The sequence below is a fragment of the Peromyscus leucopus genome, chromosome 15 (genome assembly GCF_004664715.2).
Source record: "Peromyscus leucopus breed LL Stock chromosome 15, UCI_PerLeu_2.1, whole genome shotgun sequence".
In the NCBI taxonomy this organism is placed as follows: domain Eukaryota; kingdom Metazoa; phylum Chordata; class Mammalia; order Rodentia; family Cricetidae; genus Peromyscus; species Peromyscus leucopus.
The window spans coordinates 37,463,040-37,607,218 of NC_051076.1; the positions used below are offsets into that span (position 1 = coordinate 37,463,040).

Genomic DNA, 144,179 nt, shown 5'->3' on the forward strand with positions numbered 1-144,179 from the left:
ATGTTATTTATTCACTTATAAGTGGATATTAGCTGTAAAGTATAACTATGCTGCAATCCATAGACCCAAAGAAGCTAAGTAACAAGGAGGGCCCAAGGGATGACTATGAATCTCCCTGGGAAGGAGAAATACAAAAAACATTGTGGGTGGAGGGATGGAGGGATGGGAACAGGAGGGATTAGGTGGGGAGAAGATGGAGAGAAAGAGTACTGGGAAAGACAACTGGAATTGGGGGCATCTCTGGGATGAGCTAGAAACCTAGTGCAATGGAAACTCCCAGGAATCTATGAAGATGACCCTAGCTAAGACTCCTAGCAATGGGAGATACAGAGCTTGAACTGGCCATCTCCTATAACCAGGCAAGACTTCCAGTGGAGGTATTGGGACACCAACTCAGCCACATACCTTTCAATATGCAATTTGTCCTGCCTACAAGATGTGCTGGGGTAAAGGTGGGGCAGAAATTGTGGGAGTGGCCAACCAATGACTGGACCAGCTTGAGACCCATGCTATGAGGGAATAGCCCACTCTTGACACTGCTTGGAACTCCAGGACCCAGAGGCTGGATAGCCCAGAGACCTAGGATAGAACCAAACACGACTGGTGAAAAAAAAGTCAGTGAATGATTCCTAATAATATTCTGCTATACTCATATATTGGTGCCTAGCCCAATTGTCATCAGAGAGGCTTCATCTGGCAACTGATGGAAATAGATGCAGAGACTCCTAGACAAGCATCAGGTGGAGCTCAGGGAATTCTGTGAAAGAAGGGGAGGAAGGGCTGTAGTGGCCAGTAGGATCAAGTACATCATAAGAAAACTCACAGAATCAACTAACGTGGACTCACAGGGGCTCTCAGAGACTGAACCAACAACCAGGGAGCCTGCATGTCTAACCTAGGTCCTCTGCATATATGTAACAGTTGTGTAGCTTGTTCTTGTGGTTACAATCCTAACAATGGGAGCAGGGACTGTCTCTGACTCTTTTACCTGCTCTTAGGACCCTTTTCATTAGGCTGGGTTGCCTTGTCTAGTCTTAATATGAGGAGAGGTGCCTAGTCTTACTGCAATTTGATATGTCATATCCATGGGAGACCTACCTGTAGTGGGTAGCCATTCCAGCTTTGACCTGGAAATACCACCTCCTTTGAGGCTTCGGTAACTGTCACACCCACCCACAAGGCGGAGCCAAGAGAGGACCCCTGAAGACCCGAGATCCGGATGGGGGAGCTCTCTTGGTTCCTGGACCCTGGATGCTGGAGGTAGACCCAGCAGAGTTCTCCAGAGAACACTGCCGGACTGCGCTACATCTTTCCCAGACCCTGTTACCTATCCCTTCACTTGCAAGTTACCCCACAAAATAAACCTCCCTTTTAACTACGTGGAGTGACCTTAATAATTTCACCAATATACCACTGCCACCACTCTTGTCTGTGCTGTTCACCTGGCCCTTGGGTTCCTGTCACCATATTGTTACTTACTTGCCATTTATTCTATTTATAAAAGCAGATGAAATAAAATGGAGAGAAATTCACCTATGAGTATTTCTCACACTTTCTTATGTCTACTTCCTGTAAGTGAAGTTTGCCTGTGTCATGCCTGGCCCATGGTCAGGACAAATCTCTCTCACCCACCAGTCCTGCAGCCACTTGGGCCCAAGTAAACACACAGAGGCTTATATTATTTACAAACTGTATGGCCTATTGGCTCAGGCTTCTTGCTAGCTAGCCCTTACATCTTAAATTAACCCATTTCTATAAATCTATACTTTGCCACATGGCTCATGGCTTACTGATATCTTTACATCTTGCTTCTCATGGCAGTGGCTGGCAGCAGCTACTGACTCAGCCTTCCCCTTCCCAGAGTTCTCCTCTCTGCTTATCCTGCCTATACTTCCTGCCTGGCTACTGGCCAGTCAGCATTTTATTTATCAACCAAATCAGAACAACAGACATATACAGCATACAGATGACATTCCCATCAACTTCCCATGCTTAATACATCATAATAAATGGAATAAATCATTAGGAAAAAATACTTGTCATTATCTTTTTTGAGTGCCACATCATGTAGTAGTCATGGATAGTCACTGGATAGAAAACTTCCAAGAATTAGTCCAAAGTCATATGATCAAGGGTTTGTCACTTTCTCAGCATGCATGTGCCCCTACCTAGTGTTTATGAGACGCCTACCCAAAGGCTGTATGAACTCAGTGCTTACCCACAACCCCCTCATCTCATAATCTCAGCCCACTCCAAAATCTATTCCAGAATTGGTATCAGCTGCCAAACATTTTCACAGCTCTCTGATAACAACTTCATAATGCATGAGCAATGAGTCTTCAGCAGCAGCAAGATGTACAACTCATGATGTAGTTCATAGTTCAGTAACTTTGGGACTTGAATCCTCACCTAGGTCTGGGTTAGGACAAATTGTCCCTTTCCTCTGAAATCCATTTCTTCTTTCATATGAAGGTTTCTTCAGGCCTAGAGTTTTCTAGTCATAGGGAATGGTTCTATTTCTTGACTTTGGCACCTCTTTTCCATGGTGTGAGTTTTCCATAAGTGTTTGTCCACCTTAAGGGCTTTTCTTCTGGATAATCTCATTTGCCTCAGATTTCTGTGGAGGAGGATTCAGATGTGCACCTGAACATTAGCCTATCATTTCTATATCTACACATGGTACAGTGACTCCTTACTGTTTAACACAATACCCTCGTTACCTCAAACACAGACTCAAATTTTTCACCCTGTTGAGGCCTCTAAGGCAGTGGTCTCAATCTGTGGGTCACGACCCCTTTGGGGTCAAACGACCCTTTCACAGAATCTCCTAAGACCATCAGAAAACACAGATATTTACATTATGATTAACAGTAGCAAAATTACAGTTATGAAGCAGCAACGAAAATAATTTTATAGTTGAGGGGTCACCATAACATGAGGAACTGTCTTAAAGGGTGTTAGGAAGATTGAGAACCACAGCTCTAAGCTCTTCTTAGAACTTGTCTTGGTGAACTTTAGGCTTAGAGGTCCCAACAACCTCTGCTTTAATGGTTATTTTCTCCTACCTGTGATTAGTCCACTTTACTTTTAGTGAACTGGTTACACTAAGGACTTTCTAGTATTTCAATAATTCTCAACATTTCACCAGTGTAGTGACGATCTTAATGATGGCTACAAATGAATAATCTCTTGACCTTAAATTTCTATAACACTTCATAATTTACAAAGAAAATACCCTTTGGATAATCTTATTTCATCCTTACAACTCTGTCATGAAGTTCTATATGTGGAGATACAGCAGCTCAGGGAACTGTACCGACGTATGCAAAATCACAGAGCCAAAAATGAAGACGATGCAGCTTTTATCATGCTGGTAAGCCACACGATGCTCATCCTTGCAGCACAAAGCCAGCATCTCCTTCTACATTCCCTCAACCCCCTGGAACAACTGTCCCACCTCAGGACTCACATTGCTCTCCATAGGCACACAGGCACTCATCTCCATGATTAAGTTTCATTGCTTTAGACTTTAGTGACAAACCTTTATCTTGTTAATGCAATCAGTGTGAATGTCTACTCAGAATACTAGGTTAATAAGATTTCTGAAGCCACAACGGCAACAATAGAAAGTCTAAATCAGTACTGCTTGCCACGCAATAAAGAGATAGTGACTTTGTGTGGGACACTCACGCCTGTTCTTTCCCAACTCCACCTGCTTCCATATCTCCTCACCATCTTCTCTCCTTTCTAAGTTTGCATCAGTGGATGTAAGACTTGAGTACATTGCTTATTTCTGATATTTTAAAAAGGAAAACTGTTCTCATGCCCCCACGGCTGACTCTCCTGACTGTGGTGGCAAGGGGTTGGGGGTGAGAGCGTATTTCCCTTACCCTTGTCACCCCATGGCATACAAGCGAGGGCCCAGGAGCGGCCATCCTGCTCTCACTCCCATAGGTCCCTACCAACAGAGTCAGCGCTAGTGTGCTGCCCAGGCAAGGTGCCATGTCCACTCTCCCAAGTGCTGCAGCTAGTGAGGGTCAGGACCAGCTCTCCTAGTCTGGTGACCCCAGAACCAGCCCTCTCACCTGATGCAGGGGGCATGAGGTGAAGGGAAGGAGGGCATTCTCCCTCACCCAGGCCACCATATGGCAGCCGAGGGGTGGGATCAGTCCCCCTGCTCCCATATCCCTACCCCCTGCCAACAAGCTTACCTGAACCCCTACCAACAAGTTCAGCTGTATTGTGTTGCCTGGGCGAGATGCAAGGCCTGTTGCTGGGGGGGGGCAGCGGTAATGGGGGGCAGTGCCAGTTCTCTCATCTCATGACTTCTGGACTAGCTCTCCCACCTGCCACAGGCAGTGAGGGGCAGGAAAGCATGGCGGTCATCTCTCACTCCCTACTCCACCATATGGCAGATGAGGGGGCATGAGAACAGAAGAGCTGGCCCTGCCCCTCACCAAGTGCAGCAGTCCAGAGAGCAGGCCCTGTACCTTGCCTGGGCCAAACAGACCTGACCCTGGTGGTGTGAGTGTGGGTGAGCTGGACCCAAGGGTGTGAGAGCAGAAAGGGCCCTGGCCCTTGCTGTCTGCTGCATTGGGTGAGCTAGCAGGGGCAGTGCTGGAGAGCTCACCAGGGTGGTGACAAGGAGGGAAAGCTGGGGGGTCTGACCAACCCAGCTACCACCAGGCCTAAAACCAGGACTGCAAAGTAACCCACCCTAACATCCACCTCATCTATGAACTTCTGGAGCCTGTGGACGGGCCAGACCTGCAGATCCAAAACTACAGGATCTCCATGATACAGGGCAACAACAAGCTACCCGGAAGGAAGACCAGTATTGATAGTGTTGCAGAAGCCAGAGGCCTCAAACCAGACCCATGACTCATGAAAATGAACACTGACAAATAGAGAGGTATGGACTATACTGGGTGAATCACTGGGCCACACTACAGCTTCCACACTGAGATTTTTTTTTAATTTTTTTTTTGTTTGTTTGTATGGTTTGATTTGGTTTGGTATTTTTGTTGTTGTTGTTGTTGTAGTTGTTGTTGTTGCTGTTTGGTCTTACTTTTAAATTTTTGTTTCGTGGGGGAGGTTACAAGGGCAGAGGGCAGAAGTGAGCAGATGGGAAGATGAGTGGGATGGGGGTGGATGATGTGAAATTCACAAAGAATCAATAAAAAGGTTTTTTATTAAAAAAAAAAAAGGAAAACCTTGTTTTCAGCATACCACTTCAGGAGTGTCAGGAAAAAGTTTTAAATTTTTTGAGTGGTTCTGACAACTTTTGTTATAGCTCCTAAAAGAATTAAGATAAACCGTGAATTTTAGTTGTATTCGTCATGTTGGGGTATTAAGCATTAAGATAAAAGCATACAACTGTTGCGGGATATTTTTTCTAAAGGCTCAACAAGGGGCTATATAAATCTCAAAAATGTAGCTTTTCTGGTTCACAATTTCAAAATCCCTATTTAGAGGTTCAGAACTCTATCTGAATACCATTTAAAAACAAAATTAGGGAGTTTTTTTTTTCTATTCAGTGTCAGAATATAAAATCAAAGAAATGAAGAACTAACTTTACACACTCTTAAAAGTTGACAACTTTGGTGGTCACTGTTGAAGGTGAGCATTTTGTTCTGTGGCAAGTCTGGTAAAATTTAATTTTAAAATTAAGCACAATGAACAGCTAGGAACAAACAATTAAAATTAATAGTAATGAAATAATTATAACAGTATTCTAGAAAAATATAAATATATGGACTCTCCCTCTTGAAACATCTTATTGTACTATTCTGACTCTATCTTCTCTCTCTCTCTTTCTCTCTCTCTTTCTCTCTCTCTTTCTCTCTCTCTCTCTCTCATTTTTTTTTTTTTTGAGAGACAGGGTTTCTTTGTGTAGCCCTGGCTGTCCTGGAATTCACTCTTGTAGGCCAGACTGGCCCTCAAACTCAGAGATCCACCTGCCCTTGCCTCCAGAGTGCTGAGATTAAAGGCGTGCACCACCACTGCCCAGCGCCCATCTGCCTTGTGAGTGTGGAGTACAGTGCAATGCCCACGTGATGAGATAAAAGAGCAGTAGCCATTATGATGTCATGTGATGATATAGCATAAAGATTACTTGAACCTAGCCTGCAGTACTGCCACTGTTGATCTGACAATCCAGACAGCTGTGAAGTGAATAATGAGTGAGTAGTACACATGGTGTGATATGGTGCTAGGCAAGGCATGATTCAACACTTATTATTTCCAAGCAGATTTTAACATTTCTTAAGACAGACCCCACAATAAGACAACTTATGCAAATGGCTATTTCTTCAGAAAAGTTTAAAAGGGGGACATGAAAGTGTGAGTAATGAGAAGACTGGGAGGAAAAGAGTCAAGCATGCACCGAGTTGGTCACTGGGGAAGCATTTGGCTGAGAGCACCCATTGCTCAACCCCAGACGGGCCAGACTAACACCTCAGAACTTACTTAAAGACCATGTTTTCTCTGAAGAAACAGCCATCTACAGTTAGCTTTACCTCTAATCCACAACATATGGCTTTCCTGGTAAGGAAAGCAAGTGGAGGAAAGGGGAAGTATGCATTTTGGCAAAGGTAAGTCAGAGATGAAAATGGAAATTTGCCATCTCCACTGACATCTATGGAACAGGAGAGGTTGCAAGGCCAACACTTGCTGCTTGGAGCCATGCTCTGACCTCTTTGTACAGGGAAATTAGCCCAGTCAGAGAGAACACATAAAGACAAGTCCTCTATTTTCACTTTGACGTGGATTTTTTTCCTGTTCATTTACTCAGTCATTTTCTAGTCACCACCCATATCCTAATACTCTACAATGCCAAAGTTCTTGTTAAACATTAGAGGTAAAACTTTAGACACAATATTTAAGGGAAGAAGCAGACAGATGATTTAGTAATTACAATCAATATCAGACATGTATTATGTATTATGGGTATAGGGATAAAAAGACAGCCTTCCCAGAATAAACAATAAGACTGTAAGGAAAAGTAAACACTTAAAGGGAATAAAATATTTTAGGCAGAATGATCAGAGCAACAAGATGGGGGAACTGAAAGTCATCCATTCTGCTTGGGATGTAGGTCTTTACCAGTCGAGGGCAAAAGGTGGGCAGACATAGTGGGAGATGTGTCTGGAAAGACAGGCCGAAGCTAGACCAGAAAGCCACAAATGCAACTTAGAGATTGTGTGTGGTGTGGAAATGGAAATCACCAAAGCAATCAGTTAAATGAAATAATTGTTTTCCCCTAAGATCAAGCATTGTCTAAGCTCGCTCCATGATGGACAGCATCCAGCATTCCCAAACATCCTATCTTGTTTCTGCTGCTGTTACTACAAGTGTTCTTTTCTAACTCTTCTCTCCTACGGTCATCTCGAGGTGAGGTCTCAAATTGGCTGTGTTAGCTTCCTCTAGTACTTTGCTAGTCAGTGAGGGGGAAAAAATGAGAACAGGAGCAGCAGAGTACAAACACTCTTGAAAGTTAGCCCTACTTTACAGATCTTTTCTAGGTACCACACTCTAAATTTTGACTCCTAGCTCCATGAATTTAACTTGGCCATATGACCATAACTTCTGCAAGTGATGCCAGAAAGGTACCTTCTTACCTCTACAAGATTGCTTTCCATAACAAAATCACACTCTGATCATAAAGAAGGAGAAAGGGATTTTTAGAGCAACCTGCTAGTCTTTCTCATGCCACACCAGGTTAACAGTGTTTGGAGATCAGTGGCCAGTTGTCCATGTGCATCAAGCTAAGAAGCTGCAGGCTTGTAGTACACTGATATCATTGAGTTGAGGTACATGTATTCCTTGCATACTCTTTAGCTGTAGAAGGTTTAAAACATTGTTATTATAACTTTATGTGTATGAGTGTTTAGCTTATGTGTATGTCTATGCACCACATGTGAGATCTGGTGCCCTCAAAGTTCAGAAGATGGCATCAGATCCCCTAGAGATGGAGTTATAGACCATTGCAAGCCACCACATGGGTGCTAGGAATTGAACCCAGGCCTTCTGGAAGAACAGGCAGTGCTATTGACTGCTGAGACATCTCTCTAGCCCCTAGCTGAAGGTTTTCTTCCTCCCTCCCTCCCTCCCTCCCTCCCTTCCTTCCATCCTTCCTTCCATCCTTCCTTCCTTCCTCTCTTATAATCATAAAGGATGTTTAACATTATCATTTTTGTTTTGCATCTGTTGAGATGTTCATGTAATTTTTTGTCCTTCTCTATGTCAATATGATGTGTGTGAGTGTGTGTGTGTGTGTGTGTGTGTGTGTGTGTTGAACCATCCTTGCATCTGTGGGATAAATGCCTCTTGATCTTAATGAATGTTTCTTTTAATGTACTGCTAAACTCATTCACTTCTTTGTTTGGTTATGATTTTTTCATGTGTTTGTTCACATGTGTAATTGTCTTTCCCTATAGTGTCTTTGGCTCTGGTATGGGATAATGCTGACCTTATAGACAAATAATTTTTGAAGTATTCCTTCCCCATTGATTTTTTTTTTAAAAGTTGAGAAGCATCTGGGGATATTTCTTTAAATGTTTAATATAATTCATCTGTAAAGTTATCTGGCCCTGAGCATCTCTCTGATGAGATTATTTTATTACTGATTCAGTCCCCTTACTCATGATTTGTATATTCACACTTTCTATTTCTTCATGATTCAGCCTTGATAAATTAGTTCTTGGAATTAAATATTTGTTTCTGCCATATTACCCAACTTGTGGCAGGTATAATTGTTCACAGTAAGTATTTATCATCCATTGTATTTCTGTGGTTTCATTGGTAATGGCATCTCTTTCACTGTTCATCTTGTTTGTCATTAGTTTAACTAAAGTGTTGACATTTTTTTAAAAATCTTTTCAAAAAACCAACTCAGTCTTATCGAACTTTTTTCTTTCTTTGAGATTTCAATATTTTATCAAAGGTTTTTATTTTTTTTTTTTTTTTTTGGTTTTTCGAGACAGGGTTTCTCTGTGTAGCTTTGAGCCTTTCCTGGAACTCACTTGGTAGCCCAGGCTGGCCTCGAACTCACAGAGATCCGCCTGGCTCTGCCTCCCAAGTGCTGGGATTAAAGGCATGCGCCACTGCCGCCCTGCTCAAAGTTTTATTTTAAGTGATGTTAATTACAATATTTGAAGGGGAGGAGCTAATTCTGCATAAAATGGAAGAGTCTATAATGTATTCACTAAACTACTAAAAAATAGAGTAATGTGGCTATAACAAAAGTCAGTTCAGATTCCTAGTGTTGTCATGGTGTGACAGCAAACACCTCTCAGCTGGAGATCCAGGAAGCTTTTTCATACTCTGGTGCAATGGCAATGATGATGATGATATGATGAATTAAAGAGGAGGAAGAAAAGAAGCAAAGAAGAGGGAAGAGAAGAGAAGAGAAAAAGAAAAAGAAAACTACACCACAACACAAGGAAGAATTAAGTCCACCATGCCCACCCTCTCTAGCCTAAAATGGCACAAAAGAAATAGCTAACCACCCCCTGAAGACTACTCTTGGTGTAAAACAGGTAACTGATGGGCTAAAATGGGAACAGTGCATGAAGATCTGTCTGAAAAAGTCCCTTTCACATAGATGTGTGCATAGGATTGGGACACCATGATTGCTCAGGAAGTCACAATTTCATCTCTGGACTTGATACAGATTTACAAAGGGCCAGCACATTCCCAGCTTCCACTTGCAGACTGACATCTCTAGAGGGACTCCTCCCCAATCCACATCTACAGCTAAAAGGGCCTTTTCTGGATCAGGTTTCTTTCTTTCTATTGCCCTTCAGACAACTGAAGTATTGTCTATACTTCAGTTATTTTCATTCTGATCCTTGTCATTTCCTTATTCTTCTCTATTCTTTGTGGGTCTATTGTTCAATTAAAATCATTTCATTAAATATAGGCATTTGTAGCTACAAGTTTTCCTTTTATTGATTGAATTGCTTTTGCTACATCCTATAAGCTTTGCTATATTATATTTCTATCTTCATTTGCCTCAAGATTTTTTAAATTTCCCTTCTGATTTCTTCTTTGACCCATTTGATTTTCATGAACATATTCTTTAATTTGCACACACTTGTCTATTTTCCATTTTTCTTCCTGCTAATTCACTTCAAATTTGATACCATTATCATTAGGATTATGCATTCTTTGATTTCTGTCTTCTTAAATTGGGAAATCCTTGTTTTGTGGCCCAAAATCTAATATACAATCTATCTTGTATTCTCCTACTGGAGATGAAATGACTTGTGTATACTGGTTTTAGTCCCTTTGTTTTAAAGTATAGCTCAGGTTCAATGTTTCTGTTCAATTTTGGGTCTAGATGATCAGTTCATTGCTGAAAGGGAGGTACTAAAGTCTGTATTACTATTGCATTATTGTCTAACTCTCCATCTGGACACATTAATATTTGCTTATATTATTTATTAGATGCTTCTATCTTGAGTATAATTCTTGTCTCTTTATATGTTGATGTCTGAAATATTTAAATCACAATGTAAATAATTAAGTTAGGAATACTCTTAATAACATGATGATCATGTACAAATCACTTAAATCCTTTATATAAACTTAAAATACAAAACTATTAAATATAACTATAGCTTCATTGTATAATAACCTTCTTTTTTCAGTTTTTTACTTAATGTCTACTTTTTCTGTATAATTATATCTACTCCTCTCTTTTGGTTACCACTATAATGAATGGGTGTGTGTGCATGTGCGTGTGCATGTGTGTGTGTCCATGTGTGTCTATGTGTGTGTGTGTATTGAGACAGGGTCTCACTATATAGCCCTGGCTGGCCTGAAACACACTAACTAGATCAGGCTGGCCTTGAATTCACAGATATCCACCTACTTCTGCTTCCCAAGTGAATCCTGGGATTAAAAAGCATAAGCCACAATGCCCAGCATATATTTCACATACCTTTAATGCCCAGCATATATTTTACATATCTTTATAGCATATGTATGTCCTAAAAGCCAACACCAATCTCTTGCAGATGTTACACAAGTCTGTATTGTGGTGAATTGGTTTGGCATGGTTTATTATCCACTCAGCCTTTCTCTGTTGATTGAGAATTGAATCTGTACACTTTCTATGTTGATAGTGACAGTTAAGGACAGATTATTGTCATTTGGTTAGCTGCATTCTGGATATAGCAGACCTTTTATTTTATTTATTTGTCTTATCTTTTCTTGACACCTTTCTTTATGCTGAGGCAATTCTTCTACACTGGTATGCACTTTGATCCCTGTCATTTTATTTCCTATGGTTTTTACTATGAGGAGCATGGTTTCAGGGTAGAGACTGTGGTTTCTACAAGCAGTAAAAGCAAATATTAAAAGCTAAAAATGTCACAAACTATGACTTGTTCTCAAAGTTTCATTGAGTCCTCACAGTGACCCTGTGAGAAGCTTCTCTCTTCTTATTTGTACTATGTCACAGACTGGCAGTTAGTAAGAAACCCACAATTAAGTGATTAAGCAAAGGATTCAGTTGCTAAGTGGAAGTATAGGTAAATCCCAACTTGAACACACACTGAATCATGGGACCTTTCTACCAACTGTATTGTGCTACCTGGAAAAAAAAAACACCTAAATCTTGTTGTGTATTCCATACTGAACTTTGCATCTTCCTGCCTCTGTTTCTTGAGTATTAGGATTATAAACATATACTGCCACATCTGGCCTTCTGCCACCTTTCTAATCTCCCAGATTCTCCAGATCAGCTAGAAGGACTAGTTACATCTTAAAAGAAATTGAACAAATACCTGCTTGAATAAGTTACCTTGAGGTCTGGTCATCCTTCTGTCACTGTTAACAAATGGCCAATTTAAATCAATAGAAAAGATAAGGTTGCTTTGGTTCACTGTTTCAGAGGTCTCGGCCCTTGTTCAGTTGGTCCTGTTGCTTCGGAGCTGGCAAGAATGCATGACAAAGCAAAAACATTCACTTGGGGGCAGAAAAGTGAAGGGGAAAAAAAACCAAACAAAGTGAGTGCTGTGATCCCACCATTCCCCCTGTGCTGGATAGTTTTATGTCAGCTTGACACTGGCTAGAGAAGGAAACCTCAATTAAGACAATACCTCCATAAAATCAGGCTGTAGGCAAGCCTGTAAGGCATTTTCTTAATTAGTGATTGACAGGGAGTGCCCAGCCCATTGTGTATGGGGCCATCCCTGGTTTGGTGGTCCCTGGTTCTATAAGAAAGCAGGGTGAGCAAGTAATGAGGAGCAAGCTAGTATGTAGCAACCCTCCATGGCTTCTGCATCAGCTCCTGCCTCTAGATTCCTGCCCTGTTTGATAAGTGATAAGCCAAAACCCTTTCTTCCCCAACTTGATTTTTTGGTCATGGTGTTTCATCACAGCAATAGAAACCCTAAGATGCCCTTTAACTAGACACACCATCATGACTTTACACTCTCCCATGATGCCCCCCATGTCTCCTAAAAGTTCCAAAAAAAATAGCATCACTGTGGGGAATAAGCATTTAACTCATGGGTCTTTGGGTGAGCCATCCACAATCCACACCTTAAATTCTAAAAAGCTCAAATGTGAATCTGTACTCATTAAAGTCACTTGCATCAACTTCTTGTTGATTTCTTTTCTTCTCTGTACCTGCTTTATTCTTTATTTTACTTCCATCATTGTCCCTTGTTCCCTTCCTCATGCTCACACAGGCTGCTGAGAAGAATGTTATTGAGGTAGTCATGGTACACATTGTAGTTACTCACTTGAGAATTTCTGGCAGTACTCTCCTGAAGAGCATGGCTTATTGTAACTTGGGAGAGATTCCTGACTTAAGTCTATGGTGACAACCATCAGTTCAGATGAGAACTTCTTGTAACATGAGGATCTAGACACAATTGTCTGCATGTCTAGACTTAGCTTGGTTTGGAATAATTTTTTTCTCCAGGCTCCCAGAGATTTCATTTCTCTTCCAGAAAAATTCCTGTTAAATTTTACATGAGTTATGTTTTCAATTGACACTAGACTAGTGTGGAGGTCTGCCAAAGTAAGAGGAAATTCTGCTTTTGATCTAGTCTAAGGCTAGCTGGCTTGTCTCCACTCACAAATGTCTTCCAATTGTAAGCTTATGGCCTATGTGCAACTCAGAATACATGCTACAACTTTCTTATATCTTACATAAGATACTGTACCCTATATATAAAGAGGTTGTAGCAGGTAATTAGTAATGATTTAATTGCTCTCCTTGTGGGTAGATAATTGTGGTTTATGAAGCTTGTCTTACAAAATATATGCTTAAGAACTAACTACCTTTGGAAAATGATAAAATTACAGCCCTCAGGGAGCTATTCCATGCTGCTGGTAAGAAAAAAATAATCACCAGGGCAGTATCTGGGTTTCCACAAGGAACATTTTACTATTTAACGATGAGCTGTTATTGATGAGAATACTCACCCTCCAGACATTTCATTGTTTTGGGAATTATTTAAAGGTCCTGTGTGAGAATTTTATCAGCGTGTCTTCATATTGACCATTCAGGATCAGTATGCAGTATGTCTTTTCAATGTGTAGTTTCAAATTTTTTATTATAGTTTCTAGAATCTTTCATTTATAATACTGGTTTCAATCTTAGAAGATTCATATCTTCATATATATTAAATCTTCTCTGCTTAAGTTTCAGTGCTCTTACTTTTTCTTGATCTCGGGATCCCACGTAGACAAGTTGGAACCCATATTGAACTTTCAACTTTAAAGACACTTTAGACTTGCAGAATGAATTAGGTTACTTTACTGAAAAGATACACACACCTGGACATGGCTTGGAGAAGCTGAGAATTGAGATAGGGAAGCTATGAAGCCAGCTAGGTTCAGGTGAGCTAGGTGAGTCCAGATGAGTTAGCTGGGTTCATATGTTGCTTCACCACAATAAGATGAGCCAACAGCAATGAGCTTGCTTGGCATTGACCTTTACACTGACAACATGGATGCCCTTTGCTTTATACTTCCAATCTCATGCAGAGTTCTGCTGTATAATAATCCTTCTGTACACTGTGAAGATGTGTCTTGGCCAAAGCACCTCCTGGTTGGTTTAATAAAAGAAATGACTGCCTAATACATGGGTAGTAAGAGATTAGGCTGGAGAACCAGATCAGGAGGACACTGTGAAGAAGAAGGATGAAGTCTCAGGGTTCAACAGCCAGATGCAGAGGAAGCAGGAGATGATCATGCTGTACTGAGAAGAGGTATCACCACGTGGCAGAGGGTGGAATACAGATAAAATATGCGTTAATTTGAGATGTAAAAGCTAGTTAGTAACAAGCCTAAGCTTTTGACTGAACATTTATAATTAATATTAAGTCTCTGTGTGGTTATTTATGGAGCCAGTGGTCCTGAAGAAAAACCCCACCTACAGAGTTCTCCCTATAACTATCAGAGAGAAATAACTTTAAGAGTAGTGTTTCCATTTTAGCCAGCTTCTACTAGCACAAAACCACCACATTTCTGTATTTGTCACCCTGGCATCAATACACATATCTTTAATTAGATTTAACTTTCAATTCACCACAGTAGTAAACTGATGCTTCTACTCACCAATGCAGGTGTTTGTTCCTCGTAGCTGAGTTATAGCCATTCTTTGATATCCTGTAACTTACGCTGTAAACTATAAAGCTAACTCCAATCACTGCATGTTATATTAGATGGAAGAGAAATTGTAGAGTTGAAGCAAGGCAGCAGTTAATAATCATGCATAAGCATAGTTGAAAATAATGAAGTACTAACAGTGACAAATCTTCACTTCCAAAGTTGACTACAGTGTATTAGGTGGAGTGTTGAACTTCAATCCCTTCCCTCCACTCCCACCTCACTGGCAATGTTTCACAGAGCTGGTTTCTTCTCATCCTGAAGTCTTCACTTCAATATCATCCTCTTTCTTCTTCCTAATTTAAAGTAGATAACTTCATCTTTCTTCTCTTAACATTCCGATGTTCTTCTTTCAAGATGCATATTTGTGTGTGTGTATGGTTTTTATTTTTTTAAATGGGATCACACTGTGTAGCTCCAGCTGGCCTGGAACTCCCTACATAGACCAGGGTGGTCTTGGACTCATAGAAATTCACCTGCTTCTGCCTCCTAAGTGCTGGGTTTAAAGGCAAACTTGTTCCTATTTCTCTGTGCCTCTAAAAATAATATTTTGAATGAACAAATAAATTCCTTCTTTTTTCTTTTTACTGCATGCAGATATCAATCACCAAGTGCCATAAGCTTTTCATTCCTTATATGTTTCAGGTCCACTTCTCTCTTTCCATTTGTCAGCACTCAGCTTTTCATCAATCATCCTAGCTTCTATCTACTTGACCTCATGTTATGCACTATCTTAGTTAGGGCTTCCAGTTCTGTGAAGAGACACCATGACCATGGTATACTTTTTTCTATTTATTTTATTTATTTAAAGATTTATTTTTATTTTCTGTACATTGGTGTCTCACCTGCCTGTGTGTCTGTGTGAGGGTGTCAGATTCCTTGGAACTGGAGTTACAGACAGTTGTGAACTGCCATGTGGGTGCTGGGAATCAAACCTGTGTCCTTTGGAAGAGCAAAAAATGTTCTTAACCACTGAGCCATCTCTTCAGCCTGACCACAGAAACTTTTATAAAGGAAAATTTTTAACTGGGGCTGAATTACACTTTCAGTGGTTTAGTCCATTACCATCATGGCGGGAAACATGGCAGCATGCAGGCAGACATGGTGCTGGAGAAGGAGCTGAGAGCTCTGCATCTTGATCAGCAGGCAGCAGAAGCAAATGTCATACTAGGCCTAGCTTGAGCATCTATGACTTCAAAGCCAACCCAATAATGACACACTTCCTCCAACAAGGCCACACCTATTCCAAAAAGACCACACCTCCTAATAATGCCACTCTCTATGGACCAACTATTCAAACACATGAGTCTATGGGGGCCATTCCTATTCAAACCACCACAGGCAGTGTATTCAATTCTTAGTGAAAACAAATTATCATAACATCTTTATATTTCTAGTATAAAGCACAGTTGGCATGTCAGTACACAAAGTAAAAATTAGATAAGTGTCTGTGGATGAATAAAATACCATTAGTTATAAAAGGGATGCATTAGGAAATCTACTGTTTCTAACTCTGGATGTTTTATCAATTCCATGCCCTAAGATGAAAATTCATAGATGAAATTATTTTTGAATTTTCAAATATCTGCTTTCTAAATGATAATAATAATAATCAGTGTATTCAACCACTACTGAAATAAAAGTTTAACTATACATTAAATAAGAGAATTAATTACTCATTGAAAAGAAGTGTGTTAGCATAAATGTTCAAGAGTTTAAAATAGTTTGAACATGCTTTAAGGACATGAAAATGGTAATGATGACAAAGCAAAAATAACTTAGTATTTTATCAATACTGTTTATTTGACGAAATAATTTTTTGGGAGGATTGGATTTTTGAAGGGGAATGGTTTTCAAGACAGAGTTTCTCTGAGTAACAGCCCTGGCTGTCCTGGAACTCTCTTTGTAGACTAGGATGCCTTAGACTCACAGATATCCACGTGCCTCTGCCTCCCCGAGTACTAGGATTAAAGGTGTGTGCTACCATACCCAGCTGGAATAATGTTGTATGCATGCTAAGAGTAGGATTGGTAATAGATGTAATAGCACAAACATATTTGATCTTGAGAATAAAAGGAGACTAATAGCTAAATTCCATTTCCTTAAAGAAATAAAATTTCACTGAATGATAGTACCATAGGAGAATTATTTATGTTATCTAACTACTGATTGATTTAAAATAATGAATAAGGTTTTCACAAGTTTAAAAGCTCTAATTGCCTTAAATGATCATAGATTATAGAAATTTGTATCTTAAAACCAATTACAAAGGCAGGGTATGTTACTATATCTTAAAATTATGAAGATAGTATATTTCCTTACTAATAAATAGCTCATCTTAAATAAAGTAGACCACTAAATTAAAAGGATCTTTGGGGGACATTGCTTGCTCACATTTTTATAATCTATATTAACTACTTTTTAATTTTGTTATTCTCATTATTATCCTAAGCTCAAGCCTCAAAAACCTAAGAAGATCAAGACAGCATGAATGAGGAAGAAAAGTGAACAATCTTCTCTCTATCAACAATAAAGAGAATGTATATAAAATAAAAAGGATTTTCTCAGGCTTGGTAAGACTCCCTAAAAGAAACCCACTTGCCATTCCAATTTAGGCTCCTAATATCACTCTGACCTCCTCATGTAGACAGGCCTCAAGATGAATAAAATCAATCCATTCCATTAACCAGACTTGGATGTAGGCCTATGTTCACCCACGCCCCAGAGGCAGTGACAGGACTTCACATTTGCAAGGGCTGTGAAATTGTCAGCTGAGGGCTGGAGTGCAGGCTGGACACACAGCTCCACACTTCTGCCTGCAGCAGCCTGCTAAGTTCTTCTCACAGGCTTCCAATAATAGTAAAGCAGGAACCCTTGACTTTCTCATAGAAAAGATTTCAGGACAAGCCAACAAGAAACAGAGCTGGAGTTCATTATCGGGAAGCAATTTACATTGATTTACACAGTGATCAGAAAAAAGGTGGTCAGAGGAAGGACAGTTAGATCCCAGTGTCTCAGCAGTAACCATATGTGTGTGGGGGGGTACTTTTTTAAAAAACTCTTGCGATAAATGAGGATTCTTGTGGAGTTCCTTGAATGCCACGGGTTTATAGCTGGGAAAAGCCAAAAGGCATAGTAAGTAGTCAGGCTTAGGCCTTAAGCAGAGTTCATTAATATTTCAACACTCTTATTTGAAATAAGTGTTAAAATATTAATGAACTATGCAGGCAGGGGACGTCGAGATCATGATGGGAAGACGTGCAGAGATGACCGGCCACATTAGTAGAAGCTTATGAACTGTAGACTAGTGGCTGTGGAGCCCCCATTGGACTGGACTAGGCCCTCTGGATACACGAACTCTTTGGGGGTACCCAGACAGGGGGATCGGGATCCATCCCTGGTGCTTGGACAAACTTTTAAGAGCCCCATGTCTTGGTGCAGTGGGGAGGGCCTTGGACCTGCCTAGGCTCAGTGTGCCAGGCTCTGCTGACTCCCTATGGGAGACCTTGATTGGGGGATGTGGGGATGTGGGGTGGCTTGGGAGGGAGGGCTGGGGTGTGAGGAGGGAGGAGATGGGATCTGTGGGTGGTATGTAGGGTGAATAGAAAATTTCTTAATAAAGAAAAATGAAAAAAAAAAGAAAGAAAGAAATATCTCCGTGAAAAGGGATGTTGTCTCCATGTTGATAACCTTCACAGCAAACCGTATGGAGTTCTTAATTTGGGGCAGCAAGAGACTTCAACCAGACTCTGGTATAAAAGGCCTCTTTTGCTTCCCATGTCCTGTAATTTTCCTTCTCTCTTGGCTCAGAATAATATTTCACTATTCTGAGTTTTCAGATTCTTCTTCAGGCAACTTTGTCCATCTCTATTTCATGTGCTGCACCTACTGTCCCCACCTACTGTCCCCACCTACTGTCCTCACCTACAGTCCGGACTCCTCGGTCGAACCTAGAAGACCCTACATTCCATCTCCCAAAGTCTGGATGCGCCATTGGACCAGCTTTTTAGGAGTCTTGTGGAAGATTAATCATTAGCAAGCTTCCATGTAGCTTCTTCCTAGGTTACATTTATACTTCATGGCATCCTTCCGTGCTTTGGTACCATAAAATAAGTGACTGGCTTTAATAACTACCATGTTGGGTTATTAGGAATTTTGTTGAGAGAGACTCCAACCACATCCTTAGTATGTAATGGGGACACTATGAGAACAAAAATTTTCAAAGTGTTTCCTCGAACTGAGTTTTTTAACAGGACATATTGAATTAAGCAATTTGTACATGGGAATGTTTGAAATCCTGTGGGATTATGTAGCATTCAAGACATAATCTACTGAAAACCACACAGCCTGGTCTGTATTAAACGTGCTGTCTGAACTTAGTAAGACCTGAATATCTTTTGCCAAATATTATGAACTTGGCTGCCCTGCCATTTCTTTTTCTCAACTAGCAAAAATAGCTCAGTGCTTTTCAACTGACAGAAAGTAAAATATTCATAGGAATTGTAAGTCAAAATGAAAAACATAATATTGGCAAGAACTTACATTTTTCCCCAGTTGCAGCAAATACTCTCTACTGGAAATTTTTCAGTGTTGTACTATAGGATATGGTCATTTCTTCAGTTGTAGTAATTTGAATGAAATTGGCCCCCATAATCTCACAGGGAGTAGCACTATTAGGAGGTGTGGTTTTATTGGAGTAAATATGGCCTTGATGGAGGAAGTGTGTCACTGCGAGGGTGGGTTTTGAGGTCTCCTATGCTCAGGATACCACCCAGTGTCACAGTTGACTTCCTGTTGCCTACAAGATGTAGGACTCTCAGCTACTTCTCCAGCACCATGTCTGCCTGCATGCTTCTCACCATGATGATAATGGACTGAACACTGAACTGTAGGTGAACTACCCCAATTAATCCTTATTTCTAATCATGAACACACCCAAAATTTCATTTTAGAAAATAAGAATATGGTACTGAGTGAAAAGGGAATAAATGGAACAACCATAGTGGACACACTCCTTGTGTCTAGAACATGCCATGAGAAGCCCCACCTCTGAGCCACACACACACACACACACACACACACACACACACACACACACACACGAACCTTCCCATTAGGTTCTTTCCTTCTTCTCTTATCTAAACATTCAGGCTTCAGTGACTTCTCTGTTCTCAAAGACCAGAATTGTGCTATCCATTTGACCTTCACTGCTTTATAGAACAGATGATTTTTATATATTATTTATTGAAACCAACTTTTTTTCAGGCATTATACAGGAATTTCTCTTATATTCACAACAGTACAGAAATAAGATGTGTGGTTGTTTGAATAAGAATGACCTCCATAGGCTCATAGATTTGAATACTTGGTCACCAGGGAATGGCATTATTAAAAGGTGACCTTGTTAGAGTAGGTGTGGCCTTGTAGAAGGAAGTACGTCACTGAAGATGGGCTTTGAGGTTTTGAATGCTCAAGAAAGACCCAGTGTTTCTCTCTTCCTGCTGCCTGCCTGCAGGGGACAATGGAGTTGGCCTCATCTAGCTGCCTTGAGATGCATGTGTCATAGGTTTTTCAGGTTAGAGTCCGTGGCTTTTGGGCACAACATGCCTTCCAGTTCCTGAGAGACCAACACACTCCCTTGGGCAGCGAAGTGTTCACATTGCTTTGTGTTTCTCTGCATGTTTCCTTAGTAGTCAAGGAAGTATGGAAAGTTGACAGGACAATTGGTTCTTAGACATTATCTCATGTACCTTGTATGGCATGCAAACATTGTATCCTGGCAATTACAGCTGTATTGATACTGTCAAATGCCATTGTAATTTGTTTCTGACAAAGGTATAAAAAGTCTGATTTCTCTCAGTAAAATGGTCACAGCCTCAGTCTTGCTGTGGCCCCTCCAGTCCAAACCTGGTTTCATTATTTGTGGTCATATCAGGCGACCTTGGTCAGGTTAGTAAGTGAGGGTGCTTACATCTGCCTATCCAGAGGAAGGACTCTCTGCTCCCACTCTAGCACCATGTCTGCCTGTGTGCTACCATGTCCTGCCATGATTACAATGTACTAAACCTCTGAACCTGTAAGCCAGCCCCAGTTAAATGTTTTCCTTTGTAAGAATTGCCGTGGTTATGGCATCTCTTCACAGCAATGAAACCCTAAGACATATATTAATAACCTTCATTTGATAGAGGAGGAAAATATGATTCTGAGTTGTTAGAACAAAATTTGCCAAAATTACTTAGCTAGTAAATAAGTCTTTGAAACTGTATTCTCAACACTATGTGTTCTCTATCCTCTACCTTGTTTTGTTTATACATTTTACTCATTCAATGAACTTATGTGTACCAAACTAGAACTCACAAGTAGGCCTTGTGAGAACTTACTACAATAGTATAAAACAGGACTAAGAAGGAGAATAAGTGAAGCCATAGTCAATGAAGAAAGGATGAAGGAGGGAAGAGGGTAGATTCAGGAATGATTATGATGCCTTCAGTCAATACCATGGACCAGGAGGATGGGCTTAGCTAGGAAGGCTACTTTTCTACAGTGAACATGCTGTGTAGAAGTGCCCATTACATCCACTAGAGATGCTCATGAAGGCCGGAGGTACAGTGGTTAAGAACATGCTCTTTGGTGTCAACAGTCTTTGGTCTTCAGTTTGTGGGACTTTGGGCAAGTTTACCTGAGGGTCTCAAGTATTTAAAAGAGGAATCACAGTAATGCCTACCTGAAAGAGTTATTGGGAGGACAGAATTAAACAAGTTTCAGAAGATGCTAATACAATGCCTAGAATAGATTGACTACTCAATACTGTGAGGGTCTGTTTTTGTTTTACTAATAATACAAATAATAACCATACATGTGACATTAGGATGGAAGGTATCTGGGTTAAAAAAATGACTTTAGCAATTCTTAGTATATAAGCAATGGCACTGGCAAGCACACAGAGTAGATATAGCCATGTAAATGCTTCAAAGCTAGGAAGCTAATGAGTTGGTGTGAGTACCTTTGAACAAAGTGTGGATGATGAACTTGGGAAAACTGTTCTCCAACTGGAGATGGTTACTAGCATGCCAAAAATCAAGACCATTCTGTTGTTTTATTGTTCAATGCATTGAGAAATTTCTCAGTGTTTAAATACTGGGAACTAAATTCAATCTAACAAAGAACTATAACACATGCATAGTCTGGATCATGGCTTGTTAAGTTCTTAACAGTGGCCTTTGTCACAGAGGGAGGAGGAGGCGGCATAGCTCCACACAACACCAGTGCCAGAGCAGCGCACAGAGAAAGAGTGTAAAGATCAAGAAAGGCAGAGGATAGAAAAGGCAAGTTGAGGGAAGGAAGGGTGGAGAGGGAAGACGAGAGGAGGGGAGGGGAAGAGAGAGGAGGAGAGAGAAGGAAAGGGGAAGGGAAATAAAGAGAAGAGAAGGGAAAAGAGAGTAACAAAGGGGAGGGGAGGGGAGGGGAGAGAGGAAAGGAAAATAAAGAGAAGGGAAGAGGGGGGAGAGAAGAAAAGGCAAGAGAAAAGGGGAAGGGGAGACCAAAGAAGCTGAGGATAGGAGCACTTAGGGAAGAGAGAGTCATAAATATCACCAAGGTGGCACCAAGATTCCTGTGGTCATAGCATGTCACAGAAGCCATTCATACTTGTGACCTCCTTTTCAAACAGCAAATAATTACTACCAGGCAGAAGGGACCTAATTCTCAGATCATCCAGGGCTAGATCCGAGATGAAAAGCCCCATGTGAAAGAAGGTCCGCATGTCCTTGAAAGGACTCTGCATAGCCGGTTCCCTTGAACCATGAGCAGGAGCACTGACTTCCAGCTCAACAGTCCCCTGGACAGAGGCAGGTAGGAAGTCAGAAAGCTTGTCCCATCCTCCGTACTTATGAGGAATTAGTTAATCAAGACATGTTGAGAAGAAACACAAAGAAAAACAACACTCTAACCACCAGTAGATTCTAAGGTCTTTTATTCTATCCATGTAAATACCGACAGTATTATTATCTATATTGTTAACATTGATATTTATACTCTTCTGAGAGCCAAGAATGCACTGAATTATGACTTAAAACCAGGAACCACCTCATAAGTTTAAGAACACATTATAATTGACATTACAAAACTGGCTTAATACAGTGTGTAGTTAAGGCATATCTTAAAAATAAAGCAATTTTTTATCTTTATTTAAAAAAAAAACCAGACTGCCCTCCCTATCATCCTATAATCTAATGACTTTCAGTTACAGGATGATATAGGGAGGCAGAATGCAGAAACATAATGTCATTTGTCCAAGGTCACTTGCTTAGTGACTGAATCAAATTTAGAATTCCTGACTTCTCATTTCACAGTCATCCCATGAAGCTCTTCCCTGTGTAGAGTACAGGGTTAATTATTCCTTTGAAGGAATTGATACGGGAACTGAGACACAGACCACACATGGAGTCAGGTAGGGGATTGAGGCTGGCACAAGGCAGCACTATCCCAGAGTGGCTATCAGAGGCCAGCACAAAAGGAGCAGGCCAGGTGTGCTCCAGGAGAGTGGGGTTCCAGAGCAAAGACCATGGCACTCAAGACAACAAAACAATAACCAACACAACAGTGGTGCTTAGAGTAGGCCTGTGCACTGCATGTCCATAAAATTATACAGACGTAAATCCCAAACTTCAAAAACAAAACATACATTTTCTTAAATAGTAACCCATAGTTATAAACAATTGCTTTTTCAGCTGTTACTTATTAAATAACAACAACTTTACAAAGCATAGTAAATAACCAGAACTGAATACAAACACACACACACACACACACACACACACACACACACACACACACACACAAAATCTCCTGAGTCATCAAGACAAAGATCACAGAATATTTTACCCTGAGTAATTCATATAACACAGGCAGCCCAATATGTGGCCCACAGTAGGCTTTCCAATAGTAACACCATGGTTATCTCATGCGCAAATTCTTTTATGTAGCATTTTTATTCAGCTTCTTTTCATAAAAGATTGAAACAGTGGGAATAGTTATAGACAGATGCTTAGGAGAATATATAAAATTATCAGACAAAAAAAATCCAAATATAACTGAGTTCATTTTGTACAAGGATTAATAGACTTCTAAGTTCCTGGAGGTTCAAGAGATAAGGGCTGTATTGTAGCACAACGTGATCCTTACAAAGATACAGGATCATCTAGAGATGTTGTGTCTTCTCTTGAAAACAGCCAGAAAATACTACAATTTAAAAAATTATCAAAAATTTACATAAAAGTTTTGGAAGAGAGAACTTACAAACCAGTTCTCAGACTGTGAAAGTCCTCATCCTGAAACATCAAGTTCACTAATATCCTGTATAATAAGAAGAAACATGGGAGTCAACTATCTCTCCCACCCTGTAGAAGAAACAAAGCTCTATTGGTTTTCTTTACATCTTTGATGAAGTTTTTCAGTGATATCATAGCCCCAGGAAAGCTCTTTGAAGGGAGTTTTCTGTTGGGTATGTTTGGAGGCCAGGAGAGGAGAGTAAGAACAGAAGCCCAGAATGCACTGTATAGTTTAAACAGTGTCTTCAAGTCCTGGCTTCCACAGGGTGATCTTTCTTCTGAGCTCCCAAGAAATGAGAGAAGGATCTAGGCAACATGTAAACATTGATCACTGTGACCTTGGAGAGGGCACTTCAGCTCCTACTAGTTGGTGGACACCACCCTTTCCAGATTCATAGTCCCATTCCTTGCTCTTTGTTTTGACAATGCCAAACAATGTCTAGAAACTAGTAATCAAGTGCTGTTTTCACTGACAGACGTTTATTACAATAATCTTCTGACCAACAGAAACATCTATTTCAAAGAGACATTTATTTTCTCATTCCCAAAAGGTCTCTTAGTAGGCTCAAGGCAATCATGGGATTGCCTTGTAAACTGTCATGTAAGACAGGTTTTAAATATCCTTGAGTGAGGAAGTAGGGTAGGATCTGCATTTGGTCACGTCTCCTAGAGTTGAACTTGATGGACTCATCTCTCCCAAGAAAAAACCTGTATCCTATCCACCCTCCAAGTGGAATTCACAGAGGCACCTGGTTCACAGCGCTACTGTAAGATCTTCAGGGGGCACAGAATCGACCAGGAGTTAGGTGGACAACAATCAGTTCCCCATCATTTATCTGGAGGTCTTCACAGGAAGTGTCAGGAGCATTTACAGTCAAGTAAACTATATCTTTGTAGGCCAAATAAGCTACCACAGTGAAGTCAACTCTTTGACCATTGTTCATCATGGGCATAGAGATGGGACTTCGACCCTTACGGAAATGAAGGTTGATCTTGACCTCCTGGAAAAAGGAGCCCTTCGTGTAGATGAGATAAAGCCCATCACAGGTGATGGCGATTGAGTTGTTCTTCACCTCCATGGTTTGATACTCATTCCTGGGTAGGCTGATGAATAGTCTCCCATTCTCACATCCTAAAAAGAATTGAAAATAAGATTATTCCTAAGCAAAATATGAGACAAGAATCTTCCAGCACAGCTAGATCGGGTGAAGAAAAACTAATAGGGAAGGAGAATTTGGAAGGAAAGCAAGGGAGCATTGTGGTATGCCAACATCTGGAACCTGCTGTACCCACAGACAGAGTGGAGAGGTTATAGCCATTGTCACCTCGGATGTGTGGCAGGAAAGACAGGTTCCAATTTTCCCTGATTTTTTCAAAAACAAGAAATGATGGCATCTTCAGTGTTTACTTTCCAGCTGAGTGGATAGACTAGAGAGCAAAAGTTAGACATGATGGGACAACAGGATCTTCACTGCCTTGGTCCTGCCATTCCTTATTACCTTGACTCAAAGCAACTTCACTTAATCATTTTCTACACCTTCCCACCTGAGCACAAAATACAAATGCTCCACATGCCCCCGGGAACCAGACTCACTGATGGCATTACTAGTGGTCTTTGCCAGCAGTCAAAGAAGCTTAGTAATGCAGCTAAGCACAGGGTGCTTGTGGGATGGAAGTGGACTCGGTCCTTGGAGCAGGGAGAAAGAGCCCAGGGAAACAGCCATGTTTCTTGCTTCTTCCTTCTGCCTCCTATAACTAGCATTTCTTGGAAGGTAACTTGGGAGAGTCAGTGCCACAGAGAGAGCAAAGGAGAGGAAGAAGAGGAAGAGGTGGGTGAGGATGAGGAGGAGGAAGAATAGGACAAGTAGCAGTTTTAGTGGTTTTGTGCCTAGCCTTTCCCAAGCAAGCCCAAAGCCTGAGTTTCTTGTAGTTCTGCATCAGCCTGAATAGCATCTTGAAGGGCTAAGCAACTGCATTTTATTCACCTACTCTGGCTCATGCTCCTCAGTGATAGGAACTAACAGGCCCCCCAGTGCTGCCCCCAATTCAATAATTCTTACTTTGTATCACACCCAGGAGCTATACTTTGAATAGAAAATAATGACTTATTAAGACAAAATATACTTCCTGTTCAGCTCAGAGAACTTAATAAATAGTCGAAAACTCATACAGAAACTTCCAATGATTGGTAGAAATTAAGGACCCAAATGATAATAATCTCTTGATTAAAGTATCAGCTTTTATATATATATATTCCCCCAGCTCTCATTAAGGTATTATCATGTTACAGAGTAGAACTGGCAGGTATCTTATAGCCAGCCTGCCTTAGAATCCTCAGATGAAAACAAAATGAAATTGCTACCCTAAAAACATTTCTAGGAGGATTAAGAAAGGCACATTAAGTACAGAGACAGGAACTGCTTTGGCTCTAATGCCATTTTTCCCTGAAAATAAAATAATATTCAGACTCCAACAATTTGAGAATACAACACTTGCCTAAGAAAAATGACAGATCCTGTGTTCTAGGAAAAAATAAGATACCAAAGAAAAGAGCCTAGTAAAAGCATGGAGATGAGGCTTTGGAGATGGCTCTGTCAGTGAGCTGTCTGCTGCACAAGACGGCCTGAGTTCAGTTCGTCACACCAAAAAGAATGGAAGGAATGAAGAAATGAAGGAAAAGAAAAGAAAAAGAAAAATACCAGGCCCAATGACACAGTGACAACTATAATCACAGCTCTGAGAAGGCAGAGACAGGTGGATCCCTGGAGTTTGCTGACCAGCCTGTTTAGCTAAATAAGGAAGACACCCAGTGCCAACCACACACACACCACATACACACACACACACACACACACACACACACACACACACACACACGTGCACTCATAAATACAGACATACATGTACTACACAGATATACAAAAGAACTAGAGAAAGGTAACTTTTGGTAATACTTACTGGTAACTTGTGCTCTGAGACTTTGGATTGGAGGATACTTCACCTAAGGAAGGAAAAAAGATGGATATTTAGAAAAATGAAAGGTGAAATGAATATAGCAGCCCACAGGGAAAAAAAAATGCGAGCTGGAGAGATGGCTCAGCGGTTAAGAGCACTGGTTACTCTTCCAGAGGTCCTGAGTTCAATTCCCAGCAACCGCATGATGGCTCACAACCATCTGTAATGAGGTCTGGTGCCCTCTTCTGTCCTGCCGGCACACATACAAGCAGAACACTGTATACATAATAAATAAATCTTAAAAAAAAAAAAAATGCTTGACAAAAGACAGTAGTGTTTTCTTTGAGGATTTGACCCAGACTTGCTACCCACCCCTTGCTTTTCTCCTGCTATAACATCTCTTCTGATGGGGAAAGATAATTCTGCTCTATCACACAAGCATCTGAAAACTGACTTCATTTCCCCAAACTCTTCTTTGGGATACTGTGTTGGTTCACAGGGCCCCAGTTCTCCATTAAAATAGCAGTGCTCATTAGAAAGTCCGTTGGAAAAATCAATCCACCAGGGGCACAGACTCCCAGAACACACTAGGAGAAAGTTCTGAGAGCTTTTGTGTGCTTTCTCTTCCACAGGAGGAAACACATCCTGTTCTCAAGGGGCTAAACAACCTGCTCTAACCCTTTAAAGCAGAATATGTGTGAACATAGCTTATTTATTTGTTCATTTATTTACTTACTTATTTATTTAGTATGTGTGCATGTACGTGAGTGCAAGTGTATGTGTGTGCATGTTTGTGTGTGTGCATGTGTATACATGCATGCATATGTGCATGCACCCATGTGTAGAAGGCAACTTTCAGGAGTCAGTCTTTCATTCCATTATGAGAGTTCAGCATATCGATATCAGGTCCTTAGGCTCAGGAGCAAACACCAAGAACCCTTTATAAAAGATGTAGTTTCTCGTTAGTTAGTTTTATGTATTATTTGTGTGTGTGTGTGTGTGTGTGTGTGTGTGTGTGTGTGTGTGTGTGTGTGTGTGTGTGTGTGTGTGTGTGTGTGCCCCCACATGTGCATACCATGGCACGTGTGCATGTCAGGGGACAATTTTGTAGAATCAGTTCTCCCTTCCACCTTTACATAATTTCAGGGGCTCAAACTCGGGTTGTCACGTTGAGACCAGTGCATTTACCCACCGAGCCATCCCACCAGCCAATTAGCTATTCTTTTGTTTGCTTGGTTGGTTTTTGGTTTTTGGTTTTTGGTTTTTCGAGACAGGGTTTCTCTGTGTAGTTTTGGTGCCTGTCCTGGATCTCGCTCTGTAGACCAGGCTGGCTTCGAACTCTCAGAGATCCGCCTGGCTCTGCCTCCCGAGCGCTGGGATTAAAGGCGTGAACCACTGCCACCTGGCCCAATTAGCTATTCGTAAGCCTTGGATCTTTCCCTTCCCATCAACAGCTTTAAAAACCTAACATGAACCCAGTCAGCACATGAGACTAAGAAGTAAAACAGTAAGGAGAAGAAGCTTGGAGATAAAAAACGCACAGGACTTGGTAGCCAGAAAGACAGAGAAACTCAAAATGGAGCAAAGTCAAAGATCTATTAAGTGAAAATACCAAGGGACTTAGAACCAATGTAAAGAACATTCATGTCTGTTAAAAACCAGAAACATTTTTGTGCACATTGAGTATATCTCAAAGAATGCACCAAAACAGCCAGATACAGATGCTGTCTCTGGAAATTTTAATTAGAAGCCTGAGGTCAGAAATAGTTGGGACCCTTTCTACGATGTGGTGTATATTCCCTACTAACAAAGAAAATAGGAAAAAGAAATGCCCACTGTTTCCGCCAAGAACAACAGCCACAAGGTTATTTTTGGCAGAATGTCCTGATCGGAGGCATGGGAGAAATTTGTTTTCATGCCCTGAGCAGTGGAATCCCTACTTCCCACTCTCCTGGCAGACTAGTAGGCTCAGTCAAGAGGATTCCACGGGGGACTCCCCCACACAATGAGGAATCCCCTACTTCTCTTTTAAATGTGATCCTGGGCCTTCCTGAGCTGAAATCAACAGGGATGAGCGAGGGCTTTCCCGAGCCTGCCAGTCCCTAGGCTGAAGAACACAGTGATGCAATGTGGTGAGCATGTGGAGAGAAGTGTTGACTTGGGGAGGAATGTGAGACTTGTCTCCTCCCACCCCTTGCATGCTGCTTCTTTGTGCTTTAGGAAGTGTTCTAGAAGACCTCCAAAAGACCCATTACCCTCACCACCATAATTCCCTAGACAAATAAATGGCCCTGTGCTCTAGGACTGGTTGGTACCAGGACCCATTGTCTGAAGCAGTCTATGTAGTGGTCCAGGGCTCAACACAACATGCACCTTCTAGGTTTTCATACCAGAAAAGCAAGTAACGGGTAGTCTTAGATTAAGTATCACAAGCTCCTTAAGCAGCAGATTGTCATCTTTAAAAATCAGTACAACACTATGGGCATCCATTTCAGGATCAGCTTTCCATGGTATATATATTTAAACTCCCCCCCCCCAAAAAAAAACAATAACAACAAATAAATAAACAAACAACACATAAACAAACAAAATAAAACTAGCCCAGTGTAATGGCACACATCTTTAATCTCAGCACCGGAGGCTGAGGCAGATGGATCTTATCCTGGTCTACGTAGTGAGTTCCTGGCCAACCAGAACTGCATGGTAAGACTATGTCTCAAAACACAAAAACAAAACAGAAGCCGCAACTCTGAGTTAATGAGCTACTCGCAAACGGGGAGAACAGGAAGTTTCCCAGTTCACAGGCTGACTTCAAGCTCTCTGATCTCAAAGCTCTGGTGAGTTGATTTCTTTCTTTTCTTTTTCTTTTTCTTTTTTTTTTTTATGGTGCTGGAGATTGAACCCAGGGCCTCTCACATTCTAGGAAAGTGCTTCACCAGCCCTACCAACACCAAGCCACACTTCTAACACCTCTAAAAACCTTTCGGTTTGTGACATTGTCTTGTCAACTTTGAACTCACTATTTTGACTGACTTTGCAAAAGACTCTAAAAAGTTCCTCTCTCTCTCTCTCTCTCTCTCTCTCTCTCTCTCTCTCTCTCTCTCTCTCTCGTGTGTGTGTGTGTGTGTGTGTGTGTGTGTGTGTGTGTGTGTGTGACTCCATTTCTATCTTTTTGTTGCCTGGATGTTGTAGGGGTAGCAATGACCAAAAGGGCATCTTCTGGACTGAGATATATATCTATTGAGAGGCAGCCAGGAAAGCACATGTGACTTCCTCCATTGGTTTGATCTACTGCAACCCCGGATATCCTGTTCCTTCTCCCAAAGGTCACCTACAGTGGAAATTTGCATATCCTCAGAAGTCTCTTAGAAACAACAATTTAGTGAAATCTGGTAATTTTATGAACTGGAGAAAAGTGATCCTTCCTGCTCCCAGAACTTTCAGCTCTCATTCTGCACACCTGATGCTCAGCACCAGCTGCCAGCTGCCCAGAGACATTCCCACACTTCCCATAAACACTCCTACAACATCCAGAAACACTCCCACACTGCCCAGAGACTTCCTACAAAGTTCAAAGACATCCCCATAGTTCCAAAGCCAATGTCATGTTTGGCCTGGCTGCAACCTCATTCTCAAGTTTACACATACCTTTTTGCATATTATGATTAAATCAACTCTTTTTTTTAATCCTCTTCCCTTTAGATGAAGAACCAGATAGGACAAGACAAAGAGCAGATTGATTGGCCTCAGATTTGGTTCAAATTGTGGCTTTTCTGGCTTTGTGAATTTAGAAAAGACATAAACCATTTCTCCGCTTTTATACAGATGACATAAAGCTTCCTACTGCAAATGGAATGCCCCAAGAACTAACCGTGTTTAAGGAAAATAATGTTAACCACCCAGCAGTTTGCCTGACACAAATGCTCAGAAATGCCTGCTTATTCTCTTCTCTAGTTCCAGAATGTCTACCTATCTGCTTCTGCCCATCAGAATCACAAGCCCAGGCTCAAATCAAATCCGTGATGCTTGACAACTATATCCCCATACCAAACATTTTAAGACACTTTGTTCATACAAAAACTTACAGAAGCTGTGGTCAGAACCACCAATACTTGGATTCAACCAAAAGTTCTGGAGAAGATAAAACTATGGAGAAGCCACAAAGAGACGATTACCTTCAGAGCTAATAGGAAGTGAGTCATCTGGCCATGAAAAGCTGTGGAGAAAACTTTACTTTGTATATCTGTGTTAAAGAACCATCAGAGAAGGCTCCACTCTGTGTGATTCCAACTGTAAAACATTCTGGTTGAAGCAAGTCTATACAGACTAAAAGATCTGGGGATGCCCCAGATCAGAAACTAGGGTGGGAAGGGTGCTGAGTAGAGGCAACACAGGAGATGTTTGGGGATAATTGAGCTATAATGGGGGAATATGTGTCATTATACATTAGTCAAACCATAGAATACAGAAAGTAAAATATCAAAAGTGAACCCTATAGTAAAACAAAATCACTCTTGACTGATAATGTCTTCAATGGCTGTAAGTCTCATCTCCTCTGCTTAGAATATTTTGATGTGATCTTCAGAAAATTGCTTTTAGCTTGCTGATTTTCAGTTTCTTATCTGTGAAGTGGGAATAGAAAAAGTCTATTGTCTCAGAAGGCTGGTGTTAGGATGAATGAGAGAATATGTGCAAATGGTCAACGCTTGACAGGAAATATTTCAGGAGTCAACAAATATCAGGTATTGTTCTTTGATACACAGAAAACAAGGTCAATGTCATTTTTGTGATTTATTCTCCCTAATATTATGTTTGATCTATGAAAAACTGGAAGGATGAATTAAAGAATAAAACAAAACTACCAAAGTTCTTGAATCAAATTCTCTATCTGTAACCCAGAAAGGACCTGGGCCTAATGAGAAAGTGTTTCAGAAACAATCCAAAGACATCTGGTCTACTCCCACATATTAAATACCATGTCTGAATACCAAAAAGAAAAAAAAAACCCAGAGCATATCCAGACACCAAGGCAACTGGGAGATATCGAAAAGCCAGAGGGTTTCCACATAATCACAGCTTACAGAACAGTTTCCTTACTCTGCAAAGTATGGAGGTCTCTCATCATCCTCACAATTGAAGATCAAACTCCAGAATCATCCAGCACTGAGTACAGCCCTTGGGTTTAAATAGGATTGTCTTAGAAGCACAAAAAGATACAGAAGAAGCCATCTTCTGTTGAAAATATGTCTCTGAGGAAGAAATTAAAGTCCATGGAAGTGAAGGGACTTGACTCCTGTCCCCAATTCCACTACAAATTTTATTATATCATCGAGTGATTTTTTTCTTCTTCTTTCCTGTTTAGATTGCTAGAGACTGAATCCAAGGTCTTGTCCATATAAGACAAGTGCTCTACCACTGAGTCTTGAGCCCTTTCTTTCCTTCCTTCCTTCCTTCCTTCCTTCCTTCCTTCCTTCCCTCCTTCCTCTCCTCCTCCCTCCATCCCTCCCTTTCTTTCTTCCTTTCTTTCTTTCTTTCTTCTTTCCTTCCTTCCTTTCTTTTTTTTTTAAAGAGAGGATCTTACTAAGTTCAACAGACTGGCCTAGAACTTACTTTCTATCCCAAGATGTCCTTGAACTTTGATCCTCCTGTCTCAGCCTCTTAACTGGAGACTGTAGCTCTCTGTCACCAGATCTGACATCAATTTCCTGCACATACAAATATGAAATGAAAAGAAACTGCCTTGAAGGTTGTATTAATATTCCATGCCTGTGTTCTTGTATCCACTTCAGCACCAACACTGAAGAAGAAAAGTTGCCACACAGCAGATCAGCAATGACCTCATCATGATGGCACCCAGGGAAAACCCAGATTCCATTCTTTCTCCTCAACACCACTGGGGACAGCTAATGACATCATAGGAAGATTTGTCAGTCCAGTGGTGCTTAAATGCTAAGGTGCTTTAGAATCTCCTGGGAAATTTTGGGAAAAAAAAGTAGAGATGTTCAACTTATTCACAAAGCCCCAACTCAAAAGGTCTGGGTTACCAGGCATGGTGGCACATGTAATATCAGCAGAGAGGCAGAGGCAGGTGAATCTCTGTGAGGGATCCTGGTCATCCTGGGCTATAGGGCAACTTCCAGGCAAGTTAGGGCTACATAGTGAGACCCTGTCTCAAAGAAAGGAATAAAAAATCTGGGTGGAGCCAGGAGTGTACATTCCTACAAGAATCCAAGGCTCACAGTTTGAAAATCACTAACTTGTTGACTTCTGGAGGCCAAAATCCAGAGAGAAGATTGTTCAATAAGCCCTTGGAAAAAACTGGTACTTAAGAAATGCTTGCTATTCCCAGAGAGCTAGTCAATAGTGAAGAAAAGCATGACTATTATATTATTTGGTGGTTTGGCTAAAAGCAGCAGCAAGTTATTAAGTATTGCTTGACATAATGTTATCAGATTATATCCATTCTGAAATAGTATAACTTGGTTTTTCTCTATCCCTGAATAAATTCCACTCTATACATGTACTACTTTGTCTTTAACCACTCATCTGTCATTGTGTTAAATGAAATAAGCCAGATCCAGAGAGACAAATACTGCAAGTTTTCTCTAATAATGTGGAATCTATATTTATATGTAGCTCATAAAAATAGAAAAAGGGGCCAGGTGGTGGTGGCACAAGCCTCTAATCCCAGCACTTAAGAGGCAGAGGCAGGTGGATCTCTGTGACTTTGAGGGGAGCCTGGTCTACAGAGTGAGTTCCAGGACAGCCAGGGCTACACAGTGAAAAAGAAAGTAGGAGAGAAAAGGACCTTGAGAGAGGAAGAAGAGTCTAAGAGAGGGGTGAAAGAGGCATGAACAGTAAAGGAATGTATGCGACATGAGAACAGACACGGGGCCATTTGTGAGAAGGGTAAGGACCAGCATAGGGTGGGGATGATGGACGATAAGGTCAGTGAGTGAGGCAAATAAGAGCAAAGTATAATGATGTGAATATATAAAAATGCTGCAGTGAACCGCTTTACTTTGTATGTTAGCTAAAGCAAATTGATAAAAAATAAATAAATAAAAGTACTTTAAAACTAAAAACAAATTATTGCTGTGTCACAGCCATGATACTCCACTTTGTGAACACAAAGGTAGAACATACACACTCCTTGGTTTGGGCAAACTTGTATTCCATTCGGAAAAGTGGTCTCTCTACACGAAACCTTTAGGAACTATCAACAAGCAATGTATTCCACAGAGTTCCAGAAAATGCAAACACAATCATTTCATGGTTTGGTAGCACGAGGAAAAAACACCTGGTTCTAGGTTTTGAAAGAGTGAAGACTGGGATCAGCAAAAGACACTCCACTGTGAGCTGAGGGAAACACCTACCAATGAGATCATTCTCTGTATAGTTAAGGAAAGGGGAAATAATGAACTGAGAACTTCTGGTAGTACCTTGCACTGAGATAATCTTGTTGAAATCCATCACCTTCTCCCAACCCCTGCTTAAAATCACTCTATGACACAGAACAATTGCCTGTAGTTAGAAATCGGAAAAAATGAGTACCAATGCTGTTTAGAGCGTGTTAAGGAGGAAAAGGTACTGAGTTCAGAGTTACAGAAGTCACTCTTCTCTTTATTCCAGGATACTTTAAAAATAAAGAGTTCACAAGAAAGCATTTATCTGGAGTACAAGACTGATTTGAACTGTTTTATTTGTTATTAAATAAGATCAAATTTTTGAATTTGGGGATAACTGTCAAAATACTCAGATTTAAAAATGCCTAGAAGTTCTCCAAAGTAACTCCTCAGATAGAACCCCTGTAGGTTTTCAATGTAGATCCCATTGACAGCATCATCATGTGGGCTCTGACTGGGGTGTACCTGTCCAAGAAGGGATAACAACCCCCCAGACAAGCTCAAAGTGGGTGCATGGAAGAGTTGGAATTAGATAATTCCTTGGCATGTTCAATAACACAGACGAGAGAATGCAGTGCATGGTCCTTCTCCATACCATGTCCCCAGGAAGGTAATAGTGTTTTAAGAGATCATCTTGGGAGAGTGTGAGCTTCTGATTCTGACTCAATGGGATGTGACATAATGCTGTTGACCTTATACTCATCTGGCATTTTTCTGGAAGAGGGCAACTGTGCCAGGAGCAAATGTTACTCATCAAATATGAAACCAGGAAGTAGGCTCTGCAGTCACATGTGGGGCTTGCTATCAGAGCACAATGTGTAGATCTTGAGGGGGCACATGAATGAGCTGTGAGTCACTTGAGGAGACTGAGAACTCTGAGACAGTGTTCCCTTAGCCCACCACACCACCTTCACTGTGACAGAGTTGCTGTTCCCACCTTGAACTTCTGCCATCAGAGGAGATCTGAGAGGTCAGGAAAGCACAGCCTAATAAGTTATTAGGCTGCATCTCAGAACAGAAAAGTGGCATGTCTTACACTTCCACACTGCAGTGGACTAGGAGGGTAGAATTCCCTGCTTGAGGATTTACTGAGCACTTCACAGAAGCAGCCTGTTGCAAAGAGTGGGCTCTGCTTCTGATCAAAACAACCCAGAACCTCATTTAGGGAAAGAATTGGGAATAGGAACAGGCAAAATCTTGGCCAAGAAATCTTTAATATTTATAAGAATGTATCCCTAAAGTTACATCGTCTTAGAGACAAAGGCGGTGACTTCGTAGACCTTGCTTTAAAAAGTTTACAGAGCTTTTTGTGAACATTAAATCTCTCCTCCAAAAATCTTCTTCACATTTACCCTGACTACCTCTGCCAGCACCTTTTCCATTCAACCTCTCCTTAACTCATTTGCCTTCTTTCCCACTCCCCCAGTCTGCTGATAACCTAGAGGCCCCCTCTTCTGAGTGTTCCCACTCCTGTTGCCCAGCTATTTTAGTGTTGGCTGTTTGTGGCTCCCTAGAGGGACTCACCACTCTCTGTGCCAGAGGACAGGAACTGTGGTTTCATCGTCTCTGGTTCCTAGGAGTAATCTCGGATATTCAACCGAACAACAAAAACAGTCCATATACATGCAGCCTGAACACTAAAATACATGAAGAAGTGTGTCACTGAGCTAATACAGTAATACTTTGTATCCTCTTTTTTTTTTTTTTTTTTTTTTTTTTTTTTTTGGTTTTTTGAGACAGGGTTTCTCTATGCAACAACCCTGGCTGTCCTTGAACTATCTCTGTAGACCAGGCTGGTCTGGAACTCGCAAAGATCCAATGCAAGATATTCTTGTACTAGGATTTCCCACTCCAAATTAGCTGGGGGAATTCCTCATGTAACACTGATAGAGGGATCTACCAAAACATTTCTTTCTTACTCCTCTCACCTCCCCTCAGTGATTGAGAGAGTCTCCACTAAAATATTCTTGCACTAGTTTAACAGTTAAGCAACTGGAAGGGTACGTTTTTACAATGCACCCACTGTATCAGCACCCTTTCTGCTAGGTCTCTGACATAACGGCACTCAGTAATTACATTCTCTGATTTGTGCTGGCACTTCGTCTTTCAGACCCTGCTGGACCTAAGTCAGCAGCTGTGCGGTCACATAAAAGCTGACGGTGTCCCTTGGAACACTGTACATTGCCCACGATTGTTGAAATTGTCCTGGTCATCTTTGAGTAGAAGGAAAGTAGCAGAAGTCTTGCCACTGGTGTCCCATTTCTAATTTCACACACTATATAAGAAGAAGGGACCACTGCCTTAAGAAGACAGCCTAGTAGAGTGGACTGGGCATCCAATTAGCAGTAGGGGTCTCCTGGTTTCTGTACTGAGTCTAGAACAAGTCCTTTCCCTTCCTGGCCTTTTAATGACCTCATCTCTATGTCCAACCTCAATCAAAATGGCTGTACTGCGGTGCCTAATACAACACCACTGCAGAAGTTTATCAGATCATGTCATGGAATTCCAAAGAGTAATCTTCAAACATTGTGTGACAAGAAGACCTTCCGGACCACAGACCTTAACAGACCCTGCTGATGGAAGAAAAGCTGCAGGCCTCTTCCTCCTGAGAAGGCGAGCTCCCTCTGGTAATTAATGGACACTCAAGGTACCTGGTGCAGTGAGGTGCCTAGATCCGTTTGCACGAGGCTGAACTCTCAGCATGAGCTCTGAGGGAAATGAGGTTGGTGAAGGGTAAAATCGTCAGATTGTAGCAGCAGGGGACGTGTAACGGTGACAGTGATGATAATGCCATTTTAAACTAAAACCTTTCAACTAATTAACAGAAGAGAAACCAACTGCCTAATGCAAGAGGACAAGATCCTCACTTTTTAAATCTCAACTGAAAAGCAAAACAGTTTTTTTCCTTCTCAGGAGGAAAAAATTCCTCCTGAGAAATTCCTTACTAACTACCTCTGCCCGGCTTGGCTAACGGATGCCTGTCATATGCCCCGCCATTCTCATTTAACTGCCTTCCTTTCCCACTGGGTTACCAACTCTATCACAACAAGGAGGACCACGTCTTTCTTGCTCACCATTGTGTCATCCTCAGTGCCTGGTAGGAAACAGACGTACCAGGAACATTAATTTAGAAAAAAATTGAATAAATGGTTTCAGTGGCTTGAACAGCATGCCCTTCAAATGCATGTCTGCCTAAAACTCAGAATGTGTCCTTATTTGGAAATAGATACAAATAGAGTTTTTACAGATATAAGTAGTCAAAATGACATCAACAAGATTAGGGTGGGTCCTAAACCTAGTATGACTGGTGCTCTTCAAAGAAAGAGAGAGGTTCCACAAAGACAAGAAGATAGCCATGTGATGGTGAAAGCAGAGGTTGGTGTGAAGCCAAAGAACCGGAAGGAGTTTTGGCAACCACCCACAGTGGAGAGAAGGAAGGAAGGATTTCCTGCCTAGAGCCTTCAGTGAGGGCATGACTTGCCAGCATCTCCCACCTTCAGGACTGTGAAAATCAATTCCTGTCACTTAATGCCACCCAGCTGTGATACCTAACTGCAGATGCCCCAGAAAAAACACTGAACAGTTGAATGTGGGTTTGCAGGTAGTGTAGAAATCACACAACATATCATCTCATTAATTACTTGAATTGGTGTCTTAGAGACATTAAACACGTGTTTTACAAATTATTTTATAATGCAGCAAGGCCTTATTTTCCTCCCATGTGGACTATATTGATGTTTCTTTATAATTCATAATATTAACTGTCACTATTAAAACCTTCATCTGACTAGTTATCTGGATTCCAGGCTCATGCTGCAGCTGCCTGCAAGGAAGCCCAGTCCTCAGTGCACATCACTTAAACTCACTGGAGTCCTCAATGTGTTTCACACCAACACAATGCTATACTTTGTAAGGAAGGCTTTTATCCATAATATTTATTAAGCAGTATGGAAATAATTAATATGAGAGCCTCTTTTTTTCTATCTTTGTTAGTTAGCGGGCATATTTAAAAATATTATCAAAGAGCCAGGCAGTAGTGGCACACACCTTTAATGCCAGCACTCTGGAGGCAGAGGCAGCCTGGTCTACAGATGGAGTTCCAGGACAGGGTCCAAAGCTATACAAGAAAACCCTGTCTCAAAAAACCAAAAACAAAAATAAAAAATAAACAAACAAAAAATTAAAACTGTTATCAAAGACAAATAAAGTTGTATAAATTAACCCATCTATGGGACATTCCAGAAATCTAAAAAAAAATCAGCCACTTAGGTCATTTCAGTGTTCCCAATATTGTAAGCCAGACCACATGTTTCTTGTAGATATAATTTTCTGCTGTTCAACAGCCAAGTCTCTGGAGAACTGGAAAATGTGAATGAAAGTCAATAAAAACTGAAATAGCATGGTCCATGTATTGTAATCCTGTAATTCTAGTTTTGTTAAAAAATAATAATGACTTGTTTATTTATTTATATGGATGTGCCTGCCTGAGTTTTTGTGTGACATGTGCGTGTGCCCACAGAGGCCAGACAAAGGTGTCAGATCCCCTGAAACTGGAGTCATGGGTGGCTATGAGCCACTCGATATGGGAGCCAAATGACGTCTTCAGAATAGCACTAAGCACTCTTATCCACTAAGCCATCTCTCCAACCCTGAATTGTAGAATTTCTTTGAACCACATTTAACCAGACACTGAACCTAATAACACTTCACAGCTTCATAGGTTCTCCCTTTCTGTCTTCTTTTATTCTCTACTACAGCTATAAACAACTCTTAATTAGAAAGCTATGTTAAAAGAAGGAGGGGAAGGAGGAGGAGGAGGAAAAAGAGGAGGAGGAGGAGGAGAAGAAGACGAAGGAGAAGGAGAGGAGAAGGAGAAGGAGAAGGAGAAGAAGTAAAGAAGAAAACAGAACTCTTTCCAAGGTGGACTATTTTAATTCTCAAATTTACAATACAGAAATCAAGTCTATGAAGCTATGATTAATCTTAACATGGTATGTTTGCTGAGTTATGAGGTGTAGTTTAATGTCTGTGTTTATGTGCACACACCCACTACTAAGTAAACGATTATGTGGCAGTGTGCTTATGTAAATATGTCCATGAATAGTAATAATAATCTTGGCATTAATGAAGCTTGGTACTCAAATGGGTGAGCCTCCCAACCAAATTCCAACTTCAAAAGTATTAAACTGACGTATAGGGAATTTACTCAGGATCATGAAGTTAAAAGTCTGGAACAAGCCAGACTTCTGGTTCCCGTTCACTGCATACTCCGTTACACTTCAACACCTGTCCCTAAAGTCTAAGACAACCTTCCGTACTTCTGCATAAGGAAGTATTTTTGCTCCTTCATTTGAAAAGCATCAAAACTAGCAAAGCACAGGATTTTAGAGATTCCACTTTCAAACTGACTCTTCTGTTTATTTCACTAATGACTATGGAAAGAGAAGCATGCTATATCATAGCTCGGGATTTAGTTGTCTTCATTTTCTGTTTATGTGTTAAATCAAAATAACACTGCTGTGGTTCCTCTGACTCACATGATCACAAAGGATTAGTGCTGGTTTTCCATGAACATGAACCCCCTGAAATGGGAAGAAAGTGGCATGTTCTTTGAGAGTATAGGGCACAGAGGTAATTGCTACCAAAAGGAAAAGAATAAGACCTAGCCCCTTGGCAAGGCTGGGTTTGCTCAGTGCTCGTAGCTTCAGGCAACGGTCAACAAAGATAAGTAGGGAGATCACATCCATAGGTTGGCGTGTGTTTGTGTCCATATGTGTACTGTGTATAACATTTTTTTCAGCATAATTCCCACAATTCACATTAGTCTATTCTATTTTAAAGACTTGGGTCAGAATACACGTGTACCTAAATTGCTTGTTTAGGAAATACCATCACTGTATGAACAAGAATGATATTGCCCAATAATGCTCCTCCTCATCTATGTGAATGAGCACTTGATTCCTGAGAAGATGGTTTCATCTTAGATCAGCAGAGGTTACTAAATGAATTTGGTTAAAAAGGAGGGCAGGAGGGCATGGTTAGTTTTACTGTGGTGCCCCCTAGTGCCAGGTGAGATTAGGTTAATTTCTGTATTGCCAATCTTTAGAGCCCATACAAGAAGGAAAATGTGGAGAATCATCAGTGTTCGTAACTGCCCCCTTTGGCATAAAATAGAATACATCAAGTTTCCCAGCATGGTTTCCAAGATCCTTTGCCATCCACGCCTTCCTAGATCTTCAGCTTCTACCTCCATCCTCTCCTAACACTCAGTGTCAGTCCTGTGGAATGTTTTGCTCTTGTGTCTACCCTCCCCCACCCCTCCTGCCTGTCTTCCCTCTAACTTCGGTTGAATTGTGTTATCTCTTCCCTCCAGTCCTCTGACTTCCCACACATATTCCCAGACATCTCAGGCAAATCCTCCTCTCCCCCTGCCCCCACCTGTTGGCCCTTGAGCAAGTGTCCGAGTCTCTTGTCTTCTTGCCTCACCTCAAATCTTGACCATTAATCCAAAGAGTTTAAAAGAAAAAGGAAAAACATTCTTCAATGCTGTTTTTTATTATTATTATTCTAAAGGTTCAAACAGTGCTCTATACAAAAAAGCACTCAGAACGAATGTAAGGATGCTTTACCTGTACCTCCTAGTAAAGGAGTCAAAATTGTCTAGTTAATTAAGTATAGAGGTGATCATGAGCAGTTTACCTACCTTCTTTTGGCTTCTATTTTTTTGTAAAAGACTGTGGCTAATACCTACTAAAAAACCCAAGGTCTTTGGGCCATTTCATTAATACACACCATCAGAGCCTCAAAATTCTTTGAGGACTTAATTCAACACTCCAGATGTCCTTTTTTAATTCTCAAAGAGTTGCTCAGAAAAAGCAAATTCTACTTTCATTTGAAGTTATTTTATGTATATGGTTGACTAACTTCTAAGTAAAAGACATGTTAGAGTACATGTAGCCACTTAAATTAAGCTAATTCTAGGCAAAGAGTTAAGGCAAATTCCTCGTTCCGGTATTTAACAATACAAAAATAAACTGTTGAAGTTATGATATGAAACATCACCAAGAAACTGAATTCTAATTCTGGCTCTCCTTCACAAAGACCACTTCTGCTTTTCCCAGCAGAACAAGCAACAAGCAGGTGGGATTGGCTAAGGAAAAAGTCTACAACTCAAAAAAAAAATTATGATAAAGGTAACGCAGAGCTTGGAAGACTTCAACAGCCCCGGAACATACAAATATAATTTACCAAAGCTCCTCACGGGCTGGAGAGATAGTTCAGATGATAAAGTATTTGCCTAGGAAATAGGAGAACCTAAATTCAATCCTCAGAACTCACATAAAAATGCCAGGCATAAGAGCGTGTGCTTGTAATCCTGGCGCTGGGAAGGCAATGCCAGGAGGATCCCTGGCTTCCACTCACCGGACAGTCTAGCCTAATTGGTGCACTCCAGACCAATGAGAGATGTTGTTAAAGAGAGTGGGAGGCATTTCTGAGGGTGACATTTGAGTTCCTTCTCTGACCTCCACATGCAAATTGCCCATACACATACAGCCATGTACACAAACACAAGTACCCACACATAAACATAGACATATGCATACACATACATATACACAGTCACAGACACCACATTAAGAACAAAAAGCTTCTCACCTCCTAGACCAGCTTCCCTTCTGCCATTGCTTCCTAGCTAAAGTTCCAGGTAAGACTGAAGCCTGGCGCCTTAAATGGCACCTTAGGGTAATGCCCAGTGCCCAGCAGCCGCAGCATTCGGTTTTATGTTTTTCTTCAATCTAAACAAGGTATTTTGTGACTCAGAATAGGTTATTTCAATAACTACAGAGAGCATAAATTAAGTATAGAAAGTATATGCAGGAAAAGAGGTTTTCTTCCGAGCTAGTCTTAAGAGCCAAGAAAGCTGTACATCTAGGCACAAAAATATGCTAATGCACCCTTTCAGTTCCTTCAGTCCTCAGGCCTGTTCTTTGAAATGGCATGCTCATTAGCTGCTGAGCTACAGAGACCTCAATGTTCATCTCTTACAGTCATCTCCTGTCACCAGTGGGAAAACCAAGAACTCTGTAAGATGTAGGTGAGGGCTCTCTCTCTCTCTCTCTCTCTCTCTCTCTCTCTCTCTCTCTCTCTCTCTCTCTCTCTCTCTCTCTCTCTCTCGGCCGGGGGTGGGGAGTACATTTCAAAGACAAAAGCTGTTTTTCATATATGTGAATGAAATTTAACCCAGTAATTACTATTACTAAATAAACTTGAAGAGAAAGATAACTGCCAGACAGAGTTTAGAAGCTGTAACTTCAGAATCTTGAATGTAGGAAATTAAAGCTAAAAAGTAAAGCTAAGAAATAAGGGGGGGGGGAGGGCAGGATTTTCTTTTTTCAAAATACCTTGCTCCTACAACAACAAAAAAAAAATTTCCTGTGTACAAAATAAGCTGAGCAGTTCGGTTTCCCCTGACACATCACTACAATGTATGTCTCCCAGGAGAGGCTTAATTGCATCATCCCCCACCACCTGGTCCACCATGCCAAACATTAGTATTTCAAAGTCTCACCGGTCCCTTGGTCAAAGACGTTATCATCTCCCCTCTCATGGCTTCCTCTGTCAACACAGTTTGACCAAGCTCCAGAGAAAATGCTTTCCATCTATCCATGCTCTCCTCCCCTTAATAAGTGAGATTAAATATAATGATCCGTAACATTCCTAGAACAGTGTAAAAAGTCTAAATAGCTAAGCCCTCGGATCGTCTCTATCAAGAGCAATCAGGTTACTATTTCATGAGCAAACAGCTTCAGTGTCCAGTGTACCTCTCCTACTTTTGATTCCATTTCTGAGCCAAGAGCATAGAAAACAAATTCCCTCCTAGACTGCAGCTCACCTCAAGGACCTTGAGATATGGCCTTGGCTTGATTCCCCACCTCTGCCAGAGAGCTGCTGGGTGACTTGAAGAAAGGACACCTAGTCTTACCGTGCCCTGGGTAAGATTGTCCACGGAGGCCCCAGACACCAGCCGTTTACGCCTGTGTTTCACTTTTTACTCTCCCCTGCCCTTGCCCGGTTCCTTTGTGTGCCTGCTTACCCTTGACTGGGGCCTTGTATCCTGTCTTCACCATCCCACAGAGTAAGGAAACACACAGCCCTGCGGTTTGAAAAGGCTCAAGACTCCCTGACCTATTCAACGCTGGTCTATTTTTGGTTGCTCTGTTTGCTTTCTTCTCAGAAGAGCCTAATTCCGGTCTGCATCTTAGGCATCTGACCACGGACACAGTACTCTACCCTGGCACCTTCTCCCCAAAGTGCCTACTTGTCATCCAGAGTCCTGCAAGAGTCCTATGTGGAGTGGAGGAAAGAGGACCAGTATGGTGGTGCTCTGACTGGCCAAGCACCACATCAGCTATATTCTGGAGTTTGTAGACACAAGCAAAAAGCACTCTACACGGTTCGGCAGTCATGAACACATACACTCCCACCAGCTTCTATATACTGAAAATCTCACTTCCTGTAAACAGAGACAAGCCCAGGCATTTGCCTGGACAGTTTATCATATCCTGATTTAATTTGAAGTAGCTGTGTCTCTGACATGTACCTTAAATATAAGTTCCATTTTGTCTGTCATCCACCAGGGAAAGACTTCCTGACATAAAGCAATCACTGAGGAAACAAGAATTATGAGATCCAATGAGGGATTAAGGGGAGACTATAGAGAGTTACCTTCTACAATGAAGAACATAAAAAAATGGGCTTTTAGAGTGGTTGTCAAAAAAGACTATGAGATTAAATTATTGATGCAAGTGTGAGCATGTATGCAAACAAATGTGCACACACATGTTGCAGCCCTTCAGATACAAGGGCGGTGATAGGAAAGGACTTAATATGACACCTTCAGGATTTAAAAAAAAAAAAACAGGTCCCCTTGAGTATCTGCAGATGCATATGATCGGAAGTAAATGGGTCTGTTACTGTTACTCATCTCCTTTTTATATTGATCTCTTGATCAGACACGGAGCCACCAGGATGAATAGACAAATCAGTGACCCAAAGCTTCAGGGTGACAGCTCATCAAGACACATTGGGATTTTTGCATTACAAAGAAAAAGACAAAAAAAATCTAGAGCAGGGTCTCTCTGCCCTTCAGTCTGCCCTAACACTGCTCCTGTTGAAATAGGAAGGAAAGGAGACACCAAAGGGTATTTCACCACACTTTACAGTCACCTGACGGCGGTGGCAGGGCCCTCAACAGTTTCAGCGTTCAATTATTTCCAGGTGACTGCAGCTGTTGTAACTGCCATTCAGCAAGAACTGGAGGAAAAGTAGCACCCACTGGTGCATCTTACCGGAGAAGGATAGAGGTGCAGGCAGATGTAGACCAGGCACAGGAGTAGCCCCACTCCCTGAATCCCAGAGACCACCATTGATAGCTTCTTCCACTTGAACCTTGGCCTTGATCCATTTTCCAGATTCTCATCCAGAGGTTGAACCCTTTCCCCTTCCATCTTCACGGTCCCGGTGCAGAGAAGATGCAGATGTGGCGAAGGGGAACCTGGGGAAGACTGGTCTTTACCACACAGAGGATAAGGGCAAAGCCAAGCCTGTGGGTCAGAAGATAGACAAAGGTCCCAGAACCTGAGACAAAAGGCGATTGAAGGAGTGGGCCAGACTCTCTCAGTTTTAACTCTGCAGATTTTGCAGGCGGGGGAACTTCTATGTGACTAATCTGAATTTCCCCTTTACTTTCTTTCTTTTTTTTTTTCCCTCTGGGCTAACAGGGAGTTGTTTTTGTGGCATTCCAGTTATGAATTGAGTGACTTCTAAATGACAGTCACAAACATGTGCTGTTAAGTTTTTTATTGCAGTTAAGTTTTTTATTGCACCAGTAAAGATAGATAAAGATCATCTTTTTTTTTCCTTTTCTTTTCTTCTTCTTTTTTTTTCTTTTTTAGCAGTTCACTTAACAATCCCTCAAGACATCTTAAACCACAGAAGAGATTTGAGGAGAATGCTGCCCTGACATCCTTGCCTTATGCAATTACTCTCCCAGCCCATTTTACAGATTAAGAAATAAAATCCATGCAGCTTCTTCTTGAGATAAAAATGACTAAAAGGAAAATAGGACAATGGATTATGCAGATAGGTATAAAGGCAAGATCTTATAGTTACATAGTACATCACATTAAAGCAAATAAATTAGTATTTATTGAGCAACTATTGTGTGTCGGACACTGTGTTAAATGACCTTGCAGCCATCATATTTATTCATTTCAGGAAAACTCAATAAACACATAATTTTCTTAATATCAGAAAAGAAGCAGAAGAAAATTCTGTCATCCCCCCCACCCCTTCACTCCACTTTATATTTTCCCCACACATAATTTCTGCATGAGTAATTCAAGTAACCTTTGAGCATTGCTATTTTCTTTGATGTGCTGGCTGGACTCAGAACCCGCTAAGTAAAAAGTATCTTCCCGGGCTGGAGAGATGACCCAGTGGTTAAGAGCACTGGCTGCTCTTCCTGAGGCCTGGGGTTCAATTCTCTGCTCTTACATGGTGGCTCACAAACCATCTGCAATTCTAGTCGTACACATACATGCAAGCAAAACATCCATATATTGAAAAAAAAAAATAAAAACCTTTTTATCCTTCCAATAGACATTGATTACCCTTTCTCACTGACAAGCACAATGAAATTAAATAAATGTGAAATAATAATGTCAAGTCCAAAATGGCAAAATATTGAGTATGTAATATGAAGTCCATGCTATATGAGATAGCACAGGGATGCTGAACATAATTCTCTCTCTCTTTTATGGGAAAGTGTGTCTCATGGTTTTTCATGGAGACTTCAACAGACATTTAAAGAAAGAAGTGTGAGAAAAATATCCAGAATACTAAAAATGTAAGAAGGTACATGAAACTTCATATTTTTCACAATTAAAAAAATCATGGATATGAGGTATATTCAAAAGAAACACAAGTTGCAGGAAATGGAAAGTACTTTGCCACAATAGTCAACAATTTAAATAAGTTGATGCCTTCATTGTAATAATGGTGCTTTGCATTTGAAGAACATCCTGGGAGCTAAGGCATGCATCCAAGATTTAAAGCCAAAAGTGGAACTCAGGTTCCACATAAGCTACTCTGCCACAGAGATTCCCTCAGCAAGCGTGAGCGAGGCACAGTGTGAACACAAAAGGTGAAAGAAAAATCAGTGTGTAACTCCTGCCTTGCATAATACACAACAGTTATATCCAGCAACATTTTACTCATCTATTTTTCAAACAATGACTAAAAGAGATGATAGGGGAAAAAGCCTTAAACTCTAATAGAAACTAGACACAAGCTGAAAAAGTAAAGTGCATTCATGTTGAAAATCATAAGGAATAGTCTGGCTAGATGTAAGTGTGTGAGTGTGAGTGTGAGTGTGAGTGTGTGTGTGTGTGTGTGTGTGTGTGTGTGTGTATGTGCAGGTATTTGCATGTGGGGGGAGCATTGTGCAGGGGGGGCGTGTGCAAGTGGGGGTGGTGGAGAGGGCACATGCTTGTGTGTATACATGTAGTAGTGGAGGTCGATGGACATCAGGTGTCTTCTTCAGTTGCCCTCCGACTTAATTTCTGAGGAAAGGTCTCTTGATGAACCAGGAGCTCACATTTAGATTAGACTGGCAAGCATGCAAGGATTCTCCTGTTTTAACTTCCCTAGCACTGGGGACTCCAACCAGCTTTTACATGGAGGCTGGGGATCAAATTCAGGACCTCTTGTTTGCATGGCAGGTTCTTTACTGACGAACCATTTCCCCCAAGTCTTGGGGATATTTTAAATGACTGCCAAAAGGACAAGTAAATAAGTAAACAAACATCTATGAACATAAACCTGTGCACCATGCATGTAGCTTCCTTTATCATTAGCATCATGCTCCTCTGAAGAAAAATTAACAAATATCTTTTTCTTATATACAGTGGGAACTGTAGAGCTGTTTGGTATCTTGTGCTAAGAAAGCAGAGGCAGCTGAGCCAGCCCTGAAGCTGCACAGTCATGCTGTGTTTCTCCCTCTAGACCTCCTACTCTATGATTTGCCTCTTGTGATCTTTACTGATGTGTAAGTGGTATCTTACACTTGTTTCTTTTTTATTGACCACATTCTCTCAGCTTCTTCACAGCCCTTGTGGAAGGGAGAACACACAAAAATGTACACACATGAGTGCACACACATAAACACACACACACAGAGGAGGGGGAGGGAATTAGAAAACAAGCTGGGAATTCTGGATGAGATATTTTGATAGACTATGTGAGTGTCTCAAAGCCCATCACAGGCTGCTCTAGCGTTTGAACACCACTAATTAAAAACCACTGTCAATTACATCATTGGTGGCATTTCAGTCCAGGGAAGATTGGACAGGGATCTCCATCTTGTAAATGCATTTTAATAAAATACAGTTGAAATGTTTGTAAAGAACTTGAATGAACTACTAAGTCTGTGGGCAGTGTGTTTTAAAACATCTTACAAAAATAAATATGTCTGCCTGAATAAACTAGCTTTGAATGGTAGCCTAGAAAGCAAAACAAACCAAAGTGATTACTTCTCATAGACATTAACTTCCTATAGAAATAACCAAAACGATAGAGACGTATGGAAAATAAAAATACTTCAAAAGCTGACAGAATATCTCATGTTCAGAAAGTAGCAAAACTTTTGGGGTTTTTTTTTGGGTTTGGGGATTTTGTTGTTGTTTTGGGGGTTTTGGTATTTGGGGTTTTTTGTTTGTTTGTTTGTCCATTTGAAATATCTATGTACGTCATCATTTTCCACTCAGTAAGCCTGGACCAGGTGCCTTAATCCTGGTGCTGGGGAAAAACACATGACTAAAACACATCCTCAAAAAGAGTCACAGATAGGAAGGCAGGATAGCCACAGCCTGGAAGATGTTGGAGCTGAGGTGTCACCAAAAGGAGGAAGGATGCAGCAGGAGGGTACCATTCTACACTGAAATTTATATTTAAAAGGGAGTAGCTGCCATAAGATGAGTTGGGTAAATCTTAGAGAAACCACAAGTCTGGTCTTCTAAGGAAGTAGGGACAGACATGGGGACATTAGCAGCCTGTTAGACTCTGGGTAAATCTTGCTTGTGCCTTGTACATTCAGGGAACTGCAGCTGGAGAGGTGAATGGTGGGTGAGTACCTGGGAAGCTTTCCTAAAATGAATTTTATTACATGTCAAGGACTTTAGAATGTTCCTTGAAGGAGTTAGGGAAACCCTTACAGGCTTAAGTAAAAGGTGATGTGAATTACATTTTAGACTGTTTTTTTAAATGAGGACTCTGGATAGGTCCAATGCAATCGGCAGGGTAGGATTTAATGTCTCCCACTTGGGAGACATTTCTAGGGTGTTCTATGCCAGGTGAAAATGTAAGCATGCCCTATAATATCGCCTCTGTTTCAGCTCTCCAAGCCCCTTCATCTTTTATCTTCCTAGAGTGGTGTATCCTATTTCCCAAATATTGAAGGGTTGCATCTATGCAGAATAAAGCTCGTTTTCTAATTCATGAACCCAGAGAGGTTGCCTTGTTCCAATTCACACAACTCTTTAAGTGAAAAATAAACCAAAGTAAGGAGACTAGTGAACTCAGAAGTATTTGCAGTAGCTCTTTATGCACTTGGAACATTCACAAGGAGTTACAACGAACTATCTTGAGTGATTGAGTAAGATCTATAGGAAGTGATGGAGTCAAATGCATTTTCAAATACTAGGTTTGCCCTAAGTATTTTCACCTGCTGTGGATCCTGATGTCCTGGGTTTGGCAGCCCAGGAAGCTCTGCATCTTAAAATTAGCATTGGCTTGTCTTTACCCTTGATCAGTCTAACTTTGCAGAACTATCTGTCCCCAGCATGTGGCTCCTGGACTCACATTGTCTTACTCAGTCTATCCCTACTGCTTTCAACCCAAATCTGTATTCCTTCTCAGTTGAACTCCTAAATTAAACTTCCAACCCCTCTCTCTACTTCCGTTCTCATTGATTCCCAAACCATTTGTTTCTTATGCTCAGTGAGATCATAATCATAGGAAGAGTTGAAATTCTCTGGACTCAGAGATGACTTGCCTTGTTCCAATTCACACAACTCTTTAAGTGAAAAATAAACCAAAGTAAGGAGACTAGTGAACTCAGAAGTATTTGCAGTAGCTCTTTATGCACTTGGAACATTCACAAGGAGTTACAACGAACTATCTTGAGTGATTGAGTAAGATATCAGCCAAGCCTGATGACCTGAGTTCAAACACACGCAAACACACACACACACACACACACACACACACACACACACACACACACACACACACACACGAGCTGAAATTCTCTACCTCCACATTTAGTCTTTCTAAGTTCCCTCTCCAAACTCACCTTCCTCATTTTCTGACTGTTTCTGATATCCACTCGGCCTCAGATACCTTTATGTTTCATCTCTCACCACCAAAACCCTACACACTTCCCCAAGAGGGATGCCTTATGACGTACGGGCCTTGAAGAATGACTTAAACAAAAACATTAGAAGATGGGGCCAGAGAGACAGCTCAGCAATTAAGAGGCTTCCTATTCTTCCCAGAACATAACCAGTGACTCACAATGCTTATAACTCCAGCTCCAGGGAACCCAACACCCTCTCCTAACCTCCAAGGGTACCTGCACTCAAGAGCACATACTCACACACAAACACACATACATACACACAATTAAAAATATAACAAATCTTACAAACAAAAACTTTGGAAGAACACTGTGGAGGGAACTTGAGGTTTGAGTAGAGGGTTGTTAGCATCCGTGGCTCCCAAAGCCTAATTGGTCATCAGAATCATTAGAAGAGCTTTACAAAGATTGACATCCCTCATTTCTTCCTAAAATTTCTGACCCAGAATACTCCGAGTGGGGTATGATAAACTGTATTCCTGAAAGACCCCATCAGAACCAGAACTGTGAGTCTCCCCAGAAGCAAATGGAGATTTAAGCCATAAGTCTCTGTGATAAGAACTCTTCTCAGGGCCCCACACTCTGTTGTTTCTCTTAAATTATTTCGGTCTTCCTCGTGATGATGTATATTCCTGAGTTCAGGGATGTTGTGCTGAATTCCCACAAGGCCCTAATAAGCTTTCTATAAAGATTTGCCAAATTAAGTTGAGTTTCTTGCTTGTAGATCTGAAATACAGTACTTACAGGAGCAGAGGAGGAGAGTATTGAAAATAGCACTGTTAAATATCGAAGTCTCCTGCTTGCCAGACTGTGATCTTAGATTTGGGATTAACACACCTTCGATGTATGCTGCTCATTGAAACCAGTCATACAACATCAGTCCAAATACAAATGTGAACTCACAGAATGACGGTCCACTTCAGTTTCGGAACCACTTTTGCAGATCATTGAATCGGACAATGAACCTTGATCACTTTCGGTTCCCGCACTTTCAAAACGGAGAGGAGGGTGTTTCTTCTGAGATGCTGCAGGATTCACACGAGTCAATGTCTGTGCCATGCATGTAGAAGTGTATGACGAGTGCAGTGAGTGTGATCCATCCACCGTCAGTGTTTGCTCACCAGGGCTTGTTGGAAAATGCAGAATCCCGGAGTCTGTGCTTCTTCGAAACAAGTATAACTATAAGAAATTTGAAAACCTCAAGTGGGAGGGGGGGTTGGAGGGTAGACAAAGAAATGAGTGAAGGCTCAAACAAGTCCCTAACAGGCTGCTAGAAACTCCCAGAACAAAATTGTACATCTTACAACACATGTAGGGTTTGGCAAAAGCCCACCTCCATCATCAGGGACAGGGCTCCCCACTTCCTCAGGAATCTGCCTTTATCTAGGCATCTTAACTTCATCTGAGTGGCACAAAAGCCTTCCACGTACTCACCCAACATTTCTCTCTTTATTTTTTTTTTTATTTTTTTTTTTTTTTTGGTTTTTCGAGACAGGGTTTCTCTGTGTAGCTTGGCTTTCTGACTCACTGTAGCCAGCTGCTCGACTAAGAGATGCTGTCTGTGAGTGTGGATTAGGTGGCACCATTTTTTTTTTTTAATTACTGTGTGTGTATATGCATAGGTGTGTGTGTGTGTGTGTGTGTGTGTGTGTGTTCATGTATATGGCTGCAGGTGCATGTGTTCCATGGCACATGAGGAGATCAGAGGACACCATCAGGTGTTGGTCCTCACCTTCTACTTGCTTGAGACACAATTCTTGTTATTTATCATTGTGTTTGCCAGGCTGGCTGGCCCATGAGCTGGCCCATCCCCAGAAGGGATTCTCCTGTCTCTGCCTTCCACCTCACCATAAGAGTGCTGGGAGATTACAGACAGATGCACTACCACATCTGTCCTTATGTCCCTTATGTTGGTTCTCGGGATCTGAACCCGGGTCCTCAAACTTATGTAGTAAGAGCTTTACCCACCGAACTATCTTCTCAGGACTTCATCAAACATTTTCTGCCCTTTCCCCGCCCCCCCCCCCCCCATTTAAGGCCTGGGCTTTGAAATTCAAAGTTAGGGGAATCTTTCCCTCCCTTTTTTGCTTGCACTTTCCTTCATCTAAAGATCAGATAACTAAGTGAGACAGGGAGATGGGGGAGGGGAGTGGGGGGGTATGACATGGGACAGCACGGGGCGGGGGGGGGCAGGGAGGGGGCGTAAATTACCAATTTTAAATGTTGACATAAGTTCGTCAAGAAAACAGCATGGAGTGACATCTTGACTGAGCAGGGTGAAAGGAAACAGAGAGAACAGAGAGCAATGAGCTATACTTTGCTTTCTCTTTGAAAATGATACTGCTCATCTCCCCACTATTCATTTCTGTCTCCTTCAGCTGTACCTAGAAGTCTTTGGAATGTGACTTCTCTGCAAAAGTCACACACACTCATCAGTGCCCTGCTGCTCTATGCAGATCGGCCTGGGGAATTGCTACGGGCTTTTCCTTTCCACTTCATGCTATAATCCTTTGTGCTTTTTTTTTTTAATCCTTCTATGTTGACTCAAGGTTTCCCAACTTGTCCTGGTAAAATTGGGAAAGATTTCACTTCACTGACCCCAGAAGTCCTGAAGGGTACTCTGCTGCTATAAAAAAAAAAAAAAAAAAAATCCATGCTCCAGTTTCCCACAGCCCTGTGTCTCACCTTGTTTCCTACCCCCAATACCTTCCCTCTGCTGTAGGCTCAGCCTGGGGGAGATAGATGAAGGCTTTTTTTTTTTTTTAAGCACAGATCACAGGGTTATGTGTTAGAGCTATGCCCATATGTGCCTGTCTGCCCTTGCTAGAGGAACTCAAAACCCTCTTCATACACCCCTATGAACCCCTAGTACCAATCCACGGCCAAGCTCAATAGCTGAATACAATTAGATTATATCCCAGGTATAGTTTCATTCTTGTCTAGTCAGTGCTTCTGTCTTCTGGCCTCTGCACTCCCATCACCATGGCTACCAGCCCTTTACCCTACCTTACTGTTCTTTTTTTTTTTCTACCTTACTGTTCTTGACACTTGGCAAAAGTCAGTAGATCTGTATGCAAATCGGTTTCACTGCTTCTCATTGGACAAACTAGCTAGCCTCTTAGCTTTCATTATGCACTATAAAAAGAAGGAAGGAAGGGAGAGAGGGAGGAAGGGAAGGAAGGATGGAAGAGGAGAGACATAAATTCAAATATGAGGGCTGGAGAGATGGCTCAGAGGTTAAGAGCACTGACTGCTCTTCCAGAGTTCCTGAGTTCAATTCCCAGCAACCACATGGTGGTTCACAACCATCCGTAATGAGATCTGGTGCCCTCTTCTGGCCTGCAGTCATATATGCTGTATACAAAATAAATAAATAAATCTTAAAAAAAAAAAAAAGACTCCTTAAAAAAAAAATTCAAATATGAGCCTGCCACTTATTAGAATTCAATGATTGTTATTTATCACCATACATATCATTATCTTAGCTTGAAGCTGACTATGGCAAGTGTGTTTATAACATGGAAATCAGCAAAGGAACAAATGGGAATTGTTCTTTTCCAAAGAGCTGCGAAGCCACATATCAAAATGTTAAGAAGTGGGGGCTATTAAGGTAAGTGTAACATTATTAAATTAATTTTACTTTCTTCTTTTTACTCTTTTATGTGACTGCTAAAAATCTTAAAGCACATTGTAATATTTGTATTGGACGGTTCTAGTTTAATCCACACAGTAAGATGATCCCATCATACCCAGGGTAATGTGGTCCTTGGGTATTTCTGGGCATCACAGGGAGGGCTTGTGGACCCTACAGATCAGTCCAGGATAATGTTGGTCATCTTTATCACAAGTTCTCTCTGGACTATTGTTCTTGGGTCCTCAGGCCTTGCATGGTCTAACTGCCTTGATATCCCACATTGATCTATTTATCTGTTTCTATTTGTTGTGAATTAGGTCCCTTTCCCGGCTGCTGCAAATGGCATCTCAATAAGGGTAAACTGTGGGGTTTGAATTTTACAAAGTTAGCGCATAAAATATTATTTCTTGCCATTTTCCAATAATATTTTAGCACTTTACTTAATGCTGAGAAGAAGAAAAGGGAATGAAAGCTAATTGATTAGGTTTGGTACATATGGAGGAAAATAATTCATGCTACAATTTTAAGCAGTAAGAAGCATTTAACAGACCAAATAGACTACAATCTAAACTGAAAGAGTGCCTGAGATTATTAACCAGACCATTTCTAACCTCGAATCACCTCCTACAAAAAGAAAAGTATTTGAGTTGTACCCTCTCTATTGAGAGGAAGAGCTAGGCAGGGGACAGGAGATGATGTCAGGTATGACGCGTGTACATATCCACTATTGCTACAAAAAGGAACATGTTACAGGGATGTAAATAAAATCCAGAGCCTAATACGAATTATTTAATTGTTTTATTATTTATTTCTGTGCATGGGTGTTTTGCCTGCATGTACATTTGTGCACCATGTGTATATCTGGTGCCCAAGGAGGTCAGAAAATGGCATCAGATACACTAAAACGGGACTTACCAATGGTTGGGAGGCACTGTGTGGCTACCAAAAGAGAAACATAAACACCAACCCAGCCACAAAATCTTTGAGCTACAACATGTCCTGCCCACTGCTGGGGCAATGGTGGCACAAAGCTTGTGGGAGGAACCAACCAATGTCTGATTTGACTTAAGGCCCACTCCATGAGATGGAACACATACTCAACATTTTTGGGGGTTATCAAGAGTCAGAGACTAGATAGCCCAGAGGCTGCAGGTGAAACTAAGTGCTACTGGGAAAGAAAGAAAGAAAGAGAGAGAGAGAGAGAGAGAGAGAGAGAGAGAGAGAGAGAGAGAGAGAGAGAGAGAGAAAGAGAAGAAAGAAAGAGAGAAAGAAGAAAGAAGAGAGAGAAGGAGGAAGGAAGGAAGGAAGGAAGGAAGGAAGGAAGGAAGGAAGGAAGGAAGGAAGGAAGGAAGGAATACAATGACTTCAGATGACATTCTGCTATACTCATGGATCAGTGCCTTATTCAGCCATCATCAGAGAAGCTTCCTCCTGCAGCAGATGGCACCAAATACAGAGATGCACAGACAGACATTAATCAGAGAAAGAAACCATGGAGCATATAGTTCTAATGGGATATCTCCATTAAATACTATGCCTCAAAGCCCAGAGAACCCTAAGGAAGAAGAAGTGTAAAGAATGTAAGAGCCAGGCGAGATGAAGGACATCAGGAGAACAAAGTCCTCTAAATCAACTGAGCAAGCCTCATATGAACTCACAGAGACTGAAGCAGCATGCACAGGGCCTATATTACACAGGTCTGCACCAGGTCCTCTGCATATACATTATAGCTTTCACTTTAGTATTTTTATGGGACTCCTGAGTATGTGAAAGATTGGGTCTCTGATTCTTGTGCCTTCTCTTGGGGCTCTTTTCCTTCTGTGGATTTGTCTCATCCAACTTCAATGTGATGGGTTTTTTTTTTTTTTTTTTTTTTTATCTTACTGTATTTTCTTTTGTCCTGTTTGGTTGTTATCTCTTAGAAGCCTATTCTTTTCTAATGAGAGACAGAAAGGGAGTGGATCCAGAGGGGAGAGGAGATGGGGAGGGACTGAGAGGAGTCAAGGGAGGGGAAACCATAATCAGGATATAGTGTATGAGAAGAAAATCTATTTTCAATAAAAAGGAGTGGAGGGATGCTTAAAGGAAAGAAAATGACCACACACAGTAAAGGTAAATAGTGAGCATGACAAGAGGAGGTGACATCAGCAGCTAGGATGAAGAGGGCCTGTTTATCACGTATTTAATGGAAAGTTGCTGGAAGCTTTCAAAGAAGGAGTGGAGTCAAAACAGAATTGGCATCAGATTTGAGCTTTAGAAATTTAGCTGTCTGGATTGTGTGTGGCAGGTAGTCACAGTAAAGCAGAGGTTAAAACAGGAAGATGAGTGAGGAGTCTGTCATCATTCAGGCAAGATGTGAAATGCCTTAACTTCCGGGGTATGGCACTAGAGAACACAAACAACCAATTCAATAGATCATTGAGTTTGAGCAACAGGATAAACTGGATTACACAAAAAAAAAAAACAAAGAAATCGAGGTCATTTCTAATTGCTGGGCTGAGTAACTGAGTTGGTACCACAGCCAAGGTTAGATGGCAGAAAGGCAGGCAAAGAAATCAGCTTTGTGCATCTCATTTACACACACCATGCTTTCCAAGAACCACTCTCCTTTGCTCATTTCATAGGCAAGGAAACAAAAGCAAAGAGTTTACGCAACTTGGCTGGGGTTACTGGCACACTCAGCCTGTGTGACATTTTCCTTTATAAAGTACCAGAAGGTTAGTTAGGATCACTAATTCTAATTTTTACTGTTTACTGTCTCTATGACCTTTTTTCCCTAATTTCACTAGGCCCTAATTTCTCTCCTTCTGAAAAATGAACATTTGTTTGTTCGGGGTTTGCATGAAAGTCAAGTGGAACTACATGGGCAATATGCAAAACATAGTATATAAGAAATGTTCAAGAGAAGGTCATGAATATTCAGCAGCTGTGATTACCTGCACAAGCACTACACAAGATGCCACCTGTGAACATTTCATCATGGATTGGGGAGGGACTCCTGAGCCACCACCCCTTCCCTGAGGTGCTGTTAGCAGTTTATGATGACATTTGCTTCAGTGATGGAGTGACTATTAAGCTGCCCACGCTTTTTTTTTTTTTCCAGTTTTTCAAGACAGGGTTTCTCCTTGTAGCTCTCAATGTCCTGGAACTTCATCTGTAGGCCAGGATAGCCTTGAACTCACAGCAATCTGCCTACCTCTCTCTCCTGAGTGCTGGGATTAAAGGTGTGCACCACCTGGCACCCAAACTCTTCTAAATAAGCCCCAACCATGCTCAGGCAAGCAATTGCAATCAAAGTCAATGGTCACAAGAAAAACAAAACAAAAGCATGAAAGTAAAAGAAGTTTCTGGGAAGAAGGGACTTGGCAGGAATAGGAAGGTGATGAGAGAGGGGAATAGAGAGAGGTGAAAATCACACATACATACATACATACATACATACATACATATATATGAAACTGTCAAAAAGTTTAAAGGTGTTTGCATTATAGCAGTTCGTCTCCAAAGTTAAGACTATAACAATGTTACCATCCTGGAATCACTCTAAAAAACAAAAAACCGACCACCTAGATGTGTTTTCTCCATCCTGTTGGCTTTAGCCTCTGGTCCTTGGCTTATTTCTCATTGTTATGGCTGCAGATTAATATGAGAATCTGATTGCCTGTGGTAAGTGGTCTCTCAGGGGTGGGGTAAGGTACTGATTGAAACCTGAAATAAAGTCTGACTAAGCAGAGGAAACATAAAAAGCAAAAGACAAGATAGGAAAACTCCACCACACAGGTCTGAAATGAGCAAACAGGAAAAGTCCCAACTGTACCCAGGGAAAGTTAGTTGCATCAGTGAAGAAAAAAAAGCCACAGGCACTATAATCATCACTCATGTCATGTCATAAGAATCTTGAAACTGGAAATTCAAAAGGAAAAAGGAAACTTTTCCCTGAGCTCACACAGGTACAGCAGCCTCCTCCTCCATCGGACCACAGGGCATCCTGGCATAAGGAAACTGCATGTTCTATTTCTCCTTCTCTGTTGTACTTTCTGTGGCAAGAGCAGTAAGGAGGACGAGCCCTCCAGTCAGCCACTCGTCCAAGTAACATCTTTTCAATGACTTTTAAAGGTCAAATAAGAATGTAATGATCAAATGGGCAGGGAAAGCAAAAGCCAGGCATGGTGGTATGCACCTAGCATCCCAGAACTTGGGAGGCAAGCAGATGAAAGCCAGAGTTCAAGGTTAGCCTTAGCTACGAAGTGAGTTAAGGGCCAGCTTGGGCTGTGTGAGAGCCTATCGTCAAAATGAAAGAACAAACAACTGACATAGAAAAGTATCAGAAGAAGCAGGGCAAAGGCAAGACTATGCAGACAGAAATGGAAGTTGTCTTGCTGCACTTTGGAAACATGAGGCCTTTTCTACCCATCCTGTGTCTTTCCCACAGACCTTGTGCCCGTCTCAACCAGCTTTCTCCTGGTTCCATCCAGACGAAGTCTCTGGTTGGAGTGTCTGGTTCGTTCAGTCTGTGAGGGATGCTGGCACAACAGGACTTCTTTGAATCCTGGCTTGCCATAGCTTTTCAGCCATAACGGAAGAATCATTGAAGGAACTGGGTAAAATACTTAACTTTTTAAATCCTTGCTTTTCTCATCAGTGAATGTGGAAAAGAGGATGACTGACTCCCCCACCCTGACCTCTTTTTTGTGTACAAAGGAAAAGCTTTGAGAAGATGCTATGCATAGACAACCTGCAAACCAGGGAAGCGCCTCCCGGAAGCAAACCGTGCTGGTACCTTGGACTTACAGTTCTTTCCTCCAGACCCCAAGAGAAAATTAGTTTTCATCAGAGAGAGGAGGGTGGGGACAATGATTTCACATTTGGCCTAACTGCACAGAGTTGCTACTAAGGTGACAGTAAGATGAAGCCTGTGAGTCCCTGACACTCGGCTGTTAGTAAGTACTTACACTTGTTTCACAATCTGAGTTTTCAAGTCACTGGAATGGGTTTGTTTTTGCTTTTGTTTGTTTGTTTGTTTGTTTTTTAGTGGGAATGAACCTTTAAAAAGAAGAAATTCAAGGTTGGAAAGGTGCTCAGCAGTAACAAGCACTGGCTGCTCCTCCAGAGGACCTGGGTTCAATTCCCAGCACCCACAGGGTAGCTCACAACTGTCTGTAACTCCAGCCTCAGGGGATCTGACAGTCTCTTCTGGCCTCCTCGGGCACTGCATCTATGTGATACACACATGTGCTGGCTAGTTTTATGTCAGCTTGACACACGCTAGAATTACTGGAAAAGAAGTAATTGAGCATTCATGTAAAAAAATCTAAAGAAAATAATGAAGAAAGTTGTTTTATAGGGGAGGGGAGGGGGAGAGAGAGAGGAGAGAGAGAGAGAGAGAGAGAGAGAGAGAGAGAGAGAGAGAGAGAGAATGTAAAAGTGGATTCAGAAATTCATTGGGAAAGACAAATAATGAAGAGGACTGGCTAAGAGAAAACAACCCTAACTTTAATTCAAATATGAGGGTCAGGATCACGTCAAATTGTGGTTTCCTCTTGTGTAGATTTTTTTTCTCCTTTCTACAGACATCTCTTAAAAACAGACAACCAGGAGAAGCCATGTATTGAGAAGAAGCAAGAAAAGAGGGAAGGACTCTCTATTGCATATGCATCTTGTCTCAGCAAGAGTCCAAGGGAAAGAGAGAAGCCCCATGGGGAGGGAAAGGGGTAGCCAGCACAAAGAGCCAGCAGTTGATCCCATAACACCTCAGCAGAGGAAGAGGACATGAAAGAGGGGTTTGCCTGAGGGGGACGCCCATCAACTTAGCAGTGACTGCAAGGATATGACCCAACCCAAACCCCGGGGTGATTTCCTCTACACTGAGAATCAGAGAGGACATGATATAGATGGAACATAAACTCAGAAGCCTCTAAAGCTAAAACACATCATCATTTTTTAAAGATTTTATTCTATTTTTATTTTATCATGTGTGTGTGTGTGTGTGTGTGTGAGAGAGAGAGAGAGAGACAGAGACAGAGACAGAGACAGAGACAGAAACAGACAGACAGACAGTATGAGTCTATGAGTGCTGATGTCCATGAAAGCAGAGATGTCTGGTCACCTGAAGCTAGAGTTGCAGGCAGTTGTGAGTCAATAAATGTGGGTACTAGAAATCAAACTCAGTTCCTCCGGGAGAGCCATAGGAGTCCTCAGCTACTGAGCCATCTCTCCACCTCGCCATTTCATCCTTTTTAACCATGCTACCACCCTGGTCCCAACACTCATCCACTCACGGGTAGATCTTAGTGATGAGAGCTATTCTTACTGAGTTCTTTGAAAACCCCACTGAATACTTTGCATATTTGCATATAGTAGCTCATTGAGTCATCAAAAACATCAAAACAACAAGGAAACGGGGGTTCACGAAAGCTGGATGACGTCTTCAGAGTCACACACTAGTAGGGCCAAAATTCAGACTCTGGTTCTCCCTGGCAACGGTACCAGAGTTGTCACACACGGGCTGTAGTGGAGAGTCACGAGTACCCCGGGGTGTGCTTACTGTATGGTGCAGCAGCAGGTGGAGACAGGACCTGACCAGAAGACAGCTTTCCCACCCAAACCTCAGCTCTAGCCAGGCCTGTCCCCATGGCCACCTAAGCGCTCTGTCCACCAGGTTCTTGGGCACCCCTTTGCAATAAAGTGACCCATTCTCCCCTCATCTCCTGGTCCTCCCTTCCTATCTCTCTATTAGTCCTCATTGCTATTACTGGGCATTAACAGTGCCATTCTCTTTTCTATCTGTTCTCGCCGTGGTGTTTCTTTGCATAGCACGCCAAGCAGCTTTCTGAACAGTGTTCTTTCCTGTCCTTGTTACCCATAACAACTGGGAAGTGAAGGTCCTGCAGCAAAAGGTTAGCTAAATACCACTGGTTAGGTTGTTACAGCCGTCTCCTTCCTCCACCCTCACAGTGAAAGAGGAATTAGCAATGAGAAACAGAAATCGCTGTTGTAGGTGCATACACATCTCCTTTTCTTACTTTTCTTGACATCCAAATACCACCAACACTCGATTTTCATACGTTAATGGTGGAATAAAAGCTTCATCAAAAATAGAAAAATCATAAATTACCACCCGAATCTCCATAGAGATTTGTCTCTGGCAAGAAGGCACTCAGCAGAGTTGTGGTGGTCAGGCTGTTTGCTGCCCTAAGTTAGTCTATATAATAGTGTGAAACTGGCCTTTAGAAAGCTGTGCCTTGCCCTGGGTGACTTCATTTTACAAAGCAGAATTTAATATCATACAGTGCACGTAAATAACACTACCTGCCCAGCACCAACCAACAGGCACTTAAAAGTAAATGTGTGAAACTGGCCTTTAGGCTGTGCCTTGACCTGAGTGACTTCATTTTACAAAGCAGAATTGGACATCTTGCTTGTGCACATAACCACCATCCCCCATCCAGCACTAACAAAGAGGCACTTAAAAGAAGTTACCACCTATAAACTTAATCAAAGCATATTGGAAACATGTGGGTACATGGAATATTAAAACCCTATCAGAAAAATCAGGCCCAGGAACTTTCTGAACATACCAATGAAGAGCCCTCCCAAAAATTCGTATGTTGAACATTTGGTACCCAACTGTTGGTGGCATTGAGGGGTGATTGGATCTTAAGGTGCTACCTTCATCAATGGGTTAACCCACTGAAGATGTCATAATGATGGGCTATTGGATGATAAGGCTTGACTGGAGGAAACAGATCACCAAGGATGTATCCATGGGAGTATCTTTTGTTCCTGAGTCCTTTTCATTCCTGATTCCTTGGTGACAGGAAGGGACCAGCTCTTCTCTGTCACACCTTCTGTCAGATGCTTCTGCTTTGACTCAGGCCTAAATGCACCTGGACCACATGACCGTGGATGCAGACTTCAGAAACTATGAACTAAAATAAATGTCCCTCTTAAATTGTATCTCTCAAATATTCTATCATAGTGATTCAGACTCTCTCAGAAAAGCATCTATAAATGTAGCTATCCCAAGCTCTGAATCTTACTTCTGGATCTAACATAAACCAATTTGCATCCTTGGACTTTTCTTGGCCTCAGTCTCCAGATGTTCTGAATAGAAGACACTGGGTTAGACAGCATGTCAAGGTCCTGTTGCTACAATGATAGGTGGCAAATAACCACCAAATTTCAGTCACACAATAGAAATAGTTAGTTGATTAACTCTGGCATTTGTATGTCAGCTAGGGACCAGTTGGCTGAGGCTTGACAACAGCTGCATGATTCTGCCCAGTGTGTCTCCTATGGCCTTCTAGAGTTCAGAAGGAGATGTTGGGCATTTTGTTGTCATAGCAACAATGACAGAGCAAAAGCAGAATGATGTCAAGGTTCCATGATAGGCTACTACCACCAAATGCTTTTGACAACTGAGTTATGTGTAAATGCTGAATTTATTTTTTACTGCTCTGGAGAATGGGAAATTCAAAACCAATGCAGAGACAAGTTCAACCTTTGACAAAGGCCTAGCCACTGTTTTCAAGATGGTACCTGAATGTCATGGTCATGTGGCAAAGAACATAGTTAAAGGAAAGAACTAGAATCTTAAATGTAATATATAAACAGACCTCAACGAGAATGCTTCCAAAGTTTTCAGCTTTATGATGGTATGAAAACCACACACATCCAATAGCATGGGAACTCTTTGCAAAGTACATGTGACACCTCCCATAAAGATAGGCTCTTTTTTTGCAGATAGAACTGAGAAAAACAAGTTCAAGGAGAAGGGTCTTGGGGAGAGTCTGGTATGGTCTCTGGCCACACGGATTGCATACAGGTCACCAGGCTAGGAAACACAGCCACTCCAGCCTTCTGGGTGGGTAACAGGTATTGCATTCCTTCCTTTGCAGGAACAACGCTGTGTGCTTAACATTCCAGGTTCCTCTAGAGCATTTCTGTGAGCACTAAGACCTCCGTGCCCCTACAGAGTAGGTCCTTAAAAGATATGTATTATGATTTCATCTCAAATAATCTAGTTGGAACCTAGAGTGTAATATATACCCAATTTTAAACTGTCTAAAAAGCTGATGTATAAAATATGCCTAATTATTTTAAATATTATAAAAACGTATATCACAAATCAAATGTGTCTAAAAATTAAAAAGAGAGACTCTAAATCACACTTTTTAACATTACTGAGCTTATTTTCTACTATAGTCCCCAGTCACTTTTTTTGTCTCATCTTTCCACATTTGTTGTATTTACTGTGGTTGTTGGTGCTTTCACACTTCAGTCACTCATCTGACAAGGGTTCAAAAGTGTTTCCAGCATTTTGATGTATTGTTTTCATTTTTGTGTTTCCCTTATTTATGTAGCTTCCTTTCAATTACTTTCTACAACATAATTTTAGGCTTAGAAGCCAAGAAAAATTTTTAAAAGATCGTGTGATTTAATAAGAAAGAAAAATTCCCTATTTCAATTTAATTACTCATCTATTTATTAAATGTCTTAGTAAAGAGCTATTGTGACAAAAGTGAGGAGATATTTATAGCTGAAGAGATAGAAAGGCACTTAGAAAACAGCAGAGAACACAAAAGCAGGTGACTGGTATCTGCCATCTGTTGAGCCTCTGTCCTCTGAAATTGGTTCAAAGAAACTTATATTTGTAAGTGAAGTGAAGTGTAGACGGTTAGAGCACAGACCAGGAATCCTACATGCGGGCTCTAGCCCTGGATATGTGACTTACCCGGGCAACCAACCTGACCTCTGGCATGTTTCTTGCCTTGCCCATAACAGGTAGTAATCAGAAAACCAAAGACTTCTCAGAAACCATAACTTATAAAATATCCTACATATGTTTTCATTATCTTTCTTGCTGCCACATTTGTTCATTAAAAGCATTGATATTTTTCAAAATTTATTATCATCAGATACAAACTTAATTATTTTTCAGTGGTACTCAAAGCACTCATTAGATGACTATTTAATAAGAATTTTTTCTCATCAGAGAAAGAAAAGCTGGAACTCCTAAATACATTTGATATGGCAAGCAGTGTGCTAGGTGTACATAGACATTGTGCTATTCTGTCACTAATGAAATACTTGGAGGAAAAATAATCTCAAAGGAATTTAAGACTATTTCATTCATTTAATCATAACTTAATAAATATGTATTTAGTACCTGCTTCATGCCAAGTATCACTCTTTTTTCATATTTATTTATTTGGGAGGACATCTACATGCCATGTGTGTAGACAGAGTTTTTCTGTGTCCCAGCAGTAGCTCTCAAATAACCACAAGAGACTTACTATTAATTATAAATGCTCAGCTGATAGCTCAGGCTTATTACTAACTAGCTCTTACAACTTAAATTAACCCATTTCTATTAATCTATGTGCTGCCCTGAGGCTCATTTACTGCATCAATGAACTTTTCATGTTGCTTCTTCCATGTCTGAGTTTGTGAATCCTCTGACTCTGCTCTTCTTCCCAATGTCCTTATTCTGCTTCTCCCACCTAACCTTATCCTGTCCAGCTATTGGTCAGTCATCTTCTTTATTAAACCAATCACAGAAGAATATGATCACACAATGTAAAGGAATATTCCACATTTCCACCTTTTTTTCTAATTAAAAAAGAAGGTTTTTAACTTAACGTGGTAAAATTATATACAAAAAAAACAGTTATTAAGAATTACAGTTATAATACCCAGTCCATTTATATTTGGCAAAATTAGAGGAAAAGACTTTATTATTTATCTTACCTTTGTGAGTCTAAAGTTTTATACCTAATTTACCTTATATCATAAATACGGAAAATTTTAACTATGACTATCTAGTCTTCAACTTCATCAAATACTCCAGAAGGGTGAAATGTTACCTAACAACAAAACATCTGGATGCCTCCTGGACAGTCACCCGAAGTTCTTCTTTAATGTTGAGGCATCCTTCTTTTGCCTACAAGCCTAGAATATCTGACAGACATTTTTTGTTTTGTTTTGTTTTGTTTCTTTTTTTTTTTTTTTTTTTTTTGAGACAGGGTTTTCCTGTGTTGTTTTGATGCCTGTCCTGGATCTCACTCTGTAGCCCAGGCTGTCCTCAAACTCACAGAGATCCACCTGGCTCTGGCTCCCAAGTGATGGGATTAAAGATATGCACCACCACCACCCAGCTCTGACAGACATTTTTGAGAAGCATGGAATTTTGAAGAACTGTCCTATCTTGTCTTGGCAAACTTTGTCAGTCACTCTCTTTTTCATCCTGCTGGTCCAGTTTGGACAGTATACTGTCAGAAATTGAAGCAAGGGCTTTTGCCATAAAGAAAGTAAACTCTATAAGGAGTTTCTTTGATGCCTATCATCTGTTTTGAAATAAATTGGTACTGCCAGGAGCAGATGTGTCTCACTGTCAAGAAAAGCCTTGTGTTATTAAAACATTTTAAATGCCAGGCTGCAAATAGATCCATATCTGTCACCATGCACAAAACTTAAATCCAAGTGAATCAAGGACCTCAACATAAATCCAGCTACTCTGAACCTGCTAGAAGAGAAAGTAGGAAGTAGTCTTGAACACATTGGCATAGGAGATCACTTCCTAAATATAACACCAGTAGCACAGACACTGAGAGAAACAATCAGTCAATGGGACCTCTTGAAACTGAGAAGCTTTTGTAGAGCAAAGGATACGATCAACAAGGCAAAGCGACAACCTACAGAATGGGAAAAGATCTTCACCAACCCCACATCTGACAGAGGTCTGATATCCAGAATATATAAGGAACTCAAGAAATTAGACATCAAAATGACCAACAGTCCAATTGAGAAATGGGCTTTAGAACTAAACAGAGAATTCTCAACAGAGGAAACTCAAATGGCTGAAAGACATTTAAGGAATTGCTCAACATCCCTAATCATCAGGGAAATGCAAATCAAAACAACTCTGAGATACCACCTTATGCCTGTCAGAATGGCTAAGATCAAAAACACTGAAGACACCTTATGCTGGAGAGGATGTGGAACTAGGGGAACTCTCCTCCACTGTGTGGGAATGCAAGCTTGTACAACCACTTTGGAAATCAATATGGCGCTTTCTTAGAAAATTGGGAATCAATCTCCCCCAAGATCCAGCTATACCACTCTTGGTCATATACCCAAGAAATGCTCAATCATACCACAATAGCACTTGCTCAGCTATGTTCATATCAGCATTGTTTGTAATAGCCAAAACCTGGAAACAATCTAGATGCCCTTCAACTGAAGAATGGATAAATAAATTGTGGCACATATACTATTGTGGAATACTACTCAGCAGAGAAAAACAATGACATCATGAAGTTTGCAGGCAAATGGATGGATCTAGAAAAAATCATCCTGAATGAGGTAACCCAGACTCAGAAAGACAAATATGGTATGTACTCACTCATAGGAAGATGCTAGATGTGGAACAAGGATGACTGGACTGCTACTCACATCACCAGTGAGGCTACCTGGAAAACAGGACCCCAAGAAAGACACGGAGAAATGGATGAGATCTACATGAACAGCCTGAACATGAGTGGGAGCAATGAAGGGCAAGGGTCGAAGGAAAGAGAGCAAGAGATCCTAGCTGGATCAAGAACAGAGAGGGAGAACAAGGAATAGGAGACCATGGTAAATGAAGACCACATGAGAAAAGGAAGAAACAAAGAGCTAAAGAGGCCCACAGAAATCCACAAAGATACCCCCACAAAAGACTGCTGGCAATGGTCGAGAGACAGCCGGGACTGACCTACTCTGGTGATGGGATGGCCAAACACCCTAATAGATGCACCAGAAACCCCATCCAAGGACTGAGGAATCTGGATGCAGACATCCACGGCTAGGCCCCAGGTGGAGCGCTGGGAGTCTAATTAGTGAGAAAGAGGAGGGTTTATATGAGTGAGAATTATTGAAACCAAGGTTGGATAAAGCACAGGGACAAATAACCAAACGAATGGAAACACATGAACTATGAACCAAAGGCTGAGGGGCCCCCAACTGGATCAGTCCCTCTGAATAGGTGAGACAGTCGATTGGCTTGATCTGTTTGGGAGGCATCTAGGCAGTGGTACTGGGTCCTGTGCTCATTGCATGAGTTGGCTGTTTGAAACCTGGGACTTATGCAGGGACGCTTGGCTCAATCTGGGAGGAGGGGACTAGACCTGCCTGGATTGAGTCTATCAGGTCGATCCCAGTCCTCAGGGGAGACCTTCATCTGGAGGCGGTGGGAATGGGGGGTGGGCTGGGGGAAAGGGGAGGGGGGCAGGAAGGGAGAGAACAAGGGAATCTGTGGCTGTTATGTAGAACTGAAGAGTATAAAGAGTGTAAAATAAAATTTAAAAAATAAAGGAAAAAAACCATTTTAAATGCCATATTCTATAGATCTTTGAAGTGTTTGAAGACCATCTGTCTATTTAAATATATGTTTATGACCTGAAAAATACACCTACATATAAGTTTGACTATTATAGATGACTATTAATCTGTATTTCTTAATTATACATACATTTTAAATGAGCTACATAAACACAATTCCCCAAAAAGAGTAGAAACATACATATAGTATGGCAAAAATAACTTTAAATTTGTGTGTGTGTGTGTGTGTGTGTGTGTGTGTGTGTGTGTGTAAAGGTCATAGGACAACCCATAGGAGTCAGTTCTCTACTTCTGCCTTGCAGGTTCCAGGGCTTGTCAGGTTTGGTGGCAAATTCCTTTACCTACTAAGCCATTTATTTCATTGGCCCTATACCAGACATCATTTTAATATAGTAACAAATGGTAAAAGACTCCTCAAAAGCCAACAAAAAATAATGTAACAGGTAATTATAAGAGCTATGTGGAGATCCAAATGCAGTAGGAAGCTAGGGAGTGAGTGAATGAATAGCTGGGTAATGTGGAGAGAGGGAGCATCAAGCATTACGTGTCTGAGGCAGAAACAGCTAGTAAGCAGTAGATCTAGAATGGACACTCAGGTCTGTGGTGTGCAAGCTTATGTCTTTCTGGCATGCCTCTAGAATTTCTATAACATTCAATACACTTCTATATAACAGACCGCAAAGATCTTTTAAAAACTTCAGCAGAACCAAATTTGTGTTCCTCCTTACTGAAGACAGTAGTCTAGAAAATGAAGCTTCAACAGCTTCTAGTTTGAAGAGAAGAAAACTTTCACAGAGTAGAATGTAGACAGTGCTTGTAGAAGTGTCTCAAGGAGAGGAATTTCAAAATTTAGATTTATATGTGTTGAAAAAAATGTCTTCCATGGAGCCTGGAAAAATAACTCGGTGGTTAAGAGGGATTGATGCTCGTCCATAGGATCTGATTTTGATTCCCGGCACCACTGCTGGACAGCTTACAGTTCCTGTAACTCTAACTCTAAGAGATCTGACACCCTCTTCTGACCCTCCACAGGCACACACACTCATATGCTCCACACACACACATACATAGTTTAAGAAAAAAAAACGTGTCCCACTTCTTGTAGCTTTGAGACTTATTCTTTAGTGGTAAAAATTCACTTTTCCCAGAAACTTCCTTATGTGAGTTACTCTTCTTATCTCTGTAACCAAATGCATGATAGAAACAATTTAGGGAAGAAAGCATAAATTTTAGGTCGAAATTTCATGGTGGAAAAGGCATGGCAGCACTATGAGAACAGGAGCTGCTCCTATCCATGACAGTGGGATGGTAAGGTGGCTTGCTCACACCACAGCAGATGGGCAAGCAGAGAGAAAACTTGGGCCAAGCTGTAGACCTCAATGCCTATTCCCTCTCTGACCCAATGGCCCACTCCTTGCAGTTAGACTCCACCTCCCTAAGGTATCACAACATCCTAAAACAGCTTCCAGGGAACACTTCACACTCAAACCATAGTGCTCTGCCCCTGGCTAACAGCTAATCTTATAAAGTAAAATGCAGTCAACTTGAAGAGTCCTTATAATCTCTTAGTTGTGAGTCTGTCTCTTAGTTGTGATCTGCTACAAAATAAAATAAAGACGACATACTTCCAGTATACGATGGCACAGAGTAAACATTCCCATGCCAAAAGGGAAGAATAGGGACAAAGGAAAGAAAGAAAGGATGAAAGCTAGACCAACATCCAGCAGGGTAAAACAAAAACAAAAAAAACCAAGTTGGCAGCTCCAAGTTCAGCATGAGGGGCTTGCAGTAGCATCGTCTGAGCTCCAGCAGGCTTGGCTAGCCTCTTGTTACATTTCTGCTGCCTGAAGCATGAGTTCTGTCTTGGGACACTCAGTACTGAAGCTATCACAACTTGGCCCTTTGAGTGAGATCACGTGTAGTCCCAGTACCTGAAGCTTTTGTCAGCAATGTTTCACAGTCCTGGGATTTGCAATATTCTGGTACTCCCACAGCAACGTATCCCTCATGCCCTCACACATATGCATTGGCTGCCCTCAGTGGCTTTCTGAGATCTTCTTAGAAGTCTCTATGAACCCATAACTCTTGCATTCTGTGTTAATGCACTATGTGCACTTCCAGCAACGTATGCTGGAATTGATATCCTTTCAGGTACTCTCCTTTAAAACAAGTATTTTCCTAATGGGTTTTCAGTTTTACAGCATGAAGCCTTTGATGGATGAAGTCTTGCCTTTGAAGAACCTACTCTCCTGTATGCCTACTCTCCCTGTGTAAAGTGTATGGTTTCTTTCTAAGGACACTGACTCTTTAACAGTCACAAATACCTTGTTTGCATCTACCCTGCCCTCAGTTTTACTGGCTTTGTGGTCCTTTCCTTGAAAAACTGCACATTTTCACCTCTCTCTGCTCTTCTTACTGTTCTCTGTTATAGAATATTATTTTAAGATGTGTTACATTTGTTTATGCTATGGACTATTTGTTTAATGATGCAAAGATGTGTTGCATTTGTTTAACTCTGTAAAGCTGTGTTACTATGCCTATCTAAAACACCTGAGGTCTAATAAAGAGCTGAACAGCCAATAATAGCAAGGCAAGAGGCTGGCAGACAGAGATAATAAATAGAAGGAGAAATCTGGAGGGAAAGAGAGAAGAAAGAGCAAGAGAATAAGAAGAGAGGTCACCACATGATCATCTCACTAGATGCAGAAAAGGCATTTGACAAAATCCAACACCCCTTCATGATAAAAGTCTTGGAGCAATCAGGAATACAGGGAACATACCTAAACATAATAAAGGCAATTTACAGCAAGCCAACAGCCAACATCAAATTAAATGGAGAGAACTCAAAGCAATTCCATTAAAATCAGGAACGAGGCAAGGCTGTCCACTCTCCCCATACTTATTCAATATAGTACTTGAAGTTCTAGCCAGAGCAATAAGACAACATAAGGAGATTAAGGGGATACAAATTGGAAAGGAAGAAGTCAAGCTTTCCCTATTTGCAGATGACATGATAGTATATTTGAGTGACCCCAAAGAGTCCACCCAGGAACTGATAAAGCTTATAAACACTTTCCGCAACATAGCAGGATACAAGATCAACTCAAAAAAATCAGTAGCGCTCCTATATACAATGGACAAAGAAGCTGAGAAGGCAATTAGAGATACATCACCCTTTACAATAGCCACAAATGACATAAAATACCTTGGGGTAACACTAACCAAGCAAGTGAAGGACCTACATGACAAGAACTTTAAGTCCCTGAAGAAAGAAATTGAAGATGTCAGAAAATGGAAAGATCTCCCATACTCATGGATAGGCAGGGTTAACATAGTAAAAATGGCAATCTTACCAAAAGCAATCTACAGATTCAATGCAATCCCCATCAAAATACCAACACAATTCTTCACAGACCTGGAAAGAATAATACTCAACTTCATATGGAAAAACAAAAAATCCAGGATAGCCAAAAGAATCCTGTATAATAAAACAACCTCTGGAGGCATCACAGTCCCTGACTTAAAGCTCTACTATAGAGTTATAGTAATGAAAACAGCTTGGTATTGGCATAAAAACCGACATGTGGACCAATGGAATCGAATTGAAGACCCTGACATTAACCCACACACCTATGAACATATAATTTTTGACAAAGAAGCCAAAAGTGTACAATGGAAAAAAGAAAGCATCTTCAACAAATGGTGCTGGCATAACTGGATATCAACGTGTAGAAGGCTGCAAATAGAACCATATCTGTCACCATGCACAAATCTTAAGTCCAAGTGGATCAAGGACCTCAACATAAATCCAGCTACTCTGAACCTGCTAGAAGAGAAAGTAGGAAGTAGTCTTGAACACATTGGCATAGGAGATCACTTCCTAAATATAACACCAGTAGCACAGACACTGAGACAAACAATCAATCAATGGACCTCTTGAAACTGAGAAGCTTTTGTAGAGCAAAGGATACGATCAACAAGGCAAAGCGACAACCTACAGAATGGGAAAAGATCTTCACCAACCCCACATGTGACAGAGGTCTGGTATCCAGAATATATAAGAAACTCAAGAAATTAGACATCAAAACGACCAATAGTCCAATTGAGAAATGGGCTTTAGAACTAAACAGAGAATTCTCAACAGAGGAAACTCAAATGGCTGAAAGACATTTAAGGAATTGCTCAACATCCCTAACCATCAGGGAAATGCAAATCAAAACAACTCTGAGATACCACCTTATGCCTGTCAGAATGGCTAAGATCAAAAACACTGAAGATACTTTATGCTGGAGAGGATGTGGAACTAGGGGAACTCTCCTCCACTGCTGGTGGGAATGCAAGCTTGTACAACCACTTTGGAAATCAATATGGCGCTTTCTTAGAAAATTGGGAATCAATCTCCCCCAAGATCCAGCTATACCACTCCTGGGCATATACCCAAGAAATACTCAATCATACCACAATAGCACTTGCTCAGCTATGTTCATATCAGCATTGTTTGTAATAGCCAAAACCTGGAAACAATCTAGATGCCCTTCAACTGAAGAATGGATAAATAAATTGTGGCACTACTATTGTGGAATACTACTCAGCAGAGAAAAACAATGACATCATGAAGTTTGCAGGCAAATGGATGGATCTAGAAAAAATCATCCTGAATGAGGTAACCCAGACTCAGAAAGACAAATATGGTATGTACTCACTCATAGGAGGATGCTAGATGTGGAACAAGGATGACTGGACTGCTACTCACATCACCAGTGAGGCTACCTGGAAAACAGGACCCCAAGAAAGACACGGAGAAATGGATGAGATCTACATGAACAGCCTGAACATGAGTGGGAGCAATGAATGGCGAGGGTCGAGGGAAAGAGAGCAGGAGATCCTAGCTGGATCAAGAACAGAGAGGGAGAACAAGGAATAGGAGACCATGGTAAATGAAGACCACATGAGAAAAGGAAGAAACAAAGAGCTAAAGAGGCCCACAGAAATCCACAAAGATACCCCCACAAAAGACTGCTGGCAATGGTCGAGAGACAGCCGGGACTGACCTACTCTGGTGATGGGATGACCAAACACCCTAATAATTGTGCCAGAAACCCCATCCAAGGACTGAGGAATCTGGATGCAGACATCCACGGCTAGGCCCCAGGTGGAGCGCTGGGAGTCTAATTAGTGAGAAAGAGGAGGGTTCTATATGAGGGAGAATTATTGAAACCAAGGTTGGATAAAGCACAGGGACAAATAACCAAACAAATGGAAACACATGAACTATGAACCAAAGCTGAGGGGCTCCCAACTGGATCAGTCCCTCTGAATAGGTGAGACAGTCGATTGGCTTGATCTGTTTGGGAGGCATCTAGGCAGTGGTACCAGGTCCTGGGCTTGTTGCATGAGTTAGCTGTTTGAAACCTGGGACTTTTGCAGGGACGCTTGGCTCAATCTGGGAGGAGGGGACTGGACCTGCCTGGATTGAGTCTATCAGGTCAATCCCAGTCCTCAGGGGAGACCTTCATCTGGAGGCGGTGGGAATGGGGGGCGTGCTGGGGGGAAGGGGAGGGGGGCAGGAAGGGAGAGAACAAGGGAATCTGTGACTATTATGTAGAACTGAAATAGTATTGTAAAATAAATAAATAAATTTTAAAAAAAAAGAAGAGAGGTCACTAGGAGCTAACCACATAGCCACACAGCCAGCCACAGAGTAAGAATTCAAGTAAGATATACAGAAGTAAGAAAGGGAAAAGCCCAGAGGCAAAAGATAGGTGGGATAATTTAAAGTTAAGAAAAGCTGGCAAGAAATGAGTCAAGCTAAGGCTGGACATTTATAATTAAGAATAAGCCTCCATATGTGATTTATTTGGGAGCTGGGTGGCGGCCCCCCAAAAGAGCAAAAACAAGCAACAATGGTTCTCTTCCATCGTGAATCTGGAAATGCAGTGAGCAAGCCACAGCCTGAATGCTGTGCCGAAATTTCCTCCACCAAACAAATCAGTCAGTGGCTTTGGAATTCAGCTTTATTCTAATTATCAGGACATAGGCAGAATCAGATTGATTTTTTTTTCCCAAAATATATATGGAAAGCCTATAGTCCAACTCTCCACAGAGTCCATGTTCTCCCTGGAAACCTCACAAGCCTGACCTTTACTGTCTACATTTAATTGACTTTATGGTTTCTTGGATCCCACCAGAGTTGCCCATTAAGCTCTGTTTGGGGTGTTCTATAGATTCTCCAGCTTACAGCAGCTCCAAACTCTTTCACCTTTCTCCCACAAATCAGCTCCTAAGGCCCAAGAGCCCCATGGTAAAATTTGTCATTGCAACAGACCCAGTTCCCTGTACCAATCTTCTGCATTGTTCATATTTTCTCCCTGGTGTGAAATACCTGTCAGAAGCAACTTAGGCAAGGAAGGATATATGCTAGCTCAGTTTGTTGGTGAGGAAGGCAGGTAGTCATGGGAGTGAGTGCCTGTTTGTGGTACTGGGATGGTAGTTCGATCACATCTTAGCAAAGTAGAAAGAAAGCTCAAAGGGAGGGGCAGTCTATAAACCTCCAGACCTGCCTCCAGGCTACCCATTTTCTTTAATGAAGCCTTACTTCCTAAAGATTCCACAACGTCTCAAAACAGTACCACCAACTCTAACACATGAGCTGGTAGAGACATTTCACAACCAAACTATAACATGTGCCTGTGGTATGTGTGCTTGTGTGGAGGTGTACATGCATGCATGAAGGTGCCTATGCACATGCATGCATACATCAGAAGTTGACATCAGATGTCTTCCTCTGTCACTCTCCAGTCACACTGGGGTTGCAGATGCATGGCCTGGATTTTACATGTGTTCTGGGAATTTAAATTCAGCTCCTCATACCTACACAGTAGACACTTTACAACCTGATCCATCGTCCCAGCCCAAACCGTAACACTTCTTTGTATAAAAGAATGTAAAAAGGTAGAATAATATATCCCTTTCCTCATTAACAAGAACAAGGATCTTAGAGGGCCTTACTATTCAGCTTTACTTTTTTAATTTATTCTTTTGGAGTCAGAGAGTCATATCATTGCAGGTTTCTTCTATGATGCATCTCATTAGACTCCATCACCATCCATCAATCCTACCATTCTCCTGCTGCAAAGAGCCAGTTCAAATTCATGGCAATTCAAACTCAAATCATCCAATGTCTTCAGACTAGATCTGCTTAGGTCAAATACTTCTGTAACAGGCTTCACCAACAGCAAGTCTGAAAATCCAATAGCCAGCTTCTAGAAGGATGGCAAAGGGATCACTCCCTTTTCTGTAAATTCATAAATGAAGCCATTTTATTCCATGCCTGCTCCCACTAAAACCTGGCCATGAAAGTTTCTATTGTGATCCTCTCGCAGCTCTCCCCTGGGCCTCCCTGTGTCATGTTAACCTTCCTTCCGGAGAGGGAATGACTTATTTCAGACTCACATCCTCTTTCCCGTATTTTCCTCCCACAGTTTTTCCTGAGAGGAAAAAAAAAGGCCATCAGATTTTTTACATAATAATTAAGCTGTCATGTCAGCCCAAAAGACTATCACAGGATAGGGCCAAATGGAAAATGAGATGGATAACTTTAACCTCTTCTAATATAGTAGAGTCCACAGCCTTAAGACACAAAGACAAAGGACAAATGCCCAGTGTCTGACAGCACCTTAAAGGAAACAGAAGTTACATAAAGATCACCCATTCAGCCATCTTTCCAAGCCCCATGTATATTTCATCACCTTTGACTGTTCCTACCAAGTGACCTCTGAGTCTCAGCTTCCATGAACCCAATGGCCAAGACTCAGTATCTTCTTGGAAAACTGTACTACTCCTGGGTTAATCTGTAAGAAACATCCTTACAGTGCCTCAAACCCATCCTCCAGCCCTTAGTTCTTTAATGTTTGTGGATTGCAATGGCCTAGAAACTCCCAGTCATGAGTGTTTCCTGAAGATCTCTCTATGAAACCACCAATATTTCCAAAACCAAGGAATACTGCAGGCTGTCATGATGAAAGAAATCTGGAAGAGTTAGAAAAAGGAACATTAACAGATGCAGTAAGGAGGAAAAAAAACACTTGGTCTTTTTTTTTATCATAAATAGATTAGTTATAGTCTGATTTTGAAAAGAGAGAGAGAGAGAGAGACATAGCATAGGATTCCATAACCCAGTACATGAAGTATGAAAATGATGACTTCAGTATCCTCATCTGAAAATGTAGTGTGGTAGTTTGAATGAGAATAATCCCCATGGACTCATATGTTTGAATGATTGGCCACCAGCAAGTGGAACTGCTTGGGAAGAATTAGGAGGTGTGGCCTCATTGGAGAAGGTACATCACTGGGGGTGGCCTTTGGCGTTTCAAAAGCCTAAGCCATGCTCTGTCTTGCATTTGCTCTGTCTGTCTGTCTGTCTGTCTGTCTGTCTCTCTCTCTCTCTCTCTCTCTCTCTCTCTCTCTCTCTCTCTCTCTCTCTCTCTCTCCTTCAGACTTGCAGATCAGTTGTGAGTCCCCACCACTTCTCCAGCACCATGCCTGCCTGCTGCCACACTCCCTGCCATGAAGATTATGGGCTAGCCCTCTGAAACTGTAGGCAAGGCCCCAATAAAATGCTTTCTTCTATAAGTTGCTTTGGTCATGATCTCTTCACAGCAATAAAACAGTAACTAAGACAGAGTATTTGAGGAGAGGAAGGGCATTAGATTTATAAAATCCTGTGGAAATACAGGACAAAATAATGAACTACAGCATCAGGCACATCCCAGGCTCAATTCTGCCACTTTGTGTGCATGATACTGTCACCCATCAATGGAAAGCCTTTTACCTGGCAGAGGGCATAAATGAGAAAGACATGGAGACTCACAGCCAGGCCTTTGGGGTCCTATGACTGAGGCTCAAGGATGTCAAAGCAGTGCTTGAAATGTTGTTTTTATAACATATTGTACTCATCATTTCACAATAAGTTCCTCCTTTGATGCTGAAGAGATGGCTGTGCAGTTAAGAGCACTGAATGCTCTTGCAGGACAGGGCTTTGGTTCTCAGTACCCACACAGCAGCTCACGGTTTTCTATAACTCCAGTTCCAATGGACACAATGTCCTCTTCTTGCCTTCATGGGCAAAGCATGCACACAGTTGTGCATACATACTTACATGCAGGCAAAACACTCATCCGTATAAAATTTAAAAATCTCTAAAAGAAAAAGAAAAGTAGTAAAAGGAGAAAAGATGATCCTGCTTGTGCTATTCTGTGCTTGCTAAACTTTAAATACAAACACTGATTAAAGATTAAGATGTTTTCTGAGGAATGTCTTTGCACTACTTTATTATTGTCTGACTATCATAGAGTATACTTACACAAGCTATGATTGCTATGATGCCACTCCATAATAAAATATTATTGGACCACTGTCATATGTACATTCTATTGTTGACTGAAAAATTATTATGCAGCACATTGTTGTTAAATGAGTAGTTGTTAAATTGGGGAGGGGGGGGATGTACCATTCAGACCTTGAAAGAAAATTAGACTGTTGTGATAGGATAGTCTTACAGGGCTATTTTATTATTCGATTTTAATGATGTAAAAATGATAATGGTCAAAACACTCATCTCATTCTGGAATCATCACTTGGTTAAACTTTTTAAGCCTCACTTGTTCCTGCTTTGTCATCTACCCCTCAACTCCAAGAAACTGAGTCAGCCCTTATGGACCGTTCAGCTACCTGGAGACTCCCCTCTTTAGACAAGGCAGGAGAAATGTAGACAATAGGAGGGTATTGCTTGACAATGAATTTCCTCACAAGGAAATAGGGAGATAGTAAAACTAATCATGTGAGTCTCCAGAGATCAACAATCTCTCCACATGGGGCTATAACTACAGAAGAATGTTGAGAAAGAGAAAGGTGATGTTGCTGGGTTTCAAGATGGAGGAAGGGCAGGAGCCAATGAACTTGGGCAGCTCCTAGCAGTTAAAACAGATAACTGTGACCTGAGTCTCCAGAAGGAGACCCTGCATACACTTTAACGTAGCCCAGTGAGACTCGAGGCAAAGTTCCTACTTGGTATTCTTTTTAAGTACTGGGTTTATGGTAAATTGTTGAAGCAACCATTGGAAACTGAGACACATTCCTCATTTTTGGCAGTCCTGAACTAAATCAGCAGCTATCCACCCCTGAATCAAAACACAGAAAGCAAATCACAACTGCTGCCTGACAAAAATGTCCCTGAGTCCCTACGACTTGCCCCTCTTTATCATTGCCTTCTCCCACTACTTCCTCATACCTCGCCCACCAGTTCACAGTGGTGGCTTGTATCCTTTGACTCCACGTTCCAGGACACATCAAGACCTGCTCACTCTTTCCCTGTCCCTGTCTTCACCTTCCTCTAGGGAAGCTCCCTCGTTCATGGCTCTTTTGATTTTCTCCTCTTCTACTTCTATTCACAACAGTTTTAATCTTATCACTAAGAGTAAGATCAGCAAAGTGAGTCTGGATAAACACTGGGAAATGTCTTCCAGAGGTGGATGTGGTCACTTGCAACTTCTGATTTACATCAGTACACAAACATAAGTTTGGGAGCAGACAATCTAGATAGCACATTTTGTTTCTAAGAGCCTTATAAAAGTCACTTCTTCCTCTTAACTTATAAATGTTTACATAGTAATGAATTAAGAGGAAACATTTAAAGCAGGCCAAGTATGAGAACAGTGCATTTGCAGAAGAACGTTATCTATCCCTTCAGAGCAGTGATATGAGACTCAGACAAAACATTCTAAATGAAATGGATTATTTATTATGTCTTAAAATTGAGTCTTGTGTCTGGTATGACATGGTCAGAAGTGTTGGATAGATGATGCTGCAGCTCATAAACCCAGTTAATTATACTGAAGCAAGAGCTTTGAACCGGAGGTGACTGCCAAACATAAGCTCTAGAGTCAGTAAATCTACTAGGGAGCACCTAGAACTTTCATAAGAGACCAGGTGACTCCAGCTTCCAGGTGGCATGAGGATATGTGTACACATTAAGTTACTTTGCACTGTGTAATACAGAATACTGTGGAGATGTAATATAGAATATATATATATATATATATATATATATATATATATATAATTTTGTGGAGATACAAATGCCACATGTGTATGTCTAGAGAAGTAACATATTTATAGACTGTGGTACTTCTCACTTCTGCTCCTGTGGGTCTTTCATGGCCTGCATCACTTTAGAAGAGCCGTGATAGAATAAGATATAGCTGGTATGATCTTAACTCCATCTATATGATGACTGGCATGAGTTGTACTATATCAATAGTATTCAAACAAAACTTGAAAGAACACTTTGCTTGGGCAGAAACCTAAGAGGAATTAAGTGGACAGACTTAGAAGTTCCAATCCAACCTTCATCAAAAACACCAGCTTTTTAAAATGTTTTCTGTGTGACAATCACTGCTCACTCACGTGTGGTTTTATAGACAGAAATCATTTTCATTAAGAATAACTAACAATCACCGAGTGCAGTAGTTTAAAAGTGGTGTCTATCTTTTTCTTGTTTTAAATTAGACATATTAAAATCATACGTGCATTGTTTTCATGCTTGGACTGATCAAACGTTTCCTCTTTCTCATTTCCATATAAACATTTGTAAGCTCCTTCTATCTTTAATATGAGTCAGGTGATCAGGCTCAGGCTGTCAGGCTCCCACAGCAAGCATGTTTTCTTGCTGAGTGAGCCATCTTGTTTGTCCTAGAAAGATCTTAAGCTGAGACTAATTCACACTTACACTAAGAACTTTTAACAAGCACTGAAAAGGGAGGTCTGGGATTGAGTCCCTGACATTTTTCGAACAGTTTGTGTGATCAAAGCTATCATGGACCTGTGTGGAGCTTCGAGTGCATGATGACGATGACATAGACTTCTTGCAGCACCTGTGCTGGCCCCAGAGAGCAAGCCTTCACATTCTTTCCATGGCAGCTGATCCTTTGGTACAGGCTTTACCTTTTCTCCTTTTTCTTTTTTCCTTTCTTCCTTATACAGCAAAGCTTTAACACTGCACCCATACTGTAGGAATAAACTCCAGACTGCAAAGGGAAATTCTTGCAGGGTCAAGGAATTGGGCCACAATTCCAGAATGAGTTGGGCCTCAGAAATATGTTTCCTAGGCAAACACTCTACCACCGAGCCACACTCCTGTCTTAGGGTTTCTATTCTGTAATAAAAACAGCATGACCAATAGCAACTTGGAAAGGAAAGAGTTGATTTCACGTTATGCTTCCAGGTAATAGTCCATCACCAAAGGAAGTCATGACAGGAAATCAAAACTGGGAAGAAACCTGGAGGCAGGAATTGAAGCAGAAGCGTGAGCAAGTACTGCTGACTGCCTTGCTCAGCCTGCTTTCTGAAAGTACCCATGACCACCAGCCCAGGAGGGGCACCGCCCACAGTGTTGGGCTCTCCCACATCAATCATCCATTAAGAAAATTCACCACAGGCTTGCCCACAGGCCAACCTTATGGGAGCATTTTCTCAGTTGAGGTTCCCTCTTCCCAAACGACTCTAGCTTGTGTCAAGTTTACATAAAACTAACCAGCACACCTCCTTAGCCCAGAATCTATTTTCTAAATGTCAAGGCCTGGAAAGAAAAGGTTGAGATGATATTTCTGGAGTCAATTGCCATCTCTGCAAATAAAGAGGGAAAATGAAAATTTGATACACTTGGGACTAGTTAAAATACTAAGCAAGTGTGAAGGTTGGCTCTTCTTTGATGTCAGTCTAACTGACAGGAAAGAATTTAGCTCTCTATAAAGAAAAACATCACAGGAGAGACCATTGTAACTGTGGATGGAGACAGAACTGTAAAAGGAAATGGGAAGCAAGGTGTCTCAGTAGAATCAGGAATCCAGTAATTTCTCCCTGCTTCCAGATGTCAGAGGAACTGACTCCTTAGAAAGCACACTAGTAGTTCATTGCTCCTTATACATGTTTTCAGATACTAACTGTTTCAAATTTTTCAAATATGAATAAAAAATTAGGAATTTGTATCTTTTGGTATTTTAGGAGTCTAATTGAAAAGTTCAGAAATGCTCCAGACTTAATGTCTAGTGCTTAAGCCAAGGATACTAAAGTGCAATTCATCTGTGCCTATAGGTTTTTACATAGTAATACTAACCCCAGAGTGCTGATGAATTTTTCATTTTGGGGGCAGAGTATTGGTGAAATTCAGCAGAGAGCTTGAATTTTACCTTGTTTGGAACAAGAGTATTTGTCACTATGTTGCAGATGGCTCATGGCTCTTTTATTGTCATATATATATATATATAATATAATATAATATAATATAATATAAAATAACACAACACAACACAATATAACAGTCCACAAAGTGGAGTGGGGGCAGCCTTTGGATTTCTTTTTTCAACTTAGTTCTTTTCAGTCATTTGTGATGACTTTAGAGCTATGTTTTGGGTAGCTGAGTGAACAATAAGTCTGACACATTGCTCTGTCAGTCTAAGGATTGAAAATGTTTGCAGGGTAGGAACGCAGCAAATTCAGGTTGGGACATATGAAAGTTCAGATGGATTTTGAGGCAAGAAGAAAATGTGTGAATGTGATCATTTGATCTGGATATCAAGAAAGAGGTCTTGATTACCTTCCTCTTATCAAAATGGGAGGTTGAGGGAAAGGTTGAAATACAAAATGTCCATTTAATGTCACCAAAATATTTTTAATTATTTCTTTTTTTTGAGATTATAACATAATTACATCATTTCCCCCTTCCCTTTCCTCCCTCAAAAACTTCCCATATACCCATCCTTGCTTTGGGAGAACTATGCTCTTAGTGTCTTTAGTAGTACTATATGTCCTGTTTCTTGTAATGCCATTGTTGCAGTAAGCCACATCCTGCATGCCAGCGGGTGGGAGGACACAAAAGTCAGGGGGAGAACTTGAGCAGAGCACATGTGACTGCCAGGCTGTGACCTGAGTCCACCCACTCATTTGGAAGTACAACCCCTCCCCCAAAGCACAAGGCTGTACACTGGGACACCAAAGCTTTCTGCCCTTCACAATAACACCACCAACTCATCACCAACACTGTAGTATTCAGCTTTAGCAAATTGAAAATAACAGCAGTACCTGACCCGTCCAGCAGGCCAGGTTATTAGGTAAGACCCGAGGAGGTACCTCCTAAAAAACCAATGGGGCCGAGAGAGAAAGGAGACCAAGCGCATAAAAAGACAGAGTCAGTCTGAGTTGCGTCAAGGTCTCCTTTATTGCAAGGGGAAGCAGGTTTATATATGCTGATAGATAGGAGAAATGAATAGGGGAAAAGGGGGGGGATGAAAGTTTGAAGAATAGAAGAATAGGGTCCGGGCGAGGTCCCTTTGAAGAAAAGAGTCAGGGTGAGGTCTCTTTGGTCCACTGCTTGTGCAACTGACCAACCGAACAGACTCCAGGAAGTTAATCTAAAAGTATATTAATCTAAAGGTACATTTTGTAGTTTTTCCGGGAGTTATTGATTTTGTAACTTAGTAACGGTTGTCAAGGGTGTAGTTACGTCAGATCATCCAAGCAAGAAAGGTCAAGGCGCAGTCATCCATTTTTTGGTTCCCAACAAGTACCTGCTTAACAGATTCTGTGAGACGTAATAATGCATGATTAACAATAGCCACAGCACTTCCTGTTTAGCAAGCACATTAAATATTAGTGATGGTGCTAAGAGAAAGGCCACACTGATAACTCATAACCACAATGATATTAAACTCTTAAGAAATTAGATAAACATATTTATTCCCAAAAGTTGAATACTGAGCATACCTCATCATAGTTTAAACTTTTAAAAGTTGACCATTACATCCATATATGGCTACTACCTTGTATCTATGCAACCATATATGGATAGTCAGTAACTATTCTCTGGATAACATCAAGCAGGTAAATTAAAATATTTCATTTCTGTCTGTTGACTGAGGGTTTTTATTCAGTTGTTATACAAAAACTTTTGAATTATTTAACTAAGTCATAGCACATTAATGCTAGGGATGCTATGAATGTATTGCTCTGATTGATTGATAAATAAAATGCTGATTGGCTAGTAGCCAGGCAGGAAGTATAGTATAGGTGGGATAAGCAGAGAAGAGAATTCTGGGAGGTGGAAGGCTGAGTCAAGAGGCACTGTGAGCCACTGCCGCCATGAGAAGCAAGATGTAAGGATACCAGTAAGCCATGAGCCAAATGGCAAGGTATAAATTTATAGAAATGGGTTAATTTAAGATATAAGAACTAGAAAGCAAGAAGCCTGCCATGGCCATACAATTCATAAGTAATATAAGTCTCTGTATGTTACTTGGGTCTGAGCGACTGCAGGGGCCAGGTGGACACAGGAAAACTCCAGCTATACATTAATAAAATTTAGATGATATTTTTAGTTTGATTTATAATGTAGCTCATCATCTTGAAATAAATTAGAGCATTATCATTTTTAATTATTAAATTATATTGATAACATCTGTAGACAGGTTAAGCTTACTATGGACCCCACCAGAAAGAATCATTTCATAACCAGGAAGGCTAAAAATATGCACATATGACCTAATAAGGGTTCTTGACATATAGTACCTACACCAGCATTGTCCAGATAAACAGGGAAGATGTCAGATGTGTAAATTCTGAGGCTCCACCCAAGATCCCTATAGAAACTGGTGGTCAGCATTGGAGCTCCACTGCCGATCCTGAAACACCTATGTTCTGAAAACCTTTGAGGAGGAAAGCAAAAAGGGAGCCCAGAGACTCATAGAGACTAGAAGTATTTAAAACATCAAAATGTGGAATTGGTCAAGACACAGTGACTCTGCTCCCAGAATTATGCATTCACTGAGGCAATTCCCACCATTTCAAGGTGCCTTGTACACTTCATAGTTTCCACTTACTGGTTGCCCAATGAAGATCTGAAAAGAGTTTGTTACAAGACAAAGTAAAGGAACTTGACCTGCTTAAGTCCTTGAAGGCAGAAGACACTCTTATTTCTTCTTGAAATCCTTCCCCTTTTCCACTGATAGTACTCAATGCCTTTTCATCAGATGAATGAGACACAGCTGGGGAGGGCTCGCTCAGGTGGTCCCTTGAGCAATCTGATCAGAATGATGAAAAGATCTGATCTGAGTATCAATGACAGCCATGGCACCTTGCACCAGCTCATCTCTCCTAAGCTTTATTTTCCTTGATAACAATTTCTATGCCACAGAACTACTCTGTGGATTAGAAGAGAAATATATGGAAAAGACATAATGAAGTGCCTGGAATATAACATCTATAACATCGGTGTGATTATTACAACAGTAGCACTTTTGAGGATGCAATGTTTAAGGCCTTGGTATCATTCAATCCATCTTATAAAGCCCACCACTGTGAAAAAAGGAACAAAACTGTCCCTATTGAGGTTCTTGCTTCAATAACAAGGTCCAGTGTCTCGTGTTTAACTCTGCAAAATATCCACGTGTCCAGTTTCCACTCTGTGATAATTCCAGTCCTTCATTCTTATGATAGAAAGAAAGACAGGAAGGAAGTAAAGGGTGAATCTTCCTGAAGTTATTTTATCTTAATTGTTTAAAGCACATATGTTACAGGAGAATGGGATTAAGACGAAACAGCTTCGTTTCAAAATCAAAACATCTTCATACATTAGTTATGTATGTGAAACCTCACCCGGAATTCAAAGTTTATAATTGTTGAAATCATTGAATAAACACAGATAGATACAGAGCCCTCCCATAACTGGGTTTCTGATTTCCCTCTCCTTTGGAATAGCTGTTTATAAAATATGAAATACTGCTTGCTGCTGCCTTGTCCTGAGTCCAGGTGGAGGGATGCTTGTTTAGTGTGCACAGGGCACTCACTATCTTCTCTATGCTACAAGATAGCATGGGCTGGGGTTAGGAAAACAGCCCTTCCAAGCAGAGCAGGCTGTGTGCTTGACCGCTGGAAACAGTCCCCACCAAACCCTGATAGAAAACAGCACTTGGGCATCAGGGGGAGAAGTGAGCAGCAGTGAGAGCAAGGGAGACTCCTCTAAGCTTAGAAGAACCTGCAGCAGGCTAACCTCGGTCACAGAGCACCTGTCTAGCATGCTCAGGCCCTACGCTTGACCCCTCTCCTTCAGGAAGGAAAAAAAAATGCAGGAGTTATTTCACAGAATACCATGGAGTAGCTCCATGGATACTTCTGATACAAATTCTAATTATCCTGGGTGGTGGTGGCACACACCTTTAATCACAGTACTGGGGAGGCAGAGGCAGGCGGATCTATGTGAGCTCAAGGCCAGCCTGGTCTAAAAAATGAGTTCCAGGACACTGGGACTGTCACACAGGGAAACCCTGTCTCAAAAAAAATTTTTTTAAATCCCAATTACAATGTGTCTGAGAGGTCATAGATGAAAAGGGGTTTCTTTTCATACAAGCTTCCAGTGGGCTAAATTTCAGAAGCACCTTGAACATTTGTATTTCTTCTATCCATGGGCTCGGCTACAGGCAGCTATAGAAAATTCCACCCCTCTACTTCTGTGCTTTTATGAATATTTTTAGTGTTTCTTTTCTCTTATTGTGTTTTATCTTGTTTTGTTATTATCAACTCCTTGATTTTGCTCAATTTGAACCTTACCTTTCCTCACAGACAGATCAGCCACCAGGTACTGGTTTTTGGTTTGTTTGTTTTGTTTTGTTTTTATTTCTTCAAATTCTATATCTGCATTGCAGTCGCATCCATCCCAACCACAAGAGCTCAGCTCTGAAACCCATCTGTTTAGGATGGAGGTCAAGAGCAAGGACCCTGAAACATCGGTGAATGAACTCACCTAGAAAGAATGGCATCAGCTAAGTGTGGTACCTCACATCTGCAATCTGCACCAGGGATGCTGTGGCAGGAGGATTTCTAAGAGTTTGAAGCTATCCTGAACTACATAATGAATTTCGGGCAAACCTGGGCTGTAGAGTGAGGCTTTCTCCAGAACAAACAATCAAGCACATTTCCCCCATCACCAGAGAGTCTGATTTTACTGTCCTGAGGAGGACAAAGAAAATGGAACAAGACTCTTGCGTTCTGTTCTTTTTTTTCATGCATCTAGTCTGTGTGTACAATGTGTGTGTATACAATGTGTATGTGTGTGTACAATGTGTGTGTGTGTGTGTGTGTGTGTGTACAATGTGTGTGTGTACAATGTGTGTGTGTGTGTGTGTGTGTGTATAATTGAGGTCAGCAGGACCAAATTATAATGCTTTTAGCATGGGTCTAATCTACATGTAATTACAGTGCTACCTTATACCTTCCTTCTTAAAATTCTGTTGTTTATTTACACTTTCTTTTTGATTTCACAGATTCTTTTAATGCTCCTCAACATAGTGAATAACCTTTGACAGAATAATGGGTGCAGGAAAGTTGTAAGCCAAGTTTTATAAAAATAAACTTAATTTATAAAAATGTTATTGGTGACGGCCTCTAGGAGGCACTCAAGCCTCCTTCTACCCACTTCCCTTCTTGGCAATCCCCTGGAGAAGCATTGCTTACTTTTCTGATGTTATTGCTTAGTTCCTATTCCATACTACTGCATTATCAAGTTTACAGTTGTCATAATGAGGGTGTGACCTTCTTTGAATTCCTTTGTTAATAAGTTCAGTGGAAAAGACAGAGTAAGATGGCAAGTGGATTTTTGTTTGAAGACAAGTAGTTCATAGCATTGACTAATTAGACATGTTATCAATGGAGCAACAAGTTCTTCCCAGAACCCACTGAGACTTCTTGGAGTTCTGTATTAGTTCAATCCCTAACCTCATAGCTAAGGAACATATTTTCTTTGCTTTACCTTGTCATACATCATTGTCATCATCTGTCTGATTTTCCCTCTTCTCCCCTGACCACAGCTTCCCAGTATCTCCCTTCAAGCCTCCAGAGAACACATAGTGTGGGAATATAAGTCAGGAAGCTCCCTGATGAAATGCTGTTGGTTCCATTAAAAGAAAAAAGAGAAAAGTGGAGATGAGAAAGAAAAGCTACTTCTCATAACTCATCTTTGAAAAGATGAAGGAAGTCTCAAACGCCAGCACTGAACCTCTTAGTTTGAGTAGTAGAATGATAACAGTGCCCATCAACATGTCCACAGAAACTTAAAGAACTATGTTGTACGTGCAGAAAGGAAGGAGATCCCTTTTATGCCTTCATGATGGGTACTGTGACTGGCTGGTACCTCTGTTACAAAAGGCAGGTTAATAAGAGAAAAGCATAGCAAATTTATTCAACCATAGTTTTACTTGACAAAGGAAACCAAGCTGAAGGCATGTAGAATCAGGATGAACCACCCATTTTATGAATAAGCTAATGAGATACGGCCAACCATGTAGACGTGGGAGATGCCTGGACAAAGGGGAATGTAACAGATGGCAGGCAGGGCCACTCTGTTTCAATTCTTCATGACTTCTTTCTGGAGCAGTCTTTTCTTCTGGATATAGAGCAGGTCCTTTGGGGGAGTGTGGGAGATACATGATGTGTAATCACATAAGGCAGCTCTTAAGTTTTCTTTACTGCCAATCCTTCCACAGGAAGGTAGGGGCAAAACTGTGTCATAATTTAGGGGAACAGGATTGCAGGTTTCTCTGTACTGCTTTGGGGGAAAAAACTCTACTTCTATATCTCTTCAGAGAGAGAGAGAGAGAGAGAGAGAGAGAGAGAGAGAGAGAGAGAGAGAGAGAGAGAGAGAGAGAGAAGAGAGAGAGAGAGAGAAGAGAGAGAGAGAGAGGAAAAGCTCGGAGAGAAACTTTGCTCCTGAGTCCTCTTCACATGCTTTCACTTTGGGTTGTCACTTTCTGTCCCCAGCTCCAAAAAGAGACAAAAATGTCAACCTAAACTATTTATTAGTAAGCAATTACCAGATTCTGGCCAAAACAGCAGTGACCAGACTTCAGTCTGCTTGAGATTCTGAAATGAAATATCACTGGCTTAGGAACGGAAATTTAGCTGGGTATAATGGATCACATCTATAATCCCAGCAGAGCCCCAGCCATGAATATCACTACAAGTGTGAGGCTGGAGTGTGATACATAACTCCAGAACAACCCACGGAAGACTTTGTCTCAAATTTAAAGAGAGAGAGAGAGAGAGAGAGAGAGAGAGAGAGAGAGAGAGAGAGAGAGAGAGAGAGAGAGAATAGAAATTTATTTTCACAGCTCCAGACACTGGAAGCAAATCTAAGATCAAACTGTCACCTAATTGTCTAATTTCCTTCCTGGGCCCTCTTCCAGACTTGTAGGTGCTTTCTTGCTGTGTCCTGACACTGCACATGGGGACTCTGTTGTCTGTCAGTCAGGAAGACACTAATCCCATTATGAAGGCTCCACCTTGACCTCTTCTTCTAAATCCAATTATCTCCCAAAGGACCCATCTCAAAATACTTACACTTCCCATCACATTGAGGATCAGGACTTCAGCGCATGAATTTCGTGTGGGAGTGGGGAGAGATACAGCTCAATCTGTTCCAATAAGAGAGGGTTAAATCAGAAGTCTTCATAACCTAGACTCAGGAAAACAAGAGCAAACTTGGATAAAAAGAGACTAGAATGAGGCCTCCACTTATCTCTTCTTATCATCTACTTGTCTCTTACTTCTTATCTTACACTTATCCCGTTACTTCACCTTAGAAGCACGACTTACAACAACCAAAAAAAAAAAAAAAACAATTATAGATCTTCAAAGCAGCCAAGCCACTCCTTCTGCTCCATCTTTTAGCCACACGGTTACCTCAAAACAGCTCTCAAACACATCCCTTCGTCTTGAGTTCATAACCTTCCAAAGAAGAGTATCAGTATGATTTAAATATATTAACAGATTCCAAAGCTATAATTGGGTCACATTAAAACTCTTGGTGGTTGAGCAGAAGTTATAGAATGCCCTTAGATGTCCACTACCTTTCTATGGTTAATTAAACTCATTGCCACCATGGCTGTGGTTAGTTCTTAAATTCTAATCTCATTTGAGGAGATACCATCCAATATCTCTACTTCAAAAACCTCAGAAAGAAGTCTGCAGCTCAACAGTTAATGTAGCCTCATTGCTTCAAAGAATCCCTATGCACTTCAGGATAGGTAGTCCTCAAAGCTATAGGTTCCATATGGTGGGGATTCTGATATTAATCTTGTTCTGCTTTAACTACCCCCATTCTCAGAATCATTGTGGCTTTCGATACACAGTGTATGAACAGAAAGGAAAAGGATTTAGATGATACTCCATCAATATGCTTAAACAAATTAATTGGACATCAACTACCCTAAGCTGGGCCAAACTTCTCAAGTTAAAACACAGCCCTGTAGGCACCATCTACAAGTATAGGAGTCAACTGCGGAGGCCATCCTTACTCTGACTAACCACCAGAAAGGTAGAAGCCAAGAAGTTATACTGCTCAAACTGTCATTTCTTACCATCCCTACAGGCTGGATAATTTACTAGAATACTTGACAGCACTGTATTGATTATTACAATATTTATGACCATATTAAAGAGAGAAATGCACATGTTGTAGAATATTAGTTTAAGATGTGTTACATTTGTTTATGCTGTGAAATATTTGTTTAATGACGCAATGGTGTGTTGAGTTCTTTTATGTTGCATTTATTTAATTCTATGAAGTTGCGTCACTTTGCCTGCCTAGAACACCTGATTGGTCTAATAAAGAGCTGAACAGTCAATAGTGAGGCAGGAGAAAGGATAGGCGGAGCTGCCAGGCAGAGAGAATATATAGAAGAAGAGAGAAAAGGAGGGAGGAGCAAGAAAAGAAGAAGGATACCACACCAGGGGCCAGCCACACAGCCACACAGCCAGCAACTGAGTAAGAAGGGGGAAGATATATAGAATAAAGAAAGGTAAAAAGCCCAGAGGCAAAATGTAGACAAAGAGAAATGGGTTAATTTAAGTTAAAAAAAAACTGGCTAGAAACAAGCCAAGCTAAGGCCAGGCATTCATAAGTAAGAATAAGTCTCCATGTATTTATTTGGGTACTGGGTGCCAGGCTCCCCAAAGAGTAAAAAAAAAAAAAAACAATTATATGCACAAGGTAAGTTCTGGGATGGTTCCAGATTTGAAGCCTCTACTTTCATGAATGAGGGAAGCATGAAAATATGTGTCTCATATAAATGTTCACCAAAGGGTTACTTCAATGGAAGAGAATTTAGCAACTGAGTATATAGGAAGACTCATCCTTTGGGTACCAGTTAGTCTTTTTCCCCAAGCACTCTTTGATGTCACCCAATGATCTCATGAGCAAAGTGGTTCTCACAGTAGAGTAGAGATTATCCATGAATTAAGCAACCTGACTTCTGAGCACCGAGGTTGACCCAGTCATGGCTGTTGAGCCACTTTGTCAGCAGCCGAGACCCATTAGCTGCCATAAGGTTTATTTTAGTTGGCTTCTTCCATCATGAAAGAAGTAGCATTTCCTCCTTGCTGGACTAGCCACTAAACTGACCAGATAAGAACTTGTCGTCTTTGTGTATAATATTTCTGTCTTGGAATTTCCTGAGCGATAAGGACCTCTCTTTGTGATTCATCATAGACCCTGAGAGTTTAACAGAATGACTCATGGTGGGACATTTGGTAGTTAGCATTAGTGAAATGACTCAGGATATGGATCTGGTCACTCAGAAAAGCCAACCACATAATTAGAGAGATTGGGGCTTTGAGCCACAGTGATATATATTGACCTGGCCTCTGGAAAGCAATGGAGGGAGTTGAGTTCAAACATGTGGACTGGACAGTATTCCTATCAGTGTTGCTCATATATTGAAATTACAATAAAACTCTGGAGCATGGCAAATGGATGGGCTTCACTAATTGGTACTTCTCTGCATGTTGTCATGCATGAAAGGGCAGGAGAATAATGACAAGTATGTGGGGGAGAGAACATTCATGAAAGCCTACTCACACTTTAAATTTCCAGCCATCTAGTCCTGTTCATCCCAGTTGCTGCTCTCCCGGTGACACAATAAGCTACAGCCCACAAATTGGTGTGGACTCATTTGGCTGGCCACTAGTTCTCCAAAGTAAAGTGAACAAGAAGTTATACTGCTCGAACTTCTGCCTGCTGAGATTTCCTTTCACCGTTATCCTTCAGATCTACCCCTACAAATGGCTGTAACACAACCACATCCACTTGCAGATAGCATCTCTAAAATAGGCCAAGTCTTTTCTTACCCTGTCAGTTCATCAGAGGGCATTCCCCTAGGAAACCAGGGTAAAGGTGGAAGAGAACTATTGTAACGCTAGAGACCATAGGCATTTGAGCTGCTTAATCCCCGTAGCTGACTTTATGGCTTTGGGGGCAGGAGGCTAATAACACTCAGTTCATGATGGGATACTCAGGTTGCGTGGTTACTTGGTGACCTGTAGCTAACAATTATTCTCTTCTGAGGCCAAATATAAAGCCAAGAACTACTTCTCGGAGGCCTCTTTTGTCTGAAGAGAATGTCATGGTCTTGTTCCAAAATCCTCAACATCTGGGATGTAATTTATACACAGGGACTTGTCAAAAGATTTGAACCTGCCAGGGGTACATCAAGTACCAATGGATCTGCTACTTGATATGTGCTACAGAACAGAACATCCACAGCAGCCTAAAATTTTACAGCACTTGCTTTTATTCTGTGCATCATTCAAAACTAGCAATGTTTAAGGGTAGGGAGGATTAAGTGAATGACAGTAACACAACCAATTGAGGATTATATCACATCTAAGATCCAAAGGAGACCAATAGACACTCTGGGTTATTTATTGGCTATAGGAGATAGCACTTGCAACAACATTCCTTCGTTGTGGGAAGGATATCTGGTTTTTAGTACATTAGTTGCTTTATTATTTTTATTACATTAGTACTCACATATGTGATGAGCAGATATTGATACCTAAGCCCAAATAAAAGTTACACTGAAACCAATGCCAATCCCATAGTGAGAGAATTAAAGTACTGAAAATAAGATCAAGTGAAATTCTCTGGGGTATTGTGCCAATTCAGTGAGTTGTGAAATTTTGACATCATCCTTAGAGACTATAAATTTACTCTTAAGGATTATTTTCTTTTGTAAAAATATCTTCGTCAGTATTTATTTATATGTTAAATATTTAAATATTTAAAATAAATGTTAGTCTCTCCTTGGAGAAGTTCATACAACAAGTTTTGAACATATTCACCCCCTCTCCCCTAACTCCTCCAGATCCAAAACTTCTTTCCTACCTACCCAATATTGTTTCCTTTTTTAAAAAAATACTATCAATTTTGTGATTGTTGGCATAGAAACTCAATAGAAAGCAAGGCAATAGCTTTTAGGAATTGCTCCCTATTCCTCACTACTTCCCCTGGTCTGTATCAGTGCCCTTATTTTACTATTAGATTTCTGCAAGTAAGAAAGAACAGCTGATAGCAATCACAAAATCCAGAAGAGACACTACAAATTACAAACCCAAAAGTTCATTTCCCCAGCTCCAACAAAATAATTCTGAACCTATTAATGCAGACTGGAAATCTGGCAGCTTCTATCATGTGATATTCAGAAGCAAATTTGGTTCATGATCCAAGTTGTTTATTTAAAAATGTAGCATTTTTTCTCTGCCTACTGCCAAAAGCAATTCAAATGGTTGACATCTGGCCTATTATAAAATCCTATGCAACTGGAGTCCTGATTACATTATTGAATCTCTCTCTCTCTGTGTACCTCCCAGGGAATAGACTTTACAAATGCCTTATTCTTGAGTTTCAGAACATATGTAATAAACACACACACACACACACACACACATATCTGAAGGACAGAAACATATATGTGTGTGCAAGTGTGTATACATATATAATATGTATTGCAGATATATTATATACATACATATATATGTATATATATATATCAAACTTTTTAAAAAACCTATCAAGTCCAATTGGAGCTCCCCATATATTCTTGGGTATGTGGCCTTCCACTAGTATGTGGTCAACTTACCAGGGGCTACACTCTTGAGAAAATGGACTCTCCTTCTTCCAGAAGCTACGAATTGCCAACAGCTCCTTGACTAAGGGATGGGACTTCACACCCACCTCTATTTTCCGTACTGGTATTTGGTCTGGCTTGGGCTTTCACAGGTTTTCTACACACTGTCATAACTACTATGAGTTCACATGTACCAATATGTTGTGAGATGTTGTTCTGTATGCTGTGAATATGTGTTGCTCTGATTGGTTGATAAATAAAATGCTGATTGACCAGTAGCCAGGCAAGAAGTATAGGTGGGGTGAGTAGACAAGGAGAATTCTGGAAAAAGGAAGGGCTGAGCCAGGAGTCACCAGCCAGACACAGAGGAAGCAAGATGACAAGGCAGAACTGAGAAAAGGTACCAAGCCACATGGCTAAACATAAATAAGAATTATGTGTTAAATTAAGAGTAAGAGCTAGTCAATAATAAGCCTGAGCTAATGGCCAAGCAGTTATAATTAATATAAGCCTCTGTGTGCTTACTTGGGGGGTGTGAGTGGGAGAGATTTGTCCCGACTGTTGGCCGGCTGGGGCACAGGAAAACTTCCAACTACATTGACACACTGCTGTGTTCAGTACACACTGTCTTATTGTAGTCATCCTCTGCCTCTGGCTTGCTCTTTCTGTCCTTCCTTCTACAATGATCCCTGAGCCTTGGGAGTAGAGTTGTTCCATTTGGGGCTGACCATTCTTCAGTTTCTTATTCTCTGTATCTTGGCCAGTTGTTGGCCTCTGTGTTAACCACCATCTACTGCAAATAGAGCTTTTCTGATGAGGATTGAGATACACATTAATCTATGGGTATAATGATAAATCATTAGGAATCAGTTTAACATTATGTCCATTTAGCAGAATAAAGTTCTGGGTTTTACCCTAATGCCTATGATCTGTCTATCAAAAAGCTTTTGGTCTGATGATGATGCCTGGTATGGGTTTAGTTTTGTTGAGTGGGACTTGAATCCTATCAAAAATGTTTGGTTACTAATGCTTATGACACATTGCCCCAGTGGGCATGTCTTAGCCAGCTAGTCATTATTGTAGCTTGCAGGATTCACTGATGGATAAGAATGACTATCACTTTTCTCTTCCAGTACCATGCAAACACATTCCAAAACTATAAAAATTATCCAGTAGGGTTAAAGCTTCCAGGTCACTATCAGCTTGATATTTCCATGTTCTATGACTCAAGTGTATGCCTTCAGCAATAGGGTCTTACCAAAAAATTCTAGATGGTAACCAAGATCATTGGCAATAGCCTATACCATTTGAGGGTCTATAGGACCTCAGTGGCCAACAACTCTAAAAATAGTAACCCATTCCATATATATCAACCATGAAAGAAAATATTAGTAGGTAAAAACCAAAAGTTTTGGATATAAAAAGCATTAGAAAAAACTTAGGAGAAATTGAATGGAAATATGCTTTCAAGGAGAAAAAGAAATGATGTAAAATTTCCAATCACAAAGCAAATACTTGTGTATTTTAAACAGTGTGTGATAGTAAAAGTAAACTTGGAGAGTTTCTGACCCAACCATCAACTATTTACAAAAGTTAGATAGATAGATAGATAGATAGATAGATAGATAGATATGCATTATATATAATAATATAATAAATATTGGCATTTTTAAACTAAAGGGTATTTATAAATATAAAGATACATCTATATCTTTAAACTAAAGGATATATATATATGATATATACATATATATATGTATAAATGCATATATATCCTTCTATAGTAGTAGGTTTCCATGTGATTTTTTAAAAGGAATTTTGTGGTATTTATCCCTCCCTAGATTATTTTCTCTCCCATCGCATTTAACCCTTTCTAGAGATAAAATTATAAGAAAGGAATCATTTTCCTTTCCTTAGATACTGCATTTTGCTAAACAAATATGTCAAATTACACACTTTAAAATGAAATTTAGATGATTGCAAGTTTTCTGTAGAATGTGGCAAGCATCCCTAGCTGGGGCAGTGGTCACCAACCTCTGTTTTTACACCCCTTTAAAGGGACTAAAAAAAATAACCTCTCATCAAAAATATTTAACTATATAATCAAAGCTTTCTTCAGTTAAATAATTGGTGATCTAGGTTCATTTCTGTTGCTGTAATAAAACAACTGAAAACAACTTAGAGGAAAGGGGGATTTATTTGGCTTGCACTCTGGTCATAGTCAATCACTGAGAGCAGTAAGGGCAGGAAATTGAAGGCAGGACTACTTGCTATTCTACAGATTACCTCTAGCCAAGGAACTTTGGAGGAATGCTGTTGGATGGCTCACTGACCCATGCTTAGCTAGTTTTCTTATACAGACCAGGACCACCTACTCAGGGAATGATGCTGCCCACAGTGGGCTGGGCCCTCCTACATCAATTGATAATCAAGATAATTCCCCATAAACATGCTCATAGACTAATCTTATCTGGGCAATCACTCAATTTCAAGTCCTTTCTCAGGTGACTGTAGGCTCTGTCCAGTTGGCAATCAACTAAGACAATTGGAAATTATGTAAATCCAACTGCATTATAAATATTGACATTTTAAACTAAAGCTGCAACTGTTACTTTTGTGTGATGGTTGGGTCAGAAACTCTCTAAGTTTACTTTTACTGTCACCCATTGTTTAAAATACATGAGCATTTGCTTTGTGATTGGAAATTTTACATCATTTCTTTTTCTCCTTGAAAGCATATTTCCATTCAATTTCCCCTAAGGTTTTTTTCTAATGCTTTTTATATTCAAAACACTTTTGGTTTTTACCCACTCATATTTCCTTTCACTGTTGACTATGATATCCTTTTTATTTATTTCCTGTAACTATGGGACTCTAGCTGTTTCTTATATTTGTAGTCCTGGATTACAAGCCTGGAGAAATGGCTTTGCAGTGTAGAGCCTTTACTACTATTTTTGCAGATGACCCACATTTGGTTCCCAATGTCTATAACTCTAGCTCCAGGTGGTCTGAACCATCTCCTGGTCTCCATGGACTCCTATACTCATAGGCATGTACACACACACAGACATATGCCCATAGACATACTTAAAAATAAAGTAAATCTTTTTGAAATATATTTGTTCTGAATTGAATTATAATTGTTAGTAGTATGTAATTCCTTGAGAAATATATATAAAAATGTGTTGTAATTGTACAACTCAGATTGTGTGATGGTTAATTTATATTGCAATCCACTGAATAATACATAAAATATAACTTTTTATGAAAAAAATTATGTTTATTTTTATGTTGTTTATTTATTTTTAAACAAGTTTTTTTTCATTTTATATACCAATCCCAGTTTCCCCTTCCTCCCCTCCTCCAGCCCCCCTCCTTCCCCCATCCCACTCCCCATCCACTCCTCAGAGAGAGTAAGGCCTCTTTGGGGGAGTCAACAAAGTCTGGCATACTAAATTAAGGCAGGACCAAGTCCCTCCACACTGTGTTAAGGCTGAGCAAAGTATCGTACCTTAGGGAATGTGTTCCAAAAAGCCATTTCATGCACCTGGGATAAGTCCTGGTCCCACTGCCAGGGGCTCCCCCAAACAGATCTAGCCACATAACTGTTACCCATGTTCAGAGGGCCTTGTTCTGTCCCATGCATGTCCCCCAGCTGACAGGCTAGAGTCCATGAGCTCTCACCAGCTTGGGCCAGCTGTCTCTGAGGTTTTCCCCATCATGATCTTGACCTCACTTGCTCCTGTGATCCCTTCTCCCTCTCTTCAACTGAAGTCTACGAGCTCAGGCCAGGGCTTGGTTGTGGATCACTGCATCTGCTTCTATCAGTTACGGGATGTAGGTTCTATGATGACAATTAGGGCTGAGTGGAAGGAGGGACAGAGAGGGAGAGCAATGAAAGCGATATCTTGGTAGAGGGAACCATTAGGGGGTTAGGGAGAAACCTGGTGCTAGGGAAATCCCCAGGAATCCACAAGGATGACACCAGCTAAAACTCCTAGCAATAATGGAGAAGGTACATAAAATATAATTTTATTGTAATTGCATGACTCAGATAGTATAGTGATTAATTTGGATTGTCATTAATGATGCATACTTTCTTGTGTGTCTGTGAGGGTGTTTCCAGAGAAGATTAACTGAGGAGGAAAGACCCGTGTTAGATTGAGAAGCAAAACCCCATGGGCTAAAGTCCCAACTGAACAAAAGGAGAAAGCCCTATGGGCACCAGCATTTATTTCTCTGTGCTTCCTGACTATGGATACAATGTGGCCACCTGCTTCACATTCCTGCCAACATGTACTCTGCCAGGATGGACTCTGTCTCCTTACACTGTGAGCCAAATAAATCCTCACTTCCCTAAGTTCCTTCTCTAAGGTATTTTGGTCACAGCAGTGAAGAAGGTAACTAATACAGTAGATAGAAGCATTTTAAAGGTACTTTCATTTACTCTTCGATGAATAATATTTTATGGTAAAATGAGACAAGCTTCATCATGAATTTTATTCCAATTTTAAATTTTATATGTTAAACTGAATGTCATCATCAGAAATTCTTTTTAATATCTATCACATGAAAACTCAGTTTGATGCTCCTGAATTTTGTTGGAAGCAAAAACTCAACAACTACCTAACCTGCTCAAAAGAATTACACTTATTTATTTTTTTTAATTTCTGGGAAATAACCCCCAAAAGACCATGCTTAACCAATGGTCATTAGTTGTATCTGTCACTCTTTTGTAAACAGTCATTTCCTTTAGTATGAGACCAAGATGTTTCAAATGGACATTTATACTCCAACATGGGACATCACTGACTATAGACTGATCTAAGAGCTGTACCCTTGGGGATGATAGCTCTGTCAGCAGAGGGTAATCCATAGACAGATTGACCTTAGGGTTCCCACTGTTCTAGACAACTTTGTTTCAAAGGCCCTGAAGAAAAATGTATGACACACTATTCACATATTTAAATATAGACATTTAAGGCAATCGACCTAAATAGACACTTTACAAAAGAACATACAACTGAATGGGGCTGGAGAGATGGCTTAAGAGCACTGACTGCTCTTCCAGAGGACCTGGGTTCAATTCCCAGCAACCACATGTCGGCTCACAACTGTCTGTAACTCCACTTCCAGGGAATCTGACCCCTTCATTCCAATGCACAGAAAAAAAATTAAGTAAATTTTATTAAAAAAGACATAAAACTGTCCAGCAGGGATATGAAATATGCTCTATATAACTGATAACAATTCAAACACAATTAGTTGTCACTTCACTCCAGCAGGAATGGCCATTATCAAAAAGACAAATGATCACAAGTGCTGGTTAGACCGTTAGAAAAGGGAATACTTACACTCTATCTGTGGGAATGTAAAGTAGTCATTGAAGAAAATAGTATGATAGGGTTCTCAAAAATTGAAAGCAAGAGTTTGTGTGATGCAGAAGTCCTATTAATTACCAGGTCCATAACCAGAAGAATTGAAACCAGTGTGTTGAAGAAACACCTGTATTACCATGTTTGTCATAGCACTATTCACAAGAATAATAAATGGAAACAACTTGAATGTTCAACCAATGACTACATAAAGATGGTGTGGTACATAGACATTATAAATATTGTTCAAATAAAATAATAGAACTATGCCATTTGGAGAAAGGATTATGCATTCCATTATTCTATTTAACCATATGGCAAGTATAGTAGTTATAATGTACTGTGTGTTTCAAAAGAGGATCTAGAAGGAGGGTTTGGGATGTCTGTACCAGTAAGAAATGGTAAATATTTGAAATTGTGAATGTTTGATTTTTAGCCTGATTTGAGAATGCACAATGTATACATGTTTTAAAACTTCACACAGGACCCCAGAAGTGTGTAGAATTCTTATGTATTAGTTAAATAAGTATTCTAAGGGAGTCCTAAAAATAAATACTTCATTTAATTGTAACATTTTCATATATTTTCCTCCAAATGTTGATGTTTCAGATTAGGCAGAGGCTATTTATAGACAATGTCTTCCCTGTAATTGAACAAAGCAAGCCGACATTGCTAAACCCATCATCAGTCAAATCAAACACAGCACTGACATACTTTTTTTCCACTTAACAAAAAAAGTCATGTCAGTACTCATGCCTGTAATAACCAGCTCACTTCTGAGTTATACTTCTCAGAAAGAGCAAGAACGGGACTCAAACCACAGCTACCGATTTATTGCTAAATACACAAGATCAAGGTGCCTCCTGGATTCCTTCCAAGGTGTGTGTGTCCTCATGTGACTCTCTCCTGGAGTGTCTGCAGTCAGCAATGTTAGTTGTGGGTGGAAAAATCTGATAAGGTTATTAAGTAACAAAATGTTGGGATTAAAAAAGAACACTTCTGCAACATATTTTGCTCTTAATGGAAATAAAAGGAAAACAAAGGATGTTTGAAAAGGAATCAGTGTCTTATTGATCATCAGAGGCTTTCCTAACAATCCCTTCGTCCTGAACTCTCAGGAATGTTTACATCTCAGGCAATGTATTACAGTAACATTCAGAACGAGTGAGAGGTTTTAACTTCACTCTTAAAAAAAAAAAGAAAAGAAAAAGAAAAAGAAAAGGAGGCTGAGAAAGAAATCCAGACTATTCCTAGACCCTGATGATGAAATGTTACAGGTTAATTTTAAGAAAAAAAAAATCATCTAAAAGTTGAAGATTCAAAAAAGTCTGTCATGAAAAGTCCTTGTAACAACCTCCAGAAATGGTCTTGGTCATCTTCTGAGGAGGGACACCTCGGCTTCAGACTGCATGGATCTGGAAGAAGAATCAGTGGTGATCAGCAGAACTAACAGGAGTTAGGTGCATAAGGACGGTGTTGACAAGCTCTGTGTTTTATGACCACAGCTGAGACCGCAGATAAGGCTCTTGGACAAGGCGTGTCAGTGGCCTCATGAGTGTGAGGAGTGTTTGCATAAATAAATGCTACTGCTTCTCTCCACTTGAATTACTCCGACCATGCATAACCATCTATGCAAATGTTTTCAGTTCCCTGAGAACAGCTGAAATCCAATCATGCGGCCTCCTTCGTTATCACTGGCTTTTCTCTTCTGGTCACCTGGGAATGAAATGCTTTTCCACTAAATCTTCTGGCTTTCTGGCTTTGTTCCAAGTCATTATTTTAATCTGGCCCAAGGTAACATCCTTCTACTGCGTCTATACCACTTCCTCTACTCCATTTTCCCTGTCATAAAAGTCGCATTTTCTACATGGCAAACCCAATCTTCAAGCACCCTTCCTCTGGACTTGAACTCTTGGCTGCCTTTGGTACAATAGAAAAGCGGCTCAACCTTCAAAGCCCCCCTCTGCTAACAATTCTGGCTTCATTCCTCCTGAGCTTTCCTCTCCTCTCCATTTTCTGTTTCTATACTCAACCAAGTTTGCTTTCCCCGGGCTCAGTGGCCATTCATGTCTCTGTCCTTTGCACACACTTCTGGTCTTCCTCCGGGTAAATTCTTAATCCCACTTTAAGAACCAATGCAAGTTATTTTCTACCTAAATCCCTCTCAATATATCCTACCACAAAACTGGCCTCATTCAGTTTGCTCCTGCCAAAATACATGCTTATTTCTGCTGTTTAACTATGGAATCTTAAGAGTAGTGACCATACTTCATTGTTGCAGTCTTCGTACTTGGCACGTAACATGTCTTTCTGAAAATCAAGACACACAAAATAATCATCACATTATAATGAAGAAATGTTCACACTGGTTCATGTTTTCAAACATCTCAGGCTTTGGCCCCATTGTTTATGTGCCTGTGGTGAGGCACCACATGGTGGGGGCCTATGGCTGAGGAAGCTAAGCCTTGTGGCAGCAGAAGACAAAAAATTAGATGTCAGGGTCCCAATGTCTTCATTAAGGTCCCATCTCCTAAAGATTCCACCACCTCCCCATAGTGCTACAGGCTGTGTACCAATCCCTCAAGATAGGAGCTGTAGGGGAAAGGTGTTCAAAGCCCCAACTATAACAGTGTTAACAATTTTAATTATTGGCTGGTTTGGAAGTTGGGGGGAGTTGTTTAATTTTTTTTGTTTAGCTAGTTTGGGTTTTTGATGTAGTTGTTTTACTGTTTTTGTTTTTTGAGATAAGGTCTTACTTTGTAGCTCTAGTTGTCCTGGAACTTATTGTGTAGACAGGACTAACCTCAAACTTGGGGCAATCTTCCTGATTTGCCTTCCAAACACTAGGATGACCGAAACTTCTGGCTATCTTTTGAATTAATAACATAATTTATTATTATTATATAATATTAATTATAAATTGATAACATAATAAAACAAGATAATCTTAATAAGACATAAGCTAAAACTATACTGAAGCACATGCAGAAAGACAATAATTAATTAATAAAGTTAATACTGCTAAAACAAGCTTGTACAGAGTGAGTATTTGAAAAACAGACATGAGTTGGTTCAACAGTTGATAAATAAGAGTATGGATGATAATAGAAATAACTTTTGAAAAAATGCAGTCAAAGGAAACTGAGAAAACCAGAAATTACCACAACTAGAATATACACATGCATGTGTATACCAAGAAAAAGCATAGACCACTTTTGTAGAACAATGGGATAGCCTCCCACAAAGTAAGAGTCCCCTTCAAAAATTGGGAGAATGTACACTCACTTGTCTGGTTTCTAAAGTATATGGACAAAAATTAGTCCTCACTCAATAACAGACTTAATTGACACCAGTCAGATTTCTACTCATGTATCAGGAAGCCTTCTTTCCCTCAAACCACACTGCAGCAGGTACCTGTCTTCGTGTTCTCTTTGAAATCCCCCAGGATAGTAATGCCTATATGATGGTCACAAGATTCATTTACCTGCCTGTCTCCCTTTCTAGAATGTAATCTCCTTCAAAGACACATTTGCTTATGTTTCCCTAGAATCTGTAACAGTATTTTTTGGAGAGCAGTGTATTTGGAGAACACTGAAAAGCAATATATATTTTAAAATAATATAAAGACTGGCAAGATGGATCAGCAGGCAGAGGCACTTGGCACCAAGCCTGAGGACCTGAGTTTGATCCCCAAAGCCCACATTTTAAGAGAGAACTAACTTACTCTTGCAAGTTGTCCTCTGACCTCCACACATGCACCATGATGAATGTGAAACACACACATTCACACAAGAAAAAAATGTGAAAAATAAAATAATAACTGCCATTTACTGTTTTCCATGTTTCAGGTGAGTGTTATCCAAATTTGAGGGAATCCAGAAACTATTTGGAAGTTCAAACTATATGAGATCAAAGAACTAGTCATTGCTATTGTTCTCAGCTCCACACTGTCATCAAGAAGAAAATAAATAAAAGTCTTTCCTAAAACTCATATAAGCAACTTTCCCCTTAATACCTAGTATTCACAATGCACACAGGGCTACTCTGTACTCAGATGCTGTCTTTACATGATACTATTTTTATAGGTGAATACTGTCATCTGATGGGATCCACAATTTCCATTATTATTTTTAATCATATATTAAAATCATAAGACATATTGCTGATCAGATATGTTCTGTGGAAAACTAAGTTGTGGAATAGAATTTATAGTCAAAATGCAAACATGATGAGTATTTTGAAATTGGGTATCAAAATTATATTTGCTACATTAAAGTCTGTGAAATCATTAGTAACCAAATAAAATACATCTTTTCTTAGAACATAGAATTTTTGTGGTGAGCAAAAGAAAAGACTTATACCCCTTTCCCTCAAATATGTACAATAATATGGTAAATTCTGATCCCTATTCTGCATCTGATCATAAAGATAAAACTAGCCAGGCCTAGAAACAGGCCTGTAATCCTAACTACTTAGAAGCCTGAGAAAATAAAGGACTAGAGATCTAGACATAGATCAGTGCTAGAGCAATTGTCTGGCATGTATAAAGCTCTAGAATTAGTCCTCAGTTTTACATAGAGAGTATGTTTGTAAAGGTACTCATCATCTATCATTGCATAGTAAATTACCTCCAACTTAGGGATTTCAAAGAAGATGAATTTGTAAGCTAACATTTTTTGTGAGTCAGTAACTGTCTTGTGGTTCTGGCTCAAGAGCTCTAGGGAAATTTTAGTCATTCTTTTTCCCCCATGCTACCATCATCTAAAGGCTTGACTGAGACTGGTGGATGTGCTTCCAAGATCACTTATTGTCAGAACAATAGGATCTAATTTTCAAATAACTGTCAAAGAGTAGTAGGGAAGGAAAGGAAGAATTCCTATAAGGGAAAAACCAATTTGAGTGGCAGGTTTTTCTTATGAAACCATGAAGACCAGAAAAAATGGGGCGGGGGGAGACTTGAGGAAAGGAACCCCAAATCCCACATCCAACAAAGCTGTCCTGCAAGAATGAAGCAGACACAAATACATCTTCAGATTAAGGAAAATTCTGAGAATTTGTTTCTAATAGACCTTCCTCTAATTAATGGATTGAAAACAATCCAAATCAAAATAAGTAAATAAATAAATGATAACAAAGGCTGCCTGTATGAGGCAGGAATGATGAGCAAATGAAGGACAAAAATACCAGGAAACACAACATACCATGTTTCAGTTATCACATTACATGGTTGATACAAAGTTATGGTATTTTCTGATGTAGTACTCAATATAGTAGAGGAAATATTTAAGAAAATTACACTTAGAAGACAGAAAGTCATGAAAGACATAAAATGGGACACAAAAATCTATACTTAGATTATCACTAAGAGAAGAAAACTTTCAAGGTTTTGTGTGTGTGTGTGTGTGTGTGTGTATGTATGTGTATGTGCGCGCGCGTGCGTGCGTGCGTGCCTAGAACAACCACTAAGAAAACAATACAAAGTGATACCATCAAAATTGTTGTGAATAAATCAAAAATAAAACTCTGAGATAATATATATGCAACCCACAGAAAGGCAAGAAATGAAAAGTAACATGAAACAGAATGAACAGACAAGGAACAATTCATAAAATTGGAAACTTACACAAAGAGAAAGATACTAGCAAAATAAAGTTTCAAGCCACAACCCCACTATATACTGCCTACAAGAAACTCACTGCAAGCACAGTGCTATTATAGAATGTAAGGAAATGTAAATTGAAACAAGGGTGGCTATGTTAATATGAGATAAAGCGTACAGTGAAGAGGAACATGACATAATTATACCTCCCCTACTTAAAACCTTAAGTGATAATGATAGTAATTATTCTTATGAACACATAAACTGAAATACCTTGATTTGTTTTTCGTGCTGTCAATGATGTGGCCTTCAATTTAGATATTCAAAAGTATTACTCTTTATAAAATACATTTTAATTTATAAATGATAAAATATATGAATAGCTTACAATGTGAATAAATTGATATTTATATCTGTTAATATTTAAATTTGTCAGAATAAAAATGATTTCCAAAATCATCATTGAAAAAAGAAGTAAATCTACATCTGAGAATAAGATTGAAGAAGGGACAGTGAGATAGCTCAGCAGATGAAGACACTTGCCACCAAGGCTGGCAACCTGAGTTAAATTCCAGTTCTATAAGGTGGAAGGAGAACACTGACTCCTACAAGTTCTCCTCTGACTCCACATATGCCCACGGCGCGCGCGCACGCACACACACACACACACACACACACACACACACACACACACATCATTTTTTTAAGAATGGAGGAATGAGTGGGCAGTGGAGGCCCACACCTTTAATCCCAGCACTCAGGAGGCAGAGCCAAGTGGATCAAGGCCAGCCTGGTTTACAAAGTGAGTTCTAGGACAGGCTCCAAAGCTACACAGAGAAACCCTGTCTCAAAAACAAACAAACAAAACAAAACAAAACAAAAAAACCTGGAGGAATGAAGATTTGAAAAGAAGACATGGTGCAAAATAACCATCTCAGCATAGTGGAGGGTGAATAGTATAGAAAAATAGTCAATTATTGAGCAGTGTAGTAATACTTAGGTCATTATAAATTTGAATTGATTGTACTTGGCATGGTGGAACATCTTTCCCCAGTATACTGAGTTGTGTAGAGACAGAGAACACTGTATATGAGGCTATGGATAAAACAACAGATGAAAAAATTACAAGACAGTTGTAAATACACAAAAGAGACTTAACAACAAAAGTTGTTAGAAATGCAGTAGTGGTAGCAGATTTCCCCAAATATGAAACAATATGAAAGTATACTATAAAGTTATAATATACTAAAAGAAAAATAGAATGACAGAAATTCTAGATCACTGAGTTACCACGAGATCAGAATTGAATATTTAGAAACAAATATATGTATCTACCATATAGTAAAAGTGGTATTTCTAAGCATTAACGGTGGCTATTTAAGAAATATTGTTGGGATGATGCCTAACGAACTAAAAAAAAGTATAAGGAGTTAGATCCTCATTTCACACCATACTCTCAAATTTCATAAGAACTAAATTTTTAAATATTAAATGGACAGTAATATTCCTGGAAGAAAATATTTATGAGAAGGTATACAATGTTATTTAGGATAGTGGATTAGTAGGGATTCTAGACAGAGCCAAAAGGATAGATATAAATACACACAGGCTTAGAAGCATGAAAGGAGATTCACTAGGAAATTTAGCTCACGCGATTATGAAGGCTAAGTCCCATGATAGGCCCTCTGAGGGCTGGAAATTCTAAGGTGCAAATAGAATGGATTAGTCAAACTCAGAAAGCCTTCCAACCAGGGAAGCATGTTTAAGACTTCATCCCAAACCAAAGGCATAAGAACTCGGAGTTCCACCTAAGATACAAGTCCTGGAATCTGGAGTCCTAAAGCCCAAGGGTCCCACTGAGCCAGGAAGAGACCCAGATGAAAACCTTAGCCTCAAAAAAAAAAAAAGCCAGGCGTTGGTGGTGCACACCTTTAACCCCAGCACTCGGGAGGCAGAGCCAGGCGGATCTCTGTGAGTTCGAGGCCAACCTGGTCTCCAAAGCGAGTTCCAGGAAAGGCACAAAGCTACACAGAGAAACCCTGTCTCGAAAAACCAAAAAAAAAAAAAAAAAAGACTGATTTTAACCCACTATGCTTCCAAAGAGAGAACCCAGCCACTCCTTTCCTAGATTTCTGACCTACAGAAACACACACTTAAGGTTACTTTGAGTCACTGGATTTACATAATGTTATAACAACAATAGAAATGGGATACATTAAGAATTTGACAAACTCAGGCAGAAGGCACTAGCTGCCCCAAGACCCAGGCAGGCTTCCCTCAACATTAGTCAGAGAAGCTTCTGCTTGTGATGGGCAGTACTCAGTGCAGGAACACACAGCAGGTCACAGTGCTTAGAAAAGCGAGACTGTGAGTATACAGCTCTAAATGGAACATCATTATCAATCTCCCAAATTACCCCTTTTACCCCTCCCCACAGCAAGGCCCAGATAATAGCATAGAAGAAAGAATGTATGAATGGCAGGATCGGGGAGGAATGCTGTGGAATGCTGTCTTCTGAACATGGCATGGCTCTCACACTCACATCAGCTCGGGTTACCTTCACAGGATTAAGCCTGCTGAAATTCTGGCATGGAAAAGGCAGGTGCTCCTCAGACTCCATCCCTTTCTGAGGAGATTTTGGCACTGATAGCTGCTGGAAGAGAGAGAATCATTCTCTTCTGAGAGAGTGGCCACTGGTAGATTTCCCGTGCTCTAGTGGATAATCCAAACTCATGCATGCCAACAAAACAGAAGACATAAAGTTATGGCCATGTTGGAGAAAATATGAGAAGAATTATAAGAGGGCAGTGGGGTGGATATGATCATATTTCCCAAAGAATAAAAAGTCAAGCTGGGCAGTGGTGGTGCACACCTTTAATCCCAGCACTCAGGAGGCAGAGGCAGGTGGATCTCTGGGAGTTCAAGGCCAGCCTGGGCTACAGAGAAACCCTGTCCTGAAAAATAAAAATCAAAATAATTCACCCTCCTCACAGTAATGTACAGTATGCTTACATTCTTCATTTTTTCACCAGCTCAACTTTTTAATTGAGTAAATTTGATAATTTAGAAAGTAGCTAATTTTATTTCTAAGTAAGATAAAACTGAGTATGTTTCCAGATATCTTGGGTTTTCCTTTTTTAAGTTGTCTTTTTATATACTTTGACCATTTCACAATTGAGTCATTGGTCCACTTTCTATTTTATATATATATTTCTGTATGGGAGTATAGGGCCTTGGGGTGGTGATGGTGGTGGTGGTGGTGGTGGTGGTGGTGGTGGTGGTGGTGGTGTGTGTGCTTGTGTATATGTGTGTGTTCACACATTCATGCTCATGTGTACCAAAGCATGCTTGCTGAGGTCAGAGAATAACTTGTGGGAGCTGGTTCTCTTCTTTCACCATGTGCATCCTTATTTTCAAGCTTGGTGGCAGCACCTTGACCTACTTAGCCATCCTACCGGTCCCATATTGCTCCAACTCTTCTCAAAGACTTAAGCTGTTTGTTTTTTTTTTTTTTAAAGGAACCGCATAGGTGTTAGGTTGCCATGATACCCTTTTAAAAGTCAGAAAATAAACAAGCCTGAATGGATGTAGACTGCTTTTACTAATGACAGGGCAGGAAGTACAAGCTCCATGGTCACATATGTCCCCTTGCCCTATGCAGAATGAGAAAGTGATTCTGCATTGGTAAATCCACATCCTGTCTCAGCAGAGAAACACTAAGCCTAGGAAACTTCCAATCTTTTAAAAAGCTGTGACCTGAACCAGTAGGTCATTCTTCAGTGACAGGATCCTAAGTGGGAGGTGGCCAGGAGAGGAGATGATAAAGAAGGTAGGAAAGTTTGGCATCAGGAGGTCTTGCATAAGTTGATGACTCATGCGTGCAAGTTTATTAGGAAGTGTAGCACCTTATATACTATTGGTGGGGGAAAGATGGGACCAAGTCATTATAAAGCTGTCATACAACAGGATGGCATTAGCAGGAAGCTAAATAAGCAATGTTGCATAAAGGGAACACAGGATATCTCAAGCACAGACCAAGCACCCAGGGGCCTCAGGGCTGATAACCATAGCCTCATACAATGGAAGAGTTGGTTCTCAGCATCTGAAGCCACAGCTCCCCGAAAGGGCCTGGTCCTAGGCCATTACCAGCTCTGCCAAGCATATTCCTGGTTTTGGAGAATGAACTGTGTTCCTTCTCCATACATTAGGGCCTCAAGGGAAAGCTTCCAAGGCCCTGGCCCAAGGCTATTACTGGCTCTGCCAGGCATGTTCCTGGTTTTAGGAACTATGTTCCTTTTCCACACATAGAGCCTCAGAGAAAGCATTGGATCAGCCCATTCATCCCTCAATGAGGCTGCAAGAAAACTTACCTTAACTTTGCTCCACAGAAAGGCCATGAAGGTCATGGCCATCTAGGTCATGAAGCAAACATGCTGTCAGACCCAGAGAGGGAAAGAGAGTCTGTCTTCAGCTTCCACACCTATGTGCCATACAAATGTTCTGAAAAGGTGGTTTGAAACTAAAACTACCATTAGATGTACTGGGGGAAAGGACACTGGAGAATTTCCCCTGAACAATCCACTTCCTGTTTCCTCATCCCTAGGAATACAACACTGATGGCCATTCAAATTTGTCTAACTTACACACACTGTCAGAGAGCAGACCTGTTCAGTTGGCAAACACCTGCAGCAGATCTTTTGTCTCCTGTGTTGGTTTGTTGTGTCTTGTGAGTTTGTTTGTTTGTTTGTTTGTTGAGTTTGTTTGTTTGTTTGTTTGTTTTTTCAAGGAGAAGCAAGTTAAAGTCTTGTTTTCACATGAGAATTATAATCCAGAGGAAAAATATAATTGGAGAAAAAGTGTTCACCATTGTGGAGGAACCTTTTCTGTTGGAAAATATATCTGTCCTAGGCATAAGTTGACAACGACTCCTAGGTTCAATTCCAAGAGTGTAAAGATGATTCCTCATCTCTCATTTATTAAGAGATTCTTACCCAATATAATAATAATAATGTCTAACATTATAATACTACTTAAGCTTACACACTTAGCCCATTAAACTGTTACAACAGTATAGTTGGTACTAACAGCAATATATTAAGAAAAACAAAGTGTTTTAACCAGTTGTCAAAAGAAAAAAAAACTTAAAAAAAAACCTTGATTTAAAAGAACTCTTTAGATATTCATAATACATGTTTCCTTAACATGAAAAAGAATAGCAATTTCAAGCTAACAATCAATACAATACCTACAAACTAAAAGACAAGGAAAGTTGTGTTCATTTTAGGGCTTCTCCTGAAGAAAAGTCAACAAAAGTCTATGCACCCTAGATAAGGCACCAACCACAACCTAAAGAAATGATCCTGCCCAAGTCTGCCTTAGTGAGTTTATTGAGGTTGCTTACAGAAGTGTGGATGGAGGGTTACTTACAGAGTGACTCAAAGATGGCTGTATCACCAAAAATTCCATGTAAGCACAGGTGACAACTCATGAAATCTGCGTCTTCAGAACTCCCCACCCAACTCTGAACATTGGGTCACTATGCCACAGCAACAGTCACTGTTTCCAGCAATTTAACCAGTTATGATTCAATAGGTACTAAGCACGAAGACGGGGAGGCGTTCCTTCTGAGGCAGACAGCAGCAGTATCTATAGGCTTAAGCATAGATGCTTAGAAGGTAACAAGCATACCACATCTGTTCAACACGAAAATGTCAGTTGCTTTCCCACTGGGTCTATGACTGCCCCAGCTATGGAGTAAACAGCTTGAGAACGCTGTACCAGAGAGCAAGGCAACAGGGGATGCAGTGGCATGCTTTAATTTATGGTGGTGGTGGTGGCGGTGGCGGCGGTGGCGGCGGCGGCGGGCGGCGATGGCGCTGGTGGTTTTGTTATTATTGATGCTTACTTTTTTATTCGGTTTTGTTGTTTGAGACAAGGTCTCTCACCACATAGCTCAGCCTAGCTTTGAGCTCTCAACCCCCCTGCATCAGCCTCCTGGGCACTGGGATTACAGGTATGTGCCACCAAGCCTGGACTGACTAGTGATATATAGAGAGATAAATAGATAGATATAGATACTTTTTAATTCTCAATACAAATCTCTTGAAAGATTAATACAAATCTACCCAGCTTCTGAATGGAATGTGCCAATAGGGAGACGCTCCCCAAGCTGCAGGCCCCAGACTTCTTGCCTTATCTGTTTTCCCTCACAGTTTCATGGCTCCCATGAGGAGTTTCACAGCATCCATGGTTAACTCCAAAATCCCAGAACTGAGAACAACTGCTGATCGCTGTGTCAATCCAATCACTCATCAGCTTGTCCAAAGGAAAAACACAACAAAGTGGAAGTGGGCAAGCCTTCCCCTGAAGCAGCAGAGAAGACTGGCAAAGTCAGGGATCTGGAAGCCTGAGGTAGAGGAAAGGAGTTGTCTATGACCCCCCAGCACCTCGGGCTCACTCTTGTGGCCATCATTAATTCATGGACTCAAGCATGGTGGAGACTCCCTATTTTACACTTCACATTTGCAAATTGAATTGAATATTGTTGAGAAAAGTACCATTTATCCAAATTTTGGGGAAAGAGATTAATCTAGGCCAGTAGAAAATCAGAAGCCAAGTCAGAACTTTATGGCCCTGCCCCTTTCAACCCAAGAACCAGGCACTTATACCCCAACAGTGGGATCAATGTTAATGCTTTTTTTTCTGTAGTTAACTGTGAAATCTAAGGGTAATGCTGTGTTAGAACCTTCACAACCAACTGCAGCAGACCTCACTCTTACAAGGACACACGATTACAGCTTGACTCATGAAACACACTTAGAATCCTGGCTTCTCAGGAGGCAGGATGATCATGTGAATCCAGGAGTCTGATACCAGATGAAGTAACTGAATGAGATATCCTGCCTCTAAAATGGAACAACAACAAAGACATGATTAAAGGTCCTAAAACAAGAAGAGCTCTGGTTCTTCAGAACACGTCTGCTAAAATGGTGCCTCAAAGGTTCCAGATTTCTATAAAGCCATCAGAGTGAAACCTTCTTTGAACTTGTTCAACCAGAGTGAAACTCTGCCTGTGGTAAAAAGAAAACTACATAAGGTTTCATGGTGCTCACTCTGCCACCTTCCATGGGTGAGAGACAGAAACCTATCTGGGGTGAAGACCACAGGGAAATTTAAGGCACTTGACGTCTTTCATGAATGTAACCGCTACGGCATCTGTGATATTCAACCAGTCACTGAGGTTTTCTCCAAAAAAAACAAGGGAAGGGTAAAACCCAAAAGTCAGGAGTCTGAGATATTGCAGACCTGACATGTCTCATGTAATCATTTTGATTTTATCTAGCTTTCTTAGATAACTTTAAAATTAAAATGTTTCTATAATCTCCCATTATACACATCTAGAGATCTTGTCTATCTCATCAGCTGTTACATTGCTACAACCTTACACAATGTTTGCCACAAAATATTTAATGCACTCAACAGTAAAAAATGTTTATCCACCTACATTCTTCCTCTGGCCCTTGAAAATGATACATTTCTGCTTATCTTTCACCTCCTTAAGAGGCAAGAAGTATTTGCTTTTCTTCCCATAAGCCCATTTGTTTCCTTTCCAGCAGGCATGGAGTGCCTGAACAGCATGTTTGTTTGTCTCCATTAAATACTTTACCACCATTACTTATGTGCACCATTTCCAGAAGCAGCAGGAAAAAACTTTGCATCTGTAAGCAGAGTTCAATGAAACTTCACTGGAAGATAAACTCTTCCAAACAAAACCCACACTAGACATCTTAATAAGTCAAATACAATAACAAGTCACAGTCAGCATACAAACAATTTCCCCAGAAAAAAAGATGACAGTCCCAGGGCATATATTCCAGCTACCAGAAATAGTTTCATAATAAATTGATACTATGATAAGAGTTAAGGGGGATGGCAGGGCAAAAGCTGCCCAGAAATGCACTCACAAGTCACATTTGCATGTAAGACCAGCCACCATGATTGTAGGAAAGTGATTCAAGCTGCCTGTCGGCCAAGAAATCCCAAAGAAAATCCTGAGAAATTCATATAGTCCTCCAGAAATAGTAGCTGTCTCCTTCATCCAACAAGCATAAATTGCTACAGCCTGAAGAGCCCCCCTCCTGGCTGCTGACTTGAATGTTAGCCAAGTAGTTCCTACAGTGAACAGTAGGTCAAATCACAACTTGGAATCCATATGAAGACATCGTGGTCACCAAGGGCACTCCCACTTTTAAAATTCACATGGATCTGGATATCTATGTCTATCTCTATGGCAGTTAATGCTGTTGTTCACTTCTTTTGGTCTGAGGTTCCTGGTTTTGGGTCTTTGGATGCTCAGTTTCCTTCACTTTTTTTTTTTTCTCAGCCGTCATGATACTCACGATTCTATTGTGGGTCCTCTTTCTCATCCAAGGCTTCAATTCTATCATTTGTTGTTAAAACCCAAATTTAAATGTGTAGCCTTCATCTATATCATGAGCTCTAGCTTTACATCCAGTACCTCTGGGCAACTCTCAAGGAGGAAATCAACAGGCAACTCAAATGCAATTGGTCGGAAACTGAATAAACAGTAGCTTTACTCTGTTCTGTTCCTACTATGTGTTCCCTAACAATGGTTATAAAGATGGTACCAGCCACACAGTCATCCAGATCAGAAACTTGTCAACCATACTAAACTTCTACATTCCAACAAATTAGCGTAAAGCACAGAATTTCTATTCTCAACTCTACATACTTCTCATTTTCCATCACTAATAACATTTTCCCAAGGATCTTGATTCTATTCTGTTCAGTACCAATAATGAATCTTTTATAAAATAAATACAAAATAATTACATTCAAAATTATTTATTCTCCATTTACTTAGGATAAGTTACAAAATATTCTCCTGTGAATGTAAGCCCTCCTGTAAACTTCTTTGCCTTAACTCTTATCAACCTTCTTGTACTTCTCAGAAAATACATTGCTTTTTCATTCTGAAACCCCTCTTACTCTTAAGTCTTAGCTAGAGAACCCTACTATGACTCCTCTCTGCATACTAAATTTCTGCCTTTTCTTCTAAATTTAAACTGGTCACATCTTCCCTCATACACAATCCTCCTACCGCTTTCCTGACTGTAACCTAAACACCACCCTCTCCCATTTCTACTCCTCTTTGGCCCCTCAAGGGAGGCTAGAGACCACTCTCCTTTTTACCACTTTATCAATTACTTTAAGTATAGTTCATATTCCTTTAGAGTTATCAGTGATTTGGCTTCCTCCTCCTTTAGATTATAAGTCAATATTTGAGTTCTGAGTGCTGTGTTTCCATGTATCCATCTCTAACTAGTATTTGTCAGACAGTAGGTATTCAATATATATCAGATGAATGGATGGATGGGTCCATCCATCCATAGGTGGTAGGTGGGTGGGTGGGTTGGTGGGTAGATGGATGGATGAATGGATGGGTGAGTGAATGGGTAGATGGATGGGTAAGTGGGTGGGTGGGTGGGTGGGTGAATGGGTAGATGGATGGATGAATGGATGGATGGATAACACAAGGGTACTGGAATCTTCTAATTCTGATTATATAGTAATTATACTCTGAAGGACCCTTTGCTATATATTAACCAGGCCCTGAATAAACCAGACTTCTGAATGTATTTCTACTATATCTTTGAAGGTTCCAACCAATAGCTCCTTCTTTCATCTTCATTCCTCTGGAAAGGAGAGTTGAAATCTGTAAATCATGGAAACCATTAAATAATCAGAAAAAGACAAGATCAGCTACACATGGCTCGGATCAGCCTTGAGAAACTAAACACCAAGGTAGTTCATCTAAATTGGAGATTTCTACAGTAAGCCAGAGACCTAGAAGGATGTGAAAATTTTTGGAGTTTGGTATGGATTACCTGCTTGATGAAATAAGAAACTAGAAATCATCTCTAGAAGCTCCCATCTATAGCCTCGAGATGCTCACAAATTAATCTCCACCAACTAGGAGCTCCAAGAGAAAGTGCCTCATTTCTTAGATACCAAAAAGTACCCCGGGCCAGGCAGGTGGTGCATGTCTTTAATTCCAGCACTCGGGAGACAGAGCCAGGCAGATCTCTGCGAGTTCGAGGCCAGCCTGGTCTACAGAGTGAGATACAGGACAGGCACCAAAACTACACGGAGAAACCCTGTCTCAAAAAAAAAGTACCACAACTGACTGGAAAACCCACAAAGTTAGTGAACAAAATTACTTAAAATTCTGGAAATAGCTGATTATATAACATAGAATACATATGAAATACCTTTTTATAACAGTGGATTCACAAATGAGCAATAATTCTAACAAAATGCAGATAAGCGTGGAGAATAGGACTTGGAAGCAAAAGGTGCAATCATTGGAGTTTATAAAAATAGAGGGGAAAGGCAGATAATCTGTAAAAGAATACAATTAGATTTAAATGATGGCTCATTTCCCAACAGCAACAATTCAAACAAGTTAAGAACTAATTGAAAAATCTGTAATTATAGACATCACAACTACCTCTCAAAACTAAAGGCAAAATAAAGTCATTTGTAGATCATTTAGAACTAGCAGTTGCTATCAACAAAAAAAAAAATCACTACAGCCAAGTAACAGATTATTTTAGACTGTGAGAAAACATTCCCTGAAAGAAGCCTAGGATGTTGGGTTAGGGGGATGATGAATAAGAACAGCAGTAAGCCCATAAATTTCATTTCTAAGTACAGCAATTAATGTTAAAAAAAAAAAATCATGGTGAAGGTATGACAATAATGGCATATTTTCAAGAGAAAACTGTGTAGAATTAAAATATTCCAGAGACTTTTACTGTTCAGGAAATGTGGAATTTGATACATATAATGAAACAACAGAAAAAAAGCCAATAAAAAGATGAAGAATGACATGAAAAGTAGAACAAATACAAAGAGAAAGTGAAGTGAGAGGGAAATGTCTGTATACAGAGTAACTTTTTAATGTATGAAGCACTAAAGCCAGCAATAACATTTAAAAGGTTTTTGTTTAATAATTTTTAGAACATCATACATGAGCACTGCATCTACATCCTTCATGACCCCTCCCTCTCCCTTCTCCAGTTTCTCCCATCTCCCTCCTACAAAATCCATGATCTCTTCTTTAATAATTATTGTTACATATACATATGTGTGTATATGTATGTTTCATATATGCACAAACATATATGTAACCTACTGAGTCCAGTTAGCTTTGTTTATATGTACATGTGTGTCCAGAGCTGACCACTTGGGATTGAACAACCTGTGTGGGAGTTTTCCCTGGAAAAGACTGAGTCTCCCTCTGTCAGCAGGCGGTGAACACTTGTAGCTCTTCTTCTAGGGGTGCAACCATGTGGAATTTCCCCTGACCACACTGGCATGTCAACTGATGCTGTCATTATACTGTTCTTGTTCATGCAACAATGTTGTTCAGAGTCCATGCGTCCAGCTGTCCTGTCGTAGACAGAAGACACTGTCTCACAGCAGAGCTCATAGTCTTCTAGCACTCATAATTTTTTGTCCCCATCAGTATTCTTTTCCCTCCTCCATCCCTCTCCCTCAGTGTTTGTCTCCCTTCCCCTCCCCAGAGTCCCCCATATTTTCTCCATTTCCTCTCTTCATAGCATCTGTGTCCTGCTATCTGCTTCTCTTTAGTTCCTCCTTCCCACCACCCAACACGCCATGGTCCTTCTTTACTTTCCTGGTTTCTGCAGTTGCTCCAGGTTCTAGCCTCCTATCTGAAGATTTGGAGCTAGAAACAGCAAATACGAGGGAACGTGCAGCCTTTGTTTATCTAGAACTGGACCACCCCACTCAGTATAATATGTTCCAGTTCCATCCATTTACGTGCAACTTTAATGATTTTATTTTTTTACAGATGGATAGAATCCCATTGTTCATATGCACCACATTTTCATTAGCCATTCACCAATAGGAGGACATTTAGGTTGTTTCCATTTCCTAGCTCTGATAAATAGAGTGATAATGAACACGGCTGAGCAAGTATATGTAGAGTAGGAGGTCTAGTCCTTTGGGCATATGCCAAGGAATGGTATAACAGGGTCATATGGTAGATTTATTTTTAGCTTTTTAAAATTCTCTACACTGATTTCCAGGGTGATTGCACCAGTCTGCAATCCCACTAACAGAGGTTTCCCTATAATGCTGCCAGCGTTTGTTGTCAGTTGTTTTCTTGATCTTGGCCATTCTGACTTGGCCATTCTGATAAAATCCCAAAGTAGTATTAATCCACACTTCCTTAATTGCTAAGGATGTTGAGCATTTTTGATATATTTCTTAGCCATTTTTATTTCTTCTTTTGAGATTACTCTATTCAGATTCATAGCCCCTGCCCCAACCCCATTTTTAAGCATGATTAGGAGGTTTGTCTGCATATATATCTGTGCACCATGTGCATGCAGTGCCCATGGAGGCCAAAAGAGGGAAACAGATTGACTGAAACTAGAGTCAGAGATGGTTGTGAGGCACCATGTGGGTGTTAGGTTGCTTTTTGTAGGATGGCCATTTTCACAATATTAATCCTACCCATGAACATGGGAGATCTTTTCATCTTATGGTGTCTTCTTCAATGTCTTAAAGTTTTTATTTACAAGTCTTTAATTGCTGGGTTAGAGTTAAGACAAGATTTTTTTGTTGTTGAGGCTGTTGTAGAAGGTATTGTGTCTCTGATTTCTTTCTCAGGAGTTTGTCATTTATATATAGGAAGGGCACTTATTTTTATGTGTTAATTTTATATCCTGGTATTTTGATGAAAGTGTTTACCAGCTTAAGAAACTTTGATGAAAGTATTTACCAACTTAAGAAGTATCTGGGCTGAGAGATGTAGCGTTAAGAGCTGTCTTCCAGAGTCCTAGTTCAATTCCAGAAACATGTGCTACAACATCTGTAATGAGATCTGGCACACAGACAGAACACTGTATACATAATAATAAATAAATCTTTAAAAAAAAAAAGAAGTATCCTGCTGAAGTCTTTAGGGTATTTTACATTTCTCTTCATTTAGGATTATGTTGGCTGTGTGCATGTGGGTGCTAGGAATTGAACTTGAGTCCTCTGGAAGAGCAACAAGTCTTTTAACTGCTCAACTATCTCTCCAACTCCATAACCAATTTGGGTCATTTTTTTTCTTGAGTCTTTGTTGGTTTTTTGTTTTGTGTTTTGTTTTGTTTGAGTTCTTTATGTATTCTGGATATTAATATTCTATCAGACATGTAGCTGGTAAAGATTTTCTCATTTGGGAGGGTCCTTTTCACTAGATTGATTGTTCACTTTGCTGTATAGAAATTTAGGTTTATGAGGTCCTGTTTGTCAACTGTTAGCCTGAACTCCGGAATGAATAGACCCCTCCTCACAAAGTCCTTGCACATGCATGTATCTGGGTGTTGTCCATGTTTTCTTCTAGCAATTTCAATGCTTCAAGTTTCACACTGAAATCTGGAGTTGATTTTTGTGCAGAGTGATAGATATGGGTCTAATTATATTCTTCTATATGTGGGCATCTTGCTTTCCTAGTACCATTTGAAGATGCTGTCATCTGGTGTGTATTTTCGGCGTCTTTGTCAATATCAGAGGGCTGTAATAACATGTACTCATATTTGGGTCTTCTATTTTGGCCCATTGATCTGCATGTCCATTACCATGCTTTTGCTTTTGCTTTTAAAAAAAAAAACTATATCTCTGCAATATAGCTTGAATCTGAAATAGTAATCCCTCCAGTATTGTTCTTCTCATACAGGACTGCTTTGGCTCTCTGGGGTTTTTTTTTTTATGATTCCATTTGAATTTTAGGTTTTTTTTTTTTTTCTATTTTTGTGGTAAATGTCATGGGTTGTTTTTTTACTGAAATTGCATTGAATCTGTAAATTGATTTTGGTAGGGTGGCCACTTTGATCACATTAATTGTACCAATCCATGATCATGAGAAGTCTTCCATCTTCTAGTGTCTCCCTCAGCCTTTCTTCGGAGATTCAAAGTTGTCATTGACAATTTTGTATCACAAGAGGATAAATTATATGCTATTTATAAGAGTTTATGACTTAACAAACTTGAACCTGGAGGTTGAAGTAGGTTCACTGTTTCTATAAATATATAGTATTAGAACAAAGAAATGCCATTTGTTTACCTACTAACTCTGCAACAGCAGAACTGACTAATAGTAACAGAGACAATAGTCACTCTGTCACTTTATCAGAATAGGCTTGCTGACTCCTGACCTACAATCAAAATACATGAAAAGTTAAATGTTTCTACACCTAGGCAAGTAGGTTTCAAAAACAGTAAAACATGCTGAGAGAAAAACTAAAGACATGATTTAACAGAAGTGCATACTCACAGATTATAAAACTCAATATTGTGAAGATATCATTTCACTTGAAATTATTCTCTATGTTCAGTTGAATCACAGTTTAAACTTTCAACAGAGGTTTGTTTGGTTTTGTTTGGTAAACTCTTATGTCAATTCTAAAATTATATTTAAAAAAGGCTGACAGAGAGAATATTGATGAGCAGCTGAAACCTTCAGCTTGGAAGAAATATTGAGAATTAAAAGGACAAACTAAGAAGAATTGGAAATCATAAAAGAGAAGAACATATTTAAGCAGAAAAGACACAAAATAGAGTACTAATAAAGCCAAGTTTGTTTTATAGAAAGACTAATAGAAACAGCCTCCTAACAATGCACTCATTATTCAATACTGTAGCCATTAGTCACATGTAGCTCTTTAAATTTAAATGCAGGTGAGTTAAAAATCCAATGAAGTTAATGTGGTTCCTCTTTCATGGTAACTACATTTCAAGTGCTCAGTAACCACATCTGGCTTGAGGTCACCTCACTGGACAGGGCAGAAGGGCTCATTTCAACCACCATGGAACAACTCTCACAGTCCAGTAAGCCTAATCACGAAAGAGAAGGTACATATGACCTTCCTATCCCCACATCTTACACAAGCAATCAGAATATGATAAAATTGTGTTGTATTTCTGTGATAAGTGAGAGTAAAAGGCTGCTATGAGCAACCAACGCACATTTGCATTACCCTGGGGAGCTCTTTAGAGGCAGGGATTTTGAGGCAAGGGTGAGCTAACCACACAGAGCTGGGAAGCCAACATGCTTGAAGAGAAATCCTAACCCCTTGGAGGCAAAAGGTGATGGTGATAAGCTCATCCAACTATCCTATCCTGAATGTTTGGTTATGTGACTTTTGACCTACCAGACAAATATGTATTAAAGTCCTACTGTAGACAGCATTATGTTGTATTAAAGTCCTAGTGTAGATGGCATTGTGTTGTAAATACTAGAATGACATAAAAAAAAAAAAGAGAGAGTTGAGATCATTTATTGGAATGATCCCAGCCAAACACCAATCCTCAGAGATGGAGGCCGAGTATAGAACAAAAAAACAAACAAACAAAAAAAAGTATGGCTACCAAGGAGCAACTAATTGAGGCTAAGGTTAGAGCTATCTAGATGTGTGTCCCATGCAGGAAGGCTGTAAGGAAGATCATTGAACATGCAGTGTAGCCTGGTGGGCTCCTTTTCCAGAAGAGAGGTGAGTGGATGGATGACAGAGGGTATGTAAGTTTCAAATGGAAGAATAAAGGACTATGAGTAGAGTGTAGAACAAAACCCTCTGTGTTAGAGAAATTCAGTCTCAGTGGCAGTCAACTGCCAAATAAAACCCTCCAACTCAGAGGAAGCCATCCCATTACACTTCCCTGGGACCGAAGAAGAATGTTCTCCAGTTTTTTAATCAAAACCAAGGTCATGGCATTAAAGTTGAAGAGTTTGAGGACTCAAGGGAAACGTTTCTGAGGCTGCAAGTAGGATCGGGGGAAATCCACACCAGCTCTCCTCTGGCCTGGAGGATGCCAGCTTCTATTCGGGACAGGGACTGAGAGAGGGCTGATACCGCCAACAATGAAAAATGAGACGGAAACAACCACAACCACAACAAAAAGAGAGCACAAACACAGAGCCACTTACAAAACAGTGTTGCTCACTTTCAAATGACTCACAGTGCGGAGAGGAGATAAGGCTAAGATTTGGGCCAGAGCCCCCAGAACTAGATAAATACAGTTGATTTTCCTTTCGTCCAGATTCTGTGGCTTCTCTTCACCTGGGGGAAAGACCAGTGGTAAATAATGTTGGGTTTTTTGTTTTTTGGGGTTTTTTTTTTGGTTGTTTGTTTTTGTTTTTGTTTTTGTTTTGACATATGTAATTGTGTGTCTCTGTCTCTTTTGTGCTTCATCTGTTTCATTTTGAATTCACCTTTGTCAAGTGGGCCTTGCTAGTAATGATGAAGCAGAAACAGTCTCTGGTACTGGGGAAAATTCTAGCATTCACACCAACTCTTGCTTTGACAATCCCCTACCCATTTCCCTCAGTTTGTGCTGCCCATGCTTCACTCTGCCTTACCTTCAAGTTCTGGAAGCTTCTCACGCTAAGGTTCTAGCCAACCACAGGTAGAGCTGCCCCAGGCTGGCATTCTTTTTTAAAGGCTTTACTATGTATCTTTTGTTCCTGAACTTGGGGAAAGAGCCATTTAAAATGTTATCATGACTAATTTACTAATGGGAAAATGGCAGTGTTCTGATGATGATCCAGGCTGGTCTTTAACTCAAGTCTCAGGGTTTTTGAAGCAGATAACATGGATAAACACAAGAGGCTATGGAGAATACAATTCATACAGAAATCTTGTAGCTAGGTAGCAAGTAGTAGCTACACAATTTGTACAGGTACTTGCTTCTAAACTAGCAACCATACATGACATATCTTTCTTTTGTTGAAATATGCCACTCATATATGAGAATGTTTTTTAAAGAGACACAGGGAAAGTAGCTATATTATGTTGTCTCTTACTTAATACTTGGGTGTTGTTGTGGATACTGTGGCATGTCACCCAGATCCTTGCACTCAAGATGAGCATTCATTACCTCACCCCAGAACTTTTGGAGTACTAGCAGCAGCTAGCATACTTGAGCTGAGCTATGGTTTAAAAACTTCCCTCCCTCAGCCTCTGAAATCTGCCTTGCCCAAAGTCATGTCTCACTCCCAGAACCAACCTGGATCCTGTGGCCAGCAGATCAAGAAGGAAGGCTGGATTCTCTTTCCTGAGGTGGGAAGATTCTGAAGGGGCATCTATCAGATCTTATGATGCCTTTACCATTACTGTTTCCCATCTCTACTATTCCCTTGACTACCTTCATTTTTCCTCAGATGTGGTTCTCGCCTGAACACAAACCTGAGTTCTATACTGATTTTTTTCCAGTGGTACCCTTTCAAGACAAGCAGAAACAGTGAGATGGGCACCATGAGCTGCCTTAATTTGCTTGTTATTGGAAATAGATTCTTCTCTCATACAATACATTCCAGTCACAGCTCCCCTCCCCCACTCCTTTAAGCTTCCTCCCCCACTCTCTCCCCCAGATCCACTCCTCTTCCACTCCTTCTTCAGAAAAGAGCAGGCCTCCAAGAGACAACACCCAAACCAGACAAAACAAGATACAATGAGACAAGGCAAAAGCTCTCATATAGAGGCTGGACAAGCCAATTCAATAGAAGGAAAAGTCTCAAGAGCAGGAAGAATCAGATATACACCCGCTCTCACTGTTAGGAGTCCCATAAAAACACCAAAGTAACAGCCATAACGCATATGCAGACTTCATGCAGACCCATGAAGGCCTTGTGCTTGGGACTTCAGTCCCTGCTTAGTTGATTCTATGATCCATGTTCTCCTGCTTTCCTCCATCTCTTCTGACTCCTACAATCTTTCCTTCCCTTTTTCCTCAGGGGTCCCTGATCTCCAAGGGGAGGGACCCAATGGAGAGCTCCAATTTGATTCTTTCCTCATCATGTCTGCTGTGAAGGAAGCCTTTCTGATGATGACTGGACAAGGTGTCGATCTATGAACATAGCAGAATATCATTAGGAATCATTTCATTGATTTTTCCTTTTTGTTTGTTTTGTTTGTTTTGCCAGTCAAGTTTGCTTCTACCCTAGGTCTCTGGGCTATCCAGTCTCTGGTTCCTGGTCATCCAGGCAGTGTACATGAGCTGCCTTTCAAGACTGCCTTGGTGAGAAGCTGCCAAGAAGTGAAGGGTGGTTGTAGACCCTAGCAGAAGGTCTACAGTACAGAGAAAGAAACTGAGGAAGAACTGTGATGGGGCTAAATTCAATCATAGAAAATAGCATGTTGCCAAAATTTTTGTTGTGTACTGTAGATGGCTTCTGTCTTTGTTTGTAACACTGTTATTAGATTAATGAAAAATTTAATATTTCCCATGAGTTAAGAGAACTAAGATTTCTTCCTACGTATTTCAACACATTTTCTACTGCTTTGGAATAGCAAAGTTCAAATTCAGGCTGTGTTTTATCAAAAGGCCCACAGCAGGGAACCCATATGTGCCTCTTGGGTTGATGATGTGATTTAGGAGCCAGTGATTAATTAGTGATTTTTTTTCTGAGATAATGCATAACAGGGGTTTTTCCAGAAATGATAGAAATTTATAATCCTACATGTAGAATCCATCTGTTTCACACACTGTAATAATAACTAGAAAACGAGTATTCCAGCATGACAAAAATGTGGGGTTTGGAGGTGACCTAGAGACACAGGAAGTGTGGAAAGGCATTGCCTTGTCAGGGATAGGCTGCAGGATCCTTAGCCACAGGGCTTATGTCAAGTAATCATTTTTAGATCTGTCTATCCCAACCCCTGGAAGGCATGTTTTACTGACTTTTTTTTTAAGTAACTTGTAAATTTTTATTTATGGGAGGGATACTTGTGTGTGCGTATGTGCATGCGGAAGCCAGAAAAGGGCATCCAGTCCCTCAGAGGTGAAGTTACAGGCATTTGTGTGATGCTCAGCTTATTAAGTGGGTGCTAGAATCCAAATTCTGGTCCTCATGATTGTGCAGCAAACACTCTCAACTACTGAGCCATCTCTCCAGCCCCTATTTTTTTTCAGAGCTTTATAAGTTTCTAGGTTATAGTGATTATTTGGCAACTATTCATTTTAAGCTTTACCTCTTCCAAGATGGATAGATGGGAAAAAGGAAGGAAGGAAGGAAGGAAGGAAGGAAGGAAGGAAGGAAGGAAGGAAGGAAGGAAGGAGAGAAAGAGTGGTGAAATTAAAGCTGAAGCTGGTCTTTAAACTCCCTGGGGAATGCTGAGAAGCCTCAAAACCCTTATCTTCACCACCACCACCACCACCCCAACGTGTTCCCCATGCTGGGGGTTTCTCCAGCCAGGAAGTTCTGTGAGGAAGAGGAGAGACTATCTGAGACAGAAATCCTCAGTCATTCAGAGAAAACACGAAAGATGGTGTCTGCCATGGATGCTGAGGTTGCACCTTGTCGGTTCATAGAATCTCGGAGGTCCCTGGGGCACTTTGTTGTCGTAAAAGAAGTTTCTTAGTTTAGGGATTTCCCCCAAGAGTCTCTGTTACAGTTTCATCTTTGAGCTGGTGGGAGCCCGCTAACTCTCTCACTATCCAAATGGAGCTGCTCTTTATTGGCCATTGAATGTCTGATGCTGTCGGCATTCACAGAAGCTGATTACAAACATATTTCTACACTTTCCCTCCAGTGAACTAATTTAGGTAGAAGTTTACATTCTCATATAGAAGTGCCAAAGAAGACTGAATTGAGATTGCCTCTATGGAAGAGTTTCATGAGAGGAGATACATTGTGGGATACTTTCTATATTATTCACATCTGAATTTTTTAAAAAAATCCAAGATGAGGAGATGTCTCAGTGTGTAAAAACACCGACAAGCCTGACACCCAAGTTTGAGCCCCAGAACCCCATGTAAAAAGCTAGGTGGTAGCATACATCTGTAATCCCTGCACTTCTATGGCTAGGAGAGAGGTGGACGCAGGAGAATCACCCAGACACTCTCAAGCCATCTACCCTGGAGTGAGCAGCAGAGACAAGAGAAATGCTCCAGCATGTGGAAGACAAGAACAACTTCCTGAGAGTTGTCCTCTGGCTCCACATGGACACCATGATATGCACACATCTGCACGCACACACACACACTCACACACACACTAAATAAATTAATAAATAAATAAATAAATAAAATTTAAGTATAAAGCATATCCTCTTACAGTTTAAAAACTATAACACCATTTATAAGGATCAAGAATCACAGAAACCAAGAATATTAAAGTAATATATACCCTTCTGTCTTCACATGGACTCTTAGATCCTCCTGGAAATATGGGAGATCTGATGCCAAGGTTTAGTCACATCTTGAAACCATCTTCAAAGGCCCATGAAGGCACACTTACACAGTGTTCTCTAACCATTTTTCCTTCAAGTGTTCAAGGTCGGTGATATAGAGCAAAATTTTTCTTTTCAACAGCCACAGACTGGATAAATATATCAAATAACTTTTTAAAGAAGAGTAACATTCTCAGAAAAAATACATGTCACCCCATCAGTAGCTTTCTATTTTTGTGTCCAGTTTCAGCTGCCCGTGGGGGTTTCATTATTCCAACTCTCTAGCTATGAAAATAGTCACTTCTTTCTATTTTGGAGGCTTTGGTCATTTAGTCCACTACGTCTATGGGTGTGAGAAAATCATGAAGTAGTCATTTCGAGAACAAAGTCTCTAGGTAATGGTTCTTGTTAAAAATAAAATATGGCATGGGATTCAAGGTAAATATTATTCCGTAGCCACAAAAAAAAAAATACAACTGCAATCTCACATCATGACAGTTCTAAGATGTCTTATAACCTAGTTAATCTAATTTTGTCAAAATTCCTGAAGCCAGATAAGTAAAGAGGCTTACTTAGCTGACAAATCTAGTGGCTGGAAATTTCCAGTAACATGGCATCTGTTGAGGATCTCCTGACTGCATCCCAACACAGTGACCTGAGGAAAGGGGAGGAGCCACATGCAGAAGGGTCCAGTGGCTCACTTTCTCCAAAACTAATTCATCATGGGAAACTAGCCTTATCCCATTCATGAGGATGAGAACCCTTGTCTATTACTTTCCAATAGGCCCCACCTCCTAAAGGTTCCTACAGTGCCAGACTGGAACCTGAACTTGCAGCATACAAACATCTGGGAGTTACATTTAAAAGTTTTCCAAGCTGTAGCACCAGATAAAGGAGTTCAGATGTCATCCCGGGGGCAATGGGAATAGGTGAGATGTGTATTTATTTTTTTTTTAACTGAAGGAAAACAGGATCAGATACATAATACAGGACAAACTCACTGAATTAGACAATGGTTTAGAAAAGGGGAAATTTCAGAGCAGAACATTCTGCTTGCTCATGAAGGGAAAGTCCTTTAAATATTCAGCATCATTAGGGGAGAATCACCTGGGGCCTTCACCATTGCTGGTAGAAGCACAAATAGCAATTCTGGCCTTTCTAAAATGTTCCTTGCCCCAAAGGAACAAACCCCCACTTCTGTTCACCAAAATGACTTCGTTTCATGGTTGCTGACAATGTTCTCAGTCCCTTACACAGACTTAGAGGTTACTTAAATGTTCTCATTACATGGAAACTAGTTTCTCCCAGTGCAAGATATTAAGGAACGAGGTTAAGGAGGAAGCCACACATCTCCTAGTCTCAGAAGCCGCACACTATTACTTCCACCATATTATCTTCAGTAGAAGTTAATAATTCATTTGATCGATGCCACACTCAAGGGGAGAGACAGTGTCATCTCTTGAACAGGCACATTCCTGAGTACATTTTAAATTACACTTATTTATTGGGTGGGGGCACTCAAGCCATGTGTACATATGGAAGGGACAACTTATAAGATGTAGTTTTCTCCTTCCACCATGGGTATTGTTGGGGACAATTTAGTTTCAAAGGCAAGCAGGACCTTTTCCTGCTGAGCCATCTCACTGGCCCTGTGGTCACATTTCAAAACACAGTGGTCTGTTTTAAGTTCACATTGATGCTCACAAGATGGAAAAGCTGAGTTTCTGTAAGATGTAGCTCTACAGAAATTCATGAAAGCAACAAGGAACTCCTCAGAGATTCCTGGGGCACAGACCTTTGCAGGACTGTTCTCTGTTTATCTCCATATCTAAGAGGCAGAGAAACCAGATGGGATTTTCATTATACTGTTGCTTACACATGCTATCGAGCATGCTTATGAGGACAAGAGATGTACAAAATTCAAGGAGAGTCAGTTTGGGGGGGGGAGACTTTTCTGTTAGCCATCACAAATTGTGGGTATCCTCTAAATACTTCAGTATTTCTATGTATCCCAATTTTTGCTTCTAGCCAAGAAAGTATGGTATTGGGCCTTTCTGAACAACTTAGATGCTTGTCCATTGGAGAAGGGGAGACTTCAAATAAACCCTCAAGCAGTTCCACTGCCTTTCTGTCCTGGCATTTGAGAAAAGCAGGTTTGACTCCAGTTACTTGATCCCCTGACTGGAGGATTACAGTTTCTACGCACTTATTGAACGAGGTCATCGCAGGATACCAATGAGAATCAGCTCTGTTTTTATAGTCAATGTGCTCCTTTAAAACATCTGTATTAATTTAGTTACTCTACCCTGAAGGAAATTTCAGGCAAATCATACTGTTTTTCCATCCATTCTCAGGAAAGAAAAACAGTTCAGCTGTTCTGAGGCAAATATAATTTTTTTTTTTTTTTTTTTTTTTTTATTTTTTTTTTTTTTTATTATTATATATATATATAATTTTCTGTTTTAACACACCTTCTTTTGAAGTCTAAGCCCCAGTTAGCATCTTGCAATTATAAGTAAATTTTTTTCATTTTATGACATATAAAAATAATGAAGCATCATATAAAATAGCACTTATACTAAATGAAATGTGGTGAGCTCTTTCTGTGGGTTTTAAAGATTGTAGTCAAGTATAGTAATTAAAAATATTCTCATTAAATTGAAATTGGCATAAAATCCAAGAAGGCAAGATTTTTTTTTTTTTTTTTAAAAAAAAAGGCATAGTTAGCTCTTGTTACACTTTTCCCTTCATGCCCTGGCTGGCGCACTGGGACCTTCTGAGGTCTGAAGCATGCAAAGAAAGATGAATAAGTGAAGTCATTCTCCTCCAGCACTTATGCTCTGCTGGGGGTATCTTCTCTGCCATGGATGTTCTAAATGTCAAATTTTTTCCTGGAGTGGTTTTGTGGTTTTTTTTTTTTTCAAAGATGACTTCCATCCTGGGTATTTCTTGCTTACAGTTTCTCCTCCAAATGACCACTTCCAACTTCCCCTATCTTGTGATCCACTAGAAATTAAATATAATTACCTCCTGTTGGACTTTCAGGAACTCATTCAAATTTAGGCAACCATTCTTCCAAATACTAGAAGTTGTGATGGATTCCAACAGAGCCACCTTCCCTCAACCTACTCTATCAGCAAATGTCAGACCACTGGTGATATGGCATTTGTGTAGGAGACCAAGACTAAATACGCAGAAGATGGACAAAGTCCACAGGTTTTAAGGGTGCTTCATCCTTAGATTTTTGAAGGTGTAAGGCAAATTTCAGTCTATTCATCTGTCCAACTCCAGAGAAAATACCAAAATCTGTCTGAATGACTCAGAAACATCCTTGAACTTGAGAGCACTATTCATTAATGTCTTCTTGGAATGATCAGTCTTAAGCAATTTCACTTCTGTGTCTGGCTGTATCATCAACTTTAGACAAACACGTTTGTAAGTGAAATATGAGGATTTTATGTCTTGGTTGTTAAATCAATTCATTCCTTTATTTTGACTCACATACTGGGAAGTAACTTACAACACCCATTAATGTATAACTTAAATCTAACTGGGAGGAAATAGCAGTCACTCTCAGGTTCAGGGACATCATACAAAATAACTGGTCTATATTCTCCCAATGTGTCAATGACTTGGGTGACAATGAAATGCTAAGGGACTGTTTCAAAATTGATGAGATGATAGATGGAAATATAAATAAGCACAATGCATGAACAGGTACTGGATCCTGGACTGGGAGAAAAATTCTACTAAGGACAATTGAAAACACGAATAAATCCATGTTAAATGTTTCAATTTGATAGCATACAGCAGTTACATAGAAGAGTGTGATTTTCTCTTAAGAAATACTAAAATATTTAAGTCTAAAAGGACACAATTCCTAAGACTTTCAAGTGCTTCAGTAAATGCATGGACATACAAATATGAGATTCTGGATCCTATGAGAGAAAAAAACAGAAGAGGGAGGGAGGGAAGGAAGGAGGGAGGGAGGGAGAGGGAGGAAGGGAGAGGGAGGGAGAGAGAGGAGGAACAAATTCGACAAAATGGTGGCACTAGGCTAATCAGACCAGGGTACACAAACTCTTCTGTAAGGCTGAAATTACTTCAAAATAAAAGTTAAGTGATTTCTCATATTCTTTACAAACCTGAAATTATGTCTGATAGTGCCCATTTTATAAAAAGGAACTAAGGCTCAGATAACTGTAAGATTGTGTCTAAGCAAATTTATCCCCAACTGTTCGTTGACATGGCCTAAGCTTATTCTTCTCATCAAACCATATTGTCTCTCCATAGCATAAGAAAAAGTCAGAGCAGACCCAGAAGCTTTCTGGGTGAGAATAATTGCTATGATCCACCTCGATGGGTAAACCCTGAAGGCTAGAATGAGAAAGACACACAGATTAGTTAACTTAAAAGACCCTTTGAAATGACTTGCTTTTATCTCACTACTAAATTCCACAGTAAACTGCTTATCTGGTGTTTGTGTAGAAGACTAAGTCTAAATGCGTAGAGAGTGGACTAAGTCCACAGGTTTTAGGGCCAAGATGAAGAGGTTGTCTATTCATGGACCCAGGAGATGGGAACATTAGCTTGCTGTAATTGAATGGAAATATAAGAACAACACTTTGCTGTTTCACCAAAATCTGATTGTTATTAGACTTCAAATGACAAAATACTTATGTTTGGTTTTCATGAAGCTTTCCCTTCCTGACTTATTCTTCCTAACATTGTATTAAATGCATTCATGTTGTTAAAAATAGCATTCACTCACTCCCATTCATTATTGTCTAATGTCAATTCTATAGGTATACCAAAATGCACTCATTCTAGCAATGATGAATATTTGAATTGTTTTCTGCTGTTTAGGACTATCATGTTGTTATAAGCAGTCTTTTTCATATTCAATGAAACATAATAATTTAATTTTTCACAAAATAAACTCCCAAGATGACAAGTGCTGAGCCATAGATACCACATATTCTGTTAGAAGAGACATACTAGTTTCCATTCTAACAATATGTGCTATTGTTCATGATGCCTCCTTCTTCCTGAAACTTAGAACTGTCTTTATCTTCAACTTCAACTCCAGTCATTATAATGAGTATGAAATGTCACCTAATTGTGTTTTTTTATTTGAATTCTCTTGATAGCAAGTAAGTTTGACCACATGGTATATGTTTCTGAACTTTGAATAGCCATTTTAATTAAATGTGCTGTTCAAACTTCTTGGGCATTTTGAATTATAATGCTTTTTTCTTGTAGATTATGAGTTCTTTGTTTTCTGGACCTGAGCCCATTGTCAGTTTTATATCTATATTACAGATACTTTCTGTCAACCTTTTAACTGTTCAATTTCTTTTACTAAGCAGAAGTTCTTTGAGTGTAGTCAAAATTATCAAATGATTCATCCCTTCTCTCTCTCCAGCCCACCTCGTCCTCCCTCATCACCACCACCCCTTCCTGTACACACATATGCATGTCTTATTAAGAACTTTTACCAACATCAAATTCTAAGTCATCATCTAGAGTCTTTACTACTAGGTTTCTCACACTTCTATCAAGAGTCTCCTGGGAATTGATGTCTGTATATGGTGGGGAATAGTAGTCAATTACTACTTTTCCATATAGACACACAGTTCTAATTTTTGAAAAGATAATGCTGCTGCCCCCATTACTCTGTATCATCTCTGTGTAAATCAAATGTACTTAGTTATAAGTCCGTTTCTGAGAGCAAGGCAGTAAGCAAAAGTTCTCTGTGGTCTCTGCTTCAGTTCCTGCCTCCAGGTTCCTGCCTTGAGTTCCTGTCATGACTTCCCTTGATGATGGATTATAAAGCGTAAACTACTATAAACCTTTTACTCTGAAAATTGGTTATTGTGTTTTATCACAGCATCAGAAAAATGACTAAGACAGTGTCACATGCCTATAATCCCTTCAGTAGTGAGGCTGAGGCAGGAGGATTACTACAGGGTCAAGGTTGACATAGGCTACATAGTGAAATTCAGGTCAGCCTTGGCTACAAGGCAAAACCCTATATCTAAAACAAAATAAAACATGGCTGGAGAGTTGGATGAGTAGTTAAGAGCACATGCTGCTCTCCCAAAGGACTGGGGTTTGGTTCCCAACACCCACGTAACAGCTGACAACTGTCTGTAACTCCAGTTCCAGGGGAACCAACGCCTCTTCTGGCCTCTGTGAGCATATGTGAAGGCAAATAAAATTCATACACATAAAAAATAAAAATAAATTAAAAATTCAAAAATATTTGAAAATAACAAAATATTTTCCAAATAAATTTCCTTTCATATCACTAAACATTAGTACTAAATTTTAATTAATAAATAGCATTAATAACAAGGTTTGTAATATATTATTATATCATTTTATTAATACTAACTTAATATAACTACAGCTTCATAGACTTTTCATTTATTCTTCACAACATAAGGTTGATATTATTATTGAAGTTTACAAATGAGAAGACTGAGGCTCAGAAAACTACATAATTGACAGACAGTCCACCTCCTGGAAAAGGCCATTTGCAGACATGCAGAAGAGGCTGGTCTTGTCAACTCCACAAGTCATGCCCTGTGCTTCCCCATCATTGCCTCCCTGAGAGACTACAGCTCCTGGAACACACAAATCAGGCACCAAGAGACCCTCGTTCAATATTAGATATCTTTAGTTGTAGTTGACAATGCAGCTCCAAAACTGTGAATTTAAAATCTGTTACATGAGCATAGCTGAACAGGATTTCAAAGAAGAAATGTATCTTCATAGGAAATTGTGTGTTTTAAATTTAGTTAAAATCTCAAGTTTAAGTAGCATCCTTGCCCCTTCTTAACAAACTTTAGTTCTTTCCCTTTGGAGATGAACTTAAGGTAATGTTCTTCCTCTCTTCTTCAATCATAGAAAAGAAAGTAATTATTTGTAGTCCCAGAAGTCCCATGCCTTTCAAATTTATGCCTATACCTCTAGTTTCCTGAGCTGGTCTCAATTATAGCAAACTTCTCTTTTTGAAGGCAGTATTGTGTCTTGATTTTCTTGGGAAATATTACCAGAAGGGCTGCATACACACTGTCGTGACAATGACCAATTTCTAAGAGAAAATTTGTTTTATTAGCACCTTTCCCTTTATCGTGACTATTTGAGGGGGAAAGTCACAATCAAGTTTAAAAAAAAAAAACACATCAAAAAAGAAATCTAAAAATTATCCCTTAGAAATAGCTATAAGAAATCTCAATTAATTAAAATTTAAAAGTGGAATATAAGGGGCCAGCGAGATAACTCAGTGGCTAAGAGACCACATTTCCTTGAGAAAGGACCCTAGTAAACCCTTAAAATTAACATTAATAGTATTACCCCTCCCAGCCTTCTCCAAAAGTACCTATTGTCTTCTTTCACAGTAACTATGCACTAGGAAACACGGAATAACCAGATGTCCCAGGACTCTGGGACACCCGCTTTACACCAGCAGTGACACCATGCTTGCCTGCCAGTCATAGAAAGACTCTTTGGAGGTCAGATGATCAATGAAGTTGTAGCTTCCCACACTGGGCCCATTCATGAAAATTACCCATTTATAAATAAATAAATAATGTCTGCCTCAGAGATGAAATAGTACCAACAGATCAAAGATTAACACACAAGTAAGTCAGGTTGGATGACTAAATCGACACACCAAGCGTTCCTTAGAGGGTGCTGGATGGTTTATGGGCAGCTGTACTCACCAAAGTCACCACCAGCACACACTCACCCCCCTACCTCCCACTCCCCCATCCCCCACTCCCCTATCTTTCCACCCCAGCTCCCACTCCCCCACCCCCACCCCCACCTTAAAACATTCACCAAAGTAGTAGGACACAAAATCAACATACAAAAAAACCACAAAGTCATTGTCCTAAATACAAGAAACTTTGCAGGAATTAAATCAGGAAAAGAAAATCCCATTCATAATTACATTTTTAAATAATTACCTAGGAAGAAACTTAACCAAGATGAAAACCCTACATAATAAAGACTTTAACACACACACACAAAGAAATTAGAGCAGATACCAGAAAAGATGAAGGCCCTGTGCTCACGACGTAGCAGATGTAGCAGTGTGAAAATAGAAACTTTCTGGGGGAAAAAAAATGGTGAAATAGAGGCTGCCTCCGTGGGACTCAATGAAAGAGACGAGTCAGTATAAGCAGGGGAGAACGTGAAGAAATCAAACGGGTACCGACTGACCTAGAAGCTTCATTTCTACTGTCGGGCTTTCATAATGCTAAAACGCATTATGCAGCTCAGTAGTTGGGGGAAAAGTAAAGAAAAGTAATTGCTGATCATGCGCAGTTGCAAACCCTGTGAACCACAATGGCTGTCCTGGCAAGATATATCCACTGGTGCAATCATGGCGCAAATGTTCTGAGAGTAACCAGCCACTTTCTGATTGACTCTAAAGCCAGCTTCAGGAGATGGAACCTATGCTTGGGACCATTATTGGGGCCAAGAACCTGTGGCTAAACAGGTCACGTCGTTAGGGGAAAACCTACAGATCTTATTCTACTAACCGGACATAATATTAAACTAACTTCTAATGACAAACTGCTACACCCACAGACTAGTGTATTTCTTCGACCTTTATCAGAGAAGTTTCTTCTCCAGTGACTGGCAGTTAACACAGAGACCCACGACCTGTCAATGTGCAGAGAATAAGAGGGTGGAGTACTCTGCCCTAAATGGGACATCTGTATCTTATCCCTCCTCTCAAGGCTCGGGGATCCTCACAGAGGAGTGGACAGAAAGATTTAATAACCAGAGGCTATGGATGGCCACAAGGAAACCATGTGTAGGGCAGGTGCACGTGTAAACTCACGGCGATCGTGGCAGCAGCATTGGCCACAAGGAAACCGTGTGTAGGGCAGGTGCACGTGTAAACTCACGGCGATCGTGGCAGCAGCATAAGAATCTAAGCAAGCTCAAGCCTGACAAAAATCTCAGCAGGAAGTGATTTAGAAATTCACAAAGCAAGCGATTGCACTGCTGAAAACTGACAAGCAAAAGATGAGTAACCACAGAAGAGAGGCCAAGCTGAACACAGCTCTAACCACGTGATTGGGAGAGGGAAGGGGCTCCAGAAACCACATCCAAAATGCCCTCCAGAAGGCCCCAGTGAAAAGAGACTGGTAGTTCTGTGGGGGGGCGGGGTTGAGGGGACGATGGACAGACAGACACCAGAGCACTCACAAGCCTCAAACTCAGTTGCAGGTTTTAGTGAGAAGTCATTTCTCAGGTGAGTGGCTCAACCGTGGAGAGGAATACCATTTTGTCACTCTGAGTGATCCGAAGGGCAGGGCTGGGTGCCATCTTGGGTGAGATTTTATGGCTTAAAACTGAGCTACCTTGGGGTCGAAGAACAGAGAACGACCACAAGTCAGGGATCCTAAGTTTACGTGCCACAAACCAGGAGCAATAGATTACACTAGAGGAGATGTGATGGAGAGTTGGAGGCTCAGATACTGAAAGCCAGAGAACAGGCTTCCCAGAGGCCCATCTCCGGCAGCTAAATACATCAGCCAGTTTTCAGTGGCTGAGAGTAGATAACGTCAACTGAGAATAACGGGCGTTTGATAGGCCTGAGCCTGAGGTCTACAAATGGATCAGCTTCTGGAGCCATTTATGCACCATTCGGTGTTGAACAGGTCAAGAACTCATTTTCTCAACAGATAAACACTGAAGAGATGGTCAAAGCATGGATGAAGACAAGTACTCTGTCTGTATAGGCCTCAGTTTCATGGCTGTGTCTCACACCCCTCAGCTAGAACACTAGTCAGCCTAGAGGGCACAACCTGGAGAGTCTAAGAATAAGAGAACCTGCCAATCTCACAAAGTAAAGAACTAAATGTAGCCATTAGAGGCCCCTGGTGCACAAATGAGAGAAACCACTAACACGCAGACATCTCTGGAGGCCATTGTGGACACCTACCAAAGAAGGCTTAAAGCCCGCAGAAACCACAGGGAAGACAAGAGCCAATGATTTCAACCAACCCATCATACTCCCACCTGAGAGTGGAACAGGCAGACTTACAGATTTCAAGGACCAGAAGAGGAAGCTGAAACAACAGGCCCCATCTTTCTGTTTCTTCTTTCTTTCCTCGGGTTTCTGTCTTTGACTTTTAGTAAGATAGCAACAGTGTTTTCACTTTGTCATATTTTTAAATATTTATACTTTATTCCTTTATCCCCCTTCATACACAAAAATATTTACTTAATTTTATTTTCACATTTTTCTTCATTATGGTGCAACCTTGTATTCTTTTCTTCTTTTTCCTTTTGTCTGCCTTCCCTTTTCTATTCTAGCTACTGTAACTATAATTGTATCTTGATCTTGTAACTCATGATTTATTTTTTTATTCCTTATCTTACATTTGTCTAATTTTGATTTCAATTTTTTCCCTCAGCATTGGGGAAAAAATCTGTTTTCTTTTCTGTGTCTCTTTTTAAATTTTTTCTGACTTCTTGATCTTTTCTATTCCCTGCCATGATATTCTGCTCTTCTTTTTCTTTTCATTCCTTTAACCTGTTTTTCTTCTATTTTTCCTTGCCTTCCCCATCGCATTTGTTTACTGTTTTCACACTTAATTAATGTACAGAACATATAATGCTTTAATTTTCACAGTTTCTATTGTTTGATGATCATTGCTAATGTATTAGTAGGTTTTGTGTTTCTAAATTTTTCTTTTCTATTTTAAGAAATTTATTTCATTTTTAATTATATGTATGTGTGCATGTAAGTATATGCACATGAATGCAGGTGCCCTAGGAATCCAAGTGCCTTGTAGAACCCCCTGGAGCCAGAACTACAGACAATTGTAAGCCATGGGACATGGTACTGAGAACCAAACTCAGGTCTTCTGTAAGAGCAGAATGTGTTCTTAACCACTCAACTCTCTCTTCAACCCAGTTTTCCTTTTGAAGAATTTCAGCATTTGGTTTTCTGATTCAATATGATTAAATGAAAGAAACGGGTTTTTGTGGTCAATCAATAACAAAACTGGATGCCAGTATCAGTTAGCATGAAAAGTGAAGTGAAAAGGTGAGAAGCTTATATAAAACATATTCTAGAGAAGAGATTATCCCAGTCCTGAAACTGAGTAAGATTTAGACTCACTTCGTTTACTGACTCTGACTTTCTGTATCCTAGACACCACAAGAGTAATGTAACAAATCATATCAGTGTACCACTGCAAACCACATCAAAACCCCGAAAAGCAGTTTTGAATGTCAAAAATATTCACTTCCTTAAAAAACAACGTTCCTATCTGGGTGTGATAGAAATCCACACAGTAATTCCAGAACACTGGAGGCAAAGGCCAGAAGCTTGAATTCCAGACCTAGGCTACAGAGTAAGACACTGTCTCAAAGGAACACACACACACACACACACACACACACACACACACACACACACACACACTTCTTTATTGATGTTTAAATATAGTATTTCTTTTACATACATATATACAAGCATAATGAAAATGTTTATTTTCTGTGATGTCTGTAATACAATCAAGAGATCAACTATAAGAATTCTTATTATAATAAGAGATGCATAAAAACTAAAGGCATAAAGAAATACTCAATAAAACAGCAGACTTTTTTCCAATTTAAGAGAAAGAAATGGATATCAAAACACAAAGGATATTTAGAACTCTGAAATGCACATCACTGGAGAAGAATGTCTCCATGGCATATTATAGTTAAGATATCAAAACAAGAAGGACAGAAGCAACATTAAAAGCGGTAAAGGAGAAAACACCAATTTACTTACAAAAGCAAACAACTCATTAGACTTAGAAGACAAGAAAAGCAAAGAATGATGCATTTCAAACCTAAAAATGTAAACAACTGCAAACAAGATTACTATATCCAGCAAATATCTTTTTAAGCTTCAATTTTCTTATTTTTTAAAATTTGTACACAATATATTTTCCCATAATTTCTCCCTAACCCCATTCCCTGCTCACCCTACTTTATGTTCCCTCTCCCTCTCCCTCTCCCTCCCCCCTCTCTCTCTCAGAAAAAAAGCACACACAGAATCTATTTCTTGTCAGCCAGTCACTCCTGAATGTGAGGCCCTGCCCTGGAGAGTGGTTGATATACCCAGCAACACTCCATGAGGTAAGCTGAAAATTGATGGAGAAATAAGGACATTTTAAGCACAAACTAAGGCATTTCATGACCTCCAAGCTTAACACTGTAGAAAATTCTTCAGGGAACACTAAACACAGAGAAAGAAGAAATCCAGTCTTAACAGCATAGGAAAAAAGAAATTTGATGAGAAGACTAGATGAACAATAACAACAAAGACCTGAGAAATAATCTATCATATCCAACATAGTAAATCAGCAAGCCTGTGATATTAATAGGGCAGAAAGTTTAAAAAAAAAAAAAAAAAAAAAAAAAAAAAAAAAAAAAAAAAAAACAGTAACCAACCACAAACACAACCATCAAAATCACAGGAATTTGTAAGCATATCTTATTATCTTAAACACAAATAAATTCAGCTCACCAATAAAAATATGAAACACTCTGTTGTCCCCAAGAAACAATACTCACTGGCAAAGATACCCACAGACTGAGATTCAAATCCCAAGAACTCACATGAAGATCAGACCCAGTAATACATGTAATTCTAGCACCCTTACAATAAGACACGAAGCAAAGACAGGAAAATCAACCCACAGCAACTCATGGGCCAGCTAGCCTGGCAGCCACAGTGGTAAAAAAAAAAAAAAAAAAAAAAAAAAAAACAAGAAATTCTGCCTCAAAGAAGATGGAAGAGAAGGAGCAATACCTGAGGTTGTCCTCTGACATCCACATGAACCATGGCAAACATGTGCCCACACTTACCCACAGGAACATATACACATATAAACTAATGATTGGACATAACAGCAGTATTATGAAACAAAATGAAGACATAATGAGCTTTAATAAAGGCTTCTTATCCAACGATTAAGACGATTGTATGATTTCTGTCATTAAATCTGTGGGTTGCTACGTTTACTGATTTTCATAGGTCGAACCAATCTCACATGTCTGGAACAAACCCAACTTGGTCATGGTGTGTGATCTTCTTACAATGTTCTTGAATTGATTTACAAGTATTTTATTGAAAATTTTTAATCCATGATCCTCAGAGAAATCCATCTAGTTTTTATTGCATTGTGTCCTTATTTGCTATTAGAGTGGTACTAGACTCATAGAATGAGTTAGTAGTGTGGCTTCCACTTGTTTTTTGTGGCAGAGTTTCAAAAGAATTTTGTTAGCTCTTCCTTAAAAGTTTGATAGAGCGGGGTGTGGCGAGCTTTAATCCAGCATCGGGAGGAGAGGAGGGGATTCTGTGAGTTGAGGCAGCTGGTCTCAAGCGAGTTCAGAAAAGAAAGCTACACAGAGAAACCCTGTCTCGAAAAACCAAAAAAAAAAAGTTTGATAGAATTTGACAGTAAATCCATCCATGCCTAGGCTTCTCTTTATGGGGAAACTGCTGACTATTGCTTCACACTTATTATTACGGATCTTCTTAAGGTTTTAGATCTTCTGGGTATAAATTTGGAAACACATATGCGCCTAAGAATTTATTAATTTCTTCTACATTTTCCAGCGTTTTAGAACACAAGTTATTGAAGTAGCCCCAATGCTCCTCTGAATATTATGGGAATCTGCTCTAACACCCCTTTTTCTCTCTCTAATTTTATTAAGTTAAGGCTTTTCTTTCTCCCTCTTTCTTTGGATTAAATTTGTGTTTGTTATTCTTGTTTATATTTTCAAAAAACAACTTTTTTATTGAATTTACATATTGTTCTCTTATTCTACATTTCACTAATCTCTGCCCTAATTTTTGTTATTTTGTTCTTGCTGCCTACTGCTTCTAGGTTTGGCTTGATTTTGTTTTCCTAAAACTTTGAGTTACATCATTGTACTAACCGGTTTTCTGTGTCAACTTGACACAAGCTAGAGTCATCAGAGAGGAAGGAACCTTGGTTGAGGAAATGCCTCCATGAGATCCATTTGTAGGGCATTTTCTCAGTTAGTGATCAATGGTGGAGGGCTCCGTCCATTGTCAGTGGTTCCATCCCTGGGTTGGTGGTGGTTCTGGATTCTATAAGAAAGCAGCCTGAGGAAGCCGTTAAGCAGCTCCCCTCCATGGCCTCTGCATCAGCTCCTGCCTCCAGGATCCTGCCCTGTTTGAGTTACTATGCTGACTTCCTTTGGTGATAAACAGCAATGTTTCCTCCACAACTTGCTTTTTGGTCATGGTGTCTCATCAAAGCAATAGAAACCCTAACTAAGGCAATCATTAAGTTATTTGATATCTATTTTTTCAATATCAAAGCTCAAATTTTCTTCTTAAAACTGCATTATCTGTGGCTGAAAGGCCTTGGAAAGCTGTATTTCATTTTCATTTGATTCCAGCAACTTAAATTTACCCCCACTATCTTTAATGAACACTAGTAATTCAAAAGAAGAATTTAAGCCTCCAAGAATTTGTGTTGTTTCTGTAGTTTATCTTGCTGTTGATTTCCAATTTCATTCCACCATGATCTGACAAAATAAATTATTTTCACTCTTTTGTATCTGTTACAATTTCTTTGTCACCTAGAATGTGATCTATTTTAGAAATGTCTCCATAGAGAACATGAGAATATGCACTCTGTATCTGTAAGCTGCAATACTAATATATACATTAAGTCCTTTTAACCTACAATGTAGTTCAGCTCTCAGGAATTTGTTGATTTTTTTTTCTCTATTTAGTTGACCCACCTAAAGATGACAGCAGGGGATTGAAGTCACCCACTTCTGTTGCATCATGACCTGTCTGACCTGCTGTGCCCATTTGTTTTTATGTTAAGAGAATGGGAGTTCTAACATTCGGTGCACATATAATTACAGTTATTATATTTTCTTAATAAATGTGCTCTACATCGATATGTAATGTGCCTCTTTGTCTGCCCTGACTAACTTTGGTTTGAATTCTACTTCATCAGAATAACAGAACAACGATGTCAGCATGATTTGGGCTTCTATTTTCTTGATAGGCTAACTTCCATCCTTTGACTTACACTCTGTGGGTGTCTTTTTTAGTGAGGTGAGTTTTCTAGAACAAGTAGACAATCGGATCTTGCTTTTGAAGCCAGTCATCTAGTCCATACGTCTTTATAGATGAGTTGAAGCCATTTACATTTGAGGTTATTATTGAGAAAGGCTTACTGATTTCTGTCATCTCGTTGGTGGTTTTTATGGTTACTTAGATCATATTTGTTCTTTTGCTCCCTATCAGTGTTGGTGTTTTGCTCATTTACTGTGTTTGACATGATAGATTCCTTTCCAGCTCTTGTTTGTTAATCTAGTCCTTTCATGAAATTTCACTGCTTCCTGTGCTCTTTGGGTTGAAACTGTTTTGCTTACTTCTCTGAGCACACCATTCCTTTGAGCATCTTCTGCAGCGCTGGCATGAACTGGCTTAATTTGTGTTTGTCTTAAACTGCTCTCTAAATATTTAGGTTTATACCCCTAGAACTGTGGCACTCTCTACCCTTGTCAGAGAAGTATTTTTTTTTGTTAGTGGGAAGCAGTCAATTAGAGACTCACAGCTAGTAAATAGTGCTAAGAATAGTTGACTGTGAGCATTCTGTCCTAAGTGGGACACTTGAATCAGTACCCTCCACACTTGTCTAGGGTCAGGGAACATCACCAAAAAGAAATCAGAAATAATGTAAGACCTGTAGGATAGGGGGTTACTGTGAAATGCTTTCTATTGGACATGACATGGCTGTTGCACTCAGACACACAGTAGCTGTGATCCCCCTGCACAAGATCGGAATAAGATCAAGCCAATCAAAATTCTAGCATCAATAGAAGAGAAGATCATGAGACCCCCATCTCAAGCTTAGAAGCTATTGGCAAGTGATGAGTTGTAGGGGAGAGAATGCCATTTTTCCTGGGAATATGCCCACTTGTAGGTAGGCTGCCAATGTTCTGGTGGATACCCCCCAAACCATGAGCATTAAGTCAGCACTAATTGGACTCACCAAGATATAAAATAGAAGGAAGAGGAAGAGAAGGAGGAGGAAGAAGAGAAGGAAATATGAAGTTGGGAGGATGTGTTGGAAGGATTGAGAGGATAGAAGGGAAGAAATGGGGAAGAGCTGATATAATCAAATATCTTGTACACATTTTTGAAATTCTCAAAGAATAAGTAAAAATATTGTATTTATAGTAAAAAAAGAAATTTCCTTATTTCTCCTCAATTTTAAGAGATAGATTTCTGGATACTGCCATCTTGATTAGCAGCTATGTACTTTCTGGGCTTGAAATATATAAGTTCATTTCTTCCTGACTTTTAGAGTTGGTGGTGAGAGACATGTTCTGCCATGTTTGATATTGTAGGTGATTTGGTGCTTTTCCCTACAGGTTTTCATACCACTACTTTGCTTTGTATTTTTGACATCATGACTATAATATGTTTCAGACTATAAATAGTTATATTATATATAATAAGAACATAGATATATTCTTATCTGGTCATGACGATTGGGTTTCAAATGCCCTTTATGTTTGGATATTTCTTCTCTAGATTTAGAGGATTTTTGCTATAATTTCTTGGACATGGAGTCCATCTTCTTCCCAAATATTTATGTTTATACTCATAGATTAGTGCTTCTCTCCTCTTTGGTTAGAAAATCTTTTTGCAGTAGGCAGTGGTTAATGCATGTATCTATCACAACTGCTCCAAATCCTGAGAACAAATGACTTTTGAGGGCTGAACCCTAAATGAGACATCACCTAACCCCCTTGAAGGCTCATGGAATGTCCAGGAATACAGGGCAGAGAGGATGCAAAAGCTAGAGAGCGGGGAGGAGTGCAGTTGTGAAAGACTTCTGAGCATGGTACTGCTGCTGCTCTCCTGGGCTCACAGTAGCATAGTTACCTGCACACGCTGCACAAGACGGGACCCATCAACACTCCATCATGGATGAGGATGGGCTCATGAGGCATGACCCTTCCCTGACAGTCTATTGGCAGCTAATGGTTGCTAGGGGAAGGGGGAGCCACTAATAAGTTGTCCACACCCCAGTAAATAATCTTTCACCCATGTTCATGCAAACAATGTTTTAGTTGTTTGTTTGTTTATTCATTCTTTGAGAATTTCAGACAGTAAATGTTTATCATATTCTTTCCCATCCCCCAGTTCTTTCCAGATCTCCCCACTTCCCTACCCACCCAACCTCATGTTCTTTCTCTCCCTTAAAAGGAAAAAAAAAAGGAAAGGGGAAAAAATACTAGTAGTCATGGATCAAATTTGTGCTAGCCAACTTCTTGTGAGCGTGGGACCGGTCCTGGAGTGTGGTTGATATACCCAACGTCACTCCGTTGAAGAAAAGTTATTTTCCCTCTCCTGGCAGCTCTGATTTGTGAATATCTTCTTGGCTGGGGGTGGGACTCTGTGCTCACTTCCCCCCTCTCTGTGCTGGGATTTCATCGGGCTGGAAGTTGTGCAGGTTTTGTGCATGCTGTCCTAGTCTCTGTGAGGTCATATGTGCATCCACCCCGCATATCTGGAAAACACTATTTCCTTAAAGTCACCCATCACTTCTAGCTCTTACAATCTTCCCACACCATCTTTCATGTGGATCTCTGACCCGGAAGAGGAATGTGATAAAGACACCCCATTCAGAGCTGAGCACTCTAAAGTCATATTCTGTATGTGTTGTCCAGTTGTGGGTCTCTATGTGAATTACCACATACTGCACAAAGAAACTTCTCTGGGAGGGTTGAGTGATTCACTGATCTATGGTTATAGCAATACATCATTAGGAGACATTTTATTGCTATGTTCATTAGCAATATGGTAGTACTAGGTTTTCCCTTAGAGCCCATGACTATCTTGTATCAGGTTCTTGGCTTCACTGTAACTGTGTCAGATACATGTTCTCTCATGGAATGAGACATAGATCCAATCAAAATGTAGTCATTACCCCCCATAATGTTTGTACCACTATTGTATCAGTGAGCATATCTTACAAGCAGGTCATTATTATAGCGTGCAGGGCTTGTAACTGGCTGAGAATGATGATTACTTTTCTCTCCAATAGCATGTATAGCACCTTCTAGCACTATGAACACTGGTAGCTAATGGTGATGCTTCCAGCTGAGAATCCGCTAGACTTCTCTGTGTTCTATGTGGTAATTATATAGTGCCTTCAGCAATGGGAGCTTACCATCAAGTTGTAGAGGGTAACCGATAACATAGGCAGCAGCCTGTAATGTTAGAGCGTTGCCGACGACTCCAAGAGGTGTAATCCATTCCTGGTACTAGGGGTTTTATTTAGTATCATATGATGTCTAGTTAGGGCATTATATCCATCATTGTATGGTAATTCCATCTAAATTCCTTCTATATGTGTATATATTTTAGGAAGCTTCTACAGTAGTGGGTTTTCAAACGACTTTTCAATTATCCCTCCCTACATTCACTCCTCTACCGTGATCTCCATTCCTTTAATCCCTTTAATCCTCCTGTTCTGATTTCTCCTTTGTCCCTTTCTAACACTATGTTTTATATCATTCAGAAAATTTTGATTAAACTCAGTGGGTCACTGACATATGCCAAAAAAAAAAAAGGCACGAAAGTGGGATGAGAGCTTATTAGGAAGAAATGATTCAACAGGAATGGGAGAGTCTCAAGAAAGGGCAAAGGGGGATGAGTATGATCAAAATACATGGTATACATGAATGAAATTGTCAAATAAATTTTTAATATTTTTAAAAGAATAGTAAACCTAGCCAACATTTAATTCTTTTCTGCCTTTTAGAATGTTTGTCAAAAACGTAGTTTCCAGGCTTCAGAATTAGAGGGATATATTATAAATGAATTAAGAACCGCAATCAATGCCGGGCGGTGGTGGCGCACGCCTTTAATCCCAGCACTCAGGAGGCAGAGGCAGGCGGATCTCTGTGAGTTCGAGGCCAGCCTGGGCTACCAAGTGAGTCCCAGGAAAGGCGCAAAGCTACACAGAGAAACCCTGTATCGAAAAATCAAAAAAAAAAAAAAAAAAAAAAGAACCGCAATCAATATGTCTAGGGAAAGACATGTAAGTACCAGGAGACTGTCAGGGAAGAGAATGGGGCTCAGAGGAGGGGAGTGACATGGAGGGAAGGGAAGTGAATATGATCACATGATCTGCCTATGTGCAACTGCCACAGTAAAGGCCATTATTTTGCATAATAAATATATGCTAGGAGAAAAGATAGAATAGATCAACAGAAAAGCTTCTTAAACTGTGATTTGTCAAGTTACCTGTGTGTGTGTGTGTGTGTGTGTGTGTGTGTGTGTGTGTGTGTGTGTGTGTGACAAAGGGGGGGGGGGGTGCCGACAGAGACCAGAAGATGTTAGATCTCTTGGAGCTAGAGTTACAGCTGGTTATGAGCCATCCAACATGGGTGCTGGGAACCAACTTCAGATCCTCTAAAAGGGCAGCAAGTGCTCAACCACTGAGTCACCACTCTGCCCCTCCCCGCCCCCAAAAGAGCCTTGCTCTAACCCATTTCCCTTTCAACTCCATACACATTGCACTGAACACTCTTCCTACTGTTGAGAAAGTGAACGTATGACAGGGTGAGGTGCTCCTTTCTTTGGCCTGCCATAAGCAAAACCCCTCCTCCCTCTGTAACATAATGAACTTGCCTGCTGAGTACCTGTGTTGTGTGAGCTGGGATATAGATAAGACTCCACGGTCTCAGAGTTAGAATCTGCATAAGACATGCTGCAAAGTCATAGTTCCCATGTCTGAATGCCCAGTGGGCTTGGCAGTGAACTCAGCTCTGGGATGATGTCGAGGATGAGACCAGAGCCGGTGATGACCTGCTTGCCTAAAGACATTTCCATTCAAAATTGAGATTTATCACTAAACTGGTCAAAGATAACAAGCACCCTAACTTATCAACTTTTTATCTCCAAGTTTAAACAAAATAATTTTAGCTCTGTGCATTTTCTACAGAAAACAAAAGACAGGCTTGCATGATAGCAAATACTCAGTGCAAGAGATGGATGCCTAGCCTTGCAGATCAAGGCAGCCCATGCAGGGCACTGTTGTTAGCGTCTCTGCCAAGAATTTCCAGTGAGGAGCTCAGATCTTGGAAAAAGCATCTTTTCTGGCCTGTGGTTACGATGTAAAGCAACCCCAAGTTCCACCTTGACGAGAAAAGCTTTTAAGATGAGAAGAGAAGATTAAATCTTCTATGGAAAATCTTACAAGCCAAAAATAGAGTTAAAAGAGTCAGGTTCAGCACATCCAGGCAGAAGCTGATTGGGTGCAACTGATTTAATAGAAAATTGCTCTTTCATTTTTCATAATGCCTTCCAGAAATCACATGTCATAAACAGTATGGTTGTTTGACTACTTGAGTGGTTTTTTTTTTTTTTTTTTTTTTTTTTGGTCTAGCACCTAACTTTGATCCTTGTGAGGAACTCAAGTCCAGCTGTGTGCTTTGTACGTGACACTCCTTCAAATGCAATGAAGTTCACATCCTGTCATACAACTTTTTTTCCCATGGCCCCAGTTATACAAATTTAACATTCTGCACATACCCTCAGCAATATGTTTCACATTTCTGGTCATGTCTGTTTGAAACTTACTTTTAAGAGGGTTTTTCTAATGTATGGACCCAGGGGTTGCTATGCTGTCTGCTTGTACGAAGAGGCAAGCTCTCAGTGGAAATCAACACAGGCCTGGTGGTAGGAGCGCAAACTTTTTAATAAAGGAACAGTTATAAATCTCAAAAGTGCTGTGTGGCTCGTAGCTCCTGAGGTCATAGTTGTAGAGACAGAGCAGGGTTTCTGCAGCAGCAGAATAGTCTCTTTGTATTTTCAGGAGAGTACCAGGGTTATATATTATATGAGAATCGTCAGACCCAGGAGAATTCAAATGCTTTTTCCAAGACCTCACAACTACTTAGAAACAGCCCCGTGACTCTTCTCCAGTGTGCCAACTCCAGCCAGGATTCTTCACCACATTCTGCCTCACACCTGACCCACATAAATAACTCACCCTGGACAGAAGGTGAAGCTATAACATGT

The 144,179-nt window shown here is 40.3% G+C and overlaps 1 protein-coding gene across 1 annotated transcript; it reads right to left on the minus strand.

Annotated features, from left to right (window-relative positions):
• Window positions 1-22,586: 22,586 nt before the first annotated feature.
• Tnfsf4 (TNF superfamily member 4) lies at window positions 22,587-44,829 on the minus strand. Its single transcript, XM_028864504.2, has 3 exons — window positions 44,671-44,829; window positions 26,919-26,961; window positions 22,587-25,092 (listed from the first exon to the last, which is right to left on the minus strand). The coding sequence occupies exons 1-3, from the start codon at window positions 44,827-44,829 to the stop codon at window positions 24,737-24,739; spliced, it is 558 nt and encodes a 185-aa protein (XP_028720337.1). The 3' UTR covers window positions 22,587-24,736.
• Window positions 44,830-144,179: the final 99,350 nt, after the last annotated feature.

Excerpts from the sequence above, each read along its gene's own strand:
- Tnfsf4 (XM_028864504.2), bottom strand. The coding sequence starts at position 44,829 with ATGGAAGGGGAAAGGGTTCAACCTCTGGATGAGAATCTGGAAAATGGA. Across the intron at positions 26,962-44,670 it reads TGCACCTCTATCCTTCTCCG|GTGAAGTATCCTCCAATCCA; the intron begins GTAAGATGCACC and ends TTCCTTCCTTAG. Across the intron at positions 25,093-26,918 it reads TCTCAGAGCACAAGTTACCA|GATGTGAGAATGGGAGACTA; the intron begins GTAAGTATTACC and ends AATTCTTTTTAG.